The sequence below is a fragment of the Nerophis lumbriciformis genome, linkage group LG03 (assembly GCF_033978685.3).
Source record: "Nerophis lumbriciformis linkage group LG03, RoL_Nlum_v2.1, whole genome shotgun sequence".
In the NCBI taxonomy this organism is placed as follows: Eukaryota; Metazoa; Chordata; class Actinopteri; order Syngnathiformes; family Syngnathidae; genus Nerophis; species Nerophis lumbriciformis.
The window spans coordinates 30,839,282-30,965,000 of NC_084550.2; the positions used below are offsets into that span (position 1 = coordinate 30,839,282).

Consider the following 125,719-nt stretch of genomic DNA (forward strand, 5'->3'; position numbering starts at 1 on the left):
TTATTGAACTCCTTCCCCACGCACTTCTTTATTTTGGCCGCTAGTCGGCAGTGTTGACTCATAGCATCTTATATAGAGTCACTGCTGTATAATGATAGTATAATTATAATATATAATGATAGTATAATTATAATGTATAATGATAGTATAATAATAAACATAATATATCATGTATAATGATAGTATAATTATAATGTATAATGATAGTATAATAATAAATATAATATATACTGTATAATGATAGTATAATTATAATGTATAATGATTGTATAATAATAAATATAATGTATAATGATAGTATAATTATAATATATAATAGTGTGTATTTCTTCACTTGATGCTAAGGAAACAGAGTAGTATAAGAGTCACACACAAGGAGTTGTAAAGAAGTCCATTGTCTACAAACTCATCACAAGTCCAGACCCGTTACATCTGCTTATTAGATGTTTGGATCTCACAGCTGTGGCTGTAGGCAACCCACTGATATGAAGTCCACAGGATGGCAGTAAGGCGAACAACACTCGAAAAGCGTTTTTTTTCTTTTTCTCCTCAGCTTATAAACATAGAACTTATTTTATATCACTTTATCATGCTATACATATCGACTCTTATTATAGTTATTAATCTATCCATCCATCCATTTTCTAGGTTATATATATATATATATATATATACACATCATGGGGTCCCTTATAAAAGCGCTATTTATATATATAAATATATTAGTGATGGGTCCGGCAACACCGATGCATCGGCGCGTGCGTCGAGCTCATAGAGCGAAACCCTGTGTCGGTGCGCGTACCGCTTTTAGAAAGTCACGTGACCGATCATGAGCTGTTTTGGTCACGTGACCGATACGCGAACTGTGTCGCACTGACGCCTCCTCTGTGCCCTGTGAAAGGGTCTTTTCTACAGCCGGAGAAATAATAACTAAGAAGAGAAAGCGTCTAAAATTGAATACGTTGGAAAAACTGTTTAAAAAAAAAAAAAAAAATGTGTAAAAAAAAAATAATTTCCAGGTCCACAAGCATCCTCATTCACAACACGTTCTCTTAGATTTCCATGTTATGATACATGTTCACATTATTTATTGACTGTATCTAAAAAAGACAAAAAATATATTTTTATTTAAATGAAGTTATGAAATAATCCTAAATGAAATACAATGACTTGGTTTATATTATTGTATATACTAGGTCAGTGGTTCTCAACCTTTTTTCAGCAATGTACCCCCTGTGAATTGTTTTTAATTCAAGTACCCCCTAATCAGAGCAAAGCATTTTTGGTTGAAAAAAAAAAGATAAAGAAGTAAAATACAGCACTATGTCATCAGTTTCTGATTTATTAAATTGTATAACAGTGCAAAATATTGCTCATTTGTAGTGGTCTTTCTTGAACTATTTGGAAAAAAAGATATAAAAATAACTAAAAACTTGTTGAAAAATAAACAAGTGATTCAATTATAAATACAGATTTCTACACATAGAAGTAATCATCAACTTAAAGTGCCCTCTTTGGGGATTGTATTAGAGCTCCATCTGGATTCATGAACTTAATTCTAAACATTTATTCACACAAAAAAAAATCTTTAACATCAATATTTATGGAACATGTCCACAAACAATATAGCTGTCAACACTGAATATTGCATTGTTGCATTTCTTTTCACAGTTCTTTTTGACAGACATTTTAGTGACAAACCTGAGCTTGTGCTTCACTGAGTTTATGAACTTACATTCATATTTTGTTTAAGTATTATTCAATAAATATATTTATAAATGATTTTTGAATTGTTGCTATTTTTAGAATATTTAAAAAAAATCTCATGTACCCCTTGGCATACCTTCAAGTACCCCCAGGGGTACACGTACCCCCATTTGAGAACCACTGTACTAGGTCATAAAATCAGTGTCAGTTGAGTCGGTCCATAGGTTGCCTGTAGGGATTTTTAATGTCCAGCAGATGTCAGTATTTAGTGACACAGTATCGACACAGTATCAATACAGTTTTGCAATGTGTTGAAACGCTTCATGACGCCTCATCAACCCATCACTAAAATATATATGTATATCATCAATACCCCCGTATTATCTGGCGTACACATTAGTTTAATGTCATACCTCTCTCTTTGTCTCTTTTTACTGTCTCTCTAATTGGTGTTGTCTTTTAACAGTCATTCCTCCTTCGTAATTTGATGCTATCGCTAATCCTAGCACAGTTCATGACGTCTCGTCCTTGTAAGTTTACTGGACAGACTGCTGATCTTGCAGAAATTTAGTTTCCACTTAGTTTCATTCTCAAGGTGTAATTCTACATGCTCCAGTGTCACACAGAAATGTGATTTCTTTGTGTTACGTTCCCAGTTGTCTCAGAGTCTAGGGATCGTAGGGGAACACAACATAAAGTTTATAAACCAAATGAGTTGTAAATTAAAGACACAGAAGCCAAGAATTGAAAACAAAAACTAGTGTTATTGAAAAGTAACCATAGGGGGGGTTACAACAAGACACTCTAGCCTAGCTTGGGAATACAGGTGCTGTCAAAGAAATGAACAAAACATACCAAAAGACACCTCTGAAAAAGTAAGGTAAGCTTACTAACTAAAGCTATTTAATTGGCTTAAACCAAAAACCTACCTACCTACTCTAGCCAAAGAGGGGGTCCAAAACATACAAGGGTGACAGCCACCACTAAGCCTGGTGTCTCTAAACACAAACAAATCCTACGTGTGTAGTGTATAGAGGTCTCTGTCTAACCTTTCCCAACACTAGGCTGCAGATACTTACTAAAGTTGAAAGGTCAAGAAAAATGAAGACAAAAAAAAACAGGTGGCACAAGTTTAGCAAAAAGCTTAACAAAAATGATTACAAAACAAAATAGTGCCAAAGACAAAGTAGCGTCTCTCAAAGCTCCACACAGCATGTCAGAAAAAGAATCCAGTGGTGAGCAGGTGGTTTTAAACAGGCTGGGAGGATGAATGGTGGACTGGGATTGGCTGGCTGATCAACAGGTGAAATGAGCAGCAGCTGGGAACAGGAACCGGTTGATTGGCAGCAGAGGCAGTGATTGAGTGTGACCTGTACAAACAATAGAATAAGAAACACAAAACAAACAAACCACCACTACGTGGAACGTAACACTTTGTCATTTATTTCAATTATTATTTCTGGTTTACTTGCTGTCTGTTTACTTAAGTTCTCATAACTTAGTATATCCTTATGATCACTCTGATCATTTTCTTTGTCTTTTGGTGTGGTCTTTGGAGATTTGGATGTCTCCTGACCTAGTCATGCTGAGTAACCTTCATTGTTGTCTTTTCTTTTCTTTTTCAGGACAGTCTCGGGCGAAATGTCCTTCTTTTCCACAACACCAACATGCAGCAGGGTGTAACTGCTGTTGTTGTCGTTGTTATCCTCTACCCCGTCCTCTATTTTGGTTGTAATAGATTGTAATAGAACATTTCAGGTCTGCGTTTTTTGGGTCCCTTTTTGATCTTACTGTTGGTTGTTCAGATACACTTTCATTGTATGGTGGTGGATTTTGTCATTTGTTTAACGCTGATCTACGTTTTGTTGTTGGAGCGCTGGGTGTGGCGGCTTCTGTCTGTACTTCTTCCTCACTATCTTCCCTTACAATTTGCCTATTTCTTCTCCTAACTGGGCCTGTCTCATCATCTTCTGCTCTATAAAACATAAGCTTTTCGTCTCTCTTAGCCTCTTTCTTTTTCCTCTTCTTTTCATTTTCTTTCCCTTTCTTCCTGTTCTTCCTTTCTTTGAGCCATCCTCATCCAGCACTCCAAGTGTTCCCACCCCATTCTGGCCAGTTTCTTTTTGTTATTTCCGCATTTTTGTATTATTGATTCCCGCAGTTTTAATATATCACCTACTTTGAGGCAATCGGTAAATTCATGTTTTGAGATCCAGTCATCAAGAAATTTCAGTAATTCTGGATTCGTTTTTTCTACTGCTTTCCAGTCTTTACATTTTAACTCGTCTTTGGACTAACCTTTGATTTACTTGTCCCTTTTCCCATTTTGAGAATTTAGAGTAATCTGTCGTCTCCTACAGAGCCGAACTTATAAGGATTACTTTGTTCTTTGTTGTAAGATAGTGGTTTCATTTATTATTGTGGTACACGTCGCTTCTGCTGGAGGTTTTTCCCCAGTGGAGATGTCTTGCCAAGAGCCTCCACAATAACTCACTATTACTTCTCACAACTTTAGCATGGAGTGATCGATTAGGCGATCACTCCCACACACTCTCACGTTCACACCTTTCACACTCGTTTTATGGAAGTTTTAGTTTTTCTGGACTCCCTCGTCCTTCAGTTGGCTTATTTTCAATGTTGAATTTTACGAAAGTTTCAGTTTTTGTGGACTCTGCCGTCCTTCTGTGGCCTCTTCTGTTTTAGAATTTTTGGTGGACTCCGCCGTCCTTCTGTGGCCTCTTCTGTTTTAGAATTTTTGGTGGACTCCGCCGTCCTTCTGTGGCCTCTTCTGTTTTAGAATTTTTGGTGGACTCCGCCGTCCTTCTGTGGCCTCTTCTGTTTTAGAATTTTTGGTTTTTACGTGGACTCCGCTGTCCTTAATTTGACTTATTTTCAATGTTGAATTTTACGGAAGTTTCAGTTTTTGTGGACTCAGCCGTCCTTCTGATTCTTAGGCCTTTTTACCTGTTAGAGCCTCGGATTCACAGGGTTTATCTATGCATCGTAACCCTTAGTTACACGCTTTTTTTCCTTCTATGAATCGTAACCCTCAGTCACACGCTATTTTTTCTTTGTAATTCAAAACGTACTCACTGAAATCTGCGTTCCTTCCTCTTGTCCTCAGTTTCCCGTCAATCCTCAGATCCCAACCGAGGTGAAGAAAAGCAGCTTCTAAATGGGGGATGGTTTGCCCTGGTCTTCTGGTTTTACTCACCCGGCTGGAATTGTCAGACGTGTTGGAATCCGGCTCGAAGGACCAAGAAGATGTCAGGTTCAAACACTGATGACATCTATTAAACAGACGAGAAACAAGGAATCATGCAGAGACAGAGTTCAATTTGGCTCAATTAGGAGAGACGTGTTTTGGGCTGTATTTTAGTTACAGATCCAAACTACGCTCTAAAAGTCTAGCCCGCGTGCTTCCTCTATTTATTTGGGAGGTCCCAGGTTACATCACTGAAACTGTCGCTGAGGGAAGGGGGTAATCTCGACAGCTCCAGTTAGACACAATATATGATTGTACAAGAAATGCAAATTTGTTGACACTGGTAAAATCGCCTTGTCTCTGCTCTTTCTGCGTCACGGCGGTGTTCGGCCTTGGCAGTCAGCAGGCCGTTCCTGGACACAGACACTGATACGAGACTGGCTTGCAATCTTTTGGATTGCCAGCTTTGCACAGATAGAAAAATACCACTTCAGCACAATTAATAATAACTATAGCAACGCCCCTTAAGCATAAGAGTTGTGTGATAATATATACATAATTATTCTAACAAAATTTTCTCTTCAGGTGCTGCCCAACTCATGTACTTCATCCATGGCTCCAACATGTTTCCTCTTCAGGTGCTGCCCAAGTCATGTTGTACGTGCGTGCCATGTGAGGTCCATGCATTTTTTGGTAAAAGCGGGCCTGTTGTACCGAAGTGCAAAAGCTAAGGGAGGGAAGTTGTCGAACAACTATTAGTGCCGAAAGGTTACGTCACCCGGGTGTTGTACCTCGCTCACTCCCACCAATTAGGGGCTCATCTGGGAGCCCAGAAGACTTACGACTGAGTGGTCGCACGTTTTTATTGGCCTGGGGTGAAACGAGCCGTCAAGGACTTTTGTCGCACCTGTCCGGAATGTCAAAAAGCGGCACCGCGGCCCTTTCTCCGGAATCCCCTTATACCCCTTCCTATTATTGAGACGCCATTTTCACGGATAGCTATGGACATTGTGGGGCCGTTGCCAAAATCGTCTCGTGGACACCGCTATATCCTTTTCATTGTCGATTATGCAACCCGATACCCCGAGGCCATTCCCTTGCGTGTTGCTACCGCCAAGAATGTTGCCCATGAACTACTCATGCTTTTTAGACGGGTTGGAATAGCAGGGTACCTGTTTTATGGCTTGTGTAATACGATTTGTATAAATGGCTTAAGATAAAACAGATCAGAACCTCCGTCCATCACCCACAAACTAACGGACTAGTAGAACGCTTTAATTGAACCTTGAAGACAATGTTAAGGAAACTGGTTGAAGTTGACGTGAAAGACTGGGACCGGTTAATTCCTTATGTACTGTTTGCTATTCGTGAAGTGCCACAAGCCTCTACAGGTTTTCCCCCCTTTGAGCTGCTCTACGGGCGGAATTCCACGGGGTCTGCTAGACATCCCTAACTCCATTCTCAATCAGGTTGATGTGTGGCCACCTGCCCCAAGGCAGCTGTGTCAGGTTGACAATCACTGTTTGCTTAAATAGCACCTCAGTATATGACTCATTGTGTGGCTGGCTCCCTGCTGGGAAAGGTCTGCTCCCATCGGGCGGTAAGTGTGTTGCTCCACTGAAATGTTATTTGTAGATTAATCTGCTAAAGGTATAATATGTTTGATTCATTGAACTTTGTGCTGATCAGAGATTTCTCTGCTCTGTGTTCCAGGCAATTTAGGGGACCTGATCAAGTCATGGAAAATGCAATAATTTGTTTTGTTTCAATATATATATATATGTATATATATATATATATATATATATATCCCAATGATCCCAGGAGCTATGTTGTCGGGAGGCTTTATGCCCCTGGTAGGGTCTCCCAAGGAAAACTGGTCCTAGGTGAGGGATCAGACAAAGAGCAGCTCGAAGACCTCTATGAAGAACACGAACAAAGGACCCAGATTTCCCTCGCCCAGGCGCGGGTCACCGGAGCCCCCTCTGGAGCCAGGCCCGGAAGTGGGGCACGATGGCGAGCGCCTGGTAGCTGGGCCTCTCCCCATGGGGCCTGGCCGGGCACAGCCCGAAGAGGCAACGTGGGTCCCCCCTCCAATGGGCTCACTACTCATGGGAGGGGCCATAGAGTTCGGGTGCAATGTGAGCTGGGCGGCAGCCGAAGGCAGGGCCCTTGGCGGTCCAATCCTCGGTTACATAAGCTCGCGCTTGGGACGTGGAACGTCAACCCGCTTGGGGGAAGGAGCCTGAGCTAGTGCGCGAGGTGGAGAAGTTCCGGCTAGATATAGTCGGACTCACTTCGACGCACAGCAAGGGCTCTGGAACCAGGTTTCTCGAGAGGGACTGGACTCTCTTCCACTCTGGCGTTGCCAGCAGTGAGAGGCGACGGGCTGGCGTGAATTCTTGTTGCACCCCGGCTCAAAGTCTGCACGTTGGAGTTCAACCCGGTGAACGAGAGGGTAGCTTCCCTCTGCTTTCGGGTGGAGAGACGGGTCCTGACTGTTGTTTACGCTCAGAGTACCCACCATTTTTGGATTCACTTGAGGGAGTACTGGAGAGTGCTCCCCCGGGTGAATCCCTTGTTCTACTGGGGGATTTCAACGCTCATATTGGCAACAACAGAGAAACCTGGAGAGGCGTGATTGGGAAGAATGGCTGCACGGATCTGAACCTGAGTGGTGTTTTGTTATTGTGTCAGGTTGGCAATCACTGTTTGCTTAAATAGCACCTCAGTATATGACTCATTGTGTGGCTGGCTCCCTGCTGGGAAAGGTCTGCTCCCATCGGGCGGTAAGTGTGTTGCTCCACTGAAATGTTATTTATAGATTAGTCTGCTAAAGGTATAATATGTTTGATTCATTGAATGCTGTGATTCATTGAACTTTGTGCTGATCAGAGATTTCTCTGCTCTGTGTTCCAGGCAATTTAGGGGACCTGATCAAGTCATGGAAAATGCAATAATGTGTTTTGTTTCAATATATATATATATATGTATATATATATATATATATATATATATATATATATATATATATATATATATATATATATAGGGCTTCACGGTGGCAGAGGGGTTAGTGCATCTGCCTCACAATACGAAGGTCCTGAGTAGTCTTGGGTTCAATCCCGGGCTCGGGATCTTTCTGTGTGGAGTTTGCATGTCCTCCCCGTGACTGCGTGGGTTCCCTCCGGGTACTCCGGCTTCCTCCCACTTCCAAAGACATGCACCTGGGGATAAGTTGATTGGCAACACTAAATTGGCCCTAGTGTGTGGATGTGAGTGTGAATGTTGTCTGTCTATCTGTGTTGGCCCTGCGATGAGGTGGCGACTTGTCCAGGGTGTACTCCGCTTACCGCCCGATTGTAGCTGAGATAGGCTCCAGCGCCCCCCGCGACCCCAAAAGGGAATAAGCGGTAGAAAATGGATGGATGGATATATATATATATATATATATATATATATATACATATATATATATTTATATATATATATATATATATATATATATATATATATATATATATATATATGTATATATATATATCCCAATGATCCCAGGAGCTATGTTGTCGGGAGGCTTTATGCCCCTAGTAGGGTCTCCCAAGGCAAACTGGTCCTAGGTGAGGGATCAGACAAAGAGCAGCTCGAAGACCTCTATGAAGAACACGAACAAAGGACCCAGATTTCCCTCGACCGGGCGCGGGTCACCGGAGCCCCCTCTGGAGCCAGGCCCGGAAGTGGGGCACGATAGCGAGCGCCTGGTGGCCGGGCCTCTCCCTATGGGGCCTGGCCGGGCACAGCCCGAAGAGGCAACGTGGGTCCCCCTCCAATGGGCTCACTACTCATGGGAGGGGCCATAGAGTTCGGGTGCAATGTGAGCTGGATGGCAGCCGAAGGCAGGGCACTTGGCGGTCCAATTCTCGGTTACATAAGCTAGCTCTTGGGACGTGGAACGTCACCTCGCTGGGGGGAAGGAGCCTGAGCTAGTGCGCGTGGTGGGGAAGTTCAGGCTAGATATAGTTGGACTCACTTTGACCCACAGCAAGGGCTCTGGAACCAGTTTTCTCGAGAGGGGCTGGACTCTCTTCCACTCTGGCGTTGCCAGCAGTGAGAGGCGATGGGCTGGCGTGAATTCTTGTTGCACCCTGGCTCAAAGTCTGCACGTTGGAGTTCAACCCGGTGGACGAGAGGGTAGCTTCCCTCCACTTTCGGGTGGGGAGAGGGGTCCTGACTGTTGTATACGCTCAAAGTACCCACCCTTTTTGGATTCACTCAAGGGAGTACTGGAGAGTGCTCCCCCGGGTGAATCCCTTGTTCTACTGGGGGACTTCAACGCTCATATTGGCAACAACAGTGAAACCTGGAGAGGCGTGATTGGGAAGAATGGCTGCACGAATCTGAACCTGAGTGGTGTTTTGTTATTGGACTTTCGTGCCCGTCACAGATTGTCCATAACAAACACCATGTTCAAACATAAGGGTGTCCATATGTGCACTTGGCACCAGGACACCCTAGGCCGCAGTTCCATGATCAACTTTGTATTTGTGTCATCGGATTTGTGGTCTCATGTTTTGGACACTGGGGTGAAGAGAGGGGCAGAGCTTTCAACCGATCACCACCTGGTGGTGAGTTGGCTGCGATGGTGGGGGAGGATGCCGGACAGACGTGGGAACGTCTAGCAGAGTCTCCTGTCAGAGAGAGTTTCAATTCCCGCCTCCGGAAAAGAACTTTGAACATGTTACGAGGGAGGCGCTGGACATTGAGTCCGAGTGGACGATGATCCATACCTCTAATGTTGAAGCGGCCGATTGGAGCTGTGGCCGCAAGGTGGTTGGTGCCTGTCGTGGCGGTAATCTTCGAACCCCTCCACCAGCGGTGAGGGATGCCGTCAAGCTAAAGAAAGAGTCCTATCGGGTTCTTTTGGCTCATAGGACTCCGGAGGCAGCAAACAGGTACCGACAGGTCCAGCGATGTGCGGCTTCAGCGGTTGCGGGGGCAAAAACTCGGACATGGGAGGAGTTCGGGGAAGCCATGGAGAACGACTTCCGGATGGCTCCGAAGCGATTCTGGACCACCATCCACCACCTCAGGAAGGGGCAGCAGTGCACTGTCAACACCGTGTATGGTGAGGATGGTGTTCTGCTGACCTCGACTGCGGATGTTGTGGATCGGTAGAGGGAATACTTCGAAGACCTCCTCAAACCTACCAACACATCTTCCTATGAGGAAGCAGTGCCTCGGGAATCTGTGGTGGGCTCTCCTCTTTCTGGGGATGAGGTTGCCGAGGTAGTTAAAAAGCTCCTCGGTGGCAAGGCCCCGGGGATGGATGAGAACCGCCCAGAGTTCCTTAAGGCTCTGAATGCTGTGGGGCTGTCTTGGTTGACAAGACTCTGCAACATTGCATGGACATCGGGGGGCGGTACCTCTGGATTGGCAGACCGGGGTGGTGGTTCCTCTCTTTAAGAAGGGGACCGGAGGATGTGTTCCAACTATCGTAGGATCACGATCCTTAACCTTCCCGGTAAGGTCTATTCAGGTGTACTGGAGAGGAGGCTACGCCGGATGGTCGAACCTTTGATTCAGGAGGAACAGTGGGGTTTTCGTCCTGGTCGTGGAACTGTGGACCAGCTTTATACTCTTGGCAGGGTCCTTGAGGGTGCATGGGAGTTTGCCCAACTATTCTACATGTGCTTTGTGGACTTGGACAAAGCATTTGACCGTGTTCCTTGGGAAGTCCTGTGAGGAGTGCTCAGAGAATATGGGGTATCGGACTGTCGGTCCGCTCCCTGTATGATCAGTGTCAGAGCTTGGTCCGCATTACTGGCAGTAAGTCGAACCCGTTTTCAGTGAGGGTTGGACTCCGCAAAGGCTGCCCTTTGTCACCGATTCTGTTCATAACTTTTATGGACAGAATTTCTAGGCGTAGTCAGGGCGTTGAGGGGATCTGGTTTGGTGGCTGCAGGATTAGGTATCTGCTTTTTGCAGATGATGTGGTCCTGATGGCTTCAACTGGCCAAGATCTTCAGCTCTCACTGGATCGGTTCGCAGCCGAGTGTGAAGCGACTGGGATGGGAATCAGCACCTCCAAGTTCGAGTCTATGGTTCTCGCCTGGAAAAGGGTGGAGTGCCATCTCCGGGTAGGGGAGGAGATCTTGCCCCAAGTGGAGGAGTTCAAGTACCTCAGAGTCTTGTTCACGAGTGAGGGAAGAGTGGGTCGTGAGATTGACAAGCAAATTGGTGCGGACGCTGTATCGATCAGTTGTGGTGAAGAAGGAGCTGAGCCGGAAGGCAAAGCTCTCAATTTACCGGTCGATCTACGTTCCCGTCCTCACCTATGGTCATGAGCTTTGGGTTATGACCGAAAGGACAAGGTCACGGGTACAAGCGGCCGAAATGAGCTGCCTCTGCCGGGTGGCAGGGCTCTCCCTTAGAGATAGGTTGAGAATCTCTGTCATCTGGGAGGAGCTCAAAGTAAAGCCGCTGCTCCTCCACATGGAGAGGAGCCAGATGAGGTGGTTCGGGCATCTGGTCAGTATGCCACCTGAACGCCTCCCTAGGGAGGTGTTTCGGGCTTGTCCGACCGGTAGGAGGCCACGGGGAAGACCCAGGACACGTTGGGAAGACTATGTCTCCCGGCTGGCCTGGGAACGCCTCGGGATCCCCCGGGAAGAGCTGGACGAAGTGGCTGGGGAGAGGAAAGTCTGGGCTTCTCTGCTTAGGCTGCTGCCCCCGCGACTTGACCTCGGATAAGCGGAAGTAGATGGATGGATGGATGGACAGTTCAATGATATTAAATAACAATAAAGTAGTGCAATTATGAAAAATAACAATAAAGTAGTGCAATGATAATAAATAACAATAAAACAGTGCAGTGATAATTAATAATAAAGTAGTGCAATTGTAATTAAAAACAATAACACAGTGCAATGATAATAAATAACAATGAAGTAGTGCGATGATAATAAATAACAATAAAGTAGTGCATGATAATAATATTGTAGTTTACTAAAAATGTACAGTAAACCCTTGTTTATCGCTGTTAAATGGTTACAATAGGTAAAATACTAACATATTATAAGAGTTACAATAGGTAAAATACTAATGTATTATAAGAGTTACAATCAGTTCCACAGTACAATTCCTGACGTGAATGTTTTCATGCTCTTCAGCACCCACACAATTAGTTAAATGCTTCTTTTTCAAGACATCATTTCAATAAAGCTTCTTTCCAGCCAAAAAAACATTTTACTGATTGCTTGTTGAGCCTTTCTGGCTGCCAAGTACCACTCAGAGACAGCAGTGACGTCTTACATACGTCCGTACTTAGATACGTCCGTACGTAGATACTTCCGTACTTAGATGCGTCCGTACTTACATACGTCCGTACTTAGATACGTACTTCAGGTGTCTGCTCCACCTTTACACCTTTCTCTGCACTTTATTGCCTACTCAGCAAGAAAAATGATGTCACATATAGACACACAGTACTCAGAAGCACTTTTTTGTTTATATTACCAATATGACAGATTTCTAGATCATATAGTTGATTTAGATGATCATATAGTAGATGTAGATGATCATATAGTTGATGTAGATGATCATATAGTTGATGTAGATGATCATATAGTTGATATAGATGATCAATCTCTAAAGGATATCACCACATGGGCTCAAGAAAACCACTGTCACTAAATACAGTTGGTCGCTACATCTGTAAGTGCAAGTTAAAGCTCTACTAAGCCATTTATCAACAACACCCAGAAACGCCGCCGGCTTCTCTGGGCCCGAGATCATCTAAGATGGACTCATGCAAAGTGGAAAAGTGTTCTGTGGTCTGACGAGTCCACATTTCAAATTGTTTTTGGAAATATTCGACATCGTGTCATCCGGACCAAAGGGGAAGCGAACCATCCAGACTGTTATCGACGCAAAGTTCAAAAGCCAGCATGTGTGATGGTATGGGGGTGCATTAGTGCCCAAGGCATGGGTAACTTACACATCTGTGAAGGCACCATTAATGCTGAAAGGTACATACAGGTTTTGGAACAACATATGCTGCCATCTAAGCGCCGTCTTTTTCATGGACGCCCCTGCTTATTTCAGCAAGACAATGCCAAGCCACATTCAGCACGTGTTACAACAGCGTGGCTTCGTAAAAAAAGAGTGCGGGTACTTTCCTGGCCCGTCTGCAGTCCAGACCTGTCTCCCATCGAAAATGTGTGGCGCATTATGAAGCGTAAAATACGACAGCGGAGACCCCCGGACTGTTGAACGACTGAAGCTCTACATAAAACAAGAATGGGAAAGAATTCCACTTTCAAAGCTTCAACAATTAGTTTCCTCAGTTCCCAATCGTTTATTGAGTGTTGTTAAAAGGAAAGGCCATGTAACACAGTGGTGAACATGCCCTTTCCCAACTACTTTGGCACGTGTTGCAGCCATGAAATTCTAAGTTAATTATTATTTGCAAAAAAAAAATAACGTTTATGAGTTTGAACATCAAATATGTTGTCTTTGTAGCATATTCAACTGAATATGGCTTGAAAAGGATTTGCAAATCATTGTATTCCGTTTATATTTACATCTAACACAATTTCCCAACTCATATGGAAACGGGGTTTGTATATGTATGTATATGTATGTATATGTATGTATGTATACATATATATATATATATATATATATATCAGTGACGTGCAGTCACTAGAGGCAGGTGAGGCAGCGCCTCACCTGCCATCATGGAAAGTAAAAAAATGTAAAAAGAAAAAAAAGTAATTAAATTGTTATATGTATCCATTGATTATACTATAAAGTTATTTTCCATTTAACTTCACCAGTTTTACATTATTTTTATTCAAAATCGCTGAATTTTCACATTTGCCGTTCAAATACTGAGAAGAGACGGTGCGGTGAACAGCAGCCAGTTGAGGCACGTCACTCAGTGCCTCAACATGGATTCCGAACTCGGCTAACTGCTGGCCTGCTGTGCAGTGAGACTGTATTGCTATATGAACTATATTATACATTTCCATAGTTTAGTTAGCTGAGGTATATAATGTACAGTGTATTTTGTCAACAACTGTATGTGTGTAACGTATTTCTTGTGCTGAACGATCATAAAACGGCTGCAAAAGACGCACTGGCTGAGGCTCCAGTAGCCCCGCCTCCTGCACCCCCGCCGTAGAATTGTTATATCAACTAAAGCCCACACTTAAACTTTCCACGTGCAAGATTGAATCTATTTAAAAAAGTTATTTCATAAGAAGCCAAAAAGTGCAAAAACAATAATGTTGGTGTTGGAGGAGTTGTGAATGACTGCAGGGACACAACATTAGGTACACCTGCAGACTGCAGGTGTACTTAATTCACAACTCCTCCAACACCAACATTATTGTTTTTGCACTTTTTGGCTTCTTATTAAATAACTTTTGTAACCTATTTTATGGGCTTTCCTCTTTCCTCCGGGAATAATTTTTGGTGATTTAACCCCCAATTCCAACCCTTGATGCTGAGTGCCAAGCAGGGAAAAATGCTGGTATGAGCTTTTAAACATAACCCGTTAACTGCTGCCAATCAAATGGTGAATAAGATACTCTTTAGGGTTCATATGTTTGTAAATCTGACTGTGATGAAGTCAGTGCCTCACCAGTCATCTACCTCACCGCACGTCACTGATATATATATATATATATATATATATATATATATATATATATATATATATATATATATATATATATATATATATATATATATATATATATATATATATATATATATATATATACATACATATATTTATATATAAATATATATATATACATATATATATATATATATATACATATATATATATATATATATATATATATATATATATATATATATATATATATATATATATATATATATATATGGCTTGAACTACAGAAAAAAAAGATTGATTTCACTCCAGTATCCTCACAGTGACGTCTAATTAGCACTAATGCATCCTCTTCACTGGAAGTTGCTTATGTTTAAATCTCTGCCAACAGCATCCTCTCTGTCACACACACACACACACACGCACACGCACACGCACACGCACACGCACACGCACACGCACACGCACACACACACACACACACACACACACACACACACACACACACACACACACACACACACACACACACACACACACACACACACACCACACACACAGCCCGGGTGAACTACTACTGCAGGAAGAGAAGGTCCCTCCCCTCCATCATGTGCAGAGAAGAGAGTGAGGGAAGTCTGAGAGGAGTTGATGCATTTAGCACAAGCAGGGTCCATCCAACATCAGAAGCTGCTGAGGGTTCATCCAACATCAGAATCTGCTGAGGATCCATCCAACATCAGAAGCTGCTGAGGGTCCATCCAGCATCAGAAGCTGCTGAGGGTCCATCCAGCATCAGAAGCTGCTGAGGGTCCATCCAGCATCAGAAGCTGCTGAGGGTCCATCCAACATCAGAAGCTGCTGAGGGTCCATCCAACATCAGAAGCTGCTGAGGGTCCATCCAACATCAGAAGCTGCTGAGGGTCCATCCAACATCAGAAGCTGCTGAGGGTCCATCCAACATCAGAAGTTGCTGAAGGTCCATCCAACATGTGAAGAAGTTCCCGGGAGTGGAAGCAAGACGTGAGTTTGGTGTCTTCCTGTCCTGACATGAAGAAGCTGGAGCTGCTGGACACTCTCTACATCTCCATGGAGGTGCTGGTGGCTCTGGCCGCTGTGCTGGGCAACGTTCTGGTGGTGCTGGTGGTGTGGCTGAACCGGGCCCTGCGCAACACCACCTTCTGCTTCATGGTGTCCCTGGCGCTGGCTGACATCTCGGTGGGGGTTCTGGTGATCCCTCTGGCCATCACCATCAGCCTGGACATCTCCACCCACTTCTACACCTGCCTCTTCCTCTGCTGCCTGGTGCTCATCATCACGCAGAGCTCCATCCTCTCGCTGCTCGCCATCGCCGTCGACCGCTACCTGAGGGTGAAGGTTCCCACCAGGTGAGCTTTGTCAGTGTCATGGGGGAGCTGGAGCCTATCCCAGGCTGCTCAGCATGTCAAAATATACTTTGCTTGTCTTTTCTCAGGTTTAGCACATCTTCTCTAAATTGAGGTAGAAATGAAATGATGAGGATTAATGTTGAATCTTAATTTTAAATGAAAAACCTTAAATCTAAATGTTTAATGTAAATCTAAATGTTAAATATAAACATTTAGAATGAACAATCATATCTAACATTTGCATTTAGATTTAACATGCATATTTATGTTTCAAGTTTAATTATATTATTTATATTTAGAACGTGTGCTTAACATGTATATTTACCATTTATAATTAAATTGTATATGTTAATGTTTATTTTCAAAATGTTATTCAAAATTTGTGTTTAACATTTACATCTAACATTTAAATGTAACACTTGTATTTACATTTAGATTTACCATTTATATTTAACAATTAGATTTATATTAAACATTTAATTCAACATGTATATTATATTATATTTATATTTCAAATTCAGATTCAACATTTATATTACACATTTTAACATTCAGAGTCAACTTTTAGATAATACTTTTTGAATTTATATTAAACATTTAGATTTAACATTGAGATTTAACAGTTAAATTTATATTAAACATTTGGATTTAATATTGAGATTGAACATTTAGATGTACTATTATAGTTGACATTTAGATTTAACGGTTAGATTTCACATTTAGAATTTACATTTGGAGTTAAAATTTCGATTGACATTTATATTTGACATTTAGATTCATCATTTATATTTAAAATGTTTATTTATATTAAACATTTAGATTCAACATTTATATTAAACATTTTAACATTCAGAGTCAACATTAAGATTTTACTTTTGGAACTAGTGGGTGGGAGGTGTTGTCCATAATGTGAGTGTAGTGGGTGGGAGGTGTTGTCCATAATGTGAGTGTAGTGGGTGGGAGGTGTTGTCCATAATGTGAGAGTAGTGGGTGGGAGGTGTTGTCCATAATGTGAATGTAGTGGGTGGGAGGTGTTGTCCATAATGTGAGTGTAGTGGGTGGGAGGTGTTTTCCATAATGTGAGTGTAGTGGGTGGGAGGTGTTGTCCATAATGTGAGTGTAGTGGGTGGGCGGTGTTGTCCATAATGTGAGTGTAGTGGGTGGGAGGTGTTGTCCATAATGTGAGTGTAGTGGGTGGGCGGTGTTGTCCATAATGTGAGTGTAGTGGGTGGGAGGTGTTGTCCATAATGGCTAGGAGCTTTGCTAGACTTCTCCTCTCTGACACCACCGCCAGAGAGTCTAGCTCCATTCCCACCACGTTACTGGCCTTCTCTACCAACTTGTCCAGTCTGTTTGCGTCCCTCGCTCTCAGTCCGCTGCCCCAGCAGGCCACGGCATACAAGAAGGCGCCCGCCACCACCGACTTGTAGAACATCTTCATCATCTTTGTACAGACGTTGAAGGATCCTAGCCTCCTGAGGAAGGAGAGTGTCCCTTCTTGTAGAGTGCCTCAGCGTGTTTTGACCCATTCAGCTTGTTGTCCATGTGTACACCAAGGTATTTATAATCCTCAACCATGTCCACATCCACCCCCCTGATAGAAACAGGTACTCCTCCTCCTTCCCAGGTCCACAACCAGCTCCTTGGTCTTCGTCACATTGAGCTGGAGGTGGTTCTTTCCACACCGTGTGACAAAGTCCTCCACCAGTGCCCTGTATTCCTCATCGTCATCATCCTCAATACACCCCACTATCGCAGAGTCATCAGAAAACTTCTGAAGGTGGCAGGACTCTGAGTGATAGTGGAAATGGGTGGTGTAGATGGTAAAGAGGAAGGAGGAGAGGACTGTGCCCTGCGGGGCCCCGGTTTTGCTGACCAGCCTGTCAGACACACAGTCCTGCAGTCGCACGTACTATGGTCTGTCAGTCAGGTAATCAACAACCCAGGACACCAAGGGGGCCTCCACCTGCATCGTCTCCAACTTCAAACCCAGTAGTCCGGGCCTTATGGTATTAAAAGCACTGGAGAAGTAAAAAAACATGACCCTCACACTGCTCGCAGGCTTGTTTAGGTGGGTGTGGGCTCGGTTCAGCAGGTAGATGACTGCGTCCTCCACTCCGAGTTGGGGATGGTAGGCGAATTGGAGTGGGTCCAGGTGGGGCTTGACTGTAGGGCGGAGTTGTTCCAGGACCAACCTCTCCATGGTCTTCATGATATGGGAGGTTATAGCCACCGGCCTGTAGTCCTTCGACGTGCTGGGTCCCGTGCACTTGGGGATGGGGACCACACATGAGGTTTTCCACAGTATGGGGACTTTCTGCAGCCTAAGGCTCATGTTGAAGATGTGCTGGAGCACACCACACAGCTGTGGGGCGCAGGCTTTGAGCACCCTGGGGCTCACACCGTCAGGACCCGCGGGCCTTGCCTGTTTGTAGCTTATTTAGCTGTGCATTCACCTGTTCTGCAGACAGACACACTGGGGGGTCTCAGGTTGTTGGGGGAGGGGGGGTCATCAAGCTGAGGGTGAGGTGTTAAGTGGGGGGAGGTAGTCATTGGAGTTGGGGGGCTGTGAGGAGGGGAGGATGGATTGGTTCGCTGAAGTTGTCAGGGGGCCGGCTGGCGTGTCTTATATATATATATAAACCCTAAATTTTATGTAATTTATTCAATATGGTGGAAGCTTCAAAATATGCCTATATTTATATTGACACAAATACTAGAAATATACTAATCTTATGGCGGATGCTTTAGCAATAGTAATTTGAAAATTTACCACACCAGGTAGCCACAATAACAAATTAAGTCAAGCTCATGTTGTAGAAAGTCGAATGATGCGGACACGTTTGTTGCTGAATACTTTCTATCAGACTTCTGTCATGGCGACTTTGTGTATGTAATAAGCAACTATAATTGTTTGATATGCTTAAATGTAATGTGTCGTTTTAGCTCAGCTGTTGTGTAGCTGCTAGCTCCTCGTAGCCTATAGGTGTCTAAAGTGCAGCCCCATAGCTATGTGTTTAACAGAAAACTTAAACAATATAAAATGTGGTATTTGGGTGTCGGTGCAATGTGTGGCAGCTACGCAGTGTTTTATCGTTGGACCTAAGTCTTTGGTTTCGTAGGCGGGACAGAGAGCAAGGGAACAGTGTGGGGCAGCATTTGTGTCCATCTTATACCATGCTAGTTGTTGCAAAGATAGGTCAACATGAGCAGCCACACCTTGAGTTACAACATATATATAAAGGAGTCAAAGGTCTCCTGGTATGAGTGTCTAACTGGTGATCATAACATATGGCGACTCGGGTGGCTGTACACACGGAAGCAGCTCAGTCAGCCAGGGTTTTCACTGATAAAGCAGTTAGTGCAGGAGTTGGAGTACTCAGTGGATGTCAGCCATTTCTGGTGCTTCAGGCTGTGGTATGAGCTCATGGAGCTCATACCACAGTCGCAGCTTAGTGGTTGTGCCGTCAGGTAACACAAGGAAGGTTCCTTCTGTGCGATATTGAATGTCAGGGTACAGTTTGTAAAGCAGATCGTTACCAAGCAGGCAAGGTGTGTGATGATCAACCACGAAGGGGAGCTTCAGTGTGTGTCCAGCAATCTGAACCGGAAGTGGTTTTGTGACAGGTAACATTATTGTGACCTCAGCGAAGCCTTCGACCTTCAAAAAGGAAGCACACAGTTTCTTTGGTACCTCTGCATTCAGAAAGAAGTGTGTGGCACCAGTGTCAATCACGAACTGATAACATTGTCCATTGACACTTATGTCCAACAGGGGGCCTGTCTGTATTTCCTGCTGAGGCTTCTGCCTTGGGCGTCCTTTGCCACGGCTTCGTGTTTGTCTGGCGGTATGACGGGACCTTTCCTGTTCGGAAATGTTCGGACAGTCTCGAGCCCAGTGACCAGGCTGGTCACGGATGAAACAGTTTCCACCCCGGACTGACCTTGAAGCACTGCGTCGTCCACCACCCGAGTCCAACCGTCTGGTCTCACGTCTGTTGAGGATTTTTTTCCTCCACCTGCTGGAGCTCAAAAGAAAGGTCACCCACTGCTGAATATACTTTGGCTGATTTTTTATCTTCAGCGATCTGTAAACTAAGGAGTTGTTTCCTTGCTACTCCACCACCAGCCTTGTTGTCATCATCCTGCTCTCTCCAATTCTGCATATGATGAATAAGATGTCCCTCCCATGTGCTGCTTTCGGCACCGTAGACATCAGGGTTAGCTTTGTCTAAAGTGTTTAGCCAAAGGCTCCCTCCTTCAGGTACAGGTGGGAGTTTGTAAACAATGGCTTGCATGTTTGCAACAGCAAAAGGCTTATATTGAAATATGCCCCTATTATCAGGCCGTAGCGTGTGTTATATGAATGTATGTCATGTGTCAAAAATGTCTGGTGTGTACGCGCGAGGTTGCCATCTGCCGGAGGAAAATGGTCAGACGTGCAAAGGGAGGGGTCAAGAATTTGAGCGGATGGAGACATTTTAAGTTTCGGAGGTAGGATCAATCTTAGAGGAGGCGTGGGAGTACCTCCCTCGTTTGTCACAGGAGTAGGGGGCGGTGGCTTAGTCAAAGTCTGGGCGGGTCGTTTGAATAGTCTGGTGCATGCGCGCGCGACAGGCGAAAGACCAGTCAGTCCATTTTTTCATATTCGTCTCAATTCTTATCATTTGTTTCGCTGCATTTCGTTTTTCCATGTAGCCCCCGCTTACTTTTATTCCCTCTAACTTCCTTTTTTCTCTCCCTGCGTGTTCCATTGTTACCAGTAGCACACACACACACGCACACACAAGCGAGCGCACACACACAAGCACGCGTAACCAGCAGCACACACACACACAAGCACGCGTAAGCACTCACGCACAAAAGGAAAAAGTTGCACGAAAGCTCTTTCTCTGCGTTTCACTTTACCATAAAACTTCCAGTTACTTTTCTTAATTTACCAAACGTTTGAGTTCACGACTTTACGAGTGTTGTAAACTCCCTCTTAACCCTTTCAAGAAACATTCTCTTTTGTTTTTTGTTTTTTTTTAAACTCTACCTGCTAATTTCATTGTTGACAACAGTGCATTCAATTGATCATTAAACAGTAACCATTCATCACATTTTCCCCAGCCGCCATCACATTCTTGTCTGTCACACTCCGTGGTCATTGTGTCTCTTTTGTCTCAGAATTTATCGTACCATACGAAGTACCATACGAAGGGTCTCGAACCCGTTACTCAGAATTTATCGTACCATACGAAGGGTCTCGAACCCGTTACTCAGAATTTATCATACTATACGAAGGGTCTTGAACCCGTTACTCAGAATTTATCGTACCATACGAAGGGTCTTGAACCCGTTACTCTTTTAGGGGATGACCAATGACCCAGGGCGAGCCACACCCGACTATTAGTTCACTCGTCAATGAAACTGCCCGTCACGGTAGTCTAGACACAATGACGTGAGTTGACCACTATGTACAACTACTATGTAATGGCGGACAAGGCAAAAATGCAATCAATCTATCAAAATCACCACTCTGCGTCTGGGGTACAAAACTGTGTTTGACTTACAGACTTCAGGACAGACTCCTAAAGCAGATTTTAGAAAAAGGCTCTGCTTACCTTAAATTGTGTTGGCCAAGTGAGTCTGTCGAGAAGAGTGCAAGAGAAGGTCCAATTGGTCAGCGTGTCATCCCGGACGATAGCCCCCAAATTGTTGCATTCGACCAGCTCTTCCTCCAATGGGGAATTCAAATTGCTAGTCTCTCCCAGGTTCTTTGAATGACACATAAGCTGAAGTTTAAATTGACCACCAGACAGGATGGGTATTTTGTGATTTATTTTCAAAGCCTTGAAAACAAACGTGAGACCAATCCAGTTCTGAAGCGTTCACTAGCGCAGCTAAAATGGTCTGATCTGAAATACGGAAACCTTCTCATCTATAAAGTGTCTCTTGCTCCCACCCTCGTTGTCTCTTCCTCCAGCCCAAACACATACCCATTGTCCTCCTCAGCTGGGCACAGGAACAGATAAGATAAAGGAATTATAGCTACTCCCTGCATACCACAACTTCAAGGTTGACACATACAGTACTTGCAGACAACCAAAAGAGAACAACAGGAAGAACACGAGGTGTCTTGTAATATATCTATGAAAGTAACGAAGTAACACTTAAATATGGATATTTGTAAATATCTGCCTCCGACAGTATGTATATATATATATATATATATATATATATATATATATATATATATATATGGGTATGTACTGTATGTATAAATGTATATAAGGTATATAGGTATATAAAGGTATATATGTACTGTATATATATATATATATATATATATATATATATATATATATATATATGTATATATATATATATATATGTATATATATATATATATATATATATATATATATATATATATATATATGTATATATATATATATATATATATATATATATATATATATATGTATATATATATATATATATATATATGTATATATATATATATATATATATATATATATATATATATATATATATATATATATATATATACCGTATTTTCCGCACTATTAGCCGCACCTAAAAACCACAAATTTACTCTGACAGTGCGGCTTTTAACCCGGTGCGCTTTATATATGGATTAATATTACGATTCATTTTCATAAAGTTTCGATCTCGCAACTTCGGTAAACAGCCGCCATCTTTTTTCCCGGTAGAACAGGAAGCGCTTCTTCTTCTACGCAAGCAACCGCCAAGGTAAGCACCCGCCCCCATAGAACAGGAAGCGCTTCTTCTTCTACTGTAAGCAACCACCCGCCCGCGTAGAAGAAGAAAAAGCGCGCGGATATCACCGTACGTTTCATTTCCTTTGTGTGTTTACATCTGTAAAGACCACAAAATGGCTCCTACTAAGCGTCAGGGATCCGGTTCATGAAAGACGCAATCTCTCCATCCGCACACGGATTACCGGTACTATTTCACAGCAACTGATATTCCTGTGAACCGCACTGGATACAACGGGAGCACGTACGGTGATTATTCGCACCACAGGGAATGAGAAGTCATCCTTCACTGTGGTTCTAGCTTGCCATGCTAATGGCCAGAACCTTCCACCCATGGTGATATTCAAAAGGAAGACCTTGCCAAAAGAGACCTTTCCAGCCGGCGTCATCATAAAAGCTAACTCGAAGGGATGGATGAAGAAAAGATGAGCGAGTGGTTAAGGTAAGTTTAAGTTTACGCGAAGAGGCCGGGTGGCTTTTTTCACGCAGCTCTGTCCATGTTGATATACGTATGTTTGTTATTGCACATTTGCGTACATTTTGGGAGTGAACAGAGTTGTTAGAACGCTGGTTTTTAATATATTATTAAAGTTTGACTGACCTATCTGACTGTTTTTTTGACATTCCTTTAGCGCAGTTAGATGCGGCTTACAACACCGGGCGGCTTATAGGTGGACAAAGTTTTGAAATATGCCGTTCATTGAAGGCGCGGCTTTTAACCCAGGGCGCCTTATGGTGCGGAAAATACGGTATATATATATATATATATATATATATATATATATGTATATAAAGGTATATACAGTATAGGCGTGATATGATCAAACTTTCTTGTTCTTGTCAAAAGTCGAGCAGACACATTTTGTACCAAATGTAATCTTTTAATGCTAGACATAGGGAGACATGAAAATAATACGTTACAGTAGTCGAGACGAGACGTAACGAACGCATGAATAATGATCTCAGCGTCGCTAGTGGACAAAATGGAACACATTTTTTTCTTAATGTGTGACTCAAACGAGAGAGTTGGGTGGAAGATAATATAAAATATAATATATAATATATAATACCCAGATTCTTTACGAGTCACCTTGTGTAATTGTTTGGTTGTCAAATGTTAAGGTGGTATTATTAAATAAATGTCGGTGTCTAGCAGGACCGATAATCAGCATTTCCGTTTTTTTAGCATTAAGATGCAAGAAGTTAGTGGACATCCATTGTTTAATGTCATTAAGACACGCCTCCAGCTGACTACAATCCGGCGTGTTGGTCAACTTTAGGGGCATGTAGAGTTGGGTGTCATCAGCATAACAGTGAAAGCTAACACGTATGATGTCATCAGCATAACAGTGAAAGCTAACATGTATGATGTCACCTAGCGGCAGCATGTAAATATTAAAGAGTGCAGGGCCAAGAACTGAACCCTGAGGAACTCCACACGTTACCTTAACATAGTCCGAGGTCACATTGTTAGTAAGATACGAGTTAAATCACGACAAGGCTAAGTCTGACATACCAATACGTGTTTTGATACGCTCTAATAAAATATTATGATCAACGGTATGGAAAGCAGCGCTAACATCAAGAAGCAGCAACATAGATGACGCATCAGAATCCATCGTTAGCAGTAGATTATTAGTCATTTTTGCGAGGGCTGTCTCCGTAGAGTGATTTGCCCTGAAACCGGATTGAAAAGGTTCACAGAGATTGTTAGACACTAAGTGTTCATTTAGCTGCTGTGCAACAATTTTTTAGAGGATTTTGGAAATAAAGGGAAGGTGGGACACCGGCCGGTAGTTTACCATGAGGTCAGGATCGAGGTTAAGACTTTTGAGCAGAGGATGAATAACCGCTTTCTTGAATGCTAGGGGAACAGTGCCAGAGGAAAGTTATACGTTTATAATATTTAGCACTGATGGACCTAATAATACAAAAAGCTCCTCGATATGTTTCCCAGGAAGTGGGTCAAGTAAAGATGTTGTTTGTTTTATCCCACTTACACGCGTAATAGTTCCTCTAATGTTATTTCATCAAAAAGAGAAAGACTATTTTGGATTGCAGTATCCGTCGTATATACAGTCGTATATGTGTTAATATAACCCAGTTGTAGCTGGGATGCGTTGTCTTTAATCTCCTTTCTAATGACTTCAATTTTCTTATTAAAGAAATTCATAAAGTCATCTGCCGAGTGGGTGGAGCTACTGGGAAGAGTCCCTTGTTGGGTTAGCGATGCTACCGTACTAAACAAAAATTTAGGATCGTTTTTGTTGAGGCGGATGAGATTTGAGTAATATTTAGCTTTAGCTAAGGTAAGCATGCGTTCATAAGTTATTAAAATATCACTCCATGCTTGATGGAAAACCTCAAGTTTAGTCGCACGCCATTTGCGTTCCAGCTTTCTACATGATCATTTATGAGCTCTAGTTTCTTCTGTAAATCATGGGGTGCGCCTTTTAGGGGCCCTTTTTTTGCTTTAGCTGTGCTATACTATCAATGGTTTCACGCAGGGTGTCGTTAAAGTTGTTAGTGAGGTTATCAATAGAGCCTAATTGACCTACTGCCTTCATTACTGAAGGCAGTAGGTCAGCAAGAGTCATCGTTGTGGCAGCATTAATGTTGCGGCTGCTATAGCAGTTATTATTATTATTATTATTAGCTTGTTGACAATGAGTCAGAACTTCGAATTTAATGATTGGACATTACTTTAGTATACGGGAGTATCATAACTTTGGAGGTAGTGACACCCCTGACAAGCACTAAATCGTATTACCGTTGTGATGCGTGGGTTCATTTATTATTTGTGTAAGACCACAGCTATCAATTATAGTCTGGAGCGCCACACACGCAGGGTCCGATGGGGTATTCATATGGATATTAAAATCCCCCATTATCATTATATTGTCGGCGTGCGTCACGAGATCAGTGACAAACTGAGAATCCACTGATAAAGTCTGAATAGGACCCTGGGGTGCAATAGATAACAGCCAGGTAGAGAGGTAGCGGTGTGACAGACCTCATAGTAAACATCTCAAACGATTTATATTTATTACAAACCCCGTTTCCATATGAGTTGGGAAATAGTGTTAGATGTAAATATAAACGGAATACAATGATTTGCAAATCCTTTTCAACCCATATTCAGTTGAATATGCTACAAAGACAACATATTTGATGTTCAAACTCATAAACTTTATTTTTTTATTGCAAATAATAATTAACTAAGAATTACATGGCTGCAACACGTGCCAAAGTAGTTGCGAAAGGGCATGTTCACCACTGTGTTACATGGCCTTTCCTTTTAACAACACTCAGTAAATGTTTGGGAACTGAGGAGACACATTTTTGAAGCTTCTCAGGTGGAATTCTTTCCCATTCTTGCTTGATGTACAGCTTAAGTTGTTCAACAGTCCGGGGGTCTCCGTTGTGCTATTTTAGGCTTCATAATGCACCACACATTTTCAATGGGAGACAGGTCTGGACTACAGGCAGGCCAGTCTAGTACCCGCACTCTTTTACTATGAAGCCACGTTGATGTAAAATGTGGCTTGGCATTGTCTTGCTGAAATAAGCAGGGGCGTCCATGGTAACGTTGCTTGGATGGCAACATATGTTGCTCCAAAACCTGTATGTACCTTTCAGAATTAATGGTGCCTTCACAGATGTGTAAGTTACCCATGTCTTGGGCACTAATACACCCCCATACCATCACACATGCTGCCTTTTACACTTTGCGCCTATAACAATCCGGATGGTTCTTTTCCTCTTTGGTCCGGAGGACACGACGTCCACAGTTTCCAAAAACAATTTGAAATCTGGACTCGTCAGACCACAGAACACTTTTCCACTTTGTATCAGTCCATCTTAGATGAGGTCAGGCCCAGCGAAGCCGACGGCGTTTCTGGGTGTTGTTGATAGACGGATAAACGGTTTTCGCCTTCCATTGGAGAGTTTTAACTTGCACTTACAGATCTAGCGACCAACTGTAGTTACTGACAGTGGGTTTCTGAAGTCCCCGCGACCACAAAAGGGAATAAGCGGTAGGAAATGGATGGATGGATGGTTTCTGAAGTGTTCCTGAGCCCATGTGGTGATATCCTTTGCACACTGATGTCACTTGTCGATGCAGTACAGCCTGAGGGATCGAAGGTCACAGGCTTAGCTGCTTACGTGCAGTGATTTCTCCAGATTCTCTGAACCCTTTGATGATATTATGGACCGTAGATGGTGAAATCCCTAAATTCCTTGCAATAGCTGGTTGAGAAAGGTTTTTCTTAAACTGTTTAGCAATTTGCTCACGCATTTGTTGACAAAGTGGTGACCCTCGCCCCATCCTTGTTTGTGAATGACTGAGCATTTCATGGAATCTACTTTTATACCCAATCATGGCACCCACCTGTTCCCAATTAGCCTGCACACCTGTGGGATGTTCCAATTAAGTGTTTGATGAGCATTCCTCAACTTTATCAGTATTTATTGCCACCTTTCCCAACTTCTTTGTCACGTGTTGCTGGCATCAAATTCTAAAGTTAATGATTATTTGCAAAAAAAAAATGTTTATCAGTTTGAACATCAAATATGTTGTCTTTGTAGCATCCATCCATCCATCCATTTTCTACCGCTTATTCCCTTCGGGGTCGCGGGGGGTGCTGGAGCCTATCTCAGCTACAATCGGGCGGAAGGCGGGGTACACCCTGGACAAGTCGCCACCTCATCGCAGGGCCAACACAGATAGACAGACAACATTCACACTCACATTCACACACTAGGGCCAATTTAGTGTTGCCAATCAACTTATCCCCAGGTGCATGTCTTTGGAGGTGGGAGGAAGCCGGAGTACCCGGAGGGAACCCACGCAGTCACGGGGAGAACATGCAAACTCCACACAGAAAGATCCCGAGGCCGGGATTGAACTCACGACTACTCAGGACCTTCGTATTGTGAAAAAAAAAAAAAAGTTTATCAGTTTGAACATCAAATATGTTGTCTTTGTAGCATATTCAACTGAATATGGGTTGAAAAGGATTTGCAAATTATTGTATTCCGTTTATATTTACATCAAACACAATGTCCCAACTCATATGGAAACTGGGTTTGTACTTAGGTTAGGGGTAAGGTTAAGGTTTTCATTGTATATTAGTGCGACCCCCCAACCCCTTTTAAGGGGACGGGCAATATGCGCATTTGTATAGTCGGGAGGAGATGCCTCATTTAGCGCAAAAAAATTGTCTGGTTTGAGCCAGGTTTCGCTAAGACCAATGACGTTAAGATTGTTGTCTCTAATGACCTCATTAACTAATAACATTTTGGGAGACAATGATCTTATGTCTAAAAAGCCCATATTATAGGTAGTTGGCTGTTTTGAGGAATTTTTGTTAAAGTTAGCCATAGTAGTAATATTAATAATGTTGCCTCTATTTTGCGAAGTGCGCTTTAAATAATTTCGACCATATCTAGGAATTGATATGACGGGAATCTTCAGTATGTTTGCTTGGTGCTGCGATAAACTGAACACATTATAATTTGCCACCTCAGTAGAATGCATGTCCACCTCTGACACAGTCACTGCAGAAAAAACATCATGTGAGTTGTGTATTATTCTAGGAGAAATGCTATGTGTGCAGGGATTTTCCAGCCTGGCGCTGGCTAGTTCTAGTTTAACTGACTCCTCACCCGGACTAGCAGGCTCTGTAATTGCCTGTGACCGGGCTTGCTCTAGTGTAGTTAGTCAAGTGTGATTCAATCCTAGGCAGGATGATGATGCCTTCCTGGTTAGGGGGAAGGCTGTCCCTCATCAGCAGGCCTGGTTTGCCCCAGAAAGAGGGCCAATTATCATTAAACGTTCGTCCCTGTTGTCTACAGAAACTAGCCAGCCATTTGTTAAGCGAGACTAATCTGCTATACCTCTCATCATTGCCTCTCGCAGGCAGGGGGCCAGAGACATCTTGCTAGCCTGGACATCTTGCTAGCCAGATTACAAGTCCTGGCTATGTTCCTCTTTGTAATCTCGGACTGTCTCATCCTAGTGTCATTGGAGCCAACGTGTACAACTGTGTTCGCATAGCTAGTGGTGCGATTAGCCTGTCGTACGTGTTTTTTAGGCCTTTTGAAAGTTAGCTCCCTAAGATTAGCTTCAATGTCAGGTGCTCTGGCCCCGGGAATACACTTAATTGTGACTGGTTTGCTAAGCTTTATGTTTCGGGTGATGGAGTCCCCTATGACTAAAGTCTGGTGCCCGGTAGACTGGGGTGTCGGACTAGATGCGTCTCAACCGGTTCACCATTGCTTATAGGCCGCTTAGGGCTGCTATAAGCTGAGCTAGTTAGCTCGCTACAGCTAACGCTAGCAGATATGTCTGCAACGTCTAAAGTTAGGAGATTACTCTGCTCAAACTGGCGGACATGGCCCTCTAGCAGAGCCAGCCTATCCATGAGAACGATGCACGAAGAGCAGGGAGCCAGACTCACGGTATTTCTTTCACCGAGTCAAGTTCTTGCTGTCTTCGGGGAAGTGGTTGCGATGTGTGGGGAGCAGATTCCTTCAGACCAACGCTGCTTTTCTCCGTGCTAGCTTGGTTAATGTAGCAGCTAGCTAGCTGAGAGAGGAGTGGTGAGACAGAGATCGGGTGATTTGCAAGTTAAATAAGACTACTAAGTATGTTTGAGAAGTAGTAAAGAAAGCTGTAAAACAATTAGAAGCACACAGATAGAACGATACTTAGCTTTTTCGCAACAGCAACAGCGAGCAGTCAGCGAGCAGTCACATTTAGAGGATCTTTGACTAGCGTTGGTCATTAGAAACAGCAGCAAATAGTGGGCTGCAATATAGAGGATCTTTTGACTAGTGTTGGTCCTTGGAAACAGCAGCACATACTCGGCTGCAATATAGAGAATCTTTGACTAGCGTTGGTCCTTAGAAACAGCAGCACATACTCGGCTGGAATATAGAGGACCTTTGACTAGGGTTGGTCCTTGGAAACAGCAGCACATACTCGGCTGCAATATAGAGGATCTTTGACTAGTGTTGGTCCTCAGAAACAGCAGCACATACAATATAGAGGATCTTTGACTGGTGTGCTGGAGCGTTATTTACCGTCACAAAAGCAAACATCAGCTCTTCCAGCTGAGCTCAGGAGGAGATTCTTCTTCCTGTTGACGTCCTACAAAGCAACAAGTATCTTTGGCTGCTCTGATGCAAATCAATGGACTGATCATTGCAGGCTTTTAAGGGAATGAAAATGTCCGCCCACATAACTGACATAGGCAAAGTATGGTGAGGGAGGAGCTGTCACTTTGACATTGTTTTATATCTCCATGCTGATTGAAAGTTCTCCTTGCAGGTACAGCACCATCATGACCCAGAGGCGGGCCTACGTGGCTGTGGTTCTATGCTGGATGGTCTCCTTCCTCACTGGCCTGGTGCCCATGATGGGTTGGAACAACCGCCGTGATCCGGTCAACCTCAGCCACCACGACTCCATGGTGTGCAACTTCACCGACGTCATTACCATGAAGTACATGGTCTACTTCAACTTCTTTGGCTGCGTGGTGGTGCCCCTGCTTATCATGATCGTTCTCTACGGAGAGCTCTTCCGAGTGATCAGCCGGCAGCTCAACCGACGCGCGGAGGCCACCTCGGACGGCGAACGCTACTACAGGAAGGAGTTCAAGCTGGCTAAGTCTTTGGCCTTGGTGGTGCTGCTGTTTGTGGTGTGCTGGCTGCCGCTGCACATCATGAACTGCGTGAGCCTATTCGACGGGAAAGGTTCCATACCTCAGCCGGCCATCAAGGTGGGCATTTTCATGTCCCACGTCAACTCGGCCCTCAACCCCTTGGTCTACGCCTTCCGGATTAAAAGCTTCCGTGTCAAGCTGCTGGAGATCACCAGGCGGTGCACGTCCTGCAAAGCCAGGGAGCCCAGTCCATACCCCTGCAGCATGCCGGCGCAAACTGAGAAAGTGCCGCATGATCCTACAGAAAGTGCCAAGTGAGACCTTGGCGGACTTTTTCAGACCAGAGATTTTCAACTCTTGGCTTTTGGGACTGAAGTTCACAGAGCTCTTCTGTCATATAGAAGATCTTTGACTCACATTTTGTCAGTAGGCCCTGTCAAGTCTTTGTCCTGATCTTCAACTGGTCTTAACATACTGCCTCTGTTTTCATTCATGACTCCCATCTGTTGCAGTGAAAGTTTGAAAATGTGACAGTCTTGAGTTGACATTTTACACAAAATGAAAATAAAAGTCCAGCCTTCGGTCCTTACACTTCTGAAAATATGTGAAATAGTCCTGTTTTGATAGACTTAAAGCCATCCATACATTTTATTGTTTTCATTAGTCAGCTCCAAAGAATTTCTGCCTGCAACTACAAAGCCCAAAAGCAGTGAAGTTGTCACGTTGTGTAAATGGTAAATAAAAAGATAATACAACAAATCCTTTTCAACTTATATTCAATTGAATGGACTGCAAAGACAAGATATTTCATGTTCACACTGAGAAACTTTCTTATTGTTTGCAAATATTAGCTCATTTGGAATTTGATGGCTGCAACATGTTTCAAAAAAGTTGGCACAAGTGGCAAAAAAGAGTGCTAAAGTTGAGGAATCATCAAAGACTTATTTTGAACATCCCACAGGTGAACAGGCTAATTGGGAACAGGTGGGTGCCATGATTGGGTATAAAAGCAGCTTCCATGAAATGCTCAGTCATTCACAAACAAGGACGGGGCGAGGGTCACCACTTTGTCAACAAATGCCTGAGCAAATTGTTTAAGAACAACATTTCTCAAGCAGCTATTGGAAGGAATTTAGGGATTTCACCATCTACGCTCCGTAATATCATCAAAAGGTTCAGAGAATCTAGAGAAATCACTGCACGTAAGCCATGATATAACACACCTTGGATCCCTCAGGCGCTACTGCATCAAAAAGCCACATCAGTGTGTAAAGGATATCACCACTTGGGCTCAGGAACACTTCAGAAAACCACTGTCAGTAACTACAGTTGGTCGCTACATCTGTAAGTGCAAGTTAAATCTCTACTATGCAAAGCCAAAGCCATTTATCAACAACACCCAGAAATGCACCCAGCTTCGCTGGGCCTGAGCTAATCCAAGATGGACTGATGCAAAGTCCACATTTCAAATTGTTTTTGGAAACTGTGGACGTCGTGTCCTCTGGACAAAAGAGGAAATTAACTACCCAGACTGTTCTAGGGTGAAAGTGTAAAAGGCAGCATGTGTGATGGTATGGGGGTGTTTTAGTGGCCAAGGCATGGGTAACTTACACATCTGTGAGGGCACCATTAATGCTGAAAGGTACATACAGCTTTTGGAGCAACATATGTTGCCATCCAAGCAACGTTACCATAGACGCCCCTGCTTATTTCAGCAAGACAATGCCAAGCCAGGTGTTACAACAGTGTGGCTTCATAGTAAAAGAGTGTGGGCACTAGTCTGGCCTGCCTGTAGTCCAGACATTGAAAATGTGTGAAGGCTAAAATATGAGAAGGGAGACTGTTGAACAACTTAAGCTGTACATCAAGCAAGAATGGGAAAGAATTCCACTTCAAAAATGTGTCTCCTCAGTTTCCAAACCTTTACTGAGTGTTGTTAAAAGGAAAGGCCATGTAACACACTGGTAAAAATGCCTTTTTTGCAATGTGTTGCTGCCATTAAATTCTAACTTCATGATTATTTGCAAAAAATACCAAAGTTTCTCAGTGTGAACATGAAATATCTTGTCTTTGCAGTCTATTCAATTGAACATAAGTTGAAAAGGATTTGTTGTATTCTCTTTTTATTTACCATTTACACAACCTGACAACTTCACTGTTTTTGGAGTTTGTACATTAAGTACATTATTTCCATCAGTGGTTGTTGACTAAATGCTATCACACAGAACTCATGCACACTCAAAGGCATGACTATGTTACACTTGGGTCGCACGCTATTGTACGGATGGTTTCCCAAAGATGCAGACAGACCTCTGGAAGCAGTGTGCAGGTAAGAAAAATTATTTATTCTCATCAATCAGGCAAGAATACAAACAAACAGATTAGCAAAACTTAGGCTGGAAACAAGAAGACGTAGCATGGCTAACAAAGGTCAGTGTTGCATGTAGCAAACAAAACAGCCAGAGAGGCAGGACTAAATAGCTCTCTGATTAGTGACCGGGAGCAAGTGAGCGTCCCGACCACTAACCAGAAGCAGGTGAACATAATCAGCACCCATGGCAACCAGAAACACAAACACAGGGGGGCTGAAACAGAACTAAGAGAATCCTAAACATAAACAAAACATGATCCAGGCAGCGGATCATCACAGAATAGGCCCTTTCCACCAAAAGTTCAAGAAGTGAACTTTGTGGTTTGCGTTTCCACCCCAGTTCCCAGTACAGGGTCAGGCTGACAGCGCATGGATGAGTGGTGTCAATCAATCAATCAAAGACAGCCCTAAAGCAGCACTAACCTTATAGTTCCAGAACTTTAGGGACGATACATGGACTTGCAACTAGTTGAAGGACACCTGTGTCATGGCCTGAGGGGTGTATGTCTGGTGCTTAGTGACTCTGAGGAGGTGTAGCAGGAACCCTGACACACAAACAACTACAACCAGAGTAGGTTGCTACTCTGGAAAGTGGCGGGAGCTGCCATGCAAGGTCCTAACCACCACCCATCAGGAGCAAGGGTGAAGTGTCTTGCTTAAGGACACAACGGACATGACGAGGCTGGTAGAAAATGGGGATTGAACCAGGAGCCCTCAGGTTGCTGGCCCGGCCACTCTCCCAACCGCGCCACGCCATTCCCAAAGAAAGAAGAATAAAAGTGAATCATGCTGTGAGCTGGACGCTATGTGCGCTAGTCCTCATGGGACATGTGGTCTTCTGCTGGCAAAACACCACCGCTTTGGTCCACGGAAAGTTCTTAAGTGGAGCCTCGGAGAGCCTCACCAACCACAACATCCCCTGGCCTCAACCCCCATGGGACAGGACATTTCACACTGCGATACTAATGAATCATATTCTGCTCTATACCGCCTCGAAAAAATACCGGTCCACCAACCGTCCGTCATCGCCACATCATGACATTGCTGGTTTTAGGATCAGAGGAGCATTTTGGGCAGCGCACACACACAGAGTACTTACAATCAGACACAGTGTGTAGACAGAAAAGGGAGAATGGACGCATTTTGGTGTAAAAAGTCAAGATAAAGGTGAAGTTATAACACTGAGACACCCTCAGGAAGAGCTGCTTAAAGACATGGCTAGCTAGCTAGCAGCTAACATCTAAATCACTAATCCTGGCCTCCATGGCGACAAATTAAGTATGTTTCTTACAAGTAGCATTATCACTGGAGGACGAGGAATAGCTAAACATGCTTCACTACACACCGTAGGAGGATACAATAGCTCACCGGCGTCACAATGTAAACAAACACCATTAGTGTTAGCTTCAGGTATTCCCCCTGTTGTTTTAGTAGTTTATTACCCAGTTTAAGACCAACTCGCTACTGTTGTAATTTCTTCATTAAGATATTATGATTAGTTAAGCAAATTTTCTACAATTTCTAAAAATGGTGGAATTAAGGAAACAAGTTGTGGTTCGTAAACTGGTGTTCGTCTGCAGTCTTAAAGTTTGCTACAACCTTAGCTATGTTCATGTTGTTGTGGAGTTTTAAATGATTTGTTGCTGACACAGACGTAGTCTGGGGGCAGTTTTACAAAAGACAGTCTTTGTCCACTGCACTTTTTAATGTACAAAAATAATGTAACACTATTGAATGGAGGCAAATCAAACACTTGTGCCAGGTGGAAAACCACAGCTCGGACTGAAGCCTGTCACTTTAGACTGCCTACAAGCTCACTGATTGGCTTTCAAGAGCTGCCTTTCTGCTAGCCATTGGCATTGTTAGGCCTATTTTAGGGGGGGCTCAAGCCCCCCTAAAATATTCTCAAGCCCCCCTAAATAATTTGGTGTTAAAAAAACCAAAAAAAACATTCTATTTTTTATTTATTTATTTTTACAAATACATGCCGACATATTCATTATAAAGTGGCCCGAATATGAGTTTAAATAAATAATCATATAACCTGTCATTATTAGTTTCCCCTCACTTCATAGCGTAAGGTAGAGAGCCCCTTTAATGTGTCGGTATCCAATCCATTTCACTTGTTCATATAGAAAATGTCCACATCACTCAAAACCCAGTCCGCATTTTCTCTGCGACCTTGCTTGCGCTCCTTGCACTTGTAATATAGAAAATGCCCACATCACTCAAAATCCAGTCCGCATTTTCTCTGCGACCTTGCTTGCGGTCCTTGGACTTGTTCATATAGAAAATGCCCACATCACTCAAAATCCAGTCCGCATTTTCTCTGCGACCTTGCTTGCGGTCCTTGGACTTGTTCATATAGAAAATGCCCACATCACTCAAAATCCAGTCCGCATTTTCTCTGTGACCCTGCTTGCGGTCCCGCAGGTGTACGAAGCACATTAGCACACAGCACTGCAGAACAAGAACGTGAACGGATGCAAAATGGACATAAGAAACTTTTTCAAGAAATTAAGTATTCATCACTGCTTGTAGTAAAATGTATTAGCTCCACTTTACACCAGGTCTGTGTTTGACAAAAAGTTACATTCCCGCTCTAAAACAATGCTGCTACTTAGTTAGCTAGTTAGCCTGAAATGCATCATGAAGGTCCTGGTTATTTATAAAGTTAAATGTGCACTCTTTTTTACCATTTGCTATCTTTGGGGTTACTTCCTTCTGGAGCATCAGCTGTGTTTCTCACTTTACACATGGAGGAGAACAGGAGCTGAGCTCATTCACGTATGACTATCATCAGTAGATAATAATAATAATCACTTCACAACCCCTATTGAGCTGTAGGAGTCAGGGCAGAGGAGCACAGAAAGTGAGAGGGGAGAGGCCTCTACTGGAAAGGTGAGTAGGAGAGTAATGATACATATAAATAAATATTAAAACATTTTTTTTTTTTAAATGGCTTGTCACTGTGCAAAGCCACATTTGTTGTTGTACTGAACACACATTGAAAATAAACCCACTGAAATAATAATAATAACAATGAATAATTTCTAAGTCTTTGTTAGCCATTTGTGAAGTTTTGTGCTCGTGCGCTACGTTCGCTCGCATCCTGTGCATCTCCTGGGGGCTAAGCCCCCCCTGTCCTTAAAAACTAGTGACGCCCCTGCTGCTAGCTGACCAATCAGTGGTCAAATGCAAACAAGAGTGAGTCAAGGTCATCCACAGAAGAGAAGTTATGATAGAAATGCTCTAAAAACAGCTGCTGTGCTGCAAGTCTTATATGAAAGTGCTGTGGTCTCGTGGTTAGACTGCATTATCATGCTGCACGACATCGAATGATTGTGGGTTCAATTCCTGCCAAGACTGGGGGAAGAAGTTGTTTTTCAAAGCCCACAATTGGTTCCTTTCTTGTTAACGTTGTTACTTTGCACTCTGAACAAATAAATGCACTGTTTATCATGCAGCACTAATAATCTAAAACATGCATTTAAACCCATTTAGGTTTGAGTCAAATGTCAATAGTTATACATTCTGAGATATTAATAGCAAATGACATGTTTTTTTACCACTTTGTAGTTGAGGTTCTTCATCACGAACCCAAACACCTTGGTTGTAATGAGTTAATGTCCTTCCAGATCAAAATCTACTCCTTTTTACCATCCATTCATGTTTCTTTGAAGGGTTTATTGAATGATTCCATAAAACAGTTCATGTTGTTGTAGCTTGTATAACATCTTCTGCATTTGAAAGGAATAATTGATTGATTTAATGTTGCCTTTGTAATGTTCATCTGTCTAATAAATTGAATCTGATGTGGGAGAAAAACATGTCTCTGGCTCTATAGCATTCTCCAGTTCTAGACTTTTATGGTTTGTGTTGCAGAAGGTTTTCAGTTCCAGGTTTTCTTCTTTGTTGCTTGATCAATGTCTATGAGTGCAGATGGATGTACTCCTGAATCTAGATGTTCTTGTTCTGTAATCCCTTGAAGCGTTGAAGTGTTGATGTTGACTGTAAATCTTTGTTCTCCGTCAGACTGTCCTTTTATCCGGATAACATCCCTTTTTCGACTTTATTTGTCTCCTCAGACAAAACTTTGTTTCTTTGGTTGTTTTGCAGCTTCAACCGTACTAGCAGTAATTGCACATGGGCGTTCTTCTTTGTCTTCTTTTTTTTAGTTTTCTGGCGGCACGTAGGCATTCACATCGACTTTTGGAGTGACGTATGCTGTTGAGCAAGTCGTTGTAGTTTTTTGTGTGTCGGGGTTCCTTCCCCCCTCCTTAAAGTCACTAAGTGCCAGTGAGAGTGTGGTGAATTATACCATGTATCATTTTCTTATATGATTGTGAGCTGGCATGTTTGTATTTGGTCAGAGAATCCTTCAGAGGATTATTCTACCAAGGTCAAAAGTCCACATGACCATCACAAGCGCTCCAGAGTGGTGGCCCTTGCCTCCAGGCAATTGGAATCCTACAGGAATTCAGGTTTGTATTTTAGGAGAAAGTGTAAAGACTTTAGCAACACCTGGTAGGAAGCCCTCACAAGTAGGAGTAGAGGATAGGGGTCAGCGGTCACCTGTCTCAAACCGATCACAGGAAATAGGCTGACTGGCCAAGTAACAAACTGGGTGTTGTCCATACTGGCCGGCCCCAATTCTAGATAAACAAAGAGTAAGTGTCTTTGTGTAACAGGTATTTAAGGACAGTTGTCCGAGAAGACATCAGAGGAGTAATCTAGCCCACACCCTTTCTCCTGGAGCTGCAGTTCCAGTCTGAGGCTCGCTGAAACAAATAAAGCTTTTTGTTTTACGATTCCTCGTTGGCGTCTCCTTGGCTCATCACCTCTCACACAGTCAGTCTGTCCTGGGAGAGTAGCACCACCATGGAATATACAACACAGACCCCTCAGGCCATGGCACAGGTGTCCTCCAACTAGTTTTAAGTCCATTTGTCGTCCCTAAACTTAGGAACATATTTGATGAAGGTTGAAAAGTTACTTAGTGCTGCTTTTAGATAGAAGTATATTTACTTAAAGCTTAAAGCTTGAAGGTTGAACATGAAATGAGTAATATTTTCATTGTGGAATATGACAATTAGATGTCTGGACTCAAAGGAGAATGTTTGGAAGTGATGATCTGATTTATGTTGGCGAGGACCTTATTTAGACTGATAGTAAACATTTTGACACAGTTGACCACAATTCTTTCATCATGTTTGACGGTGTGGGTGTCAGAGGAAGGCTCTGATGTGGTTCAGGTCTTACCTGTCAGGGAGAAGTTTCTGAGTAAAACTACTAAAAGACAAGTTGTCTAGTATGTTCACTATTTTATTTAAGGACTAAATGACAATAATAAACATATGTTTCATGTACCCTAAGATTTGTTGTTACAATAAAAACAATAATGACATTTTTTGTGGTCTTCTTTATTTAGAAGAATATAGAAATACATTTTGGTACCGGTACCAAAAATATTGGTATGGGGACAACCCTACTTCCAGTTGCAACTGCCTTCAGCTAGCATTTTAACTCGTTATTCCTCGACTTGTGGCACCTTCATTTCGCTTGCTCCAGCAAATTCCTGCCTCCCGCCGGGCAGAGTTCAGATGCAATATGTTAGCAAGCTGTGGTGTAGCTGCGATCACAATCAGTGGTCAGGAAAACACAAAACTTACGTAACACTCTGGCAACGAGAGCAGAGCTGATTGGTCTCCTCTCTGACCATACATGTACAAATAACATTTGGTGGGTGTGTTCTCTATAGTCTAAACCAGGGGTGTCCAAACTACGACCGCAGGCCAAATGCGGCCAACCGACATCTTGAATTTGTTGTGACTTTAATGAGGAATCGTACCCACAGGAAGATCACATTCTGTTGCTGTAAGTTTGTCGTCTTCTAGGGGGTAATATAGGTGTATGACCTGTAATCATACTCTGCATAGGTGTAAGCACAGCATTTACTTACAAAACCCAAAAGCAGTGAAGTTGTCACGTTGTGTAAATGGTAAATAAAAAGAGAATACAACAAATCCTTTTGAACTTATATTCAATTGAATAGACTGCAAAGACATGGGCTCAGAAACACTTCAGAAAACCACTGTCAGTAACTACAGTTGGTCGCTACATCTGTAAGTGCAAGTTAAACTCTACTATGCAAAGCCAAAGCCATTTATCAACAACACCCAGAAAAGTAATTTATCAACCAAACCCAGAAACGTTGCCGGCTTTGCTGGGCCCACAAGTATAAAAGTGTTATGTGGTCTGACGAGTCCACATTTGAAATTGTTTTTGGAAACTGTGGACGTCGTGTCCTCCGGACCAATTAGGAAAAGAACCATCCGGATTGTTCTAGGGTGAAAGTGTAAAAGGCAGCATGTGTGATGGTATAGGGGTGTATTAGTGGCCAAGACATGGGTAACTTACACATCTGTGAAGGCACCATTAATGCTGAAAGGTACATACAGGTTTTGAATTACATTTTTATATAGCGCTTTTTCTCAAGTGGGGCGGTATAGCTCGGTTGGTAGAGTGGCCGTGCCAGCAACTTGAGGGTTGCAGGTTCGATCCCCGCTTCCGCCATCCTAATCACTGCCGTTGTGTCCTTGGGCAAGACACTTTACCCACCTGCTACCAGTGCCACCCACACTGCTTTAAATGTAACTTAGATATTGAGTTTCACTATGTAAAGCGCTTTGAGTCACTTGAGAAAAAGCGCTATATAAAATGTAATTCACTTCACTACAGGTTTTGGAGCAACATATGTTGCCATGCAAGCAACGTTACCATGGATGCCCCTGCTTATTTCAGCAAGATAATGCCAAGCCAGGTGTTACAACAGCGTAGTAAAAGAGTGCGGGTACTAGACTGGCCTGCCTGTAGTCCAGACATTGAAAATGTGTGAAGGCTAAAATATGAGAAGGGAGACTGTTGAACAACTTAAGCTGTACATCAAGCAAGAATGGGAAATAATTCCACTTCAAAAATGTGGCTCCTCAGTTCCCAAACCTTTACTGAGTGTTGTTAAAAGCAAAGGCCATGTAACACACTGGTAAAAATGCCTTTTTTGCAATGTGTTGCTGCCATTACATTCTAACTTCATGATTATTTGTAAAAAACAACAAACTTCAAGAGTGACCGTTTTTTGCTCCTGTCAGCTTCAAACACTGATGACATCTATTAAACAAGACAAGAAGCAGGGAATTAAACAGAGACATAATTCAATTAAGCTCAATTGAGGAGAAACGTTTGGGCTGTACTCTTGTACAGTCTCCCACCACGCTCTGACGAAAGATTGTACGCCTCCTCTTTGATTTGGACTTTCCCTGATTACATGGCAACAGCTGTTTCTAAAGCAAGGGGGTTGTAAACAGCCGCTGCCTTTGGTTACAAAACAGTTAAAAGAAAAGGTCGGTTCAAAGAAAAGGTCGTAAACAGCCGTTGCCCTCGGTTACAAGACAGTTCAAAGACAAGGTGCCTGGAGGGGGGTCAGGCCCTGCTTCCTCTCCGCTTTGTGGATCACGGGTCAAGACAAAATCTTCCTGTGGATTATAATACATCAAAGAAACCGACACCTTCATGTTGCTTCCCATCCTACACAGTGGAGTTTTACAAAGTTTTTGATTGATAAGATCAAAGACAGCTTTTGTCCTCTCGCCAGGAACTCATGGCAACACAAAGTTTTGTGATAACTTAGATACATTTATTCTGACATTTCCCTCCTGTTTGTCACATAACTTCCCTAAAATCTCCCCATCCCCAAAAACTTCTTCTTGCGATTTTCAGTTAATGGTTCATTTCCCTATGGCCAAGTTATGTTTACACTCAGAGTTACATACATTTCTCCCTCATAATTACTCATTTCTGGAAACAAATCAGGAACACCATCCAGGTAGGTATCCTCGTCATCAGATTCATCTTCTTTGTTGTCCGCCAGAAAGTGCGTCTGAACAGCTTTATCATCTGCTGGGCTAATCGCTGTGGTAATCAGACGGTTAAGCAGAGAACGCAGACAGGGAATACAACAACATCCACACAACGTCAGTATTACTGCAAACATAGCCATAGATACTAGAATTGATGATACCAAAGACTTGTTTTTGCAGAACACATCCAACCATCCATCCCACATAGATGTATCTATGCCAGAGTGCACTTTCATTTTACCGTTGAGGGTGCGCAGGCCTTCCACTGTTCTGGTCAGGCTATCTTCTGCATCAGTGTTGTTTGTTATGAACGTGCAACACTGTTCACCAAATATTGCGCACACGCCTCCTTTTTCCGCTAACATGTCCAGCGCCATACGGCTTTGAAAAGCCATAAGGGAGGTGGCGGCGAGTTGATCAGCGATGGCTTCAAGTCCGGCCTGTGTCCAATTTCCTAATCTCTGTACGTTGTAGTGGACGTAGTTTATTCTGTCAACATTGTTGTTAATCGTACACCACCAGCAGACGGATGATTTGAATCCAGCTGCAACTTGATTTACCAATTTATAGTCGTCAGGTACACCTCTTGGGACACCCATTGCATCGATATAAGTTGGATCTCCAACACTTTGCCAGGTTATATCACGTCTAGTTCTTTTCCAATGTTCAGGTATCAAACTGTTCAGGCGTGTTGACAATTCTCGTGCTGTTATGGGGTATATGGAGGTGGGTATGAGGAGTGTGATCAGAGCACAATGTCCTGTTACATTTTTCGGTAATCGGTCATAGATTCTTTCCTCACCGCATCACCACCACACATTACCTCGGGATACTGGTACAAATATTGATACAGTTACTATGTGTAAGCAGTTATCCGATGATAAGTTTCCTAACTGTTGTCCAGAGCCCAGCATGTTAATGCAGGTAAAGTTAGCTTTTGTCACATGTTTATCAAATATTGGTTTCTGCTTTGTCTGTTTAGTTACAGGGTAGATTTTGTCCCATGTAGTGCAATTCCCTTCAGGAGTTGTTTTGCTCATTATTTCAATTAAACATTTTTGACTCATAGGTGCCGGGATGATCTTGAGTAATGGTCTGGGGCTTATGCATACCACACAATCAATTTTAGCAGCCTTTCCCGCTTGGTCCGCCATGAGCAACCAATTATTGTTTTGCCCCGATACTCCTGTGGTAATAGTAAACCATTCATCCTTTGTTAAAGGTCCATTGACAATGTGAACTTTGAGAGTGCTTTTGGTCAGGGGTCCTATTGTTATACCTTTGTGTGTTTTTTCCGGTATGGTTCCTAAATTGTTTACATCCATCTTTAATGGTCACATTTGGGCAGAGTGATATGACAGCGCAGGGATCTTCACCAGTTTTGTAGATACAAATAGCCAGAGGATAACATTTAGGGGCAACATGTCTACTAACAGGTGGAGTGGAGTTGAGTGGAGACTCTGTAGTATTGAATGTCATTACTAGACTATTGCCTGTTTTGGTCAATTTAAATCGAGATTTCCATTTGATTGCCTCTGGTTCCCACTCATAAGTGGATGTTTCCCACGAGTCGGTGGTATGAGAAACCCATCCCCAATCAGAAGTATATTCGCTCACTCCTATGTACCACGGATAGCTTTGCCACTCAATCCCCCTGTATCCTCCTATTTCAAATTGTGACAGTGGAATTTGTAGTGTGCTGGTGAACATGTCCCTTTGGTAACACAAATAGAAACCCGAATACTTTTGTCCGTTACTGTTTTTCTGGCAAGGGTTTTCAGGCATTTTTTCCACTAATGGGGTTGTTCCGAATCCTCCCATTACCCGTCTTCTAATACGACCTCCCCTATGAGTGTATTTTACTTCTTGATTCTGCCATTGGTTTGAGTTTAATATGGGTGCGGTTTCATTCTGTTTCCTGAGTTCTACATTTTCCTCAGATTCCCAAGTGAACCATATTAGGGGGGCAGGGCTGACCAGTACCAATATCGTTAACCTGTATGTTATGGACCGTCTGAGCCAAGGGGGTGTCATTTCTGCTGATTCACTCCTCTACCGAGGTCAGTGGTTTGAAAATGCTTCACTGACTTTTGTGTCTGCTCAACTGTAGTTGTCGTGTGCGTCCACACTATTACTAGACTTTGCTTCCCTTTCCTTATTGGATGATTCTATAGATATGACCTTTTTACATTGTGCTAAGTGTACCCAGGTTGGTCTTTCCGCTATCTTTACTGCTGTCGGGGTTGTTAACAGTACTTGGTAGTGTCCCTCCCACCTTGGAGAATGCCAATGTTTTCTTTTAACGCTTCTTATCAGAGCCCACTCTCCTGGTTCCACTAAGTCTGTTATCTGTGGAGACACAACAGGTTTGTCTCTTTTAGCTTCTGTCTCTTTCAATTTCTCCAGCATCTTGCGTATATAATCTGCTAAATTTGGTTCATTATTAGGTTCACATTGATTTTTGAAATTTGGTAGCTGATAAGGTCTTCCAAATATTAATTCAAATGGTGTGAGTCCTGTTGTACTTGTAATGTTCATGTACATTTTTACTAAATCTTTACATTGTGTCCATGGACGTTTTGTTTCTTCCATACATTTCTTGAGTCTGTTTTTAATTGTTATATTTTTCCTTTCCACTAGTCCTGCACTTTGTGGATGATAAGCACAGTGGTTATTGAGATCAATGTGGAATAATGATCCTATATTCTTGATTAATTGATTTACAAAATGAGGTCCATTGTCACTGTATAGTTTTTCAGGTATACCATATCTTGGTATTATATCTTTGCATAATGCTTTTGCTACTGTTAGCGCATCTGCTTTTCCTGTAGGAAATATTTCTACCCACTTTGAAAATGCATCTACTATGACCAGACAATACTGTGTTTTTCACTCTTATTAAGTTCAATAAAATCCATGCATTGATGTTGGAACGGGTGTTGTGGTTTGGGGAATTGGCCCCGTTGTGGGTGCATATTCCCTTGTGGATTGTGCTTCGCACATGTCATGCATGACCTACAAACATTTTTTGAATAAGAATAAAAGCCGTAGGTAGTATAGTACTTCTGTATAAGGTTCACCATCCCTCCTGTTGGAGCTTGAGTACAACCATGGCTCAAAACTGCTGCCCACTTATACAGATTCTTTGGTAAGATTGGTTTATTGCCTGGACATACATAGATGTCTACTTTGTTCACCGTGGCTCTGTTTTTTATCCATTTCTTTTTCTCTTTTGGAGTACTTTGTTGTTGCATGTCTTTTAGTATATCATTATTCATGTCACTAGTTTGTAGTTTAAAAACTTGTATTTCTTCTTCTGCTGCTTGTTTTGCTGTTTTGTCCGAAAACGCATTTCCTAGTAATATTGTGTCAGTTCCATTGGTGTGTGTCGCACATTTGCATATTGCTATTTTAGCTGGTAGCTGCACCGCTTTTAATAATTATTTTAATAGTTCTCCATGTGTTACAAGGTTTCCTGTTGACGTTATCGTTCCTCTATTTTGCCAGTGTTGTGCAAATGTGTGCACTGTTGAAAATGCGTATTGGCTATATGTCTATATTATGACCCTTTGATCTTTCATTACTTTACATGCTTCTGTTAGTGCTACTTGTTGTGCAGCTTGCGCTGAGTAATTTGATGGTCATTTGATAGCTTTCAAAACTTTACTTGCTGTAACAACCGCACATCCTATTCTATTATTATTATTATACAGAATGCTGCTTTAGCTTCTGAATTCCACTTTACAGGTGATGACACTTTTAGTTATTTTTCATACATTAATGTACTTAATGTCAATCAATCAATCAATCAATGTTTATTTTTATAGCCCTAAATCATAAGTGTCTCAAAGGACTGCACAATGTCGATGTGAATGACAATGAGAAACCTTGGAGAGGACCGCATATGCCCCCCCCCCCACCCCCCCTCTAGTGGAGACCGAATGCAATGGATGTCGAGTGGGTCTGACATAATATTGTGAAAGTCCAGTCCATAGTGGATCTAACATAATAGTGAGAGTCCAGTCCATAGTGGATCTAACACAATAGTGAGAGTCCAGTCCATAATGGATCTAACATAATAGTGAGAGTCCAGTCCATAGTAAATCTAACATAATAGTGAGAGTCCAGTCCATAGTGGGGTCAGCAGAAAACCATCCCGAGCGGAGACGGGTCTGCAGCGCAGAGATGTCCCCAACTGATGCACAGGCGAGCGGTCCACCCCAGGTCCCGACTCTGGACAGCCAGCACTTCATCCATGGCCACTGGACCTGTGTCCCCCCACCGCCCCCCCTCCACAAGAGAGAGGGGGGCAGAGGAGAAAAGAAAAGAAACGGCAGATCAACTGGTCTAAAAAGGGGGTCTATTTAAAGGCTAGAGTATACAAATGAGTATGTATGTAGCAACTATTTCAGCATAATTTGGTATCCAACTTCTACAGTAATTAGTTAATCCTAGAAATGACATCATTTGCTTCTTTGATTGTGGTTTTTGTGCTTGTAGTACTGATGTTTTTCTGCTTCCCACAATAGTGCGTCCATCCTTGTTTAGAGAATGTCCAAGATACTTTACTTCTGTTTTGCATAACTGGACTTTTATTTTGCTTACTTTGTTTCCTTCACTATGTAGATGATTTAATAACGCTAATGTTATTTTTCTACAGTTTCCTTATCCCGTGATGCTAATAACATGTCATCTACGTATATCAGGACTTGACTTTCTCCTTCATAATTTGATACAATCCTGCATAGAATGTTTAAAATCACAGCATTAATTGTCCTAATTCAAATGTTATACGTATTCCATCCATCCATTTTCTACCGCTTGTCCTTTTCGGGGTCGCGGGGGGGTCGCTGGAGCCTATCTCAGCTGCATTCGGGCGGAAGGCGGCGAACACCCTGGACAAGTCGCCACCTCATCGCAGTGTTATACGTATTACTTTGTGTAATTTTAAGTAACATTTTAAACTCACTTAAAACTGTCTATATGCAAAATAAACTATAATTTTACACTCAGAATTGACATTCTTCCAATTCTTTATATTTCTTATTTGCAATTATTATTCAACAATATTCATAGCAAACAGTTGTCTATCGCTAACTGATAGCTGTTGGGATTGCCATGCCTCCTTATTTATTCTATGTTATGCTATAATCTTATTTTAGCTCAGCACCCAGATGTATGGTGTACTGCAAATGTCTGAAACATAATCCAACTTAAGAATGTTATACTACACTTTAAAGTTAAACTTACTTTAAACATACAAGTAATACATTCATTTTCACACCTCCACACAAAGTTGTGTGTGTGTGTGTGTGTCTGCGTGTGCACTCGAAGAGCGTTTTTCTTTTTCATCAGCTTATAAACATGTAACTTATTTTATCACTTTATCATGCTATACATATCTACTCTTATTATAGTTATTAATCTAGGTTTTTATTTATCACATTATTTTAATTAAATATATATATATATATATATATATATATATATATATATATATATATATATATGTCAGGACTTGATCTTGGGAGTTTGCTTTTCCGGGGTGCAACGGAAAGTTGGCACGGGCGAGACGGGAATTAAGGTACATGGCGGGTTTTAATATATCAATTTAATATATCAAAAAAAAGGGATAAATGAAAGCGCGCACAGTGGCGGATAATAAACTATGAAACCAAAAGACTATAGCAAAAAGTACAAATGAAAAGCACGCACAGTGGCGGAGAATAAACTATGAAAAACAAAAAGATTATAAACATGGAACAAAAACTTACTTGGCTTGGACAAAAAAGGAGCAGCGTGAACGATGGACATGAAAAGGAGTTAGAGGCATGAACAGAGCATAAATGTGTTGTGAGGTCGTCAGAAAAACAAACTGAAAAACACTGAACTTAACTACTACGGACATGATTAACGAAAACAGGTGCGTCACTCAAGACGTGAAACAGGTGCGTGACGTGACAGGTGAAAACTAATGGGTAACTATGGTGACAAGACAAGGGAGTGAAAAGCCAGAAACTAAACAAAACATGACTTAAAACAAAACATGATGATTACACAGACATGACAGAGCCCCTCCCTTAAGGACAGATACCAGATGTCCATAAAAAAAATAACAAGAGTCATGGGAGGGCGGGAGGGGGACATGGCGGTGGGTCGCCAGACCACGTGTCCCCGTATCCACCGGGGCAGAGTTAGGTGGCGACGGCGAGTGGAACGCCGCTGCAGCAGGCGAGGCGGGCGCCCAGGGAATGGCCACATTCGTGGCCGACTGGGAGGTGGGCGCACTTGGCGTGGCGGGCGCCCAGGGAATGGCCACATTCGTGGCCGACTGGGAGGTGGGCGCACTTGGCGTGGCGGGCGACCAGGTAGCGGCCATATCCGTGGCCAACGAGGAGGCAGGCGCGTCGTCATCGTGGCAGGCGTGGCTTGGCGTGGTGAGTCAGGCGGCGAAGCTCGGCGTGGCGTGTCAGGCGGCGAAGCTCGGCGTGGGTCTTGGTCTTGGCGTGGGTCTTGGTCTTGGCATGGCAGGTCTTGGTCTTGGCATGGCGGGTCTTGGTCTTGGCATGGCGGGTCTTGGTCTTGGCATGGCGGGTCTTGGTCTTGGCATGGCGGGTCTTGGTCTTGGCATGGCGGGTCTTGGTCTTGGCATGGCGGGTCTTGGTCTTGGTCTTGGCATGGCGGGTCTTGGTCTTGGTCTAGGTCTTGGCATGGCGGGTCTTGGTCTTGGTCTTGGCATGGCGGGTCTTGGTCTTGGTCTTGGCATGGCGGGTCTTGGTCTTGGTCTTGGCATGGCGGGTCTTGGTCTAGGTCTTGGCATGGCGGGTCTTGGTCTTGGTCTTGGCATGGCGGGTCTTGGTCTTGGCATGGCGGGTCTTGGTCTTGGTCTTGGCATGGCGGGTCTTGGTCTTGGTCTTGGCATGGCGGGTCTTGGTCTTGGCGTGGCGGGTCTTGGCGTCGTGAAGCTGCGACTGGCGGCACTTGGCGTCGTGAAGCTGCGACTGGCGGCACTTGGCGTCGTGAAGCTGCGACTGGCGGCACTTGGCGTCGTGGAGCTGCGACTGGCGGCACTTGGCGTCGTGGAGCTGCGACTGGCGGCACTTGGCGTCGTGGAGCTGCGACTGGCGGCACTTGGCGTCGTGGAGCTGCGACTGGCGGCACTTGGCGTGGAGGGTCTTGGTCTTGGGCTTGGCGTGGAGGGTCTTGGTCTTGGGCTTGGCGTAGAGGGTCTTGGTCTTGGGCTTGGCGTAGAGGGTCTTGGTCTTGGTCTTGGGCTTGGCGTGGAGGGTCTTGGTCTTGGACTTGGCGTGGAGGGTCTTGGTCTTGGACTTGGCGTGGAGGGTCTTGGTCTTGGACTTGGCGTGGAGGGTCTTGGTCTTGGACTTGGCGTGGAGGGTCTTGGTCTTGGACTTGGCGTGGAGGGTCTTGGTCTTGGACTTGGTGTGGAGGGTCTTGGTCTTGGACTTGGCGTGGAGGGTCTTGGTCTTGGCTAGGCAGTGCTTGGCGGCGTGGAGCTGGTACCGGAGCTTGGCATGATGCGGCTAGGCGTGGTGCGGGTACTGGAGTCTGCCGTGGAACTTGGCGTGGTGGAGCTGGTGCTAGCCTTGGTGCGGCAACAGGTGCAGCGACTGGTGCTAGCTGAGGAGCTAGCCTTGGAGCAGGTGGAGGTGGCCTAGCTGGGGGTTGCGGCTTGGCAGGTCGGAAGACTGGTGAGGGCGGTCGTGCTGGAGGCTGTGGCTTGACGGGTCGGTAGACTGGTGAGGGCGGTCGTGCTGGAGGCTGTGGCTTGACAGGTCGGTAGACTGGTGGTGGCGGCCGTGAGGGAGGCTGTGGCTTGGCATGGTGATGCCGAGCCACCCCACCAACACAGCTCCCGACCCCAGGCCCCCCCTCAAGGGGCGGATACCAGACGCGCTCCCTGCGGTCTGGAACTCTCTGTAGGGGTGGGCGGAGGAGGGCAGAAACTTCCCCATTAAATTGTCCAAATTGTCTTTCTTGTATCTGGGATTGAGTGGGTGAAAAAAAATTGTTTTGTGTCTTGGGTGTGGCTTGAGTCCTGGGGAGCGGGGAATCAAAAGAAAAATAATTCAGAAAAAAAAATCCTGGTTTTTGACGTCATCAGGGCGAAGCCGGGCTGGCTGCTGCTTGCTTCCGCCCGGAGGGGGAGGGGAATGTGGGAGCGGCGTGTCCTGCAGGCTCGCGGAAGTTCTTCCTGACGTCCTTCGTCTTTGGCGGCGCTTCCGTGGCTGAGGTGACGCTGTGTCGTCCTGGGACCAAATGAAGTCTCTATACTCCATGGAGGAGTAGCGCCGCGTTTCCTCCTCCATCGCGCACAGGACCGCCCAAGAAGCCTCGTCGAAAATGTCCAACTCAGGTGCGGAAAAGCGGGTCTGCTGACGACCTACTGTCAGGACTTGATCTTGGGAGTTTGCTTTTCCGGGGTGCAACGGAAAGTTGGCACGGGCGAGACGGGAATTAAGGTACATGGCGGGTTTTAATATATCAATTTAATATATCAAAAAAAAGGGATAAATGAAAGCACGCACAGTGGCGGATAATAAACTATGAAACCAAAAGACTATAGCAAAAAGTACAAATGAAAAGCACGCACAGTGGCGGAGAATAAACTATGAAAAACAAAAAGATTATAAACATGGAACAAAAACTTACTTGGCTTGGACAAAAAAGGAGCAGCGTGAACGATGGACATGAAAAGGAGTTAGAGGCATGAACAGAGCATAAATGTGTTGTGAGGTCGTCAGAAAAACAAACTGAAAAACACTGAACTTAACTACTACGGACATGATTAACGAAAACAGGTGCGTCACTCAAGACGTGAAACAGGTGCGTGACGTGACAGGTGAAAACTAATGGGTAACTATGGTGACAAGACAAGGGAGTGAAAAGCCAGAAACTAAACAAAACATGACTTAAAACAAAACATGATGATTACACAGACATGGCAATATATATATATATATATATATATATATATATATATATATATATATATATATATATATATCATCGGGTCCCTTATACAAGCACTATTTATATATATAAATATATATATATATATCTTCAGTCTACATTTCTTCATATCTTATTTCAATACCCCCACATTATCTGTCGTACGCATTAGTTTATTCCATTTTGCATTAATTATTCTTATTGAGTTCTTCCTATTTCTTCGTCTATTTTTACTTTTCTCTCACTTTAGCACTTTGAGATTTCGACCTATTTGATTTGAACGTATTTTTATTTTAACCTAATTTTCTTTTAACCCATTTTTATTAGAATCCCCGGGGTTTTGACAAAATTTGCACCTGGAAAGATACACACTCAAACACACACTAACAAACAAACAAACAAACAAATTTGCAGCGATCTACCACCAACAGCATATGCTGACAACATGAAACCCATGTTTTTCCACATGCACCTTCATTTGTCACTTTCTCATCTTTTCTTCAACTTGCTTTTTCCCTTACAACACATCCTCTATCCATCTCTTCCTCACACTGCAACACAATGTTTCTATGTTTATTCTCCTCTCCTAGAAACCGTTCACCTAAGGTTATAAACATCCCTTTTTCCATGTTTTCCCAAATCCATTCTCTTCACCTTCCCTTCAAAATTTCTCCTACTTGCTTTTTCTGTATCTCTCTCTCCCTTTACTCACGATCTCAAATTTACCATCCATTTTTCTATGTTTCTCCTTTTCAACAACACATCAATCCAACAATAAATCAGTCTTATAAAATACAACAAGGTCAACAACAATCCAAAACCATATAATGTCATACGTCTCTCTTTATCACTTATTGTCTTTCTAATTGGTGTCGTCTTTTAAAGGCCTACTGAAATGCGATTTTTTTATTTAAACGGGAATAGCAGGTCCATTCTATGTGTCATACTTGATTATTTCGCGATATTGCCATATTTTTGCTGAAAGGATTTAGTAGAGAACATCGACAATAAAGTTCGCAACTTTTGGTCGCTGATAAAAAAGCCTTGCTTGTAGCGGAAGTAGCAGACGAGTAGCTTGACGTCACAGGTTGTGGAGCTCCTCACATCCGCACATTGTTTACAATCGTGGCCACCAGCAGCGAGAGCGATTCGGACCGAGAAAGCGACGATTTCCTCATTAATTTGAGCGAGGATGAAAGATTTGTGGATGAGGAAAGTGAGAGTGAAGGACTACAGGGCAGTGGGAGCGATTCAGATAGGGAAGATGCTGTGAGAGGCGGGTGGGACCTGATATTCAGCTGGGAACTAAAACAGTAAATAAACACAAGACATATATATACTCTATTAGCCACAACACAACCAGGCTTATATTTAATATGCCACAAATTAATCCCGCATAACAAACACCTTCCCCCTCCCGTCCATATAACCCGCCAATACAACTCAAACACCTGCACAACACACTCAATCCCACAGCCCAAAGTACCGTTCACCTCCCCAAAGTTCATACAGCACATATATTTCCCCAAAGTCCCCAAAGTTACGTACGTGACATGCACATAGCGGCACGCACGTACGGGCAAGCGATCAAATATTTGGAAGCGTACTCACGGTACCGTGTCTGCGTATCCAACTCAAAGTCCTCCTGGTAAGAGTCTCTGTTGTCCCAGTTCTCCACAGGCCAATGGTAAAGCTTGACTGTCATCTTTCGGGAATTTCAACAACAAAACACCGGCCGTGTTTGTGTTGCTGCAGTCGGCCACAATACACCGCTTCCCACCTACAGCTTTCTTCTTTGCTGTCTCCATTGTTCATTGAACAAATTGCAAAAGATTCACCAACACAGATGTCCAGAATACTGTGGAATTTTGCGATGAAAACAGACGACTTAACAGCTGGCCATCATGCTGTCTCAAAATGTCCGCTACAATCCACGACGTCACGCGCTGACGTCATCATACCGAGACGTTTTCAGCAGGATATGTCGCGCAAAATTTAAAATTGCACTTTAGTAAACTAACCCGGCCGTATTGGCATGTCTTGCAATGTTAAGATTTCATCATTGATATATAAACTATCAGACTGCGTGGTCGGTAGTAGTGGCTTTCAGTAGGCCTTTAACAGTCATGCTGAGTTACCTTCATTGTTGTCTCTTTTTTTAATTTAGTTTTTTTTTTTTCAGGACAGTCTCGTGCAAAATGTCCCTCTTTGCCACAACGCCAACACGCAGTAGAGTGTAACCACTGTTGTTGTTGTTGTTGTTGTTGTTGTCTTCTATTTTGGTTATAATAGATTATAATAGACCATTTCAGGTCTGCGATTCCTTTGGTACCAATTTAGCTCAATTGAGGAGAAACGCGTGGAAGTCGTCCCACACTCTGATGAAAGATTGTACGCCTCCTCTTTTATTTGGACTTAACCTGATTACATGGCAACAGCTGTTTCTAAGGGAAGGGGGTCGTAAACAGCCGTCGCCCTTATCACAAAACAGTTCAAAGAAAAGGTGCCTGGAGGGGGGTCAGGCCCTGCTTCCTCTCCGCTTTGTAGATCTCGGGTCAAGACAAAATCTTGCTGTGCATTACAATGCATCAAAGAAACCGACGCCTTCATGTCGCTTCCTATCCTACACAGTGGAGTTTTACAATCTTTTTGCTTGGTAGGATCAAAGACAGCTTTTGTCTGCCCGCCGGGAACTTATTGAAACACAAAGTTTTGTGATAACTCAGATACAATTATTCTGACAGAAACATACACACCTAATTAAAGAAACATACAGTGACTACTTATACATCCTAGCACAGCATGGCTTGTGTTGACTGCTCCAAAGTGCTAACATAGAGACATGTTGCTATCAGTGTTGCATTAGACAGGATGTGGTCATGATGACACGCTCAGAGGGCCAGCAGGGGAAGCTAAGAAGTTTCTGATGCATTTGAGCGAAGCCACAAAAACATTTCATCCAAGTGCTTCTTTCCGGCTACTTTGGCAGCTGATGCTGTGCCATGAGGTGGCCTGGTGCAGCTGGGATAGGCTCCAGCCGCCCCCGAGAGGGACAAGCGGTAGGAAATGGATGGATCCAATATCTTCCTTTGCTTCTTGCTGAAGGTTAAGTCACATTTGACTTCTTAACAACATTTTTTGTTGTGATGTCATCCATGCATTTATGTCCATCATGTCTGCGTCACACTAGTTTAGTCACATGTGCACTTTGGCACACCTTATTACTTTATTATTATTATTACTTTGTCCATGCATCCTAATTCTGATGTTGGTCACATGGATGTGTATATTGATATTCTTTATACTCTTATCAGCACTCTATGTCATTGGTGAAGGCTTGTACGCTATATCAGTACTGGTATAGTATCACGGTGCTGTACTCGCTTTCAAAAAGTACCGCTTCGCCATATTTTTTTTTTAACGGGCATGACAGCGTGTCGTCACGTGGTGACATTGCTGGTTTTAGGAGCAGAGGAGCATGTTGGGCAGCACACACACACAGAGTACTTACAAGCAGACACAGTGTGTAGACAGAAAAGGGAGAATGGACGCATTTTGGTGTAAAAAGTCAAGATAAAGGTGAAGTTATAACACTGAAACACCCTCAGGAAGAGGTGCTTACAATAGCTCACCAGCGTCACAATGTAAACAAACACCATGGGTGGATCTACACCTGACATCCACTGTAATGATACCAAGTACAAGAGTGTATCTAGTCGATACTACTATTGATATTTTTTATCACCACAAAATCTTTTTTCCTTTTTTTTAGAAATTCATATAATGTTTATAAAGTCAGTAAATACGTCCCTGGACACATGAGGACTTTGAATATGACCAATGTATGATCCTGTAACTACTTGGTATCACATCCACACCTAAATGTGTGGTATCATCCAAAACTAATGTCAAGTATCAAAGAAGAGAAGAATAAGTGATTATTACATTTGAACAGAAGTGTAGATAGAACATGTTAAAACAGAAAATAAGCAGATATTAACAGTAAATGAACAAGTAGATGAATAATCATTTTTTACAGTTTGTCCCTCATAATGTGTAGAAAATAATAGGTGTATAGATGACACAATATGTTACTGCATACGTCAGCAGACTAATTAGGAGTCTTTGTTTGTTTACTTACTACTAAAAGACAAGTTGTCTAGTATGTTCACTATTTTATTTAAGGACTAAATGACAATAATAGGGCAGCACGGTGGAAGAGGGGTTAGTGCATCTGCCTCACAATACGAAGGTCCTGAGTAATCTTGGGTTCAATCCCGGGCTCAGGATCTTTCTGTGTGGAGTCTGCATGTTCTCCCCGTGACTGCGTGGGTTCCCTCCGGGTACTCCGGCTTCCTCCCACCTCCAAAGACATGCACCTGGGGATAGGTCGATTGGCAACACTAAATGGTCCCTAGTGTGTGAATGTGAGTGTGAATGTTGTCTGTCTATCTGTGTTGGCCCTGCGATGAGGTGGCGACTTGTCCAGGGTGTACCCCGCCTTCCGCCCGATTGTAGCTGAGATAGGCTCCAGCGCCCCCCGCGACCCCGAAGGGAATAAGCGGTAGAAAATGGATGGATGGATGACAATAATAAACATATGTTTCATGTACACTAACATTTGTTGTTACAATAAAGATAATAATATCAGTGGTGTGCCAGTAAACAAACAAAGACTCCTAATTAGTCTGCTGACGTATGCATTAACATATTGTGTCATTTATACACCTATTATTTTCTACACATTATGAGGGACAAACTGTAAAAATGGATTAATCTACTTGTTCATTTACTGTTAATATCTGCTTATTTTCTCTTTTAGCATGTTCTATCTACACTTCTGTTAAAATGTAACAATCACTTATTCTTCTCTTCTTTGATACTTGACATTAGTTTTGGATGATACCACACATTTAGGTATGGATGTGATACCAAGTAGTTACAGAATCATACATTGGTCATATTCAAAGTCCTCATGTGTCCAGGGACGTATTTACTGACTTTATAAACATCATATGAATTTTAACAAAAGGAAAACACATTTTGTGACGATAAAAAATATCGATGTAATCATAGTAGTATGGACATCTAGTAGCTAAAACACTGTGGATGGATGTTAGCCATGTGTTAAAGCACCTCTTCCTGAGGGTGTTTCAGTGTTATAACTTCACCTTTATCTTTACTTTTTACACCAAAATGCATCCATTCTCCCTTTTCTGTCTACACACTGTGTCTGCTTGTAAGTACTCTGTGTGTGTGCGCTGCCCAACATGCTCCTCTGCTTTTCTGTCTACACTGTGTCTGCTTGTAAGTACTCTGTGTGTGTGCGCTGCCCAACATGCTCCTCTGCTTTTCTGTCTACACTGTGTCTGCTTGTAAGTACTCTGTGTGTGCGCTGCCCAACATGCTCCTCTGCTTTTCTGTCTACACACTGTGTCTGCTTGTAAGTAGACTAAGAAGGCCCCTCCCACAAGGTTGTTCTCCATGGATGACATCAAGATTTATCGGACCATCTGCCACCTTCATCCCTGCTGAGGGATTTGGAGAAAGTGCTGAGTGCTCAGCCCTGGTCTTAGTGATCAGGTGCTGCTGGCAGCCAGGAGAGTGGCATCTACTGGGAGGTGAGATCACTGCTTGGCAAAGGGAAGATACTTGTCACCATGGCTGAAGTGGAGGCTGCAGGGTCTGAGCTGGATGAGACAGAAGCTGCCTTGCTGCATTTCAGTCGTTACCACCAAGCCCGCCAGGCTCGTCCTTGGCTGCAGTGGAGCTCCCGAGAGAAGGCCAACTACTACATCGACCGCTTTTTCTTTGGCTTGCTGATTGTCTTCCTGCTGGTGCTGCTGGGAGAGTGTGCCTATAAGATGTGGTACGTGAGCAACCTGGACTTTGTCTCCGACTGGCTGATCTTCCTCGTGGAGCCATTTCTTCCTCAGGAGAGACAAGAGGAACTCTAGTTGCACCATCCAAGAAATGTTTCATCTCACAACTAAATGTCAGCTTTGAGTTTGCTTGTCATAAAAATGCACTTGATAATCTGCAACTTTTCTTCTTGGTAATGCACAACATACATCAGTGTGAGCACTTCAACCTGCAGAGCATCCTTCACTAATAAGGAGCAACATGGAGAAAGAAGAGCAACATTTCTATCAAACTCTGAAAGAAAAAAGGTTGAGAAAGAAATAGGGTTGTACAAAAAAAAAGGTTTAAAAAGAAATAGGGTTGTACAATATACCAATACTAGTATAGTAGTTATACTAATGTATCATATTCAATCAATCAATCAATCAATGTTTATTTATATAGCCCTAAATCACAAGTGTCTCAAAGGGCTGCACAAGCCACAACGACATCCTCGGTACAAAGCCCACATAAGGGCAAGGAAAAACTCACCCCAGTGGGACGTCGATGTGAATGACTATGAGAAACCTTGGAGAGGACCGCATATGTGGGTAACCCCCCCCCCCCCCCCCCCCCCCCCCTCTAGGGGAGACCGAAAGCAATGGATGTCGAGTGGGTCTGACATAATATTGTGAGAGTCCAGTCCATAGTGGATCCAACATAATAGTAAGAGTCCAGTCCATAGTGGGGCCAGCAGGACACCATCCCGAGCGGAGACGGGTCAGCAGCGCAGAGATGTTCCCAGTCGATGCACAGGCGAGCGGTCCACCCCGGGTCCCGACTCTGGACAGCCAGCACTTCATCCATGGCCACCGGACCTGTGCCCCCCCCCCTCCACAAGGAATAGGGGAGCAGAGGAGAAAAGAAAAGAAACGGCAGATCAACTGGTCTAACAGGGGGGCTATTTAAAGGCTAGAGTATACAAATGAGTTTTAAGATGGGACTTAAATGCTTCTACTGAGGTAGCATCTCTAATTGTTACCGGGAGGGCATTCCATAGTACTGGAGCCCGAATAGAAAACGCTCTATAGCCCGCAGACTTTTTTTGGGCTCTGGGAATCACTAATAAGCCGGAGTTCTTTGAACGCAGATTTCTTGCCGGGACATATGGTACAATGCAATCGACAAGATAGGACGGAGCTAGACCGTGTAGTATTTATTTTATTTTATTATTCAGTACTATACCGCCTGAAAGAAGTCATCACGTCATGACATTGCTGCTTTTAGGATCAGAGGAGCATGTTGGGCAGCGCACACACACAGAGTACTTACAAGCAGACACAGTGTGTAGACAGAAAAGGGAGAATGGACGCATTTTGGTGTAAAAAGTCAAGATAAAGGTGAAGTTATAACACTGAAACACCCTCAGGAAGAGCTGCTTTAACACATGGCTAGCGAGCTAGCGGCTAGTGTCCATCCACAGTGTTTTAGCTACTTCTAAATCACTAATCCTGGCCTCCATGGCGACAAATAAAGTAACTTTCTTACAAGTAGCATTATCACTGGAGGAGGAACAGTTAAACATGCTTCACTACACACCAAAGGAGGATACAATAGCTCACCGCCGTCACAATGTAAACAAACACCATGGGTGGATCTACACCTGACATCTACTGTATTGATACCAAGTACAAGAGCATATCTAGTCGATACAACTATGACTACATCGTTATTTTTTATCGTCACAAAATATTTTTCCCTTTTTTTAAAATTCATATGATGTTTATAAAGTCAGTAAATACGTCCCTGGACACATGAGGACTTTGAATATGACCAATGTATGATCCTGTAACTACTTGGTATCACATCCATACCTAAATGTGTGGTATCATCCAAAACTAATGTCAAGTATCAGAGAAGAGAAGAATAAGTGATTATTACATTTTAACAGAAGTGTAGATAGAACATGTTAAAAGAGAAAATAAGCAGATATTAACAGTAAATGAACAAGTAGATTAATAATCAATTTTCTCATAATGTGTATAAAATAATAGGTGTATAAATGACACAATATGTTACTGCATATGTCAGCAGACTAATTATGAGTCTTTGTTTGTTTACTTACTACTAAAAGACAAATTGTCTAGTATGTTCAACATTTTATTTAAGGACTAAATGACAATAATAAACATATGTTTCATGTACACTAACATTTGTTGTTACAATAAAGACAATAATGACTTTTTTTTTGTGCTCCCCTTTATTTAGAAAAGTATGGAAATACATTTTGGTAGCGGTACCAACATATTGGTATGGAGACAACACTAAAAAGAAGACTACATTTGCTGCAATTGTGTACATTTCTACACTATATTTAGATGTATTATATTATATTTATAGCAACCTGTTAGACACTCACATGTAATGTAATGTTTACTAGATCATTTACTCACATTATTAATGACAAATTCCATAACATGCATGCAAAGAACGTTTCCTAATTGGCGAGTCTACCCTGTAGCCACGCCCCCTCAGGTCATCTACTTCCTGTGTTTACAGGAAACTAGACCTTCCATTTTTTCATTCTTTCTTTTCTGTAGTGTTAAAACTCCCTTGTTCTACAAAGTTTTTTAGGTGAGGGAGAATTAAAAAAAAAAATCACAGTTAAAGCATAAAAATATGGCATTGTCCTTTGGACTGTTGACAAGAAAACACAAGCAAAATAAAACAAAATTTCAGAATATTACCAAGCAATACATTCCTCTTTTACTCATTCCTCTTTGCAGCACCTCCCATGCTCCTTCAGCTTGCTTTTCATCCAGGATGTCTCTGTATATTGCTGCATTCTTCTTTCCCTCTATCCTGATTCGCCTCCCAGTTCCTGACTGAAAAGCACCCCCACACCATGATGCTGCCACTACCACTGTAGGGATGGTATTGTCCTGGTGGTGCCTGCTCCCGTCCAAACATTCACCAATCTTTGTCTCATCAGACCAGAGGATTTAGTTGCTCATGGTCTGAGAGTCTTTCAGCTGCATGTTGGCAAACTTTGACTAAGAAATGTCTTCCGTCTGGTCACTCTACCATACTGGCCTGATTGGTGGATTGTCCTTCTGGAAGGTTCTCCTCACTCCACAGAGGATTGCTGTATCTCTGACAGAGTGACCATGGTCTTGGTCACCTCACTGACTGGACTAAGATGAATGCAGAAATGTACAGAGACATCCTGGATGAAAACCAATGCTTCATCCAACCTGATGGAGGGAAAGATAAATGCAGCAATGTACAGAGACATCCTGGATGGAAGCCAACACTTCATCCAACCTGATGGAGCTTGAGAGGTGTTGCAAAAAGGAATGAGAGAACGTGCCCAAAGACAGGTGTGCCAAGTTTCTGGTGTTGTGTGTTGTGTTTACTGAGAGAGGTGACGGCTCAGACACCAGGGGGCAGTATATACAATAATTTATTATATATAATAAATATATATAATAATAAACATTTACAACTAAACTATAGAAATAGAGTGTGTGACTAAAATACAAGAGTGTGTGTGTAGTGTAAGACTATGTGTGTAGATATCTGAAGTGTGTTACCAAGTGTTGATGAGAAAAGGCAGACAAGTCCAAAGAGGGCAAGGCAAAAGGGGTCCAAGTTCAGCGAGGGGTCCGTGGGGCAGAGAGAGACGTCAGAGTCCAGGGGCGAGTGAGGAGTTGGGAAACGAAGAAGGCAGTCCAAAACACCGGGGAAACAACGGGAGATCTCGAGGAGGGAAGACTCGGGAAGGCACTGCGGAAAAAGCAACAGACGTCAGAATCACGGAGGGAAAAACAACACAGTAAGAGCGCATAAGGCTTACGGTACACCATGAGAAAAACTAAGTTCCCGCGACGATCCTTGGGTCCGCTTATTGATCTCGCTCTGATCAGTCGCAGGTGTGCAGATTGCCAGCGAGTGATTGCAGCTGGTGGCTGCAGCAGGGCGGAGACGCGCGCGGCGCGTCCCTGGATGTGCGCACCCGTGGGCGTGTCCCGAGGTGCGCACAGACGGATGAGCGGCGTTGGCAGGAGCCTGAGCCGTAACATTGTGTTCATAAAGACTTGAGGTGTAATTGCTGCCAAAGGTGCATCAACTATGTATTGAGTGAAAGCTTTCAATAATTATCTACATGTCAGTTTTTTTTTGTTTTTTTAAATGTATAGAATAGAATAGAATGCCTTTTATTGTCACTATACACAAGTGCAGTCAGATTAAAAGCAGCTCCAGTGTCAGTCTACAAAATATGCAAAACATAAAAAGGAAAGAAAATACAACAAGTGCAAAAGAAGGTAAGGTGCTGAGAAGGATTTATGTTCCATGTCTTGTTTACAGGACATGTATTTCCTGCTGGAATAAGGCTGTAAAAGGGAATACTGTACATACAGTGTAAAAGGGTAACAGTGTAAAAGTGTAACAGTGAATACTGTACATACAGTGTAAAAGTGTAACAGTGCAAAAGTGAATACTGTACATACTAGGGTTATGTGAATCTTTGGGTGTCCCACGATTCGATTCAATATCGATTCTTGGGGTCACGATTTGATTCAAAATCGATTTTTTTCGAAAAAGGATATTTTCCTGATTGAAAAGGATTGTCTATTCATTCAATACATAGGATGTCAGCAGGATCTACCCCAGTCTGCTGACATGCAAGCAGAGTAAAAAGCTTTTATAATTGTAAAGGACAATGTTTTATCAACTGATTGCAATAATGTACATTTGTTTTAACTATTAAATGAAGCAAAAATATGACTTATTTTATCTTTGTGAAAATATTGGACACAATGTGTTGTCAAGCTTATGAGATGTGATGCAAGTGTAAGCCACTGTGACACTATTGTTCTTTTTTATAAATGTCTAATGATAATGTCAATGAGGGATTATTAATCACTGCTATGTTGAAATTGTAACTAATATTGATACTGTTGCTGATAATATTCATTTTTGTTTCACTACTTTTGGTTTGTTGTGTGTGGTGTTTGTGTCTCCTCTCAATTGCTCTGTTTATTGCACTTCTGAGTGTTGCTGGCTCGGCTTTGCTTTTGGAATTGGATTGCATTGTTATGGTATTGCTGTGTATTGTTTTGTTGGATTGGTTAATTTAAAAAAAAAAAAAATATATATATATGATTTTTTTTTAAATCGATTTTTTTTAAATGAGAATCGATTCTGAATCGCACAACGTGAGAATCGCGACTCGAATTCGAATCAATTTTTTCCCACACTCCTAATATATATCATCATTTCAACTGTCAATATTACAATGATGTATGTTTAATACAGTGATTTTTAATACAGCCCTTTTCAATGAAATACACAGTAGGGAATGTTCAATGATTCATGTATGTATGTATATATATATATATATATACACATATATATATATATATATATATACATATATATATATATATATATATATATATATATATATATATATATATATATATATATATATATATATATATATATATATATATATATATGTATATGTATGTATATGTAGATGACCCCGCGACCCCGAAAGGGACAAGCGGTAGGAAATGGATGGATGGATGATAAAGTACAGTCTAGTGTTGTTCATGAAGCGGAAGTACTTTTATATAGCTGCCATCTTTCTGGACCAATCAGAACAAAGCATTCCAGGCTTAGATACTTCAGGGAACGCCCCTTCTTCCTTCTCTCTTGCTCTCTGTTGAACTTCCGAGCGTGACCAACGTTTCGTGTCTGTTCAGACTTAAAGTAAGTCAAATGGCTTTTATTTGTCTCCTATACGCGTCTTTGTTACATGTAACAAGCAGCATGTATCATTTTTATGGTCCCGAGTGATCGATTAATTCACACAATCAAGGTTGGTGTCGGAGAAGTGGAAGGCCCGCCTTTCTCCTACTGCTAGAATGTGGACTAATGTCTCTATAGTCCTGCATAGTATCTCTTCTCTTACCGCTAGAATGTGGACTAATGTCTCCATAGTCCTGCATATTATCTCTGCTCTTACCACTAGAATGTGGACTAATGTCTCTAAAGTCCTGCACATGATCTCTTCTGCTTCAGATAATCAGTTTGTTGTGTTTATTTCCTGTCGAGCCTGACTGCTAACTGTAGCTAAGCTAAGTTGGCTAATGACGTACAGGCCTGTTGCTAATGCTTATGCGCATGCGCGAGTAAGGAGGCTTCACTGCTGGCGTGTGACAGACACAACTCATCACTGCCCCCTGATGTCCGCTTACATCACTGCATGTGTCATATACACATATAGTATTTACCTTTCACCGTGACACACAATTATTACGGTATTTTAAGAGACATATTATGTTTGAGTGTTTGAATACATTCATCATCGTCTGTTTTCATTTGTAAAGGGTTTAGATCAGTGGTTCTTAACCTTGTTGCAGGTACCGAACCCCACCAGTTTCATATGCGCATTCACCGAACCCTTCTTTAGTGAAAAATATATATATATATATATATTTTTTCAAATTCAAGAAAAAGTCATGTTTTTTTACTGGTGCACAAAATGAAGCGTGCATGAACATCACCTTGTTCAAAGAACAAAACCAACACGGTGCATAAACTCACAACAAATTACACACATTACCATGAATTGATTAACGTGGACCCCGACTTAAACAAGTTGAAAAACTTATTGGGGTGTTACCATTTAGTGGTCAATTGTACGGAATATGTACTGTACTGTGTAAACTGTACTGTTTCATATAATGATTTCTCTTCCTTTGCAATCCGCTAGTAAAAGTTTAAATCGATCAATCAAAAAACCTGCAAATCAGATGAAAAATTAGTGGGAACATTGTTTGGGAGTATCCATAATACGGTGATAGAGAGAAGTTTTTATTTACACGATAAGTCGGATGTGTCTTTACTTCCGTGGCGGAGGCTCCGCCGAACCCCTGAGGCAGACTCACCAAACCCCTAGGGTACGATCAAACCCAGGTTAAGAACCACTGGTTTAGATCAAGGGTGTCAAACTTGTTTTCATTTGTACAGTGAATGTATGAATTATAATGTATAATCTCATTTTATCACACAATTAATTTGATTACTACTCAGTGGCCTAGTGGTTAGAGTGTCCGCCCTGAGATCGGTAGGTTGTGAGTTCAAAACCCCGGCCGAGTCATACCAAAGACTATAAAAAATGGGACCCATTACCTCCCTGCTTGGCACTCAGCATCAAGGGTTGGAATTGGGGGTTAAATCACCAAAAATGATTCCCGGGCGCGGCACCGCTGCTGCCCACTGCTCCCCTCATCTCCCAGGGGGTGATCAAAGGGGATGGGTCAAATGCAGAGGACAAATTTCACCACACCTAGTGTGTGTGTGACAATCATTGGTACTTTAACTTTAACTTTATTATTTATTTTTTATGTACAAATTGATGGATAATAGGATATGTACTTGCGTTTAAAATCATAAGTCAGTGGAACAAGCATTTTTAACTAAATAGTTTAAAATATAAGTGCTGCATACTAAAAAAAGTCAAGGTATGTGGGGGGCCATTTTGATCATTTTTTTGTAAAAAGACTACTTAAAGACACAACTTAGTGTCAGCTTTGTGTTAACCGCTTTGAGTCTCTAGAAAAAGCGCTATATAAATCTAATCCATTATTTTAGGTGATAAAGTGTACTATTATTAATACAGTGGTAAAAAATGTGAAAAAAGACAATGTAATGCAAAAAAGAGTAAAACATTTAGTCACTTATAATACAAAGCTGACCCTACCTTTTTGTCTTTAAATATCTGTCTTTTTTTATTAACTAAAAACAATTTAAAAATGGGTCCCCACGAGGGATGATGTTTGATAAGAAATTATCGAGTTCGATCCCATTATCGAATCCTCTTATCGAACCAATTCCTTATCGATTCTCTTATCGAATCCAGATAGGTTGTTGTATATGGAAAAAACACAATATTTGGTTTAACAAAAGCTCACTTTTATTTTATAAGAATAAAATAAATAAATAAATATTGACTGTTACCCCACTAAAAAAAAAAAAAAAAAAATACTGACTGTTGTTACCCAAAGTATATTAAGTGGGATTTTTCAAAAAAACAAATATATACAGTAACACAAAAACAACCTGTCTCTGTGATCACTATAGGTGTATCAATAATAATATAGTGTTAAATAAAATCAGTCCCTTGGGCACAAAACTGAAAATAATACAGCTCTCCAAAAAGTGCACTTCTGCTGTTATTGGAACATACTAACTACACACTCTATGACACTAGGAACACCACCGTCATCAATCTACAATTCTTCCCCCCTTACATGAGAGCGAAGCCTGGCAATAATTGCATATTGCCTGTTCTGCCCTCACTATACGTGTTGAGCTTATACAGCTTGGCAGACAGCTAACAAACAATCCAAAGCAGATGAATCCATTTAGGCTCTTTATTGTTGTTGATCTTGCTTTGTCACACACTCTCCACCATGGACTGACACACCCTCTACCAAGGACTGACACACCCTCCACCATAGACTGACACACCCTCCACCATGGACTGACACACTCTCCACCATTGACACACTCTCCACCATGGACTGACACACCCTCCACCATAGACTGACACACTCTCCACCATGGACATAATGGGCACCCCTGGTTTAAACTGTATCTTCACATACATTGGATATGGTGTAACGAGTACTATGAAAGCATGTGTTTCTACTTGTAATGCACATGCAGTTGCTACTTCTCATCCATCTACTGAGTGTGGTGGACATCCTATTGGTATTCAGTCTGGTCTTCATAATCTTTCTGAACTGGAATGTTGTCATCGTGTTGAGGAAGAGCTATATATCTCAAAGTGTGTGTTTTTGTCCACAGAATGCGTTACGTGGCCGCTTACCTGCTGGCCGTGCTGGGTGGGAACAGCAGCCCCTCGGCCAAGGACATCAAGGCCATCTTAGGCAGCGTAGGGATCGAGGCGGATGATGAACGACTAAACAAGGTAGCTGACGTGTGTTGATGATCCGTGGTTGTCATGCAGAGTCACACCTGTGGCCTTTCTCTGCAGGTCATTAGTGAGCTGCAAGGGAAAAACATCAATGAAGTGATGAACTCAGGTGAGTGCTGGGAGAGGAACACATGTTGTAACATGGAAGACTGATAGTTGATGTCCCTTCCAGGCCTGGCTAAGTTAGCCTCCGTACCAGCAGGTGGCACTGTGGCTGCTCCTGCACCAGGTGGGGCTGTGACTGCCAGTGTGGCGGCTGCACCCGCTGCTGGTATGTACACTATCTTTACTGACTTCTTACATTGACAATGTCTGCTGGTATGTACACTATCTTTACCGACTTCTTACATTGACAATGTCTGCTGGTATGTACACAATGGTAATGGTCACCTACGTGTGTAATTACTGTGGTTACACAACCTGCATGGACATTGTCTGTTGATTCCTGCTAACATCCAACTTGTCTTTTCCAGCGGAAGAGAAAAAGGAGGTGAAGAAAGAAGAATCTGAAGAGTCCGATGAAGACATGGGCTTTGGACTCTTTGATTAATCTGCCTTTCTTTCGAAAAAGCAATAAAAATGTAAAAGGTTGACACAAATATTTTGTTGTTGTTGTTTCCCTCCTTTGTCATTATTTTAAAGCATTTGCAAAATTACCTTGCAAACTCCAAGTTTAAGGCACACCCAAAGCTTTTGGCCATAGACAAATTGTTGTCACGTGTATTTACATATTTGTTGTGGTCGGATTTTAGTTTTCCATTCAAAAGTATAATTATTTTTTCCATTCAAAAGTGTTTTGTTTGATGTCGTTCTTTGCGGAGGGATACGTTACTGCTATGACTCCAGCGGAGGGATATGTTACTGCTATGACTCCAGCGGAGGGATACGTTACTGCTATGACTCCAGCGGAGGGATACATTACTGCTATGACTCCAGCGGAGGGATACGTTACTGCTATGACTCCAGCGGAGGACGTGTCTAGGTCGGAGTACCGAGCCCAGTCAGTAAGCTGTATAGTCCCACTTCAGTCCCCCATTGTTTGTATTTAAATTGGAACTAAACCTTCTCAAGCAGCCGTTCTGTTCCAGTCTAATCTCCATTTATGTCTTTGGGCTGGCATGTATGTGAGGGGGATTGACTCTTTTTCTTTAGCCTAGCCTAGCAATACATGTTAGCCTAGCCTAGGAATCAATGTTAGCCTAGCCTAGCAATACATGTTAGCCTAGCCTAGCCTAGAAATCAGTGTTAGCCTAGCAATACATGTTAGCCTAGCCTAGCAATCAATGTTAGCCTAGCATAGCAATCAATGTTAGCCTAGCCTAGCAATAAATGTTAGTCTAGTCTAGCCTAGCAATACATTTTAGCCTAGCCCAGCCTAACAATCAATGTTAGGTAAGGCTAAGCTAAGCTATACTAACATTTATTGCTAGGCGAGGCTAAGCTAAGCTATGCTATCAATGAATGTTAGCATAGCTTAGCCTAGCCTAGCAATGGATGTTAACCGAGCCTAGCAATGAATGTTAGCCTAGCCTAGCAATGAATGTTAACATAGCTTAGCCTAGCAAAGAATGTTAGCCTAATTTAGCAATGAATGTTAGCATATCTTAGCCTAGCAATGAATGTTAGCCTAGCCTAGCAATGAATTTTGGCATTTCTTCGTCTAGCAATGAATTTTAGCCTAGCCTAGCAATGAATGTTAACGTATCTTAGCCTAGCAATGCATGTTAGTATATCTTAGCCTAGCAATGAATGTTATCCTAGCCTAACAATGAATGTTAGCATATCTTAGCCTGGCAATGAATGTTAGCCTAGCCTAGCAATGAAAGTTAGCATATCTTAGCCTGGCAATGAATGTTAGCCTAGCCTAGCAATGAATGTTAGCTTAACCTAGCCATGAATGTTAGCCTAGCTTAGCTTAGCCTAGCCTAGCAGTGAATGTTAGCCTAGCCTAGCAATGAATGTTAGCATAGCTTAGCTTAGCCTAGCCTATCAATGAATGTTAGCATAGCTTAGCCTAACAATGAATGTTAGCCTAGCAATGAATGTTAGCCTAGCAATGAATGTTAGGATAGCTTAGCTTAGCCTAGCTGAGCAATGAATGTTAGCATAGCTTAGCTTAGCCTAGCCTAGCAGTGAATGTTAGCCTAGCCTAGCAATGAATGTTAGCATAGCTTAGCTTAGCCTAGCCTATCAATGAATGTTAGCATAGCTTAGCCTAACAATGAATGTTAGCCTAGCAATGAATGTTAGGATAGCTTAGCTTAGCCTAGCCGAGCAATGAATGTTAGCATAGCTTAGCCTAGCCTAGCAATTAATTTGTTTGCTGAGCATAGCAATGAATGTTAGCATATTTTTAGCTAGCAATGAATGTTAGCCTAGCCTAGCAATGACTGTTAGCATAGCTTAGCCTAGCAATGAATGTTAGCCTAGCTTAGCAATGAATGTTAGCATATCTTAGCCTAGCAATGAATTTTAGCCTAGCCTAGAAATGAATGTTAACATATCTTAGCCTAGCAATGAATGTTAACATATCTTAGCCTAGCAATTAATTTTAGCCTAGCCTAGCAATGAATGTTAACATATCTTAGCCTAGCAATGAATGTTAGCCTAGCCTAGCAATGAATGTTAGCCTAGCCTAGCAATAAATGTTAGCATAGCTTAGCCTAGCAATGAATGTTAGCCTAGCTTAGCAATGAATGTTAGCTTATCTTAGCCTAGCGATGAATCTTAGTCTAGCCTAAGTTAAAGTTAAAGTTAAAGTACCAATGATTGTCACACACACACTAGGTGTGGCGAGATTATTCTCTGCATTTGACCCATCACCCTTGATCACCCCCTGGGAGGTGAGGGGAGCAGTGGGCAGCAGCGGTGGCCGCGCCCGGGAATCATTTTTTGGTGATTTAACCCCCAATTCCAACCCTTGATGCTGAGTGCCAAGCAGGGAGGTAATGGGTCCATTTTTTTATAGTCTTTGGTATGACTCAGCCGGGGTTTGAACTCTCAACCTACCGATCTCAGGGCGGACACTCTAACCACTAGGCCACTGAGTAGCAATGGATGTTAGCATATCTTAGCCTAGCAATGAATGTTAGCCTAGCCTAGAAATGGATGTTAGCATATCTTAGTCTGGCAATGAATGTTAGCCTAGCCTAGCAATGAATGTTAGCTTAGCCTAGCCATGAATGTTAACCTAGCTTAGCTTAGCCTAGCCTAGCAATGAATCTTAGTTTAGCCTAGCCTAGCAATGAATGTTAGCTTAGCTTAGCCTAGCCTAGCAAGGAATGTTAGCCTAGCCTAGCAATGAATGTTAGCATATGTTAGCCTAGCAAAGAATGTTAGCCTAGCAATAAATGTTAGCTTAGCCTAACAATGAATGTTAGCCTAGCCTAGGAATGAATGTTAGCATATCTTAGTCTGGCAATGAATGTTAGCCTAGCTTAGCAATGAATGTTAGCTTAGCCTAGCCATGAATGTTAGCCTAGCTTAGCTTAGCTTAGCCTAGCAATGAATGTTAGCCTAGCCTAGCAATGCAGCTAGCTGCCTAGCCTTCAGCTCAGCAGACGTGGTCTCAGCGTAAAACAAAACAACCGCCAGTCTACTGAAACATTTCCCAGGACTGCTGGCTCGGACACATTCCAGCTTTGTCTTCTTGTAGTTCACTAAATGCTGCTTCCACTCCTGTGCTACGACTGTAAATAACACCAACACAAGTCAGTGTTGTCCTCCTGAGTAAGCCATGAGTTATCTGCCATGCTGGGATCAAACACCTCATTAAACGTCTTTAAGGAGCTTGTAAGCAAGCTAAAAGTCTCATTGAAAGAGTAGGAACTTCTGTCAAAATAAGTATGGCAACAAAAACAAATAATAACAATTGTGCAAAATCCAACACTCCTGACTTTATACATGACATTATCTGCTGATATCTCTATTTTCCTGAAGGAATCAATAAAGTATTATCTGCTTATTGATTTGTTTATTTGAAGAACACAATAAAAGACATTAGTGAAGATGAACATAGAGAGCTACAATAGACTTGTTACCACTAATAGAACATCTGTAGAAGAAGTCAAGCATTTATTTTATTTATTTTGGGAGGACAGACTGGCAGAAAGAAAAATGTATAATTGAAGATATTTATGAACTTTAGCAAAATGATTAATATTATGTTGCAAGCTAACATCTTTACACCATTTCTGGAAGTAAAACTCAAATCCTCCCATTGGATTAGTGACTTCAATTTATCAACACAATCTTGGAAAATGGTCAAACTAGAAACGCCCCTAAATTATCTTTATTAGCGAAACTTAGGTTGTTTTAAATAAGTATATTTTTTGTATTTCTATTTTATTTGTAGGGTTTTTTAAATATATATATATATATATATATAGATATATGTACATATATATATACATATATATATATATATATATATATATATATATATATATATATATATATATATATATATATATATATATATATATATATATATATATATATGTGTGTGTGTGTGTGTGTGTGTGTGTGTTGTCTCTTACTTTACTTTATTTAAAAAAAAAATGTTAGTAGAACGATGTTGATTGCACAACCTAGTAAATAATTGTAATATTTAGATGCATTGGAAGTGCCCTGGTTGGTTAATATATTGTTATTAATATATGCTGGTTATGTGTTAAATTGTTCACTAAAAAGATAAAGAATAATTAAGTTAGCAGGATTCTGTAAATGAACAAGGAAGTCACTTCCACTACTTTGCAAAATAAAAGTTGTTGCACCTTTGTTTTTCCCCCACATGAATGAATATAATGTAGGAATGTAATATACTTATGAGAGTTAAAATCTTTGTATAGCTGTTAAGTAGAGGCAACACATACATCAGCCTGGAACTACTTCTATTTTTCTACTCACTTATGTAAACAATGTACGCAATGTACATAACATATATATATATATATATATATATATATATATATGTCTTAATAAGGTTATCCAAAAAATAGTGCTCGATACCGTAGTAGAGCGCAATATATGTATGTGTGGGGAAAAAAAAATCACAAGACTATTTCATCTCTACAGGCCTGTTTCATGAGGGGGGTACCCTCAATCGTCAAAAAAAAAAAATAAAAAATCTCCTGACGATTGAGGGTACCCCCCTCATGAAACAGGCCTGTAGAGATGAAATAGTCTTGTGATTTTTTTTCCCCACACATACATATATATATATATATATATAGAGACACATATATAGTTTTGATGCACATTAAACACAAATATACTGCGTATATATATATATATATATATATATATATATATATATATATATATATATATATATATATATATATATATATATATATATATATATATATATACATACACACACACATTAAAAACAAAATGGGAATCATCAAGGGAACTAATTGAGCATTTCTTTAATGATGACATTTGTATTTCATGTACTTTTACTGCATTTGTCACCCATGTTAGTTTGTTTACCTGCAGGGGAAAGCTGTTCCTCAGGTGAGATGCATCACTGCACGCTTCCGCCTCATTCCACCCCATAATTACACCATGCCGTGCACCTGGACGAGGTGCGGCGAGGGGTTGCATCATCTCCAGATATGTGGGAGGACCTTCTCTTGACATGACTCAAACTCCTCCACCTGTCGTTTCTACACGTCCAGAGGTGTTACCTTTCCAAAGGTGTGGCAACGTCTCTCCAATTTCCTCTCTGGGCTTATTCACTAAGGTGTGGCAACGTCTCTCCAATTTCCTCTCTGGGCTTATTGAGCAAATACACACCAAACACTGCTGGCCTGCACACTTTATTTGCAGCAGGAACGCCTGCGCTCACACAACATCATCATGGCCGAACCTTGAAATGGGAGGGTCCTATTGCACACGTCACTTCATGCTGATAAACCTCACATCAGGCTGACTAAATATTCAGAGTCCACAGTAGAACCAGCTACTGTCAAAGCCAAGCACCAGCCGGTCCAAGTGGACCCGCCTTACGTCCGCAGCGTGCACCATGACGATGGCGAGGAAACACACAGCTGTGTCCCACGTCTTCCTCATTTGCATATGTGCTTACCATTAGAAGGGATGGTCGGAACAAGCCTGCAAGGAGAGACACAATATTAGGCACACATTTTCAATGGTGTGTGTGTGTGTGTGTGTGTGTGTGTGGGAGTGAGCTGGAGCCTATCCCAGAAGGGTCAGCAGCAAATCACAGGATAGGCCAAGGGTGTCTGGGGGCCACATGGCGTGTGACAGTGAATTACATTTAAATATAGGTCCCCTCATTTATTCCTTTTCTTTTAAGCATACGGTACACTTTTTTTTTTAAACGTCGATTTTACACTAAAAAACTGATCTTTGCCAACATTTTACTGCAAAATAGACGTCTTTTTTTTTTGCAGCATATAAATGCAAAAACCATTTTTAGGGTTAGATGTGGTTCTTCTGGTGTTTACCATGTAGTATTACTCTGAATGGTTGTTACCATGTAGTATTACTCTGAATGGTTGTTACCATGTAGTACTACTCTGAATGGTTGTTACCATGTATTATTACTCTGAATGGTTGTTACCGTGTATTATTACTCTGAATGGTTGTTACCATGTAGTATTACTCTGAGTGGTTGTTACCATGTATTATTACTCTGAATGGTTGTTACCATGTATTATTACTCGGAATGGTTGTTACCATGTAGTATTACTCTGAATGGTTGTTAATGTGTATTATTACTCGGAATGGTTGTTACCATGTATTATTACTCTGAATGGTTGTTACCACATATTATTACTCTGAATGGTTGTTACCATGTAGTATTACTCTGAATGGTTGTTAATGTGTATTATTACTCGGAATGGTTGTTACCATGTATTATTACTCTGAATGGTTGTTACCATGTAGTATTACTCTGAATGGTTGTTACCATGTATTATTACTCAGAATGGTTGTTACCGTGTAGTATTACTCTGAATGGTTGTTAATGTGTATTATTACTCGGAATGGTTGTTACCATGTATTATTACTCTGAATGGTTGTTACCACGTATTATTACTCTGAATGGTTGTTACCACGTATTATTACTCTGAATGGTTGTTACCATGTAGTATTACTCTGAATGGTTGTTACCATGTATTATTACTCTGAATGGTTGTTACCGTGTATTATTACTCTGAATGGTTGTTGCCATGTAGTATTACTCTGAATAGTGTTTATTACTCGGAATGGTTGTTAATGTGTACTACTACTCTGAATGGAAAATGTTTTGGTTTTTTTTACTTTAAAAGTTTGGCTTTTCTTAAAGTGCACAATTTGATGAATAATTTCAAACCAAAGAGTCAAGCTGATATTACTTACAGTAAGAAGGGGATTAATTTACCCGACACATGAAACGTGATGAATTTGGGGGTGTGCACTATCCACTTTAGCCGCCAGATGGCAGTAGAGTGTTGACTATCTTCAAATGTGCTTTGTGGCAATTCCAACTTTGACCACAGCATCAGTTGCTACGTCAAGTGGCGCTTTCCATCATTTTCAGCATTGCAAAATGCATCGTCCTCTCACGAGAGATCCACCCAGAGATGGCCATATGAATCCCTTCCATACTTATTGTGATTTGAACAAATGTTTGGAATGTGATATGAGATGAAGTTGAAAATGAGAAGGTTAGCTCCCGGCTGGCCCTAGGGCCGTGGCTTTGACAGCCGCCATACAGACCAACAAGCAGTCTCTCCAAGTGGCCTAAGGTTCACACCCGCAGCTCTCCAGACCAAGATCTATGAAAAGGGTCTCACCTGTTTGTATTCAAATCTGTCCTGCAGGTAGCGGTCCCCGAGCCCGGTGATGTGTCCGATGTTCTGCCGAGAGAGTCCTGCGATGCGGGCGGTGAAGTCCAGGGTGAAGGCCAGCTGGACCAGCTCCGGCGCCGTTGGCAGGACGGACGTGGGGGTGGGGCGGGGCGAGGCCTCCTTCTCCAGGTAGGCGTCGGCCAACCTCTGGAAGGAGGAGTAGGACATCCCTTGGAAGAATTTCCTCAGGGCTTCGTTGTCTCTTATCTGGAGGGAAACACTTGTTTGTCAAGCAAACTACTTCCTGTTTGTTGCTCTTCAAGGTCCTGAGGAGCTGGGGCCTATCCCACTTTACTTCCTGTGCAAGTCACTGTGCATTTGGTGCCCATTCATGTATATATACATATACACACACATGTACATATACGTATACATACCCCGTTTCCATATGAGTTGGGAAATTGTGTTAGATGTAAATATAAACGGAATACAATGATTTGCAAATCATTTTCAACTCATATTCAGTTGAATATGCTACGAAGACAACATATTTGATGTTCAAACTCATAAACTTTATTTATTTTTTTGCAAATAATAATTAACTTAGAATTTCATGGCTGCAACACGTGCCAAAGTAGTTGGGAAAGGGCATGTTCACCACTGTGTTACATGGCCTTTCCTTTTAACAACACTCAATAAACGTTTGGGAACTGAGGAAACTAATTGTTGAAGCTTTGAAAGTGGAATTCTTTCCCATTCTTGTTTTATGTAGAGCTTCAGTCGTTCAACAGTCCATAGTCTCCACTGTCGTATTTTACGCTTCATAATGCGCCACACAATTTCGATGGGAGTCAGGTCTGGACTACAGGCGGGCCAGGAAAGTACCCACACTCTTTTTTTTAAGAAGCCACGCTGTTGTAACACGTGCTGAATATGGCTTGGCATTGTCTTGCTGAAATAAGCAGGGGCGTCCATGAAAAAGACGGCGCTTAGATGGCAACATATGTTGTTCCAAAACCTGTATGTACCTTTCAGCATTAATGGTGCCTTCACAGATGTGTAAGTTACGCATGCCTTGGGCACTAATGCACCCCCATACCATCACACATGCTGCCTTTTGAACTTTGCGTCGATAACAGTCTGGATGGTTTGCTTCCCCTTTGGTCCGGATGACACGATGTTGAATATTTCCAAAAACAATTTAAAATGTGGACTCGTCAGACCACAGAACACTTTTCCACTTTGCATGAGTCCATCTTAGATGATCTCGGGCCCAGAGAAGCCAGCTGCGTTTCTGGGTGTTGTTGATAAATGGCTTTCGCTTTGCATAGTAGAGCTTTAACTTGCACGTACAGATATAGTGACCAACTGTATTTAGTGACAGTGGTTTTCTGAAGTGTTCCTGAGCCCATGTGGTGATATCCTTTAGAGATTGATGTCGGTTTTTGATACAGTGCCGTCTGAGGGATGAAAGGTCACGGTCATTCAATGTTGGTTTCCGGCCATGCCGCTTACGTGGAGTGATTTCTCCAGATTCTCTGAACCTTTTGATGATATTATGGACCGTAGATGTTGAAATCCCTAAATTTCTTGCAATTGCACTTTGAGAAACGTTGTTCTTGAACTGTTTGACTATTTGCTCACGCAGTTGTGGACAAAGGGGTGTACCTCGCCCCATCCTTTCTTGTGAAAGACTGAGCATTTTTTGGGAAGCTGTTTTTATACCCAATCATGGCACCCACCTGTTCCCAATTAGCCTGCACACCTGTGGGATGTTCCAAATAAGTGTTTGATGAGCATTCCTCAACTTTATCAGTATTTATTGCCACCTTTCCCAACTTCTTTGTCACGTGTTGCTGCCATCAAATTCTAAAGTTAATGATTATTTGCAAAATCAGTTTGAACATCAAATATGTTGTCTTTGTAGCATATTCAACTGAATATGGGTTGAAAATGATTTGCAAAACATTGTATTCCATTTATATTTACATCTAACACAATTTCCCAACTCATATGGAAACGGGGTTTGTATATATACATATTCTGATTCTGATTCTGATATATATATATATATATATATATATATATGTATATATATATATTATATACAGTATATACATTTATATACATATATATATATATATATATGTATATATTAAGGCTGAAACGACGCGACGTCATCGGTTACGTAAATACGTCGACGTCGTTTTTATGCTTCGACGCGTCGCATATTTACGTCACACTGCCGTCATGGCGGAGCGCAAAGCAGATGATGCGAGCGGTGCGAGCGAGGGAAAAAAAGCACGCCAAAAGTCGTCAAAAGTGTGGGAGTATTTCAATAAACAAATGTATATAATTCGGCATTATTTCGGCCAGTCGGCTTATAAAATCAGAGCCGATCAGTTTACGTTCGCGCGCAGGTATAACGCGGCGCGCTCCTGTCTCATCTGCTGGTGCGCGAGCCCGGTAATTAGACCGCTGTGTCAAATCAAGGAGTACAAAAGACGCCAGCGCAGAGTGGAAAAAGGTTTAGTTCATTACAGATAACCCAGAGTTGTGCCAAAAGTATGTAAGATTTAATATTTCTCTTCGTGGGTGTGGCGCACCTGTTGCGCTGGTGAGATGGGAGGGGGGGTTGTGTGCATGTAGCGTGCTTAGTCTGGAGGCTAAATACACACAGTGTGTTATGTAACTGTTGTTTAGTGTTGATATTCTTTGCTTAGTTTGATAAATGTTGGAGCAGTTTGCTTCATCAGGAGGGTGAAGTCGCTCAATTTAAAGTGTTGGATTTAACTGTGTTGGTGAGGGCGTAGAAAAAGGGGCATTTTTCTACCAGTAGACAGCGTTTAAGATTGAGTGTTTCACTGCTAAATTAATAATATATTTATATTGAATATGGATTTTAAATATGTATCTAAATAGGTGGTTAATTGGTTAGGTATTTATGTATTTGCATATTGGGTTTTCTGTTGCATTTATCTATTGTGTTTCTGGTGTTAAATGTATTTTATATGTATCTTGGTGCATTTATGTTGAGACAATTTATTTAAAATCTGTTTTAACTTAAAGGGAAAAGATGTGTCCATTTTCTTGCACTTGTTTAATGGTTAAGAGTTTGATAGCTAATTAATAGTTGTAAATTATGGGATTGATAATTGATTGATTTTTTACAGCATGTTAATCTTGTGGTGTTTTGTCCTTAAAGGTTTTTCACCTACTAAAGAAGCTAAAGGCTACCAAAGGCTACTAAAGACAGCTAATGACAGCTAAAGAAACTAAAGTCTATTAACACTGCTAAAGACTGCTAAAAAGACTAAAGAAGAAAAAAGAAGCTGTTTCTTGGTTGGAAAAACTGTTGCAAACTAAAGGAAAATAAAAGGAAAAAGTAACTACGGTCTGGTCTTTTGAGTGAAATCCAGAAGCCACATTCAGCATTGGTACATCCCTTCAAGTGTGGGATAAGCACAGCGAAAAAAGCAAAACACTTGACAGTTGTTGTATGCACACTGTGTCGAGCGGAAATGGCCTATCATAGCAGCACAACGGCTATGAAGGAACATTTGAAAAGAAAACACCCGACAGCGTTCTTGCCATCACCATCAACTAGTCAATCGTCCGCGTGAGTATACATTGTCATCATTACACAAAATCATGAATGTGTCATTTGTATCTGCGTTGTAAATTCATAAACTAAAACACTGTTTCGCTCTGAGAGGCGCGTTTGGCATGCCTGTTCAGTGTTTACAAAGACGCGCTCCTCTTTAACGCTAACGTTAATTAGTTGTGCAAATACCTTTTACAACATTAACAGTTACATATACTATGTACAAACCAACAATTAACTTTCACTTTAATCATACTATCATTGTTGTGTTATTAAGCAAAATAAGCAATACTTTTACTTTTGTTGAAATGTTTACACTGTTACAGAATATTTCGTTTTGCACTTTTTTGTATTGGATGTTTATCTTTATTTTTGCACATTTTAAAGCAAAATAAGCAATACTTTTACTTTAGAAATGCTTATACTATTGCAGAATATTAAGATTTGCACTGGATGTTTACTTTTATATTTGCACATTAAAAAGCAAATAAGCTACTTTTAATTTTGTTAAATGTTAAAAGTTTTAAATGTTTACATTGTTACAGAATATTTTGTCATGTTGTTGTCAATGTTGACTGAGTGGCCATACTTTTTTTTTTGTATATAAAAGTCATGCCTTTTGAAAAAACTGGCCAACATTTATTTTTTCATCTTCATTTTAAATAAAAAAAATAATCGGTAAAAGGAAAAATAATCTATAGATTAATCGAAAAAATAATCTATAGATTAACCGATTAATCGAAAAAATAATCTATAGATTAATCGATAGAAAAATAATCGTTAGCTGCAGCCTTAGTATATATACATATATATATATATATATTATGTTTATATACATATATATATATATATACATACATACATATATATATATATCAGAATCAGAAGTACTTTATATATATATGTGTGTGTATATATATATATATATATATATATATATGTGTGTGTGTGTATATATGTATATATATATATATACATATATGTGTGTATATATATATATATATATATATATATATATATATATATATATATCAGAATCAGAAATACTTTATATATGTATGTGTATATATATATATATATATACACACACACACACACACACACACACACACACACACACACACACACACACACACACACACACACACACACACACACACACACACACACACATATACACATACATATACTGTATATATATACACACACACACATATATATATATATATACATATACATACATACATACAATTATACAGTATATACACATGCATACATGAAGGTATTATTAGTTGTTTTATATTGAACAGTGATATTGATGAACATCCCCTTTCTTTCCCAAAGTTCCCTGCAGGGATCTTCCATATGTGAAGATGAGAAGTGGACAGGTGGTAACACCTATTTGGGTTTAAAAGGGTTAAGAAGCCTGCATTAGAGTACAAAACATGCCATAAATTGATTTCAAGTTTGATTAAAAGCGTATAAAAATATAAAAATGTTGCAATAAGAAGTCGGGCTCCAAAAAGATTGTGTTGAGAACAACAGTTGGTCTTTGAAAATGGAAGTTACACACAAAGTGTCAGAAAGTGCACATTTTCAGCAGAGAACAAACTGTTGGACTGCACAAACATAACCTAAAGTCTACATTCCAGTCTGTCTGGGGACTGTTGGAAACCTGATCAGGCTCAGGTGCGCGGGACATCATGGCAACACAACACCTGTCAATCATGGCCACACATTGAAGGACCACAACACAACAGTGTGACCTGTCAATCATGGCCACACAATGAAGGACCAAAACACAACAGTTTGAGCTGTCAATCGTGGCCACACAATGAAGGAGATGTAGTGTTTGGTGTTCCTTCTTCTTCACAACAACAACAACAACTGGACCAACGTGTGTCCTTCTAAAGTAACAAACAACTCTCCACCAATCAACTGTCTGCACTTTGTTGACTTTTCAGCTGTGTTATTGACGGCTTTGGTAGACTTTACGATTCCTCCCTAAGTAGTTAAAGGACCAACGCCTGTTGGACTTTGTACTTTGGACTGGGACGACTTGGAACCTGATAGATCCTAGAAGTGTTTATATGCCTATGAGCAATGTTAGCACTCACCTTGACATCGATAGCGTCACCCTGCTCCTTTGTCAAGGCGATGATTCTGTCAATGACTTCCTCTGATGGGGAACAAGTGAGGTTCAGTCTGTTTACCAATAGAAGGATACATGAAACACCACCTACATACCAATAGAAGGATACATGAAACATCACCTACATACCAATAGAAGGATACATGAAACACCACCTACATACCAATAGAAGGATACATGAAACACCACCTACATACCAATAGAAGGATACATGAAACACCACCTACATACCAATAGAAGGATACATGAAACACCACCTACATATCAATAGAAGGATACATGAAACACCACCTACATACCAATAGAAGGATACATGAAACACCACCTACATACCAATAGAAGGATACATGAAACACCATACATGCTAAACTATGTAAACATCCAGAGTTTAACTTTGTCTTGTCACTAACAAATCATTTTCTACGTCATTTTGTCCTAAATTCAACACTTTCAGGCCAACAAATGTGTAAATGAAGTAAAAAGACCAACACTCCAGAAGGTATGACATGATTAGCAGATAAGAAGGTATGAGTATTGGTGGTAGTTGTCAGTGGTGAAGTTGTTGATTTTGGTCATGGAATTTCAGTAACAGGTTTTAGAGAAGTCCTAAAAAGTGCAGAGAAACAAGTGTAGGAACCCTGTCGGTGTAAATGTGTCATGGTGTCGGTACTGTACTTACCATCTGACAAGGTCACCACCTCCTCATTCTCCTTGACCTCATTGAGAATCTTTTCCAGTTCTTCGGACACCTTCTCGTAGTAGGAGTAGGTGGGTTCCACGCTCACAACAGCTGCAAATCAAGGAGGAGATGTTAGCAAAGCACATGATAGGGTCTACCCAGGCGTACCTTCTACTCCGGTGATGTCCGCAGGGTTGGGCTCCTCTCTGCTGAATTGAATCAAGGACAGACGTCTCTTAGAGAACCTTCTTTTTATTGATCTCCTCCTTGAGGACTTCTTCCTTTGGAGTGGAGGGGAAGCAGGCAGGCAGGCGGTGGCGATGGTCAAGTCTTCATCCACTGAAGACGCCTCAGGAATGTCTAAGGCGTCCTCGTCTTTATCCTCAATAGTCCTCCTGGAGAACAGACCAATGAAGGTCTTCCACAAGGAAGGTTTTTTGTTCTTTCTGGACTTCTTGCTCAGCTTGTCATCAGGCTGTGTCTCCGGTCGGTCCAAAGGTTCAGTGGAAAACACGTGGTCGTTCAGTCCCTCAGTGGAGTGGAGGAAAGGGTCGCTGGAGTGTCTTCTGTGTCTTTTGGATAAAGTCACCCACTTGGCTTGGCGCTCGCAAGGCTTGGTGTCCAGAGAGCCATCGTCGAAGCTGAGGCTGCGTTTGACGTAGACCTCCAGCAGACGCCGTGTGTCATTGGGCGCCACCAGAAGCAGCTGAGGGGACTGGGAGTCCATGTTAGGCACCTGGGAGCACAGGACTGCCACAAACATTTGACTTTAAGCCAACTTCTACAATCATTCAAGCTAAAACTGTTTGAACAAATAAATGACGCGCGTTCAAGTCATACTTTTAAAAAAATCTTAATTTTGACTATAAAATTGCATTGCGACAAAATATTGTCACAAATGTATCTTAAAGACCTCCATGAAAAATAAAAACGAAGGACCCAGATTTCCCTTGCCCGGACATGGGTCACTGGGGCCCCCCTCTGGAGCCAGGCCCGGAGGTAGGGCACGATGGCGAGCGCCTGGTGGCCGGGCCTGTCCCCATGAAGCCCGGCCAGGCACAGCCCGAAAAGGCAACGTGGGTCCCCATAGCAGGGGCCATAGAGGTCGGGTGCAATGTGAGCTGGGCGGCAGCCGAAGGCAGGGCACTTGGCGGTCCGATCCTCGGCGACAAAAGCTAGCTCTTGGGACGTGGAACGTCACCTCCCTGGGGGGTAAGGAGCCTGAGCTAGTGCGCGGGGGAGAAGTTCCTGCTAGATATAGTCGGACACACTTTGACGCACAGCAAGGGCTCTGGAACCAGTTCTCTCGAGAGGGGCTGGACTCTCTTCCACTCTGGCGTTGCCAGCAGTGAGAGGTGATGGGCTGGGGTGGCAATTCTTGTTTCACCCCCGGCTCAGAGCCTGCACGTTGGAGGTCAACCCAGTGGACAAGAGGGTAGCTTCCCTCCGCCTTCGGGTGGGGGGACGGGTCCTGACTGTTGTTTGCGTTTACGCGCCAAACAGCAGCTCAGAGTACCCACCCTTTTTGGATTCACTCGAGGGAGTACTTGAGAGTGCTTCCCCGGGTGATTCCCTCGTTCTACTGGGTGACTACAACGCTCATATTGGCAACGACAGGGAAACCTGGAGAGGCGTGATTGGGAAGAATGGCTGCCCGGATATGAACCCGAGTTGTGTTTTGTTATTAGACTTTTGTGCTCGTCACAGATTGTTCATAACAAACACCATGTTCAAACATAAGGGTGTCCATATGTGCACTTGGCACCAGGACACCCTAGGCCACAGTTCCATGGTCGACTATGTAGTTGTGTCATCGGATTTGTAGTCTCATGTTTTGGACACTCGGGTGAAGAGAGGAGCGTAGCTTTCTACCGATCACCACCTGGTGGTGAGTTGGCTGGGATGGTGGGGGAGGATGCCGGACAGACCTGGCAGGCCCAAACGCATTGTGAGGGTCTGCTGGGAACGCCCAGCAGACTCTCCTGTCAGAGAGAGTTTCAATTCCCGCCTCCGGAAGAACTTTGAACATGTCACTAGGGAGGTGCTGGACATTGAGTCATGTTCCATATATGTTCCGTACCTCTATTGTCGAGGCGGCCAATTGGAGCTGTGGCCGCAAGGTGGTTGGTGCCTGTCGTGGCGGTAATCCTAGAACCCGCTGGTGGCAGCGGTGAGGGATGCCGTCAACCTGAAGAAATAGTCCTATTGGGTTCTATTGGCTCATAGGACTCCGGAGGCAGCAGACAGGTACCGAAAGGCCAAGCGGTGTGCGGCTTCAGCAGTCGCGGAGGCAAAAACTCGGACATGGGAGGAGTTCGGGGAAGCCATAGAAAACGACTTCCAGATGACTTCGAAGCGATTCTGGACCACCATCCGCTGCCTCAGGAAAGGGAAGCAGTGCAATGTCAACACCGTGTGTGGTGGGGATGGTGTTCTGCTTACATCGACTGCGGATGTTGTGGGTCGGTGGAGGGAATACTTCGAAGACCTCCTCAATCCTACCAACACATCTTCCTAAGAGGAAACAGTGCCTGGGGCATCTGTGGTGGGCTCTCCTATTTCTGGGGCTGAGGTTGCTGAGGTAGTTAAAAAGCTCCTCGGTGGCAAGGCCCCGGGGGTGGATGAGATCCGCCCAGAGTTCCTTAAGGCTCTGGATGCTGTGGGGCTGTCTGGGTTGACAAGACTCTGCAACATCGCGTGGACATCGGGGGCAGTACCTCTGGATTGGCAGACTGGGGTGGTGGTTCCTATCTTTAAGAAGGGGAACCAGAGGGTGTGTTCCAACTATCGTGGGATCACACTCCTCAGCCTTCCCGGTAAGGTGTATTCAAGTGTACTGGAGAGGAGGCTACGCCGGATAGTCGAACCTCGGATTCAGGAGGAACAGTGTGGTTTTCGTCCTGGTCGTGGAACTGTGGACCAGCTCTATACTCTCGGCAGGGTCCTTGAGGGTGCATGGGAGTTTGCCCAACCAGTCTACATGTGCTTTGTGGACTTGAAGAAGGTATTCGATCGTGTACCCCCGGGAAGTCCTGTGGGGAGTGCTCAGAGATTATGTGGTAACAGACTGTCTGATTGTGGCGGTCTGCTCCCTATATGATCAGTGTCAGAGCTTGGTCCGCATTGCCGGCAGTAAGATGGACCCGTTTCCAGTGAGGGTTGGAATCCGCCAAGGCTGCCCTTTGTCACCGATTCTGTTCATAACTTTTATGGACCGAATTTCTAGGCGCAGTCAGGGTGTCGGTGGCTGGAGGATTAGGTCTCTGCTTTTTGCATATGATGTTGTCTGGCCAACATCTTCAGCTCTCACGGGATCGGTTCGCAGCCGAGTGTGAAGCGACTGGGATGGGAATCAGCACCTCCAAGTCCGAGTCCATGGTTCTCTTCCGGAAAAGGGTCGAGTGCCATCTCCGGGTTGGGGAGAAGATCTTGCCCCAAGTGGAGGAGTTCAAATACCTCGGAGTCTTGTTCACGAGTGGGGGAAGAGTGGATCGTGAGGTCGACAGGCGGATCGGTGCGACGTCTTCAGTAATGCGGGTGCTGTATCGATCCGTTGTGGTGAAGAAGGAGCTGAGCCGGAAGGCAAAGCTCTCAATTTACCAGTCGATCTACGTTCCCACCCTCACTTATGGTCATGAGCTTTGGGTTATGACCGAAAGGACAAGATCACGGGGGCAAGTGGCCGAAATTAGTTTCCTCCGCTGGGTGGCGGGTCTCTCCCTTAGAGATAGGGTGAGAAGCTCTGTCATCAGGGAGGAGCTCAAACTAAAGCCGCTGCTCCTCCACATGGAGAGGAGCCAGATAAGGTGGTTCGGGCATCTGATCAGGATGCTACCCGAACGCCTTTCTAGGGCCTCCGGTAGGAGGCCACGGGAAAGACCCAGGACATGTTGGGAAGACTATGTCTCCCGGCTGGCCTAGGAACGCCTCGGGATCCCCCGGGAGGAGCTGGACGAAGTGGCTGGGGAGAGGGAAGTCTGGGCTTCACTGCTTAGGCTGCTGCCCCTGCGACCCGACCTCTGATAAGCCGAAGAAGATGGATGGATGGATGAACAAAATATTGGGGTCTTTTTTAAAGTGAATTTGAACTATGCATGCAAGTAATTTACTGTGATTAATCAAAATGCATTCATTTGATTAATTAAAAACATATTATGGTACCTCAAACCAACATCTTGTAATTGTTTTTTTTTAATCATTTATATATTAAAAAAAAAATCATAATAAAAAAAAAAATTATATACATGTACATATATGTATATATATATATATATATATATATATATATATATATATATATATATATATATATATATACACATTAGAACAGCACCTTATCATTGCAATTCATGTGTTGCTATTTTTCTAAAATATGCCAATCATACAAAATGTTTTGATGTTATTGATTATATTAATTTAAAACAAAAATAAATGAGGTTGACCTTTGAATTATTGCAAATTCATCCAAATAGTCACCCAAACAATATACATTTTCTTCATTTCCTAATTTAGATAAATAAATTATTTATGGCTTAATTTATTATTATAACTCAGTCATTTGACATTCTTTTGTCTTTTGTGCATTTTAAGAAAAACTAAATGAATTTACCACCTTTTTGTTTGAATTCTTTCTCAGTTTTCATTTCTTTTTATAATGTGTGCATATTGTCTTGAATTAACAACGATTGTCTTTGAGTCCATTTGAAGAAGAAAGAAGTTGACATGTGGCGTCAAACTTCTGCAATATTTTTCAGTATTGAACCACACGTGTGTTGTGTGAGTAACTAGTTGTATTTGACGTGTGAATAACTAGTTGTATTTGATGTGTGAGTAACTGAATATATTTGATGTGTGAGTAACTAGTTGTATGTGCGAGGACAAGAAGGTGACATAAATATTGACTCACGTGAAGAAGCGGTAGAAATGGATGGATGAAGAAGTTTGTCCAGCAGCAGAAGAAAAAGAAGAAAAGTGTTTTCTCTGTGCGCTGCTTGCAGAGTGAAAGACACAGAATGAGGAAGTTGCAAGAACATCTTCCTTACCTGCAGTCATGTGACGTCACCGCCGCCCACACGGGGCCTGCAAGTTATGGAAAAACACCTGCGCTGCTCACACACTCACACACACACTCCATGTCACACACACACTTCATGTCACACACACACTCCCTGTCACACACACACTTCATGTCACACACACACTCCCTGTCACACAGGAAGTCTTCTGGCTGGACAGGAAGTACAATCCCTGGTTATTTCACCGAGAAAGTTGGAAGTCGTATCTGCAGATGAGTTTTATTCAACCAGATAGAAATGTTGATTGTGTGCAGATACACTCCACATCATAATAATAATAACAATAATAATAATTAAAAAAAAAAAAAAAAAAACAATAATAGTAAGTATTGACAATATCAGGATTCATGTCTGAACTTCTAGAAACACTTTTTTTAAAAGGATGCAGAGCAAAACTATAAAAAAAAACTCAAAGAAAGACTTTTGAAAAAGAATACAAATATTTGCATATTAAAGAATGAGTGACATGTGACATACGGTGTTCACATGACACAGAATGAGTATAAACATACGGTGTTCACATGACATAGAATGAGTATAAACATACGGTATTCACATGCCACAGAATGAATATAAACATACGGTGTTCACGTGACACAGAATGAGTGTAAACATAAGGTGTTCACGTGACAGAATGAGTATAAACATACGGTGTTCACATGACACAGAATGAGTATAAACATACGGTGTTCACATGACGCAGAATGAGTATAAACATACGGTGTTCACATGACACAGAATGAGTATAAACATACGGTGTTCACATGACACAGAATGAGTATAAACATGCGGTGTTCACATGACACAGAATGAGTATAAACATAAGGTGTTCACGTGACACAGAATGAGTATAAACATACGGTGTTCACATGACACAGAATGAGTATAAACATACGATGTTCACATGACGCAGAATGAGTATAAACATACGGTGTTCACATGACACAGAATGAGTATAAACATATGGTGTTCACATGACGCAGAATGAGTATAAACATACGGTGTTCAGAATGCTGAAAATCACAATATCTGAGATGGTTTATCCATGAGCTAATGTGTCATCATTGAATGAAGACCACCTTGTCAGATGAATCTCTGCCACAATGTCTGATATCATTTATCCATGAATTCATTATTATGTGTTAGGTATTTCATAAATACTACAATAACTGATATCATTTATCCATGAATTCATTATTAAGTGTTAGGTATTACATGAACACTACAATGTCTGATATCATTTATCTATGAATTCATTATTATGTGTTAGATATTTCATGAATACTACAATGTCTGATATCATTGATCCATGAATTCATTATTATGTGTTAGGTATTTCATGAATACTACAGTGTCTGATATCATGTATCCATGAATTCATTATTAAGTGTTAGGTATTTCATGAACACTACAATGTCTGATATCAATTATCCATCTATTCATTATTATGTGTTAGGTATTTAATGAATACTACAATGTCTAATATCATTTATCCATGAATTCATTATTATGTGTTAGGTATATCATGAATATTACAGTGTCTGATATCATTTATCCATTAATTCATTATTAAGTGTTCGGTATTTCATGAATACTACAGTGTCTGATATCATTTATCCATGAATTCATTATTATGTGTTAGGTATTTCATGAATACTACAATGTCTGATATCATTTATCCATCAATTCATTATTATGTGTTAGGTATTTCATGAATACTACATTGTCTGATATCATTTATCCATCAATTCATTATTATGTGTTTGGTATTTCATGAATACTACAATGTCTGATATCATGTATCCATGAATTCATTATTAAGTGTTAGGTATTTCATGAACACTACAATGTCTGATATCATTTATCCATGTATTCATTATTATGTGTTAGGTATTTCATGAATACTACAATGTCTGATATCATTTATCCATAAATTCATTATTATGTGTTAGGTATATCATGAATATTACAGTGTCTGATATCATTTTTCCATTAATTAATTATTAAGTGTTAGGTATTTCATGAATACTACAGTGTCTGATATCATTTATCCATGAATTCATTATTACATGTTAGGTATTTCATGAATACTACAATGTCTGACATCATTTAACCATCAATTCATTATTAAATGTTAGGTATTTCATGAATACTACAGTGTCTGATATCATGTATCCATGAATTCATTACTAAGTGTTAGGTATTTCATGAACACTACAATGTCTGATATAATTTATCCATGTATTCATTATTATGTGTTAGGTATTTCATGAATACTACAATGTCTGATATCATTTATCCATAAATTCATTATTATGTGTTAGGTATATCATGAATATTACAGTGTCTGATATCATTTATCCATTAATTAATTATTAAGTGTTAGGTATTTCATGAATACTACATTGTCTGACATCATTTATCCATCAATTCATTATTAAATGTTAAATATTTCATGAATACTACAGTGTCTAAAATCATTTATCCATGAATTCATTATTATGTGTTTGGTATTTCATGAATACTACAATGTCTGATATCATTTATCCATGGATTCATTATTATGTGCTAGGTATTTCATAAATACGCCAATGTCTGATATCATTTATCCATCAATTCATTATTGTGTTGGGTATTTCATGAATACTACAGTGTCTGATATCATTTATTCATGAATTAATTCATGTATTAGTATTTAATGAATACTGTACTATAATGTGTGATATCATCCATGAATGACATAAGTGATATAGTGTACATAATGTATTTTGATGTATGACATACAGTTCAATGAGCAGGATGATAATGAAAGTGAAACCAAACTTGACTTGTTCAAACTGGGTCAATGATGACATCATGGGACTTCTGCAATATTCTTCATTAATGAACAACTTTTTATTGGACCTGCTCAGTGGACTCATGTTGTCATCTTGTCATGTTGTCATGTTGTAATGCGTTGTTTACGTGTGAGCCATCCAACATGTTGTGTAACACTGTTGTTGACTAAGTATTGTTGACTAAGTGTTGTTGACCAAGTGTTGTTGACAAAGTGTTGTTGACCAAGTGTTGTTGACTAAGTGTTGTTGACAAAGTGTTGTTGACCAAGTGTTGTTGACTAAGTGTTGTTGACAAAGTGTTGTTGACTAAGTGTTGTTAACTAAAAGTTGATGAAGTGTTGTTGACAAAGTGTTGTTAACTAAGTGTTGTTGACTAAGTGTTGTTGACTAAGTGTTGTTGGCAATGTGTAGACTAAGTGTTGTTGACTAAGTGTTGTTAACTAAGTGTTGTTGACTAAGTGTTGTTGACTAAGTGTTGTTGACCAAGTGTTGTTGGCAAAGTGTTGTTAACTAAGTGTTGTTGACTAAGTGTTGTTGGCAAAGTGTTGACTAAGTGTTGTTGACTAAGTGTTGTTGACTAAGTGTTGTTGGCAAAGTGTTGACTATGTGTTGTTGACTAAGTGTTGTTGGCAAAGTGTTGACTAAGTGTTGTTGACTAAGTGTTGTTGACTAAGTGTTGTTGGCAAAGTGTTGACTATGTGTTGTTGACTAAGTGTTGTTGACTAAGTGTTGTTGGCAAAGTGTTGACTAAGTGTTGTTGACTAAGTGTTGTTGACCAAGTGTTGTTGACTAAGTGTTGTTAACTAAGTGTTGTTGACTAAGTGTTGTTGACTAAGTGTTGTTGACAAAGTGTTGTAACTAAGTGTTGTTGACTAAGTGTTGTTGGCAAAGTGTTGACAAAGTGTTGTAACTAAGTGTTGTTGACTAAGTGTTGTTGGCAAAGTGTTGACTAAGTGTTGTTGACTAAGTGTTGTTGGCAAAGTGTTGACTAAGTGTTGTTGACCAAGTGTTATTGACTAAGTGTTGTTGGCTAAGTGTTGTTGACTAAGTGTTGTTAACTAAGTGTTGTTGACCAAGTGTTGTTGAGTAAGTGTTGTTGACCAAGTGTTATTGACTAAGTGTTGTTGGCTAAGTGTTGTTGACTAAGTGTTGTTGACTAAGTGTTGTTGACCAAGTGTTGTTGGCAAAGTGTTGTTAGGTAAGTGTTGTTGACTAAGTGTTGTTGGCAAAGTGTTGACTAAGTGTTGTTGACTAAGTGTTGTTGACTAAGTGTTGTTGGCAAAGTGTTGACTAAGTGTTGTTGACTAAGTGTTGTTGACTAAGTGTTGTTGGCAAAGTGTTGACTAAGTGTTGTTGACTAAGTGTTGTTGGCAAAGTGTTGACTAGGTGTTGTTGACCAAGTGTTATTGACTAAGTGTTGTTGACTAAGTGTTGTTGACCAAGTGTTATTGACTAAGTGTTGTTGGCTAAGTGTTGTTGACTAAGTGTTGTTGACTAAGTGTTGTTGGCTAAGTGTTGTTGACTAAGTGTTGTTAACTAAGTGTTGTTGACTAAGTGTTGTTGGCAAAGTGTTGTTGACAAAGTTGACAGAGACTTACATGAAGAAGAGGAGTTTCAGCACATTATTAGTAACATGGTCTGCTAGTTTTGGTTTCACTTTGTCTTTATTACGTTGACACATTATCATATGACTGAAACCAAAATATATGTTTTATATTATTAAACTAAAATATATATTTTATATTATTAAACTAAAATATATGATTTATATTATTAAATTAAAATGAATGATTTATATTATTAAACTAAAATATATGATTTATATTATTAAACTAAAATGAATGATTTATATTATTATAAATAATAAATAAATGATAAATGGGTTGTACTTGTATAGCGCTTTTCTACCTTCAAGGTACTCAAAGCGCTTTGACACTACTTCCACATTTACCCATTCACACACACATTCACACACTGATGGAGGGAGCTGCCATGCAAGGCGCTAAAAAGCACCCATCAGGAGCAAGGGTGAAGTGTCTTGCTCAGGACACAACGAACATGACGAGGTTGGTACTAGGTGGGGATTGAACCAGGGACCCTCGGGTTGCGCACGGCTACTCTCCCACTGCCCCACGCCGTCCCTTATCAAACTAAAATATATGATTTATATTACTAAACTAAAATATATGATTTATATTATTAAACTAAAATATATGTTTTATATTATTAAACTAAAATATATGTTTTATATTATTAAACTAAAATATATGATTCATATTATTAAACTAAAATGAATGATTTATAGTATTAAACTAAAATATATGTTTTATACTATTAAACTAAAATTAATGATTTATATTATTAAACTAAAATATATGATTTATATTATTAAACTAAAATATATGTTTTATATTATTAAACTAAAATATATTTTATATGATTAAACTAAAATATATGTTTTATATTATTAAACTCAAATATATGATTTATATTATTAAACTAAAATGAATGATTTATATTATTAAACTAAAACGAATGATTTATATTATTAAACTAAAATGAATTATTTATATTATTAAACTAAAATATATGATTTATATTATTAAACTAAAATATATGATTTATATTATTACACTAAAATGAATGATTTATATTATTAAACTAAAATATATGTTTTATATTATTAAACTAAAATATATGATTTATCTTACTAAACTAAAATATATGTTTTATATTATTAAACTAAAATATATGTTTTATATTATTAAACTAAAATATATGATTTATATTATAAAACTAAAATATATGTTTTATATTATTAAACTAAAATATTTGTTTTATATTATTAAACTAAAACATATGATTTATATTATTAAACTAAAATACATGTTTTATATTATTAAACTAAAATATATGTTTTATATTATTAAACTAAAATATATGTTTTATATTATTAAACTAAAATATATGATTTATCTTACTAAACTAAAATATATGTTTTATATTATTAAACTAAAATATATGTTTTATATTATTAAACTAAAATATATGATTTATATTATAAAACTAAAATATATGTTTTATATTATTAAACTAAAACATTTGTTTTATATTATTAAACTAAAACATATGATTTATATTATTAAACTAAAATATATGTTTTATATTATTAAACTAAAATATATGTTTTATATTATTAAACTAAAATATATGTTTTATATTATTAAACTAAAATATATGATTCATATTATTAAACTAAAATGAATGATTTATAGTATTAAACTAAAATATATGTTTTATACTATTAAACTAAAATTAATGATTTATATTATTAAACTAAAATATATGATTTATATTATTAAACTAAAATATATGTTTTATATTATTAAACTAAAATATAGTTTATATGATTAAACTAAAATATATGTTTTATATTATTAAACTCAAATATATGATTTATATTATTAAACTAAAATGAATGATTTATATTATTAAACTAAAACGAATGATTTATATTATTAAACTAAAATGAATTATTTATATTATTAAACTAAAATATATGATTTATATTATTAAACTAAAATATATGATTGATATTATTACACTAAAATGAATGATTTATATTATTAAACTAAAATATATGTTTTATATTATTAAACTAAAATATATGATTTATCTTACTAAACTAAAATATATGTTTTATATTATTAAACTAAAATATATGTTTTATATTATTAAACTAAAATATATGATTTATATTATAAAACTAAAATATATGTTTTATATTATTAAACTAAAATATTTGTTTTATATTATTAAACTAAAACATATGATTTATATTATTAAACTAAAATATATGTTTTATATTATTAAACTAAAATATATGTTTTATATTATTAAACTAAAATATATGTTTTAATATTATTAAACTAAAATATATGATTTATATTATTAAACTAAAATGAATGATTTATATTATTAAACTAAAATATATGTTTTATATTATTAAACTAAAATATATGATTTATATTATTAAACTAAAATATATGTTTTATATTATTAAACTAAAATATATGATTTATATTGTTAAACTAAAATGAATGATTTATATTATTAAACTAAAATATATGATTTATGTTATTAAACTAAAATATATGATTTATTTTATTAAACTAAAATGGATTATTTATATTATTAAACTAAAATATATGTTTTATATTATTAAACTCAAATATATGATTTATATTATTAAACTAAAATATATGTTTTATATTATTAAACTAAAATATATTATTTATATTATTAAACTAAAATGAATGATTAATATTATTAAACTAAATGAATGATTTATATTATTAAACTAAATATATGATTTATATTATTAAAGTAAAATATATGTTTTATATCATTAAACTAAAGTATATGTTTTCTATTATTAAACTAAAATATATGATTTATATTATTAAAATAAAACATATGTTTTATATTATTAAACTAAAATATATGATTTATGTTATTAAACTAAAATGAATGATTTATATTATTAAACTAAATATATGATTTATATTATTAAAATAAAATATATGTTTTATATTATTAAACTAAAATATATGATTTATATTATTAAACTAAAATGAATGATTTATATTATTAAACTAAAATATATGTTTTATATTATTAAACTAAAATATATGATTTTTTTTACTAAACTAAAATATCTTGATATTAAAAGTTGATGAATAATAAAGAAGTGAGTTATGAGAAGTTTACTTAAAGATGTTACCCCCCGCGACCCCAAAGGGAAGAAGCGGTAGAAATTTGGATGGATGGATGGACTTCTGTAGAAGAAGAGTGCAGTACTGCAAACTACCAGAGGAGGCGATCTGCTTCTTTTATTGTCTTTTAACCATTCAACTAAGTCTTGTTTAGAAAAATACTCAATGAGTTATACTTGTAGAGCTTTTCTACTCAATGGGTTATATTTGTAGAGCTTTTCTACTCAATGAGTTATACTTGTAGAGCTTTTCTACTCAATGAGTTATACTTGTAGAGCTTTTCTACTCAATGAGTTATACTTGTAGAGCCTTTCTACTCAATGAGTTATACTTGTAGAGCTTTTCTACTCAAAGTACTTTGACAACATTTCCACATTTCCACTTTCACACACAAATTCCAAACACATTCACACACATACACATTAGTACTTGTTTGCAAGTACTGTATGTAGTACACAGTAGTACTTGTTTGCAAGGACCGTACTGAACAGTAGTATTTATTTGCAAGTACTGTACAGTAGTACACAGTAGTACTTGTTTGCAAGTACTGTACTGTACAGTAGTACACAGTAGTACATATTTGCAAGTACTGTACAGTAGTACACAGTAGTACTTGTACAATAGACTTTGCATGCAGTTGCAATTGAAAGACATGAGATGGCAGTAGTGTATGGATCTACCACCAGGAAGTAGTCTTTGCTATGAAGTTGATCCCTACAAAGTGTTTGTACCGTAAGTATTGTATTAATGACACAGCAGCTGTGTGATTGTAACTTCTAAATGAGTTGTACTTTGTACTGCCAAATGAGTTGTACTTTGTACTGCCATATGAGTTGTACTTTGTACTGCCATATGAGTTATACTTTGTACTGCCAAATGAGTTGTACTTTGTACTGCCTTATGAGTTGTACTTTGTACTGCCATATGAGTTGTACTTTGTACTGCCATATGAGTTATACTTTGTACTGCCATATGAGTTGTACTTTGTACTGCCATATGAGTTATACTTTGTACTGCCAAATGAGTTGTACTTTGTACTGCCTTATGAGTTGTACTTTGTACTGCCATATGAGTTATACTTTGTACTGCCATATGAGTTGTACTTTGTACTGCCATATGAGTTATACTTTGTACTGCCAAATGAGTTGTACTTTGTACTGCCATATGAGTTGTACTTTGTACTGCCAAATGAGTTGTACTTTGTACTGCCATATGAGTTGTACTTTGTACTGCCATATGAGTTGTACTTTGTACTGCCATTGAGTTGTACTTTGTACTGCCATATGAGTTGTACTTTGTACTGCCATATGAGTTGTACTTTGTACTGTCATATGAGTTGTACTTTGTACTGCCATATGAGTTGTACTTTGTACTGCCAAATGAGTTGTACTTTGTACTGCCATATGAGTTGTACTTTGTACTGCCATATGAGTTGTACTTTGTACTGCCATTGAGTTGTACTTTGTACTGCCATATGAGTTGTACTTTGTACTGCCATATGAGTTGTACTTTGTACTGTCATATGAGTTGTACTTTGTACTGCCATATGAGTTGTACTTTGTACTGCCAAATGAGTTGTACTTTGTACTGCCATATGAGTTGTACTTTGTACTGCCATATGAGTTGTACTTTGTACTGCCATTGAGTTGTACTTTGTACTGCCATATGAGTTGTACTTTGTACTGCCAAATGAGTTGTACTTTGTACTGCCATATGAGTTGTACTTTGTACTGCCATATGAGTTGTACTTTGTACTGCCATTGAGTTGTACTTTGTACTGCCATATGAGTTATACTTTGTACTGCCATATGAGTTATACTTTGTACTGCCATATGAGTTGTACTTTGTACTGCCATATGAGTTGTACTTTGTACTGCCATTGAGTTGTACTTTGTACTGCCATATGAGTTGTACTTTGTACTGCCAAATGAGTTGTACTTTGTACTGCCATATGAGTTGTACTTTGTACTGCCATATGAGTTGTACTTTGTACTGCCATTGAGTTGTACTTTGTACTGCCATATGAGTTATACTTTGTACTGCCATATGAGTTATACTTTGTACTGCCATATGAGTTGTACTTTGTACTGCCATATGAGTTGTACTTTGTACTGCCATATGAGTTGTATTTGTACTGCCATATGAGTTGTACTTTGTACTGCCATATGAGTTATACTTTGTACTGCCATATGAGTTGTACTTTGTACTGCCAAATGAGTTGTACTTTGTACTGCCACATGAGGTAATGTTCAAGTCATGATGTAACATCGCTGGACACTTACTTGACTTTGTTTCCATGGAAACTGAAACTTCACCTCAGTAAAACTTGTCTTCATGTCAAGTTTTAGTCTTTTACTTTCATTTCATTTACAAAACTAAAAGAAAACATCTTTTCACATTGTCATGATGTATTGGTATTGAGGACACGAAGAATAATGCTGTAACATAAGATGAATACTAGATTTACTTTCATTTTCATTCTGTTGACTCTCTTCTTGCCCCAAAGTGAAAGCATGTATCAAGGATGGTCATGTGATCAATCAATACTTCCTCTTCTGATGGTCATGTGATCAATCAATACTTCCTCTTCTGATCCAAGGTCGCTGGGGGGAGGAGCCTAGAAGGTTCTAACTTCTCACCCACCATTGTTGGAGGCGGGGCTTGTTGTGCAGGGGCGGAGTCAGCCAACAGAGAGTCAAGTGTAAAAGTGCTGAGTCACACTTAAATTTGATTAGTCATCACCTGCTGACCTTGTGATGCTCACCTGTGTCTCCGCCCACTTTATGAAGTCACCTGATCATGAATAATGACCTCACCTTATAATACACACATGATATCATTTAATTCACACTTGACATCATGTAATACACACTTGACATCATGTAATACACACTTGACATCATGTAATACACACTTGACATCATGTATTACACACTTGACATCATATAATACACACTTGACATCATGTAATACACACTTCACATCATATAATACACACTTGACATCATATAATACACACTTGACATCATGTAATACACACTTCACATCATATAATACACACATGACATCATTTAATTCACACTTGACATCATATAATACACACTTGACATCATATAATACACACTTGACATCATGTAATACACACTTGACATCATATAATACACACTTGACATCGTGCAATACACACTTGACATCATATAATACACACTTGACATCATGTAATACACACTTGGCATCGTGTAAAACACACTTGACATCATGTAATACACACTTGACATCATGTAATACACACTTGACATCATGTAATACACACTTGACATTGTGTAATACACATTTGACATAATGTAATACACACTTGACATCATGTAATACACACTTGACATCGTGTAATACACACTTGACATTGTGTAATACACATTTGACATCATGTAATACACACTTGACATCATGTAATACACACTTGACATTGTGTAATACACATTTGACATCATGTAATACACACTTGACATCATGTAATACACACTTGACATCGTGTAATACACACTTGACATTGTGTAATACACATTTGACATCATGTAATACACACTTGACATCATGTAATACACACTTGACATTGTGTAATACACATTTGACATCATGTAAAACACACTTGACATCATGTAATACACACTTGACATTGTGTAATACACACTTGACATCATGTAATACACACTTGACATCATGTAATACACACTTGACATTGTGTAATACACATTTGACATCATGTAATACACACTTGACATCATGTAATACACACTTGACATCGTGTAATACACACTTGACATTGTGTAATACACATTTGACATCATGTAATACACACTTGACATCATGTAATACACACTTCACATCATATAATACACACTTGACATCATATAATACACACTTGACATCATGTAATACACACTTCACATCATATAATACACACATGACATCATTTAATTCACACTTGACATCATATAATACACACTTGACATCATATAATACACACTCGACATCATATAATACACACTTGACATCGTGCAATACACACTTGACATCATATAATACACACTTGACATCATGTAATACACACTTGACATCATATAATACACACTTGACATCGTGTATTACACACTTGACATCGTGTAATACACACTTGACATCATGTAATACACACTTGACATCATGTAATACACACTTGACATCATGTAATACACACTTGACATCATATAATACACACTTGACATCGTGTAATACACACTTGACATCGTGTAATACACAGTTGACATCATGTAATACACACTTGACATTATGTAATACACACTTGACATTGTGTAATACACACTTGACATTGTGTAATACACACTTGACATTATGTAATACACACTTGACATCATGTAATACACACTTGACATCATGTAATACACACTTGACATTATATAATACACACTTGACATCATGTAATGCACACTTGACATCATGTAATGCACACTTGACATCATTAATACACACTTGACATTGTGTAATACACACTTGACATTGTGTAATACACACTTGACATCATATAATACACACTTGACATCATATAATACACACTTGACATCATGTAATACACACTTGACATCATATAATACACACTTGACATCATGTAATACACACTTGACATGATGTAATACACACTTGACATCATATAATACACACTCGACATCATGTAATACACACATGACATCATGTAATACACACTTGACATCATATAATACACACTCAACATCATATAACACACATTTGCCATCATATAATACACACTCAACATCATATAATACACACTTGCCATCATATAATACACACTTGACATCATATAATACACACTCAACATCATATAATACACACTTGCCATTATATAATACACACTTTACATCATATAATACACACTTGCCATCATGTAATACACACTTGACATCATATAATACACACTTTATATCATATATTACACACTCAACATCGTATAGTATACACTCTACATCATGTAATACACACTTGACATCATATAAAACACACTTGACTTTATATAATACACACTTGACATAATATAATACACACTTGACATCATATATTACACACTCGACATTGTATAGTACACACTTGACATTATATAATACACACTTGACATCATATAATACACACTTGACATCATATAATACACACTTGATATCATATATTTCACACTTGACATCATATAATACACACTTGACATAATATAATACACACTTGACATCATATAATACACACTTGACATCAAATAATACACACTTGACATCATGTAATACACTCTTGACATCATAAAATAGCCCATTCTGATGTTTCAAGACAACACAAAGTACTGCATGAAAAAGGCGTTTTAGAAATGTACTCCAAGAAAGTACTACAAAAGTACCACAAATACAGCCTGAGTATTACTTGTCGTACTCTGGTTGTGCTGTGAAGGGAAATAAAGTGCACTACTTGGCTGAAACCAGCAGAGGCGCTGTTGTTTTCAGACCTGTTTGTGGTTTGTATTAAAAAAGGAGTTCAGAACATTCAGATAGAAAGTCCATTAAAAAGTGTTCTGTATTTGTTTGTGTTTATGCTTCATTTCAGGCTTTTAATTGATTTCAACCAGCAGTCAAAAAGCTCTCAAACGATATCCCCATTCAAGATGGCTGCCAAGGAGTTCAAAGGTCAGCCCCAGGCTAAACGTTTCAAAACATATTTCATGGACTGACGTCCACTGAGAATGTGCCCAAAGTTTTACTTGAAAAAGTTCAAAAACTCCACCAAGTTGTCCAAACTTTTTACAAACAATACGCTTCCAAAGTAACACAAGTAGAAATCAACTGCAATTAAATGTGGATGCAGCAAAGTGTTGTTAGCATTATATCATGCAATTTAGTTTTTTGTTTTTTAGTGCGTAAACTCCAGAACATTCTGACTTGACACACACACCCGCGTTAGCTCGTCAGCTAATGATGACCATTTGGCTTCGCTAACATTAAAAGTCTGCAAACTATTTGTTTGTTACTTTCCTAAAGAGAATTGTCAAATACTTCTCCTCTTGCCTCCAGTTTGGAAACATTTGTTGTTTGTGCTGCTCAGCTGGCACAGAAGAGGATAGAAGGAAGAAGAAGAAAGGGGAAACTGTGGGGACAAGACCTAATATAGAAATATAGATTTCCAACATTTAGTTTTCACCCAACAACTATGATTGCATGAACTCCTTCCAGGTAAGTTGTCTGCAAAGGTGATAAAGGATGGGGGGGGGGGGGGGGGGGGGGGAGACTCCTCACAGTTGTTGCATACATGTTTATTGGAAGAGAATAAATACAACATTTATTGAGACTGTGCTTCACTGTGCATATATTTCTCATACACTTTAGCACAACATGTGAACATACTACTAGTGTTGTGTTTACTGAGAGAGGTGACGGCTCAGACACCAGGGGGCAGTATATACAATAATTTATTATATATAATAAATATATATAATAATAAACATTTACAACTAAACTATAGAAATAGAGTGTGTGACTAAAATACAAGAGTGTGTGTGTAGTGTAAGACTATGTGTGTAGATATCTGAAGTGTGTTACCAAGTGTTGATGAGAAAAGGCAGACAAGTCCAAAGAGGGCAAGGCAAAAGGGGTCCAAGTTCAGCGAGGGGTCCGTGGGGCAGAGAGAGACGTCAGAGTCCAGGGGCGAGTGAGGAGTCGGGAAACGAAGAAGGCAGTCCAAAACACCGGGGAAACAACGGGAGATCTCGAGGAGGGAAGACTCGGGAAGGCACTGCGGAAAAGCAACAGACGTCAGAATCACGGAGGGAAAAACAACACAGTAAGAGCGCATAAGGCTTACGGTACACCATGAGAAAAACTAAGTTCCCGCGACGATCCTTGGGTCCACTGGTCCTTTATTGATCTCGCTCTGATCAGTCGCAGGTGTGCAGATTGCCAGCGAGTGATTGCAGCTGGTGGCTGCAGCAGGGCGGAGACGCGCGCGTCCCTGGATGTGCGCACCCGCGGGCGTGTCCCGAGGTGCGCACAGACGGATGAGCGGCGTTGGCAGGAGCCTGAGCCGTAACAACTAGTTTACTTCTGGTGCCTTATGGTCTGTTGCTGATGTCCATATTTGGTCCGAGAACCTCCTGTGTCTTCTACAAACACTCCTCCAGAGGGAGGTTTGATTCAGTTCTGTTCCGTGAAGGACACGCTCCCTCTTCTTATCAGCGGGTGCATCTCTCTCTGCCTTCTCGCTATAAGAGTTAACTTCTTTTAGTCTCACTTTTACACCTCGCTATTGCTGCGTTGTAAGGGCTGCTCTCCTAAAGCTTTACTGACACTTGGCCAAGTACTTCTCCGTCTCAGTGGTCGCTTTTTACTCCACATATGTACTCAACTCTTGGGGGTGACCAGTGTCTTTTATTGCCTGAGAGGAAGACTGGTCACACACACACACACACGCACACACACACACACACACACACACACACACACACACACACACACACACACACACACACACACACACACACACACACACACACACACTGTAAATGTGCTGGTTGATAAGATAAAGTGCAGAGTGGACATTAAATGAGTACATATATTCAATGAGAACATATATTCAATGAGTACATAAATTCTGCAGTGATGCAAGTTATTGCCGAGAGGTCAACAAAGGTTGCATGCATCAACATGATTGCGTCTCATGCGTTTCTTACAGTCAGCGTGGCTACTGCTAATGCTATCAAGTAGCACGCTAACGTGACGTGCATACCTCTGGAATAGTTGCAGTGGTGTGGACATGAAGAAGCAGATGTGTGCTGCTTGTCAGCAAGTCAAAGTGCTGCAGACGTTCCAACACCTCACAAAGTTTGCATCTTAACCACAGCCTGACAACTACTCATCTATGATCTATGATCTATGATCTATGATCTACGATCTACGATATATGATCTATATCGGTGGTTCTTAACCTGGGTTGGATGGAACCCTAGGGGTTCGGTGAGTCGGGCTCAGGGGTTCGGCGGAGGGCGAGACACACCCGACTCATCGTGTAAATACAAACTTCTCCCTATCGGCGTATTACGGATACGACAACAGCAGAAGTCAGACTGATTTTGTGTTGGTTTTGTTCTTTGAACAATGTGATGTTCATGCACGCTTCATTTTGTGCACCAGTAAAAAACATGGTAACACTTTAGTATGGGGAACATATTCACCATTAATTAGTTGCTTATTAACAAGCAAATTAGTAACATATTGGCTCTTAACTAGTCATTATTAAGTACTTATTAAAGGCCTACTAAAAGCCACTACTAGCGACCACGCAGTCTGATAGTTTATATATCAATGATTAAATCTTAACATTGCAACACATGCCAATACGGCCGGGTTAGCTTACTAAAGTGCAATTTAAAATTTTGCGCGAAAAATCCTGCTGAAAACGTCTCGGTATAATGACGTCAGCACGTGACGTCACGGATTGTAGAGGACATTTTGGGACAGCATGGGGGCCAGCTAATAAGTCGTCTGTTTTCATCGCAAAATTCCACAGTATTCTGGACATCTGTGTTGGTGAATCTTTTGCAATTTGTTCAATGAACAATGTAGACAGCAAAGAAGAAAGCTGTAGGTGGGAAGCGGTGTATTGCGGCAGGTGTTGTGCCGGATAACGCACCCCCGCCGTAGAATGCACCCCTTGACTGTTGTGCCGGATAACACAGCCGGTGTTTCATTGTTTACATTCCCGAAAGATGACAGTCAAGCTTTACCATTGGCCTGTGGAGAACTGGGACAACAGAGACTCTTACCAGGAGGACTTTGAGTTGGATACGCAGACACGGTACCGTGAGTACGCTTCCAAACATTTGATCGCTTGCCTGTACGTGCGTGCCGCTATGTGCATGTCACGTACATAACTTTGGGGACTTTGGGGAAATATATGTGCTGTATGAACTTTGGGGAGGTGAACAGTACTTTGGGCTGTGGGATTGAGTGTGTTGTGCAGGTGTGTGAGTTGTATTGGCGGGTTATATGGACGAGAGGGGGGAGGTGTTTGTTATGCGGGATTAATTTGTGGCTTATTAAATATAAGCCTGGTTGTGTTGTGACTAATAGAGTATATATATGTCTTGTGTTTATTTACTGTTTTAGTCATTCCCAGCTGAATATCAGGTCCCACCCGCCTCTCACAGCATCTTCCCTATCTGAATCGCTCCCACTGCCCTCTAGTCCTTCACTCTCACTTTCCTCATCCACAAATCTTTCATCGCTCGCTCAAATTAATGGGGAAATTGTCGCTTTATCGGTCCGAATGGCTCTCGCTGCTGGTGGCCATGGTTGTAAACAATGTGTAGATGTGAGGAGCTCCACAACCTGTGACGTCACGCTACTCGTCTGCTTCTTCCGCTACAGGCAAGGCTTTTTTATCAGCAACCAAAAGTTGTGAACTTTATCGTCGATGTTCTCTACTAAATCCTTTCAGCAAAAATATGGCAATATCGCAAAATGATCAAGTATGACACATAGAATGGACCTGCTATCCCCGTTTAAATAAGAAAATCGCATTTCAGTAGGCCTTTAATGCCTTATTCGGCATAGCCTTATTATAACCCTAACCCTCTAACCCTAACCAAATAACTCTAAATTAAGTATTTGTTACTTAGAATATGTTCCCCATACTAAAGTGTTACCAAAAACATATAACTTTGTCTTGAACTTGAAAAAAACCAACATTTTATTTGTCACTAAAGAAAGGTTAGGTGAATTCGCGTATGAAACTGCTGGGGTTCAGTACTTCCAACAAGGTTAAGAACCACTGAACTATGATCTATGATCTATGAGCTATGATCTATGATCTATGACGCCTCTCACTTCCCAGCGTCCTTCAACGCCCTCTGCTGGCCGCACATGTAGCTGACTGCCACAAAGACCCCGAGAGGGACAAGCTGTAGGAAATGGATGGTTGGATGGATGGATGGATGGATGGATGGATGAATGGATGGATGGATGGATGGGTGGGTGGATGGATGGATGGATGGATGGATGGATGGATGGATGGATGGAGGACAAAGTGTGCCACGGATGAATCAGAGGGCGGTCGCCATGACTTGGGGACACAACATTAGGTACACTTAGAGCATATTTTCCTGGCAAAGAGCAGCACAAATCTGCAATACTCCATCCATATCAATACGGTAGCCTAGTACAGTGGTCCCCAACCACCGGTACCGGTCTGTGGATCGATTGGTACCGGGCCGCCCAAGAAACTAAAATAAAATAAAAAATAAAAAAATAAAAAATTATTTTATTTTATTTATTTATTTATTTTTTCTTATGAAATCAACATAAAAACACAAGATACACTTACAATTAGTACACCGACCCAAAAAAAAAACAACCCTCCCCCATTTACACTCATTCACACAAAAGGGTTGTTTCTTTCTGTTATTAATATCCTGGTTCCTACATTATATATCAATATATATCAATACAGTCTGCAGGGATACAGTCCGTAAGCACACATGATTGTGTTTCTTTATGACAAAAATAATACCATCAAGTCCGTGGGACACATTTTCAGCGTTGACCGCAGCTACAAAAAGGTTGGGGACCACTAGCGTAGTAGGTCTAAGTGTTCATTGAAAACAAGGCAAGTATATTTCATGTTTCTGGCCACTGTAAAAAAATGACACCCAGTTTGAACAGTAACACTGTGTCGGAATATTTAGTTCAGCGGTTCTTTGGCCTGCCACTAGATGGAGCCCCAGTGCCACAGTTTGGGAATCCCTGGCACGGCAAGAGTCACGGTCAACCCTGTCAGGTCAGCTTTTTACCAGTTAGCATTAGCATGTAGCTCCCGACGGACAGCAGGGAAGGCAGAAAGTGCGGAGAAGACAAAGAAGGAAATATTCAGCGACTTGAAAGAAGGAATCCTCTAAAACAAACTTGGCTGAGCAGTTGGAGCGCACCACTGTGAGACAATGTTAAAATTAAACGTACATTTATCCATGAAAATATGAAGAAGCCGCTGATGGTGTGTTTGACAGACAAGCAGCTGGAAAGAGACGCGTTGAAGTCGACTCTTTAGGTGTCAAAGTCAAAGGACTGAACCATTTATTGTGGCCCCGGAATAATGCACCACATTAAAGTACTTGATCCAATAATACACCACGTTAAAGTACTTGATCCAATAATACACCACATTAAAGTACTTGACCCAATAATACACCACATTAAAGTAATTGATCCAATAATACACCACATTAAAGTACGTGATCCAATAATACACCACGTTAAAGTACTCGATCCAATAATACACCACATTAAAGTACTTGATCCAATAATACACCACATTAAGTACTTGATCCAATAATACACCACATTATTGTACTCGATCCAATAATACACCACATTAAAGTACTCGATCCAATAATACACCACGTTAAAGTACTCGATCCAATAATACACTGCATTAAAGTACTTGATCCAATAATACACCGCATTAAAGTACTTGATCCAATAATACACAGCATTAAAGTACTCGATCCAATAATACACCACATTAAAGTACTTGATCCAATAATACACCACATTATTGTACTCGATCCAATAATACACCACATTAAAGTACTCGATCCAATAATACACCACGTTAAAGTACTCGATCCAATAATACACCACATTAAAGTACTTGATCCAATAATGCACCACATTAAAGTACTTGATCCAATAATACACCACATTAAAGTACTTGATCCAATAATACACCACATTAAAGTACTTGACCCAATAATACACCACATTAAAGTAATTGATCCAATAATACACAACATTAAAGTACGTGATCCAATAATACACCACGTTAAAGTACTCGATCCAATAATACACCACATTAAAGTACTTGATCCAATAATGCACCACATTAAGTACTTGATCCAATAATACACCACATTATTGTACTCGATCCAATAATACACCACGTTAAAGTACTCGATCCAATAATACACCACGTTAAAGTACTCGATCCAATAATACACTGCATTAAAGTACTTGATCCAATAATACACCGCATTAAAGTACTTGATCCAATAATACACAGCATTAAAGTACTCGATCCAATAATACACCACATTAAAGTACTTGATCCAATAATACACCACATTAAAGTACTTGATCCAATAATACACCACATTAAAGTACTTGATCCAATAATACACCACAAGAAGTACTTGATCCAATAATACACCACATTATTGTACTCGATCCAATAATACACCACGTTAAAGTACTCGATCCAATAATACACCACATTAAAGTACTTGATCCAATAATGCACCACATTAAAGTACTTGATCCAATAATACACCACGTTAAAGTACTTGATCCAATAATACACCACATTAAAGTACTTGACCCAATAATACACCACATTAAAGTAATTGATCCAATAATACACCACATTAAAGTACGTGATCCAATAATACACCACGTTAAAGTACTCGATCCAATAATACACCACATTAAAGTACTTGATCCAATAATACACCACATTAAGTACTTGATCCAATAATACACCACATTATTGTACTCGATCCAATAATACACCACATTAAAGTACTCGATCCAATAATACACCACGTTAAAGTACTCGATCCAATAATACACTGCATTAAAGTACTTGATCCAATAATACACCGCATTAAAGTACTTGATCCAATAATACACAGCATTAAAGTACTCGATCCAATAATACACCACATTAAAGTACCTGATCCAATAATACACCACATTAAAGTACTTGATCCAATAATACACCACATTAAAGTACTTGATCCAATAATACACCACAATAAGTACTTGATCCAATAATACACCACATTATTGTACTCGATCCAATAATACACCACATTAAAGTACTCGATCCAATAATACACCACGTTAAAGTACTCGATCCAATAATACACCACTTTAAAGTACTTGATCCAATAATACTCCACATTAAAGTACTTGATCCAATAATACACCACATTAAGTACTTGATCCAATAATACACCACGTTAAAGGACTCGATCCAATAATACACCACGTTAAAGTACTCGATCCAATAATACACCGCGTTAAAGTACTCGATCCAATAATACACCGCATTAAAGTACTCGATCCAATAATACACCGCATTAAAGTACTCGATCCAATAATACACCGCATTAAAGTACTCGATCCAATAATACACCACATTAAAGTACTTGATCCAATAATACACCATGTTAAAGTACTTGATCCAATAATACACCACGTTAAAGTACTCGATCCAATAATACACCACATTAAAGTACTTGATCCAATAATGCACCACATTAAAGTACTTGATCCAATAATACACCACGTTAAAGTACTTGATCCAATAATACACCACATTAAAGTACTTGACCCAATAATACACCACATTAAAGTAATTGATCCAATAATACACCACATTAAAGTACGTGATCCAATAATACACCACGTTAAAGTACTCGATCCAATAATACACCACATTAAAGTACTTGATCCAATAATACACCACATTAAAGTACTTGATCCAATAATACACCACATTAAAGTACTTGATCCAATAATACAACACATTAAAGTACTTGATCCAATAATACACCACATTAAAGTACTTGATCCAATAATACACCACATTAAAGTACTTGATCCAATAATACACCACATTAAAGTACTTGATCTAATAATACTCCACATTAAAGTACTTGATCCAATAATACACCGCATTAAAGTACTCGATCCAATAATACACCACATTAAAGTACTTGATCCAATAATACACCACATTAAAGTACTTGATCCAATAATACACCACATTAAAGTACTTGATCCAATAATACAAAACATTAAAGTACTTGATCCAATAATACACCACATTAAAGTACTTGATCCAATAATACACCAGGCTAAAGTACTTGATCCAATAACACACCACATTAAAGTACTTGATCCAATAATACACCACGTTAAAGTACTTGATCCAGTAATACACCACATTAAGTACTTGATCCAATATTACACCACATTAAAGTACTTGATCCAGTAATACACCACATTAAAGTACTCGATCCAATAATACACCACATTAAAGTACTCGATCCAATAATACACCACATTAAAGTACTTGATCCAATAATAAACCACATTAAAGTACTTGATCCAATAATACACCACATTAAAGTACTTGATCCAATAATACTTAACATTAAAGTACTTGTTCCAATAATACACCACATTAAAGTACTTGATCCAATAATACTCCACATTAAAGTACTTGATCCAATTATACACCACATTAAAGTACTTGATCTTTTCTTACTGAATGTATTCTTTACATTTTGAGAGGAAAATATAAATATGTAAGTGCTTATCTTTGAAACTGTTATATTATCTAAAAAGGCATCAAATATCAAACTATGGTACATTTCAAAGTATTTGAATTCAAATAAAAGTACAAATAAATATCTGCTGGACTTACGATCGTCCATCAAATTGTAGACCGAAGAAAAGAAAAATAGTTTTTGCAGTAAAAACACAATATTATCTTTCTACTTGTCAGAATAATTGTATGTACGTTATCACAAACTTTCTGTTCAAATGAGTTCCCGGCGAGCAGACAAAAGGTGTCTTTGATCTTACCAAGCAAAAGGCTTGTGTAGGATGGGAGGAGACAGGAGAATTCAGTTTCTTTGATCTGTTGTGATCCACAGGAAGATCTTGTCTTGACCCGAGATCTACAAAGTGGAGAGGAAGCAGGACCTGACCCCCCTCCCGGCACCTTTTCTTTGAACTGTTTATGACCGAGGGCAACGGCTGTTTACGACCCCCCTCCCCTTAGAAACAGCTGTTGCTATGTAATCAGGGAATATCCAAATAAAAGAGGAGGCGTGGACCTTTTTCGTCAGAGCGTGGGTTGACACTGTACAAGGATGGAGCTAAAATGAATCCTGTCTCTGTTTAATTCCTTGCTTCTTGTCTGTTTAATCGATGTCATTTGTGTTTGAACCTGAAAATACTTTTACAGTCAAGTTGCTGTGAAAAAAACATCCTAAATTTGACGTTAACATTTTGGCAACTGAGGAGACTTTTTTTTTTTTACTGCAAAATGAAACTAAATATATTTTGTTACAGTGTGTGTAAACATGAAAATACTACTAATAAAACACACGTCTACTTCATCAATCAACAAATGGCCTGGTGAGGCCATGTGACCCTTCTAGAAAACATGTTTGATATGTCTGCTTGAAGGTAAATATTGTACTTTATACTTGATACAACTATGTAGTAGTTAGTTTAGTAGTACATTATAAAATGTGTTTTATTTCTAAAAGATGTTAAGTGTTGATGTTTTGGAGCGGCCAAGCACACGTTCACCATATTAATGCTACACCTTGATTTGACATACAAGTGTTTTGACTTGAGAGCTCCCTCCGAGAACCAATTAGGCAGGTAGTTTGAGGTACGACAGTGTGAATAATACACATGTCATATATATATATATATATATATATATATATATATATATATATATATATATATATATATATATATATATATATATATGTATGTGTGGGGAAAAAAATCACAAGACTATTTCATCTCTACAGGCCTGTTTCATGAGGGGGGGTTCCCTCAATCATCAGGAGATTTTAATGGGAGCATTCACATACCATGGATTATATAGGGCACAGAGTGGGTGGGTACAGGCTGGTGTAGGGGCGTGGTGATTGGCTCATGTGTTACCTAGGAGGTGTTTCCGTCTGTGGCGGCATGCTGTTACAATTTCGCTGCGCTTGTTGAGGGATGACAGGTCTGGACGGTAAATAATAAACAGTTTTTCTTTCAAGCATAGGTTGCATCTTTTATTACCACTATTGTAAGGTGTGCTGGATGCAAGAATTTGCCATGTTATTGAATATTCAACATTATTGTCTTTGAGGTCCCAAATGTGTTTGCTGAGTTCTGTGGTATTCCGCAGGTTTTGGTTCCTGAAAGAAGCCTTGTGATTGTTCCATCTGGTTTTGAACTCTCCTTCAGTTAATCCTACATATGTGTCGGATGTGTTAATGTCCTTGCGTGTTACCTTAGATTGGTAGACAACTGATGTTTGTAAGCACCCCCCGTTGAGAGGGCAATCAGGTTTCTTTCGACAGTTGCAACCTTTGTTGGTTTTGGAGTCGCTCTGTCCGGGGGCCGACGGCTCATTTGCAATTGTTTTGTTGTGGTTTGAGATGATTTGTCGTATATTGTTCATACAGCTGTAGCTCAATTTAATGTTGTTCTTGTTGAATACTTTTCTTAGGGTGTTGTCTTTGGGAAAGTGTTTGTCAATCAGATTGAGGAATTTGTGTCCAATGTTAGTTGAGACGTTTTTGCTGTATGGGGGGTTGTACCAGATGATGTCGTTTCGTTTTCTGTTCTTTTTCGGTTGGTTTCCTGGCGTGGGTTCATAGGTGAGGGTGAAATTGTATCCGCTTTCATCAAGGGCTTTTTGGTACGGGGGGGTTGCTTGGTCAAATTCAGCTTTGCTAGATGACAGCATCGATAGCCTTTTATTAATTCCGGTAGGTATTCTTTTCGTGGTGGTGGGTGGGTGGTTGCTGTCATGGTGCACGTATTGGAGTGTTGTGTTGGGTTTCGTGAATGGTTGGTAGCTGTTATTTCTCAGGTTGAAAGTGACGTCAAGGAAGTTGACGGTTTGCTTGTTGGCTTCAATCGTGATCCGTAGGCCGTTCTCTTTGAAAATTTGGCATATGCGCTTCTTGGTATTCTCGCTGCTCCTTGGCGAGGCGCGACACACTGCCAGTCCGTCATCACGGTAAATACCAAGGTTCAGATTGAGGCTGGCGAGCTGGGAGAGGAGGAAACTCCCAACGAGTTCACACGTTTCTGCTCCGTCAAAACTTCCCATAGTGACGTCAAATGTTGCATTGTTCTTTTTTTTTGCCATGGTGTACTGTTGTGGATGAGAATTGAGTTTTTTGCGTGGATGATGATGTTTCTTTCGTTGCCTGTGATTGAGTCGTAGTCTGAGGCGAAGTCTAGTGCTTGAGTCAGTAGGTCTTGCGTGATGGAAGGGTAAAATTCTTCGATATCAAAGGAGATAAAGTTGTGCTGTTGTTTGTCTTGGATGTTGTTGAACCATTTGATTACTGCTGCTGTATTTCTCCATTGGTTGAGTGGTGTTTTGTCCTTGATTTTTGTGTTGACTCTGTCCAGGATTATTTTGCTGATTTTTCCTATTTCAAATTTAGTTGGGTTTATTAGTCGGCATGTTGGGTTATTTGCGAAGTTGGGTTTGTGGTCCTTCAATGTGATGAAGGCTTCCTTGTTGGCTGTGGTGTCCACCCTGTCCTCAATGTCCAGTTCAGCCGCGATCCTTTTATTTTCCAGGTGGATGTTCTGTAAGGTGCTGGGTTGTGCTTTTTTGTATGATTTGGTGATGCTTCTGTCCAGTAAGGTGTGATGTTCTGGTATGTCCATTCTGTAGAAGTTTGTGGTTTTATCGGCAGCTATGATGAGGTTGTTTACTGTAAACAACCTCATAGAAGTTTGTGGTTTTATCGGCAGCTATGATGAGGTTGTTTACTGTAAACAACCTCATTATAGCTGCCGATAAAACCACAAACTTCTACAGAATGGACATACCAGAACATCACACCTTACTGGACAGAAGCATCACCAAATCATACAAAAAAGCACAACCCAGCACCTTACAGAACATCCACCTGGAAAATAAAAGGATCGCGGCTGAACTGGACATTGAGGACAGGGTGGACACCACAGCCAATAAGGAAGCCTTCATCACATTGAAGGACCACAAACCCAACTTCGCAAATAACCCAACATGCCGACTAATAAACCCAACTAAATCTGAAATAGGAAAAATCAGCAAAATAATCCTGGACAGAGTCAACACAAAAATCAAGGACAAAACACCACTCAACCAATGGAGAAATACAGCAGCAGTAATCAAATGGTTCAACAACATCCAAGACAAACAACAGCACAACTTTATCTCCTTTGATATCGAAGAATTTTACCCTTCCATCACGCAAGACCTACTGACTCAAGCACTAGACTTCGCCTCAGACTACGACTCAATCACAGGCAACGAAAGAAACATCATCATCCACGCAAAAAACTCAATTCTCATCCACAACAGTACACCATGGCAAAAAAAAAGAACAATGCAACATTTGACGTCACTATGGGAAGTTTTGACGGAGCAGAAACGTGTGAACTCGTTGGGAGTTTCCTCCTCTCCCAGCTCGCCAGCCTCAATCTGAACCTTGGTATTTACCGTGATGACGGACTGGCAGTGTGTCGCGCCTCGCCAAGGAGCAGCGAGAATACCAAGAAGCGCATATGCCAAATTTTCAAAGAGAACGGCCTACGGATCACGATTGAAGCCAACAAGCAAACCGTCAACTTCCTTGACGTCACTTTCAACCTGAGAAATAACAGCTACCAACCATTCACGAAACCCAACACAACACTCCAATACGTGCACCATGACAGCAACCACCCACCCACCACCACGAAAAGAATACCTACCGGAATTAATAAAAGGCTATCGATGCTGTCATCTAGCAAAGCTGAATTTGACCAAGCAACCCCCCCGTACCAAAAAGCCCTTGATGAAAGCGGATACAATTTCACCCTCACCTATGAACCCACGCCAGGAAACCAACCGAAAAAGAACAGAAAACGAAACGACATCATCTGGTACAACCCCCCATACAGCAAAAACGTCTCAACTAACATTGGACACAAATTCCTCAATCTGATTGACAAACACTTTCCCAAAGACAACACCCTAAGAAAAGTATTCAACAAGAACAACATTAAATTGAGCTACAGCTGTATGAACAATATACGACAAATCATCTCAAACCACAACAAAACAATTGCAAATGAGCCGTCGGCCCCCGGACAGAGCGACTCCAAAACCAACAAAGGTTGCAACTGTCGAAAGAAACCTGATTGCCCTCTCAACGGGGGGTGCTTACAAACATCAGTTGTCTACCAATCTAAGGTAACACGCAAGGACATTAACACATCCGACACATATGTAGGATTAACTGAAGGAGAGTTCAAAACCAGATGGAACAATCACAAGGCTTCTTTCAGGAACCAAAACCTGCGGAATACCACAGAACTCAGCAAACACATTTGGGACCTCAAAGACAATAATGTTGAATATTCAATAACATGGCAAATTCTTGCATCCAGCACACCTTACAATAGTGGTAATAAAAGATGCAACCTATGCTTGAAAGAAAAACTGTTTATTATTTACCGTCCAGACCTGTCATCCCTCAACAAGCGCAGCGAAATTGTAACAGCATGCCGCCACAGACGGAAACACCTCCTAGGTAACACATGAGCCAATCACCACGCCCCTACACCAGCCTGTACCCACCCACTCTGTGCCCTATATAATCCATGGTATGTGAATGCTCCCATTAAAATCTCCTGATGATTGAGGGAACCCCCCCTCATGAAACAGGCCTGTAGAGATGAAATAGTCTTGTGATTTTTTTCCCACACATACATATATTGCGCTGTACTACGGTATCGAGCACTATTTTTTGGATAACCTTATTAAGACATATATATATATATATATATATATATATATATATATATATATATATATATATGTATATATATATATATATATATATATATATACACAAACATACATATATATATATATATATATATATATATATATATATATATATGTATATATGTATATGTATATATGTATATGTATATATACAGTATATATATATATATATATATATATATGTATATATATATATATATATATATATATATATATATATATATATATACATACTGTATATACACATACATACATACATATGTACATACATACACATACAAACATATATACATATATATACATATACATACTGTGTATACACATACATACATATGTACATACATATATACACATACATACATATATATATATATATATATATATATATATATATATATATATATTTATATATATATATATATATATATATATATATATATACATATATACACATTCATACATATGTACATATATATATATATATATATATATATACATACACATATACATATATACATACACATACATACATATGCACATACATATATACATATACATACATATGTACATACATATATACATATACACATATATGTATACTAGTGTATACTACTTTTTAGAATATTTGTTCTTATTTTCTTGAGGTATATTTTAAAAGTGAAGAGAATTGCATGCAGTGCTTGTGTTGGCTGAAGTACTCACCTATTTAGAGTACTAGTACCGGTACTTGTTGAACCCTGTGACCCCGAGAGGGACTAGGAAATAGATGGCTGGATGATGGATGGATGAATGGATGATGAATGGCTGGATGATGGACGGCTGGATGGATGGATGATGGATGGATGGATGGATGGAGTACGTGTTGGAAGCGAGCTCCTGAGGCGAGGTCCAACAAAGCGGTGAGGACTAGGTCAGTGAGGACCAGGTCAGTGATGGACCAGGTCAGTCAGGACCAGGTCAGTGAGGACCAGGTCAGTCAGGACCAGGTCAGTGATGGACCAAGTCAGTGAGGACCAGGTCAGTGAGGACCAGGTCAATGAGGATCAGGTCGGTCAGGACCAGGTCAGTGAGGACCAGGTCAGTGATGGACGTCAGAGGTGGATTATTGAAAACTCTTTTTCTCGCTCTGCCAGGTCTCGTTACTTTTGTACAGCGAAGACGAGCTGCCGCCATATTTGTTGGCTGGCGAGGTCTTCTGCGCCGCTCGGGTGGCGGCGTCGATCATCTGCTTCTCCTCCTGCTCCGTCTCGCGGTGGTAGAAGTAGTTGAAGTTGGAGACGATGACGGGCACGGGCAGGGCGATGGTCAGCACACCCGCGATGGCGCACAGTGTGCCCACCATCTTGCCCCCCATGGTGATGGGGCACATGTCGCCATAGCCCACGGTGGTCATGGTGACCACGGCCCACCAGAAGCCGTCGGGGATGCTGACAAACTGCGTCTGGGGCTCGTCCACCTCGGCGAAGAAGATGGCGCTGGAGAAGAGGATGACGCCGATGAAGAGGAAGAAGATGAGCAGCCCCAGTTCTCGCATGCTGGCCTTGAGGGTCTGGCCCAGGATCTGGAGACCCTTGGAGTGACGCGAGAGCTTGAAGATGCGGAAGACTCGGACCAGGCGGATGATCCTCAGGATGGCCAGGGACATGTTCTGACTGGAGTTGGTGTCGTCGTCAGGAGTGGTGGCCAGCTCCGTTCCCAAAGTGATGAAGTAGGGAATGATGGAGACCATGTCGATAATGTTCATCATGTTGTTGAAGAAGTCGCTCTTGCTGGGACACACCACAAAACGGACACCTGCTTCAAAGCAGAACCAGATGATGCAGATGGTCTCCACTATAAAGAAGGGATCTGTCAGGTAGGCCAGGGCATTCTTGGTGTTGGGATGAGGACTAGAACCTTCTCCAGTCCCATTCATGAGCTGGTCCACTCCCAGTGACGAGTCGTGGTCCTCTCTGAACTCTGGAAGGGTTTCCAGACAAAAGATGACAATGGAGATGATAATGACAAACACAGAGATCAAAGCCACAGATTTGGCAGAGCTGGAGCTCTCCGGGTACTCAAAGAGGAGCCAGAACTGTCTCTGGAGTTCATTGGTGGGCAGAAGAACCTCCGGCTCTTTGATGAAGCCTTCATCTTCTCGGAACTGCTCCATGGCTTCGTGGCCGAGCTCGTAGAAGACCATTTCACTGGCAAAAACATCCAAGGGAACGTTGGCGGGCCGGCGGATCCTCCCGCCTGACTGGTAGAAGTAGAGGATGCCATCGAAGGACGGACGGTTGCGGTCGAAGAAATACTCGTTCCTCATCGGGTCGAAGTGGCTCATCCTCTTAGTGGGGTCACCCAGCAGCGTCTCCGGGAAGCGACTGAGTGTGCTCAGTTGGGTCTCGAACATCAGGCCCGAAATGTTGATGACCACCTTCTGGTCTTTGTCTTCCACACAGTTCTTCTCCAAGAAGTCCTGGTTGTCGTAATATTCCTTGGGCAACCTGCTGAAGACGCTGTCGGACGCAGACTCACCGCTCACCAGCAGCTTCAGATTGGAGATCAAGCTGCAGCTGCTGGACGTGGCCTTGGAGGTGGGCGGGGTGGACGGCGACCCTCGACGCCCCCTGAGCGGCGAGGGACGAGGGGTCGCCGGGCAAGGGGCAGACAAGTCGTGATCAGGGGCTTCTGACGTGGGCGACGTCGGGTAGCCGGAGTCACTGGGGTCCCCCAGGTTGATGCCCACGTCGTCCACGTTCTCAAAGTTAACAAGAGGAACCTCCATCGCCCTCTTGTTCTGTCAGTCGCTCAGAGTGCAGGATGCGGGAGAAATAGGACCCGTCCGGTTCCTGGTCCTGCTGGCTGGCATCTGGGCAGCCTCAGTCCGTAATCTGAAGAGCAGAGGAGAACATGCTGCGTATTTGTTTCACCTTTTTGTTAGCATCAGCACCAACTCGCCATCTGATAGCAGACCCACCCCAGTACCCAGACCTACCTCCGCAGCTTGGCCCGCAAAACTGCTTACACTAGATACTCATATTTGTGTGTGTTCGCATGTGTGTGCGTGTAGGTGTGTGCGTGTAGGTGTGTGTATATGTAGGTGTGTGTGTGTGTGTGTGTGTGTGTATGTAGGTGTGTGTGTGTGGTGTGTGTATGTGTGGGTATGTAGGTGTGTGTGTGTGTGTGTGTGTGTGCGTGTGTGTGTGTGTAAGTAGGTGTGTGTGTAGGTGTGTATGCAGGTGTGTGTGTGTGTGTGTGTGTGTGTGTGTGCTGATGAGATGTTAGACTCTTACTGCATAGCCTAGGTCTAGGACACTTAATTAGGTACACCAATCCAGAATCTTTTTTCTTTCAAATCTTTTTATGATTTTACAAAAATGCTTCTTAAAGTCTTCGTGGACACAAACCAATAATACTCTTATAATAATACAATAATGTTATAATAATACAATAATACTATTATAACAATACAATAATGTTATAATAATACAATAATACTATTATAATAATACAATAATACTATAATAATAAAACAATAATACTATTTTAATAAGAAATAATACTGTTATATTGTATTAATACAATGACATTTTATAATAAAACAATAATACTATTATAATAAAACAATGATACTGTTATAATACAATACTGTTATAATAAAACAATAATATTGTTATAATAAAACAATGATACTGTTATAATAAAACAGTAATACTGTTATAATACTGTTATAATACAATACTGTTATAATAAAACAATAATATTGTTATAATAAAACAATTATACTGTTATAATAATACAATAATATTGTAATGTTCATGTTGTGAGGTCAAGCCAGTCAAAAAAAAGGTAATAAAAAATAAGAAAGTCATGAATAAATACTATGATAAAATACAAGTCAAATGTACTGATACAGTTTGTCATTTTTCTAAATATGATATTACATTACATGGGTGGAAAACTAAGTATAATCGAATTAATAAAAAAACAAAGTTTTTTTTTTTATACAGGACTAAAATAAGAAACATTGAAACATTATTTGTTCTATGTAAATAGTTTGTTGCTATAAATCAGGCTTATTATAACAATTGTTCATACACAAGAACAATTACTTTATAGTGAAAAAAATATTAGTTTTAATTTAGTTATACACTCTCTTTTGCATATATATATATATATATATATATATATATATATATATATATATATATATATATATATATATATATATATATACATCCATCCATTTTCTACCGCTTATTCCCTTCGGGGTCGTGGGGGGCGCTGGAGCCTATCTCAGCTACAATCGGGCGGAAGGCGGGGTACACCCTGGACAAGTCGCCACCTCATATACTGTATATATATATATGTTGGTGTATGTGATAGAGAATATGTTAATGGTCTGGTGAAGTACATGTTTTACAAAGTTTAGTAAATAATGCAGCATAGAGAAGAAGTCTTTGCATTGTGTTTTGCTGTAAACTCTCATGTGCTGCTAGTTTGCATCATTTAGTGAAGAGAACGTGAGCAAAGTATTCAAAGTAGCTCTCAGTGAGGAGCAGTAATAATAATATTTGTGTACTAATAACCACAATAAGTACAGTAATAATAATATTTGTGTACTAATAACCACAATAAGTACAGTAATAATAATATTTGTGTAGTAATAACCACAATAAGTACAGTAATAATGTGTGAGTACTAATAACCACAATAAGTACAGTAATAATAAAATGTGTGTACTAATAACCACAATAAGTACAGTAATAATGTGTGAGTACTAATAACCACAATAAGTACAGTAATAATGTGTGAGTACTAATAACCACAATAAGTACAGTAATAATAATATTTGTGTACTAATAACCACAATAAGTACAGTAATAATAATATTTGTGTACTAATAACCACAATAAGTACAGTAATAATAATATTGTGTACTAATAACCACAATAAGTACAGTAATAATAATATTTGTGTACTAATAACCACAATAAGTACAGTAACAATAAAATGTGTGTACTAATAACCACAATAAGTACAGTAATAATAATATGTGTGTACTAATAATAACAATAAGTACAGTATTAATATGTGTGTACTAATAACTACGATAAGTACAGTAATAATGTGTGAGTACTAATAACCACAATAAGTACAGTTATAATATTTGAGTACTAATAACCACAATAAGTACAGTAATAATGTGTGAGTACTAATAACCACAATAAGTACAGTAATAATGTGTGAGTACTAATAACCACAATAAGTACAGTAATAATAATATTTGTGTACTAATAACCACAATAAGTACAGTAATAATAATATTTGTGTACTAATAACCACAATAAGTACAGTAATAATAATATTGTGTACTAATAACCACAATAAATACAGTAATAATAATATTTGTGTACTAATAACCACAATAAGTACAGTAAGAATAAAATGTGTGTACTAATAACCACAATAAGTACAGTAATAATAATATTTGTGTACTAATAACCACAATAAGTACAGTAAGAATAAAATGTGTGTACTAATAACCACAATAAGTACAGTAATAATAATATGTGTGTACTAATAATAACAATAAGTACAGTATTAATATGTGTGTACTAATAACTACGATAAGTACAGTAATAATGTGTGAGTACTAATAACCACAATAAGTACAGTTATAATATTTGAGTACTAATAACCACAATAAGTACAGTAGATATAATATGGGTGTACTAATAACCACAATAAGTACAGTAATAATAATATGTGTGTACTAATTATCACAAAAAGTACAGTATTAATATGTGTGTACTAATAACCACAATAAGTACAGTAATAATGTGTGAGTACTAATAACCACAATAAGTACAGTAATAATATGTGAGTACTAATGACCACAATAAGTGCAGTAATATTTATATGTGAGTACTAATAACAACAATAAGGGCAGTAGTAATATTTGTGTACTAATAACTACAATAAATGCAGTAATAATATGTGAGTACTAATAACCACAATAAGTACAGTAATAATATGTGAATACTAATAACCACAATAAGTGCAGTAATAATATGTGTGTACTAATAATCACAATAAATGCAGTAATACTATTTGTGTACTAATAACCACAATAAGTGCAGTTATAATAATATTTGTGTACTAATGACAACAATAAGGGCAGTAATAATATTTGTGTACTAATAACTACAATAAGTGCAGTAATAATATGTGTGTACTAATAACCACAATAAGTACAGTAATAATAGGTGAGTACTAATAACCACAATAAGTGCAGTAATAATAATATGTGAGTACTAATAACCACAATAAGTGCAGTAATAATAATATGTGAGTACTAATAACCACAATAATAAACACACATGATGGAACATGAATGCATTACTTCATGTTTAAATATAATATCAAGTATATTTTTGTGTTTCTGCAGCTGCTTCACTTGACCCCAAAAGTTCTGTTCCATCTTTTCTTTGCACGGCACGATGGAACGATGCAGCCTTCCAAATCACATGAACTGAAAATAATAATAATAATAATAATAATAATAATAATAATGCTATTTTAAAAGTAGAAACAAGGTTTGCTTGACCTCACAGTGACATTGACACATGACATCACCTTCAGCAGCTCATAGCCTCAAAAAGAAAAACACACAAACAATCAAAGAATTACTCACCCATGTCAGACCCGGCTGCTCAGAAGTATCTTCCAGAACTTTCTACCTGCGCTACGTTCTCCCGTCTGCCTCCCCTGGACATCCTATCAAGAATTTCGCTAATAAAGCTCCCATTGGCTCATTTAACACCTGATAGGAAACCACACACACACACACACACACACACACACACACACACACACACACGTGCAGGTAATGCTGGAGAGAGGTGTTTGTAGAGGGAGGGGGTCACCTGCCCCCCCCCCCCCCCCCCCCGCCAGTAAGTGAAGGGAGTGTGAGAGGAGGTTTCATGTGGAGACTCTCCCGCCTACTCTTCTTTTCTGCTGAGTAAGCATGTAAACATCATCCAATCCAGCATCACCTTGGGATTAAACTACATTGAACACGCACACACACACACACACCCACGCACACACACACACACACACACACACACACACACACACACACACACACACACACACACACACACACACACACACACACACACACACACACACACACACACACACACACACACACACAATCCAACAATAGGTGACAGAGTATCTGTGCCGGCTTCTAAAGCTGGACGGCAGCTCTCACATTTGAAAAACGGATCATTTCTATGAAAAAGATGAGAGATGGAAACTTGGACTAAAAGGTCTGACTTCTCCATTTCTCCACAACAAGACGATGATTACACGGGGACACAATAATATAAATAATAATAATAATAATAATCTCTAAAAGAGCTTTAAAGCAACTGCAGAACATCCAGAATGCTGCTGCTCGAGTCCTGACTAGAACCAGGAAATACGGAAAACAGAAGCAAAGAGGAACTATTAGTAGTCCCCTTGAAACTCTCCCTGAAACCTAATAATCAGGTGATACATCTACTAATAGACTCAGACTTGAACTTTAAAGTCACATGAAGTCAATAACATCAGCAGCGTTTTACCAACTGAAAACATTTTGACAATCAGAGGAATAAAGTCTAAATCCGACTTAGAAAGACTGATCCATGCCTTGGTCTCCAGCAGGTTAGACCACTGTCATGGTCTTCTCACTGGGCTCTCTAAACCAGCTGTAAAGCAGCTGCAGTACATCCAGAATGCTGCTGCTCGAGTCCTGATAAAGAACCAGGAAATACAACCAAATGAGTCCAGTGCTGAGGTCACTGCACTGATTTCCTGTTGCTCAGAGAATGGACTTTAGAACAGCTCTCCTTGTGTACAAGTCTTTTCATGGTCTTGTACCAAAGTACTGTACATCTCGGACATGTTAGAACCATATGAACCATCGATGTCTCTGAGAACCTCAGGGAGTGGTCTCCTGTTGACATGTTAGAACCATATGAATGCAATTTCCTGTTGGAAGAGACAAACATGCCCCTGTTATCCGTTGCTATGCTCCAGCAATGACCAATCCGGACGAGGTTAAAGACAAGTTTTACCAGGAGTTGGACAACCTCATCTCTAGTGTTCCAGACAGCGACAAACTCTTTGTTCTGGGAGATTTCAATGCCCGAGTTGGCACAGACAGTCAAACCTGGGAAGGCACTATAGGCAATCAAGACCTAGGAAAATGCAACAGCAACAGTACTCTTCTGCTGAGAACTTGCATATCTCACAATTTATTCATCAACAACACAATCTTTCGCCAGGCCAATCGCAACAAAACCACCTGGATGCACCTAAGGTGGAAACATTGGCATCTGATGGATTACATCATAACCAGAATGGCAGACAGACGTGATGTCAAAGTAACAAAGGCTATGTACGGCGCTGAGTGCTGGACAGATCACGGACATGTCATCTCTAAACTTAACTTGCAGATGGCTGCCAAACGCCGACCACAACGGAAGAAAACTCTGAAGTGCATCAACGTGTCAAAACTCAAGAACGAGGAGAAAGCTATTCAACTTGTCGATACAAAGCTAAACGTCTTGAACTTTGAGGATAACTCTGTAGAAGATAACTGGGCAAAGTTCAGAAACACTGTCTATGCTTCATCGCTCCAGATTTTTGTTCCAACAGAACGTGAACACCAGGATTGGTTTGATGAGAACCATAAGGACATTAGCACCATACTGAAGGAAAATAACTACCTTCATCAAGCCTACATCCAAGATCCACAGTCAACATCCAAGAAAGATGCATTTTCAAACAACAGGCGTAACGTCCAAGCAAATTTACGAAATATGCAAAACAAATGGCTCAGCGACACGCATACTTGCCAACCTTGAGACCTCCGATTTCGGGAGGTGGGGGGGGGCGTAGTTGGGGGCGTGGTTAAGAGAGGAGGAGTATATTTACAGCTAGAATTCACCAAGTCAAGTATTTCATATATATATATATATATATATATATATATATATATATATATATATATATATATATATATATATATATATATATATATATATATATATATATATATAAGAAATACTTGACTTTCAGTGAATTCTAGCTATATATTTTTTTTAATTTTTATTTTATTACATATATTTATATTATATATATATATACATATATATATATATATATATATAAGAGAAATACTTGAATTTCAGTGTTCATTTATTTCCACATATACACACACATAACACTCATCTACTCATTGTTGAGTTAAGGGTTGAATTGTCCATCCTTTTTCTATTCTCTGTCACTATTTTTCTAACCATGCTGAACACCCTCTCTGATGATGCATTCTGCTTCGTCTCCTTGTTGTGTGCGCAGTTGTGCACTGCACTCTCTAAAAGCCCTAGATGTTATTGTCACATATGCATGTACAGTAGATGGCAGTATTGTCCTGTTTAAGAGTGTCACAACATTGCTGTTTACGGCAGACGAACTGCTCTACGGTAGACGAACTGCTCTACGGTAGACGGAAATGTGACTGCTGTTGTTGTGTGTTGTTACCGCGCTGGGAGGACGTTAATGAAACTGCCTAACAATAAACCCACATAAGAAACCAAGAACTCGCCCTCGATCATTCTACAGTTATAACGTGATTGGGCAGGCACGCTGTTTATATTGTGGGAAAGCGGACGTGAAAACAGGCTGTCGACACGTCACTCAGGTCCGCCTGAATTTCGGGAGATTTTCGGGAGAAAATTTGGCCCGGGAGGTTTTCGGGAGAGGCGCTGAATTTCGGGAGTCTCCCGGAAAATCCGGAGGGTTGGCAAGTATGGCGACACTTCAGCAGAAATTCAGAGATTTGCAGACATGAACGACACCAAACACTTTTATGAGTCTCTGAAAGCAGTCTATGATCCTCAAACTTCTGGAACATCACTTCTTCTGAGTTCTGATGGCTCAACACTGGTCACCGACCGTGAGCAGATTCTCAAAAGATGGGCAGAACATTTCGAAAGTGTCCTCAATCGGCCATCATCCATAAATGACGAGGCTATAAATCGGCTTCTACAAGTACAGACAAACGAAACCATGGATGTTGAACCCACTATGCAAGAGATCGTAAAGGCCATCAAACAGCTTGCCTGTGGAAAATCTTCCAGTTCAGATGCTATCCCAGCCGAAATCTACAAAGCTGGAGGAGAATCACTGAAACAGAAACTTCAAGAGCTGTTTATGTCCTTCTGGAGTCAGGGGTCTCTACCTCAGGAATACAAAGATGCATCCATCGTGCACTTGTACGAGAGAAAGCGTAGCCGACAGGACTGCAACAACCACAGAGGCATATACCTCCTTTGTATAGCGGGCAAGACCTGGGCGATATTCCTGCTGAATCGTTTGATCGTGCATCTGAAAGATGGTTTACTGCCAGAGTTTACTGTCAGTGTGATTTTCGGGCTGGAAGAGGAACTGTTGACATGGTCTTTGAGGCTCCTCAGCTGCAAGAAAAGTGTCATAAGCAGAACCAAGATCTGTACACAACCTTTGTAGACCTGACCAAGGCCTTTGACACTGTGAGCAGGGATGGTTTGTGGAAGATAATGGCAAAGTTTGGATGCCCAGAGCACTTCACGAAGATGGTTTGCCAGTTTTATGACGACATGATGGCCAGGGTTCCTTGACGATGGAGAAGCATCCAAAGACTTCCCTGTGAGCAACAGAGTTAAGCAGGGCTGTGTGTTAGCCCCTACCCTGTTTAGCATGATGTTTTCTGCAATGCTGACAGAAGCCTTTGCTACAGAGAAACCAGGGGTGGGCTTCAGAAATCGAATTGATGGCAAGCTCTTGAACCTTCGGCGACTCAAGGCTGTTACAAAGGTCAAGGAAACTGTGATCCGTGATCTCCTCTTTGCAGAAAACTACGCCTTGAATTCAACTACTGAACCAGACATGCAACACGGTGTCAACCAGTTCTCAAGGGCTTGTGACAACTTTGGCCTAACAATAAGTACAAAGTCCTCCAAAGTCCTTCCTCACCGACCGATTGCAAGCAGTAAGGGTGGGCTCAAACACATCCCCGATGCTTACCATCAACACCGGGGTCCCACAGGGATGTGTGTTGAGCCCTTTCCTGTACGCACTCTACACCAATGACTGCCGTAGCATCTCACCCACCACAACATACTTAAAATACTCAGATGACACAGCCATTCTCACACTCCTCTCCAACAGTCAATCCATCCTGGACTATCATAACACAGTCAAACATTTCACAGAGTCATGCACAGCCAGTTATCTGGAAATCAATGTCAATAAAACAAAAGAAATATGGTTCAACCCCCTATCACCTCAGAACCCCATCATCATAAACACACAAACAGTTAAAACAGTTGACACTTTTAAATACCTGGGCGTAACCTTGGACAATAAACTCACCTTAGATCAGCACACCACGGACATTCAAAAAAGAAGTCAACAAAGACTGTCAGCCATCCGAAAACTTAAAGGACTATACGTTGCACCTCATCTCCTGTTATTACTTTACCAAAGCATTGTTCAACCCATCCTTCTGTACTGTTCCACATGTTTTTTCACCATGCTTTCTGTAACCAACCGGACCAAACTCACACGCATTACAAACATAGCAGCTAAAATCATCGGCCTACCCACACCCAACATTTCAGACTTAAACCACAGGTCCATCACCCGACTGGCAAAAACAATAGTCCAGGATATCACTCACCCACTACACCAATACATCATCCCACTACCATCAGGGCGCAGGTACAGAACTATCAAATTCCGGAGGGCCCGCCTCAGGAAAAGCCTTATCCCTGCAGCTATAGCCGCCCTTAACAGCAGGCCCGGCCGACCTGTCTGACAAGCCTGCAAATGTGTGTTAGTCATGTATGATGTCTTTTTGTTATTTTTTTTTTGTGTGATGTGTAATGTCTAGTGTTTAAATGTACGGCAGTGACAATGAATTTCCCCAAGGGGACCAATAAATCTAAATCTAAAATCTATCAACCCGCATCAAGTAATAAATATGTTGAACCTTCAATTCAGGTCAAAGGAGAAAACCTCAAAGCGGTAGACAAATTTACATACCTGGGACGTACCCGGTCACATGTGGTACACAATGACTGCAGGATTGCAAACGCCAGCGCAGCATTTGGTAGGCAAGAAGCAATGTATGGAGTTGTCATGGCATCAGGCTCGAAACGAAGATATGTGTTTACAGGGCAATAGTGATAACAACTCTACTGTACACTTTTGAAACATGAACAGTTTATGCCAGACATGCCAGGAAACTGAACAACATGACTTGCTTGCGCAAGGTGATGAACATCCGCTGGCAAGACAAAGTGCCAGACACTGAAGTTCTTTCTCGTGCCAAGCTACCATCAATATACGTTCTTCTTCAGTGCTCTCAAGCCTGTTGGAGTGGTCTGTCTACAGAATGCCGGATACAAGGATACCCAAACAACTTCTGTATGGGGAACTGTCTTGTGGCACCAGGTCTGGCAGCGCAAACACTTTAAGGACTGCTTTAAAGCTAACCTTAAGACGCTCAACATCAACATGGAGACATGGGAGGTGCTGGCCGACGATCGTTCTGTATGGCGTACGGCGATCTCGGTTGGGACTAGAAATGCTGAGAACACTCGCATTGAAGCATGCAAGAGGAAACGTGAGCTCCGGAAGCCAAGAGTGTCAAGTACCTACGCTCCAACTGAGACAAGTGACTTCAAGTACCCTACATGTGGCAGATACTTTCGAGCAAGAATCGGCCTGACAAGTCATCTGAGGACACATCAACCACAATCAACTACTTAGATGTCCTGCTCATCGTCGACAACGACACAGGAGCATCATATGAACCATATAAGTCTCTGAGAACCTCAGGGAGTGGTCTCCTGGTGATATGTTAGAACCTTATGAACCTTCTCCAGCTCTGAGAACCTCAAGGAGTGGTCTCCTGGTGACATGTTAGAACCATATGAACCTTCTCCAGCTCTGAAAACCTCAAGAAGTGGTCTCCTGGTGACATGTTAGAACCATATGAACCTTCTTCAGCTCTGAGAACCTCAAGAAGTGGTCTCCTGGTGATATGTTAGAACCATATGAACCTTCTCCAGCTCTGAGAACTTCAAGGAGCGGTCTCCTGGTGACATGTTAGAACCATATGAACCTTCTCCAGCTCTGAGAACCTCAAGGAGTGGTCTCCTGGTGACATGTTAGAACCATATGAACCTTCTCCAGCTCTGAGAACCTCAAGGGAGTGGTCTCCTGGTGACATGTTAGAACCATATGAACCTTCTCCAGCTCTGAGAACCTCAAGGAGTGGTCTCCTGGTGACATGTTAGAACCATATGAACCTTCTTCAGCTCTGAGAACCTCAAGGAGTGGTCTCCTGGTGGCATGTTAGAACCATATGAACCTTCACCAGCTCTGAGAACCTCAAAGAGTGGTCTACTGCTGCTGCCCAGAGTCAGGACCAAACATGGTGAAACTCCATCGATCCATGCATTTTCTACCGCTTGTCCCTTTCAGTTTTATGCTCCTAAAATCTGGAACAGTCATCCAGAAGATGTGAGACAGGCTTCAACCTTGGCAATGTTCAAATCATACATTTTAATTTAATTGTGCATATGACAAATATTTTATCTACACTTTTTTATTTTATTAGTATAATGGTTATCTTTATGTATATTTCTTGTTTGTAATTTTGCCTTCCCGTAATTTTCTTGTGAAGCACTTTGAATTGCCGTGTGTACGAATTCTGCTCTATAAAAAAGTTGCTACAAAATCAAATAAAAATAACAATAAAAAAGATTTCAGTTTGCATTTCTTTGTAGGTAATTTTTTTTCAAAAAAAAAAAATATTGTGTGTTTTTTTTTATATGACTGGCAACATTTTATATGACTGACAACTTTTTGTTAAAATTAAACATTTACACTCATATTGAGCCGGGGGTCCTATATACATAAATATATATATATATATATATATATATATATGTATATATATATATATATATATATAGGTATATAAAGGTGCATACAGTATAGACGTAATACAAACTATATGACTGTCACCTCAAGACATATATATATATATATATATATATATATATATATATATATATATATATATATATATATATATATATATATACAAACATACATACATACATACATATATATATATATATACATACATGCATACATATATACATACATAAATTCATATACAAACATACATACATACATACATACATACATACATACATATATACATACATACATACATGTATATATATATGTATATATATATATATATATATATATATATATATATATATATATATATATATATATATATATATATATATATATATATATATATATATATATATATATATATATATATACATACATACAAACCCTGTTTCCCTATGAGTTAGTTGGGAAATTGTGTCAGATGTAAATATAAACAGAATACAATGATTTGCAAATCATTTTCA

The 125,719-nt window shown here is 40.3% G+C and overlaps 4 protein-coding genes and 1 long non-coding RNA gene across 7 annotated transcripts; 3 read left to right on the forward strand and 2 right to left on the reverse strand.

Moving 5' to 3' along the window:
• The first annotated feature begins 15,641 nt into the window (after positions 1 to 15,641).
• LOC133576998 (adenosine receptor A1-like) lies at positions 15,642 to 30,866 on the forward strand. Its single transcript, XM_061930465.2, has 2 exons — positions 15,642 to 15,940; positions 30,062 to 30,866. The coding sequence occupies exons 1-2, from the start codon at positions 15,642 to 15,644 to the stop codon at positions 30,711 to 30,713; spliced, it is 951 nt and encodes a 316-aa protein (XP_061786449.2). The 3' UTR covers positions 30,714 to 30,866.
• A 30,262-nt stretch (positions 30,867 to 61,128) lies between these two features.
• On the forward strand, positions 61,129 to 65,108 carry rplp2 (ribosomal protein, large P2). Its single transcript, XM_061936990.1, has 5 exons — positions 61,129 to 61,274; positions 64,380 to 64,503; positions 64,570 to 64,618; positions 64,682 to 64,780; positions 64,983 to 65,108. The coding sequence occupies exons 2-5, from the start codon at positions 64,381 to 64,383 to the stop codon at positions 65,057 to 65,059; spliced, it is 348 nt and encodes a 115-aa protein (XP_061792974.1). The 5' UTR covers positions 61,129 to 61,274; position 64,380; the 3' UTR covers positions 65,060 to 65,108.
• Positions 65,109 to 65,391: 283 nt separating this feature from the next.
• On the forward strand, positions 65,392 to 74,234 carry LOC133582895 (uncharacterized). Its single transcript, XR_009812571.2, has 3 exons — positions 65,392 to 65,629; positions 70,012 to 70,212; positions 72,345 to 74,234. It is a non-coding gene; the product is annotated as an uncharacterized lncRNA (long non-coding RNA).
• LOC133582863 (uncharacterized) lies at positions 70,035 to 83,915 on the reverse strand. Of its 3 annotated transcripts, none has more exons than XM_061936978.1 (6): positions 83,789 to 83,915; positions 78,915 to 79,496; positions 78,747 to 78,857; positions 78,033 to 78,094; positions 72,318 to 72,578; positions 70,035 to 70,629 (listed from the first exon to the last, which is right to left on the reverse strand). In XM_061936978.1, exons 1-6 carry the CDS (start codon positions 83,796 to 83,798, stop codon positions 70,606 to 70,608), a joined length of 1,050 nt encoding a protein of 349 aa, XP_061792962.1. In that variant the 5' UTR covers positions 83,799 to 83,915; the 3' UTR covers positions 70,035 to 70,605. The 3 variants fall into 3 exon arrangements, with proteins under 3 accessions (XP_061792962.1, XP_061792945.1, XP_061792954.1); XM_061936961.1 differs by lacking the exon at positions 83,789 to 83,915 and adding an exon at positions 83,653 to 83,788; XM_061936970.1 differs by lacking the exons at positions 78,033 to 78,094; positions 83,789 to 83,915 and adding an exon at positions 83,653 to 83,788.
• Positions 83,916 to 112,275: 28,360 nt separating this feature from the next.
• Positions 112,276 to 113,940, reverse strand: LOC133577004 (potassium voltage-gated channel subfamily A member 10). The gene has a single exon (XM_061930479.1). The coding sequence runs from the start codon at positions 113,938 to 113,940 to the stop codon at positions 112,276 to 112,278; it is 1,665 nt and encodes a 554-aa protein (XP_061786463.1).
• Positions 113,941 to 125,719: the final 11,779 nt, after the last annotated feature.

Bases quoted from the DNA above. Each gene is read 5' to 3' on its own strand.
- LOC133577004 (XM_061930479.1), bottom strand. From the start codon at position 113,940: ATGGAGGTTCCTCTTGTTAACTTTGAGAACGTGGACGACGTGGGCATC.
- LOC133576998 (XM_061930465.2), top strand. From the start codon at position 15,642: ATGGAGGTGCTGGTGGCTCTGGCCGCTGTGCTGGGCAACGTTCTGGTG. The intron at 15,941-30,061 runs GTGAGCTTTGTC...TTCTCCTTGCAG, and splicing joins AGGGTGAAGGTTCCCACCAG to GTACAGCACCATCATGACCC.
- LOC133582863 (XM_061936961.1), bottom strand. From the start codon at position 83,779: ATGTTCTTGCAACTTCCTCATTCTGTGTCTTTCACTCTGCAAGCAGCG. The intron at 72,579-78,032 runs GTGAGTGCTAAC...GTTTCCCTCCAG, and splicing joins GTGACGCTATCGATGTCAAG to ATAAGAGACAACGAAGCCCT. The intron at 70,630-72,317 runs GTGAGACCCTTT...CTCTCCTTGCAG, and splicing joins ACAGATTTGAATACAAACAG to GCTTGTTCCGACCATCCCTT.
- rplp2 (XM_061936990.1), top strand. From the start codon at position 64,381: ATGCGTTACGTGGCCGCTTACCTGCTGGCCGTGCTGGGTGGGAACAGC. The intron at 64,504-64,569 runs GTAGCTGACGTG...CTTTCTCTGCAG, and splicing joins ATGATGAACGACTAAACAAG to GTCATTAGTGAGCTGCAAGG. The intron at 64,619-64,681 runs GTGAGTGCTGGG...TGTCCCTTCCAG, and splicing joins CAATGAAGTGATGAACTCAG to GCCTGGCTAAGTTAGCCTCC.